The sequence below is a fragment of the Thalia democratica genome, chromosome 9, assembly GCF_965202585.1.
Source record: "Thalia democratica chromosome 9, ktThaDemo2.hap1.1, whole genome shotgun sequence".
NCBI classification, from domain to species: Eukaryota; Metazoa; Chordata; class Thaliacea; order Salpida; family Salpidae; genus Thalia; species Thalia democratica.
In genome coordinates this window covers 33742676-33886854 of record NC_139173.1, presented here as the reverse complement: position 1 = coordinate 33886854, position 144179 = coordinate 33742676, and the positions used below count along the sequence as shown (strand labels likewise).

General features: G+C 24.7%; 5 protein-coding genes and 2 non-coding genes across 7 annotated transcripts in view; 2 read left to right on the top strand and 5 right to left on the bottom strand.

Annotated features, from left to right (window-relative positions):
* Nucleotides 1-32722: 32722 nt before the first annotated feature.
* Nucleotides 32723-54068, top strand: LOC145844054 (ribosomal protein S6 kinase beta-1-like). Its single transcript, XM_082951390.1, has 11 exons — nucleotides 32723-32885; nucleotides 33707-33786; nucleotides 34087-34297; nucleotides 36032-36149; nucleotides 36881-36969; nucleotides 37411-37509; nucleotides 38601-38674; nucleotides 39092-39271; nucleotides 51796-51935; nucleotides 52588-52770; nucleotides 53548-54068. The coding sequence occupies exons 1-11, from the start codon at nucleotides 32738-32740 to the stop codon at nucleotides 53669-53671; spliced, it is 1446 nt and encodes a 481-aa protein (XP_082807516.1). The 5' UTR covers nucleotides 32723-32737; the 3' UTR covers nucleotides 53672-54068.
* Nucleotides 54069-69573: 15505 nt separating this feature from the next.
* On the bottom strand, nucleotides 69574-79063 carry LOC145843940 (protein henna-like). The gene is made up of 13 exons (XM_082951220.1): nucleotides 78860-79063; nucleotides 78477-78566; nucleotides 77646-77829; nucleotides 76409-76497; nucleotides 75983-76050; nucleotides 75870-75920; nucleotides 75309-75454; nucleotides 73094-73229; nucleotides 71411-71537; nucleotides 70939-71094; nucleotides 70617-70729; nucleotides 70191-70267; nucleotides 69574-69895 (listed from the first exon to the last, which is right to left on the bottom strand). Exons 1-13 carry the CDS (start codon nucleotides 78893-78895, stop codon nucleotides 69852-69854), a joined length of 1317 nt encoding a protein of 438 aa, XP_082807346.1. The 5' UTR covers nucleotides 78896-79063; the 3' UTR covers nucleotides 69574-69851.
* Nucleotides 79064-87044: 7981 nt separating this feature from the next.
* Nucleotides 87045-111510, bottom strand: LOC145844134 (uncharacterized). Its single transcript, XM_082951495.1, has 22 exons — nucleotides 111444-111510; nucleotides 110960-111036; nucleotides 109807-109959; nucleotides 108633-108728; nucleotides 107962-108068; nucleotides 107095-107221; nucleotides 105474-105664; nucleotides 104360-104666; nucleotides 103650-103803; nucleotides 102784-102980; nucleotides 102500-102593; nucleotides 101922-102039; nucleotides 101553-101668; nucleotides 100895-101080; nucleotides 93337-93558; nucleotides 92826-92937; nucleotides 92463-92642; nucleotides 92247-92342; nucleotides 89224-89309; nucleotides 88422-88542; nucleotides 87994-88112; nucleotides 87045-87673 (listed from the first exon to the last, which is right to left on the bottom strand). Exons 1-22 carry the CDS (start codon nucleotides 111449-111451, stop codon nucleotides 87562-87564), a joined length of 2979 nt encoding a protein of 992 aa, XP_082807621.1. The 5' UTR covers nucleotides 111452-111510; the 3' UTR covers nucleotides 87045-87561.
* Nucleotides 95711-99150, top strand: LOC145844323 (uncharacterized). Its single transcript, XM_082951713.1, has 5 exons — nucleotides 95711-95838; nucleotides 96425-96888; nucleotides 97456-97497; nucleotides 98725-98788; nucleotides 98985-99150. The coding sequence occupies exons 1-4, from the start codon at nucleotides 95741-95743 to the stop codon at nucleotides 98769-98771; spliced, it is 651 nt and encodes a 216-aa protein (XP_082807839.1). The 5' UTR covers nucleotides 95711-95740; the 3' UTR covers nucleotides 98772-98788; nucleotides 98985-99150.
* Nucleotides 97931-98003, bottom strand: Trnam-cau (transfer RNA methionine (anticodon CAU)). Its single transcript has one exon. It is a non-coding gene; the product is annotated as a tRNA-Met (tRNA).
* Nucleotides 99803-99875, bottom strand: Trnai-uau (transfer RNA isoleucine (anticodon UAU)). The gene has a single exon. It is a non-coding gene; the product is annotated as a tRNA-Ile (tRNA).
* A 28274-nt stretch (nucleotides 111511-139784) lies between the features above and the next one.
* LOC145843978 (ubiquitin-conjugating enzyme E2 K-like) overlaps nucleotides 139785-144179 on the bottom strand; it is an 8261-nt gene continuing 3866 nt past the window's right edge. The window contains exons 4-5 of the mRNA XM_082951278.1: nucleotides 141019-141182; nucleotides 139785-140629 (exon numbers count right to left, since the gene is read on the bottom strand). Of these exons, the coding sequence (XP_082807404.1) occupies nucleotides 140487-140629; nucleotides 141019-141182 (307 nt within the window). The 3' untranslated portion in view covers nucleotides 139785-140486. The remainder of the gene's footprint in view (nucleotides 140630-141018; nucleotides 141183-144179) is intronic.

Sequence of the window (144179 nt, the reverse complement as noted above, 5' to 3'; positions counted from 1 at the left end):
ATCCGACTTGATGCTAATTGATCTGGTGTTTTAAAATTTTGAATCAATTTTTTAGTTACCAAGGTTCTCAAGTATAAAATTTTAAGTTAATTTTTATTAGTACTCATAATTCTGTATTTATTACAACTCTAGACCGAATTAATACTAGTTTCATAAAAACAATAGTTTACTTACTAAAAGTTACTCGAGCCTAAGATTTCAAACTAAAACATTAAAAAATTTTAATTATTCGAAATTATCTAATTTTGGTAATCCTTGGCTCGAGGCTACATTAATAATATTATTCAGAAGTTAACTAACATTCCAATATTAAACTATTATCTTTTTATTTTTAAAAACTTATAAAGATTCATTCAAAACTTTTTTAAATTGTAAACTGTTATTACAAACATACACAAACAAATTTCCTAATTATATCATACTTAAAGTTAATGAGATATTGTCTTGAAATATTGTCATCAGTTGATCATCATTAAATTTAACCATTTAATTAATCAAAAATTCCTTAACTAAAATATCAATAGCAGAAAAGAGTGCAAACTGTAATCTCTACTTCGGATATTCTACTAAAATGTAAAGTTGAGCAGTAGGTGTCAATGTTATTAAAAACTACTTTTTTTAGCATTTATAAGAACAACTCATTACACATCTGGGAATAACTTCAATTTTTTACATGTCATTTTTTATGAAAATCATTATGATAGGTAAGATCGACAAAATTAGTTCATCAAACATTTTTCTTGGATAATTTGAGAAATAATTAATTCAACTGACTTTAAACAGAACAAGTTACTATAACAAAAGAGTGTTTTTATTACTACAAAAGTTAAAAGCCATTTAAAAAACGTTTTCAGGTTAATGTCCTAAAGTTTATTTAGTGAAAATAATTTTAAAAAGGTTTTGTACAAATTTTGTAACATTTACATTGGCTTGTAGGATTTCATATAAATTTTAAAAATGCCTAACGGGCCGGATCATCCACTCGCGGGCCGGATAAATTTTGTCCGCGGGCCGGATTCCGTTTAAATTTAAAAAAGGTCTGCGGGCCGTACGATGCCCACCCCTACTTTAGATCATTCTTGTTAAACCAATTTACTTTTAACCATAAAAAGTGCACCGAGTAACTATTTTACGTCTAAAAACAATAGATAAAGCAAATCTAAAACGCTCAGTATTTTTTTCTCTTTTAGTTAAAATTTTTGTTTTAAGCAAACTTTAATTATTTTTCTAAAAACTGTTTTAAGTAATAAACTAAAACAATTATTGACATTCAATGCTTATGAACAAAATATTATGTATGTGTAGGGAATGACAAAAAAAAAACACTAAAATCTTCGTCTGCTTTTACAACTAGTTTAGTTTAAACTTAAACTTTTACACAATATTAATTTTTAAACATTCTTATAAACATTAAACTCCAAAAATTTTATAAACATTAATATTTATTGATTAGGAATAATAGATAAACTTTAAAAAAAAATATTTCATTTTATTTTTGTAATAGCCATCAAGCAAATAGAAGAACATTATATATTTAAAGGTCTTTTTTTTTTCTTTCTTGTTGATTATTTGAATATTTAAAGCTAGTAAAAATAACTTTGTAAAAAATATTTATTTAGTAAAATATTTTCATTTATGTGTATTTTTGTGATTATTTTTGTAGTTCCTCTTTTTTCTTTTAAAAACCTACCTTTTTTTTGTTTAACTTGTCCTACAACCTTTGTTTTTATTTCAGTTTATTAGTTTCAATTTTTTAAGTAAAAAAGTGGTAGCTGAAAATAAAGTTTACTAATTAGAAATTAACAAAACGAAACAAAATTCTTAGTGTTCATATATGATACAACTATTTTTGGTAAATTCAGTAAAAATAACAGTTGAATCTTTTAAAAATGAAGTTATTCAAACAAGTTTTAGTTAAAAAAATATTATACTTTAGTTATACTACAAAGAAACAATCTTTAAAATTGTTTATTTTTAGGTTTAGTTCTAATAAAACAGTATAATAACTTTAAAGCAATTAAATAAATATTTAAACACACAAACGCTAGTTACTAACTTTTTCTGTATAATAAGATACAAAATATATATTGTAATTAAAATTCAGTAAAAAAGAATGTTTTTTATATTCGCTTTTGCGATCTCTTGGATTTATAGTTTTTTTTTAAGTTTCATTGCAACTTAATGAAGCTTATAAAACTAACGAATACATATTATATGTAAGTTTTAATATGTATAAAATGTTGAAAGTCATAGCATTTCAAGTAGTTTAAAGCAATAATATTGACGTCAGTATCTAAATGTAGAACTATATGTATATAGCAACATACATTTGGTTAATTATTAAGCATAAAACTTAAAAAAAATTTAAGGTATAATATTTGTTAAAACATTTATTATTTAATAAGTAAATGACTATTTATTTTTTTGTTACTACGTTTTTTTACCAAAAGACTTTTTGTTCGAGAATCAGTTTTGAATTTAGAGTAGCTTATTTTACTTACGAAATTTCTGTAGACTACACACCTTTTTAAAGATATTTTTGATGCGATTTATAATGAAAATGATGCATCATACATACGCATTTTTGGGGTGTTTTCCACATGCGTGCTCAAAAGAAAAATTAATATACTATTCGCTAATAAATGTTTTTGATTTGAATTTTAGTGACAGCAAAGTTAAAATTTATTAAAATACAATGAAATTTTAAAATAAATTTTGTAGGCAAAACAATAAAAATGGTGCTATTAAAAAGAAGCTGATACAATTGAAATTAAAACCTTTTGAACTATTTAATTTGGCTTATTTAGTAAGAAATGCTTTTTAATTAATCTTTAGTGTTTTTTATAAAATTTAAGTAAATTTATAATGTCATAGCACGTTACAATCGACGAACAAAGCAAAACAAGTATATAACAACTACTATCATATTAATATATAGATATTTTTATAAGTATGTAAAGCTTTGATTAACAATGTTTTTAAGTAAACATATTTTTACAAAAGACATGAGACTATGGTATGATGTTTAAGGTTACTAAAGTTTACTAAGACTTTAAATTTATGTACCTATATTTGTTTTAGTATTACTTCTAAATCCGGATTTCAATACAGTTTATTATTTTTAATATTTTAGTTTCTCAATGAATCTTACTATTAACAGAACAAATACTTATTTTGTTAACAAATGTTTAATAACAAAACAGAAGATGTTTATTTTAAATAAAATTTATAACTTTTTTTAAGCGATTAAAATATTATTTTTAACCAAAAATCTAATGTAATTATTATACATTTAAAAAAATTATGATTGGTATTTATACTTTTTTGAACAACTATTTTTTATTCTAAAAAGAAAAGTTTTTAACCTTAAGTTATATGAATAATGTTTAGAAGTTAACTCTTAAAGCCTTTAACTAATTATACTATTAGAAAAGGCTAGCAACGTACAATAAGTGTCTTAAATGTCGTAATTTTAAGAAAACTGTGTCCAGCTAAATATGTTAGTAAATTTCGTTTCTAAAACACACAAATTCTAGTTTCAGCCTTTTATTGCAATTAAATGTTTAAAACTTTATCTAAATGCATCGGTTTCATACTTTCTTTATATTTATAACCGCTGTTTGCGGTCTTCTACTTTTTAAACTTTTCAACTGTTAGCTTTTGTAAATAATATTTTATACAAGCAAGTAGGAATTATCAGCTTAAAAACTAAATTTCAATATTTTAATTTTAAAACTATTTTTATAGTTTCAAAAACGTTTTTGCTGAATAGTATCTTGTAGGTTTTTACTTTAAGAGCCGCATTTGGCTCGCGGGCCCCCAGTTAGCTGGATCGTGATCTAAACCCTTTAAATGTTCTAAAGATAAAAAACCAAAAGAAAAATCCATGTATATTTTTTTATTAATATTTCAATTACATTGAAATTTAATTTATTCAATGATAAATTTTAAAAATTTTATTACAATATAATGTTTCACTCGTTTAAAAAAACGAGATCTTCAGTTGATTAAAATCTTATTCAAATAGAATGAAGATCTCATTTTTTTAACGAGTGAAACATTGTATTTTAATAAAATTTAAAAAATTTATCATTAAATCATTCTCCTTTTTAAGTCGAAAACTTTGATTGCAAACTTTAAAGCAAAAAGTACGCAAATTTAATTAATAGCAAATGTAAACATATAAAGTCATATAAGTGACTGAATAACTGTATGAATATCTTATTTTTGATAGATTATATTTAAAAACTTTAAATACGTATTTTAGTTTACAGACTATATGATAAAAAACGTTTCATAATAAGAAAACATTATACTATTAAATATAAGAGCTTTGTTTTTACGCTACAAACTGAATTAAATACATTTATTTTGTATTTCGTTTTAAACCTTCATTTTTTTCAATTTTTTCAATAGTTGGTTAATGTCATTTAAAGCACAAAAATTAAAGCTTCAGTGTGGTGAATATTATAAAGCAACATATTTATTTAAAGCATTTTGTATATTAAATAAAACATTTTACGACGAGAAATTGATCCTTTATGCCATTCTATTTAAAAAATGCTTTTAATTCAACTGAAATCAGTTCTGTTAGAGTTTTAAAGTGTTTTATATAATATTGGAGTATAATCAAAATAGCATTTTATGTTAATAACAAGTTTTGCAGTACTTTTGTTTACTGATTTGACATATATTTTTGTGTGTTAAACAAATTAACAGATTTCAATAGAGTTATCAAGACCCAAAAAGTAAATAAATTTATTAATAGTTAGTACTTATTTATAGTTAGTTTTTCACTTGCGAAACTTTACGTTAAAGTAGGAAATTTCAGAGTTATTACACATAAATAAAAAAACTTTTTTTAGATATTAATTGTTTAAAACTCTAAGACTTTTGTTTTGTAGGCAGTGAATTATGAAAAACATAAACTAAATTATTATCAAAATATGTATTAGATAAAAGTATCGAACACTTAAAATATATCTAAGAGTTATAGAAAAATTAAGTTTTACGTTTACTTAATTAGTTTTAAGCAGTAAAAAGAACTACAGTTGACTACCGCTTAAGTACGCACTTTTTTTGGTACGCACCCCGCCTTAAGTACGCACTTATCCAAAAAGACAAAAATAAATTCTAGTTTTTTTATATAAGTTATTTATAAATTTTATATATATATATACTAAATTTAAATAAAGAAATAACCTGAATAATTACTTTCACAGATTTTTTGTGAGAAAACAGTCCTGAAACGTTTTTCATTCAAATAAAAAAAATCAAACACTTTTTAGCTAATGGAAAATTATAATAAATTTATTACTTTCTAAATTAATTGTTTAATAAAAATCTCAACTATAAAAAACTAAACTAGGTTTATACTAAACCGAAACAATTTAGCAAATAAGAGAAAAATGGTTTTAAGAATAAATAAAACTAAACTTAGCTTGACTAGCAATCTATTCAGAATTAAAAAAAAATCTATTTAATCTATTTAATTTATTAAATATTTAATTTTATTTATTGTTTTTTTATTATTTAAATTTATTATTTAATTTATTAGAATTATATTTAATTTATAAAAAAAACTCTATTTCATCATGTCAAAAAGTGTTAGCTGCTTAGTTTTCTTTCTGTGCGAGCCCTGCTCAGAAAAGGCTGCTTTGTTTAGCAAACGTTAATATTTTTCATGGGTGCTTTTTAGCTTGTGATAGAGCTCAGGATTTAAAATAAAAAGACTTGTTTATTTGGCTCAATTATTTATGGCTAGTTGTAAGAAAGAAAACAAATTATACTATGTCGTATTATACTATGTCGTCAAAAAGTACGCACTAACCGTGCTAAGTACGCACTTTTTGGTCGGGTTCAATTTGCGTACTTAAGCGGTAGTCTACTGTATTTCTAAAAATAAAGTTTCTAGTATTTAAAAACTCATTTAGAATCGATTAGCAACAAAAACAAACTTTCACACAGCATAGTATATGTTTAAACAAAACACAATTGCAAAAATTTTTTCGCTTTAAGTTTATGTTCACTTTTAATAGTTTTATGGAAGTTTTATTAAACTTTCAAGTACAGCTACTTTAAATTGAAAATAAAACTATCTAAAGGAATAACTAACTTTAAGTCAAAATATAATAATCTATCCGATATCATAAAAAAAAATAAATGTTTGTACTCTATTTGAAAATCTAAATACTTGAACTTTTAAATACGTGTTAAGAAATATCTACTAAACAATAACTATATATACTATTTTGTGGTATATTAAATTTACTTTACACAGGTTTTCATGTTTGTAAAATAATTGAAAACATTTAGTCAAAACCATTGGTAAACTAAAAATTAATAAATTTACTAAAGAAGTTGTAAATTACAAACAACGTCAATTACATTTCTATTATTTAGTACAAGTTTATAGTGTTTAATACTAAAGCAGTAAGTTATTCTACTATTTCTTCTAACTTTAAACTACAGCATAATTTTAGTTTTAGTAGAAATCAAAAGTTTTCAAGTTAATTTGTTGTTTATTTAAATTTATATAATAATCGTTTACAGTTAAAATGTATGAAGTTAACAACCTACCTCATAAAAGGTGAAACTTCAAAATATACAACACTGAAAAACGAGACTATCGTACAACTATATGAGGTTACTAAATTTTAGTAAATTTTTAGACTACTTTTTCCCAGTTTAAACTAGTTAGTTAGTTTTTTAATAAAACTAATCTAAAAATTACAGTATATCTTAGTTTCGTCTGTTTATAAAGTTAAACTTAAGAAAAGGGATTTTCTCTGAACTCCTTACAAGTAAACAGTAATCAAAATTGATTAAAATTTGCAACAAAAAAAAAACTGGTATTAAAAATTATCAAACAAAATATTCGGAATCAATACTACAGAAACATGGACTTTATTAAAATTGTTTGTATAGCTGACTTGAATTCAGCTTATAAATTGTTAAACATCATATATGTGTACATTATTATCTGGAACTTATTTGCTTAAAATAACCTAAGCTTCCTATTGTAGGCTTGATAAAATGACGTCATTAGGAAACTTAATGCTAATTTATTTTTGAAATTTTAGTTATTGTTTTATTTCTAAAGCATTACATAGCTGAAACCTATAAAAAGCTTTGCTAAAACTAAATTTGATACACATCAAACTAGGTTATTTTTCTAGTAAAGCAAAAAAAAATATCATTTCTTTTTTTTCAATTATCTTTATTTATTTTACCCATTAGATTATAATGATTTTTTAATTCATCAGAAATCTGTTTAATTAAGAAAAACATATTTATTTTTTACTTATTATAAAAGAAGGTAGAGGCAAAAACGAAACCAAATAACGTGTTTGTTGGTTTATTTTCAACCAAGATATTAAGTCCTTACAACTAGTAAGACTACAGTTGAGATTTTATTCGTATAGCTGAGTTATACACAGCTTTTAAATTGTTAACAATTAACATTGTACTTCAATTTGTATTCTATTAGATTTATATAAAATAACTAAAGCTTATCATGACGTCACACCTGTTGCCTCTAGTTACTATTTTTGTTATTTATTGAACTAACGTTTAACTTAATTTCGTAGTTTCGACAGTTTCAAAGATATTAAAAAATTAAAATCAAAAAAGATTAACTGCAGGTATCAAGTAACATTAAACTTTATTTAAACTATAAGTCAATTATAGGTATTCCATAGCCTTATAATTTTACTTAGAATAATTAGAAGTTTTAAACTTATTTTCAGTTTCTGCAACCTAACAGTTTTTAACTGACATTACAACTGTTTATCTAAAGTAATTATATAACTTAAAGTTGAGTATTTTAGTACACCATTACTGTATTTAACTAGACAATTTTTTTTTACATAAACTTACATAATAATTATTAACATGTTTTTATTTTGAACTTAGCCTTTTCTTAGTTAAAACAAAAACACTTTTATATTAAAACTTTTTTACCCAATACTTTGAAAGTTGTTTAAGCTTTAATTTTTTAAATATGAAGGTGAAATACTTTTTCAATAGTTATAAACTATTACAAAATAGTTTTTACGAAACTTAAAACATAGATTCTAATGGTAGGAAACCGTGAAGAGCGATTAGAAATATCTATACATAGCACCCGAAATAAAATATTACACACATGTTATCCGTTTATTTGTACTAAAGCTTTAAAACTAGCGTTTGTTTAAAAAAAAACTTAATTAATACAACAACATGCACCATGCTTAATTACAATTCAGAAACTATAAGTTATTTTTTAAGGAAGGCTAGCAACTTTGCTGTAAAAAAAATATTTGAAAAAAATTGTTTGTCATTTGCTTATATAAAAATAATAATTTCTTCATTCTATTAACACGCTAAAAAATTTTGTCACAAAAATTTTTTCTAATGCTTTGTAGTCTAAACTTTACATGAAACTAAAAAATTAAAAAAAAACTACAAAATGATTAAGAGGATCTTAGTTTTGATTTATAGAGTAAAAGTCTTACGGATTTTGCGTAGTATAAATTTATGGTTGTTGTCACTTTATTATAAAACTATATTTAATAAAATCTGGTTAATTGAAAAAAAAAATATTGTTAAAAACTGCAATAATAGTTAAAACAATTAAAACACTGCTTTAAACTGAATATTTACTTTTTGTTTAAATTTTACAAAGTTTAAAAACCACAAGCTTACAAACTTTAAATATTTTCTAAAATTTAATGAATAATAATAAACTACATTAGTAATATACTTCTATGAAAGCGTAACAAGATGTAACAAAAAAGATTTTTATAGAAATTTACAGTATCTAACTGTGTTGTAACATAAAACAAATGCTGGATAAAAGTTTTACTACATCTAACTGATAAAGTTAAACTTATTGAATAAAAATTTTTACCAGGAGCATTTTTACTTCTAATCGTTCTTGCGGTCTCAATTATTTTTCATTTGACTTTTATTTAAGAAAAATATATATTGTAAGTTTTTATAGATTTGTCTATTAAAAATAAGTAATTAATAACTAGGTATTAAAAAAACTTAATAATTAGGTGAAACTTAAAACTTCAAACCATTTTAAAACTTTTTAACATATAATATTCTTTTACAAAAACATGTAAATCAAGCACAATACTAATAATCATAATATAAATCAATTAAATTTAAACTTTTCTTTAAATAATAAAAATTTATTTTGTAAGTTAACTTTAGTCTTTTTAAATTTAAATAACTTTAACTTTTAATAAAAGGAAATGTTTAAGCATTTTTGTTCGAAAAATTTATAGTGTTTAAGTTTATAACTGCAAAATAGCTTCTTTTTCGACAATTCTCGGTTGACGTCATTTTAATACACACAATTTAAAGTGTCTTACTGATAAATATATTAAGGAAACATTGCTTACTAAACAGTATAATACAAAATGAAAGTTCATTCTAAAATTTCTTACAAAAAAACGATATTTTTGTCGTTCTCGTAAAAGCAGTATACTCTCTAAACCAAGGTTCGACAGACAGTTGGTGCTTGCGTGCAAAAAAGTTTCCAATATCTTTGCCGCCTGCAGTTTTAATTTTAGTAACATTTAAATATTCTATTGGTTTTATTTTTAGTCACACAAGATATATTTTTATTTTTATTCACTTTATTACTTTAAATTAATTTTAGCTACACATAGAATGCCTATTTAAATTATAAGTATCTATTATAATAAAATTTACATTGTTTAATATATTTAAGACTTAATAAAATATGTACTTTCTTAAACACTAAATAACTTAATATTTTACTTAAAGTTTTGACTTTAAAGATTACATTTTTCGACTGTAAAGTTTTTATTTAGTTTGTATAGAGTTATAATTTATTTGACTGCAAAGCTTTTTTTTTTCTTTTATTTTGATTTAAAGCTTATTATAATTTTTATTAAGTAAAGTAAATAAAGAAACTCAATGACCGATAAGACTATTGTGTATCCAGGTCCTTCATTTAAAAAATTTGGAGCAATTTTTGTTTTTGTTCAAAATATCACCTAACAATATTACTTTTAAAACCTAACACAATATAAAAACTTAGCTGGTGAATCATTTATGGGTCTTAAATTATGGGTATGAAAATGAAATTGAAAAAAAACCGTGGTGGAATGCTAATCTATCTTTTTCACATTTTAAGCTAAAGCAGTAAAGTCTTTTAATTTTTTTTTAAATGTTTTACAACGACTTGAAATGTAATTAATCGAATTAATTTAGTTAAAAATACATTTTTGCTCAGCGGGTCACATTTTCATGCTCGCGGGCCGCAAAATTTTCTTTTGTGGGCCGCACTCTATTCGAAAAAAAATGTGCTCGCGGGCCACAGATTTACACTTCGTGGGCCGCATTTGGTCCGTGGGCCGCAGTTTGCCGATCCCTGCTATAAACCAGCACCGAAAGAAGCTGCATAGAGTAACTAATTTACGTCGAAAATAAGAAAATAATACAGATACAGTTCGCAGAAAATGTAATTTTAATATTTTATAAATATTTTAAGTAAGTGTTATGAGCTTTTTTATATTGTTGCTATAAGAATGCCTTCAAAACGGAAATCAAAACTATTATTAAAAGCAAAGTTTTTACGTCCATATAAGAAAAGCAACGAACTATTTTGAGTAGGTTATTTAAATATATTGTTTTATTTTTGCAGAGTACTACCATAAAATAATAATAAAAACTTCGAACAAAATTTAAACAGTTTTATAAGATCCATTAATAATCTATTAGCAACAAAACATTTTTTTAAAGTTCTTCTTCAATTGCAGAAACAACAATCAAGCAACTGTAACAGTCTTTCTTGTTCTAACAAATACTTATTTCAACTATAAAATTTTTCAAGTTTTGATTTTTTACTTGTAGATGTTTTGAATATTCAAAATGGCTAAAATTACTGTGTTATGGAAATAATGTTTTGCTTATTTTTGTAGTTTAATATTTATGTCAACATTTATGAGTTTTTTTTATAGGTACATCTGTTTTTTTATTAGTGAAGAATTTCTTCTATTTATATATTTCAAAAACTTACTCATTTAAAAACAGATAAATTTTTCTGATAACCTTTTTTTAATCTAAAAACTTGGTTTTACTACAAACATTTTAATAACTGTTCTAATACAAATACTCCAAACTAATTTTTTTGTTATCATTTTCAACAAAACATAGCTATAAAACAAATTTCTGTTATGTTTTTGCAAAATGACTAGTTTTGTTTTAAGTTGCAACGAAGCTTAAAATAAAACACTTTTTTAGAAAACCGCAAAAGCGATTATAAAAATACAACGTTCGTTGCCCAAAAAAAAAATAATTCTGATCCTACGCGTTTATATTTATAAAGCAACTTGTGTCTAGCATTTGTGTGTTTAAGGAAAAAATATTTTAATTTTCTTGTAATATCTTAAAAAAAAATAAATAGAAATATTTTTTATGGTTTTTGTCATTGTATTTTAATGATATTTTATTGTTTTTCTAACTAAATTTACTTTAAAAGCTTACTTTTTAAAAATTTAATAATTTCTATATAATTAAAATTAATAAACATTTTTTATACTATATATTGAGCACTAAAAATTTTGTTTTGTATTATTAAATCTTAAATCATAAACTTTTATTAAGGCTACTCCTTTTTGTATTAAACAAGTTATGATAAAAAACTATCAAAAATAAAGATGCTAGGTTTTAAATTGAAAATTTAAAATCAAATAAAGGTATGTCTTTTTAAAAGCACAAATAAAAAGCAACCTCGAAAAAAACATAGATGCAAATAAAAAAAACTTACATAGCTAGATATAAAACTACAAAATTTAAGCAAAAAAAAAATCATTGCACGGTATTTTTAGCAACTTTAGATATTCAAATAATCCACTAGAAAGAAGAAAACCTCATACTAATAAAATGTTCTTTTAATTGCTTAATAAATGTTATTAAAAACAAATATTATTTTTGAAAATGTTATTTTCTGTTGCTTTTCGATTAACATTAATTTTTTTAAATATTTATATTCTTCTTTAAAAAAAGCTTAAAAGTATTATATTGTATAAAAGTAAAAACTTTAATTTAACCAGATCGAAAAAAAAACTTTAAGTTTTAGTGTTTTTTTTTTAATTATTGCTCCATGTACATATAAAAAAATTATTTATAAACAGTGGTTTTTAATAAATATTTTATTTTATGTTTTGAAACCATCTATATAACGACAATTAAAAAAACTCGTAAAAAAATTAAAATGTAGTTATTAATTCAAAAAAAATAGTTAAATCAAACCTTCCTAAAAATAAGAGTTTTTTTATCAAGAATTTGCATTGTCTTGTATACGTAAATTATTTATTCTATGCAGCTTTTAATTTGTTGGTATGCAGTTTACGACAATGATATGAAATTATCGTTTTTTTCTGAGCTACCTCAAAATTATTTTTTGATTTTAAGCTTAATGCAAACTTCTAATGATTGTTTATCATATTTTTGAGAAGAAACTTATATTTTTGTGATTTTTTCTAATGACACTAGTTGAAAACAATAAACTAAAAATAACAAATAATACAAATATTTCAAACTCATGGTGTACGACTCGATAACCGAAAATTTCCTTTGTACACCAGGTCCGTAGACCAAATTTTTTGAGCGTTTTTTTAATCGTATAATAAAAAATTTTTTAAACATTATGAATTTCGAAAACAAAGATGTTTAAACAGCTACTACAATTTAAAATTAAGGCTAAAAGGAATTTTAAAGATCTAAAGTGTTGTTTAAATTGTTTATTCGATCTTTTAATTAGATTTAATACTTCTTTTAAATTATAACATTAGTACATTAGAAACAAAAAAGAAGCAACTCTAACTATGATTAATTATTTAATTATGAACTGTCTTTTAATTTACATTTTTGACTCACAAAACACACACAAACTAATGATGTCTTGTTAAACAATATAAATAGCATTCTGTTTACGTAAGCAAAAACTGATCCTTTAATTGTTAATATTTTTAATGAGAAGTCGATTTTTTACATCGTTCTCATAAAACTACAGTTTTTACCATAGTAGTAAACAAAACTATAAAAAAGCCTAACAAAATGTTCATAAGTCTGAATTTAAAACTTAATTTAAAATAAGTATCTTAATACAAAATTGCTATTTTATTTGTTTCTTGTTGCTCAGAAAAAGATTCTAATATGTAAAACTAGGTGTGCTTAGTTTATCATAACTTTAAATGAACTAGACTGTTTTATTATATGTTGCTTTTAATTAATCAAAGAAAAAACAACTTCTGCAAAATACATTTTTCATCAAACTACATAGTATCTAAGCTAAGAATTGCATTAACTATTTATTAAGTTACTTAAATTTTTGATACTCCCATTGATTTCAGTTGGAAAACACAAGTTACAGTTTCTTCCTTATGAATATATTAAAACAACATCTCCTACCATTTTTACGAACTTAAATTTCACATAAAAACCTATTTATAACAAACAAGCGATTTTAAACCATTCTAGAGAAAGCCATTTACTTTTTACCAAGAGCATAAAAACTGCATGAAGTAATTAATTCACAACAAAAAAAAAGAAAATTTTTGATAAAGCAACTTTAATTTACAGAAAATAAAATTACTATAATTTTATTAATTAAAAATCTTACTCAAAATAAGTTCTGTGAGCTTTCAACAGTTTAGCTATATTCTGCCTTTCAAATGGAAATCATAGTAGTTATAGAAAACTATTCTTAGGAACAAAAGTTTCTACGTCTTTTTAATAAACCAATAAAAAACTTAAAGTAAGTCTTTTACATACTTTTCTTTCTACAAAGTATAGTTTTTGTTTTTAAACAATCGCTATTAAACAATATTGCAATTAATTTTGTAAAATACATTTATAATCAATTAGCACCATTTTTTGCTTGCACAATACAACAAACAGGCGATTATATAATTGTTTCTCGTTACTAACAATTTTTTTTTATTAAAAAATTTAGTTTATTATTATTTACTTGTAGTTGTTTTGAATACTTAAAATTGCTAAAACTCTGTGTTACGAAACTAATATTTTTGCTTATTTATTGTTTTTTTATATTTATATGTATGTTTGTGAATTTTTGCTTTAGGTACATACTTTCCTTTATTAAAAAAATAATTTCTTCCATTACAATTTTTAAAATTTTACTAATTCATAAACGTATAAATGTCATTAGTTAGCTTTTTCTTTACCTAAAAAACTTATTTTGAAATTGTTATAATCGTTTTGAAGAAACTTATTAAATTTATAATAACGTTGTTTTTGAAAATACTGTGGTTTGGATCATAATAAAAAACAAACTAATGGGTTTAAACAAAAAAACAAATATTTTTTGTTTAAACCTAATAAAAAATAAACTAATAAATGAAGAAATAATTAACATATTAAGAATTACTTCAGTGAACAGGATTAGAAAAATTAACAATTTTTAAGGAAATGGTAACAAAAATTATTCTAATCTGTTTAGACAATTTTAAAAATTCATATTATTTTGATTGGTTAATTAAACACACAAACATTAGTTACAAAGAAATGCTAATTAAAACTTCAGTTTTATAGTATGTATAATCAAATAATTTTTTGGGCATCGGTGTTTTTAATCGCTTTTGCGGTCTGCTAGTATTTCATTTCCCTACTTTTGTTAAAATATTTATTTTTTAAATTATATACTTTGCAAAAAGAACATTGTCTAATAATTTTTCATGGTTTGTATATTTTAAGGTTATAATAAATTATATTGTTTTAAATTGTGTTATTTAAATTAATGTTTGTGATATATGAAACACCAATAATCAAATTACTCTAAAAAAATAACTTTTGTCAAGTCACTGTTTTTTAGGATATTATTATAAAACAAGTTAAATATTACCAATTGTAAATTGTTTCAAAAAGTAAAACTTCAAATGCAGTAAAGTAAACAGAGCTAAAAAATAATAGTAGTGCTAAAGTTAATAACATATAATTGTTTCAGTGGTTTTCATTGACACACAACGCATGTAAAAAGACTAACAGAATATACTATTTTTATATACCAAACCTAAAACAAAGCTATTTTATATGTTAAACATTATAGACTACTTTGTTTTATTTAGCAGGCGAGTAGTTTATAATAAACAATTATTACCAAAGCTAGACTCTTAAGAAAATACCATATTTTTCATTTATACTAAATTTATCCAATAAAACTTAAGTTTTTACTTTATCAACTAAATACTTGTTTTGAGCAGCGAACAAGAAAAACATTTTAAACAAAACTTTATCACAAAGGGTATTTAAAATCTCATTAAAAATTATTTAGCAACAAAAAGAAAACTTTCACACAACATGAAACTTTTTTACACAAAACAGTAATTAAGTAATTAAAAGAATAATTTTCAATTATTGTTTAATTTAGTGTTTTTTTTTCTTTATAATAGGCTCTCTCTTCTCTTTTATAATAAATCTCTTTTTCTTGTTGCGGCTATAACACCAGCAATTAAAGGCTGATTTTTTTACTTTTAATAACTAAATAAAAACTTAAAAAATGTTTTGTGAAAATATTCAGAAATGCTTCATAGCTTAAACCCAACTGTCCAATGAAATAGAATACCAAAGTAATACTCAAAGCTTTCATCATCTAATGATTTTTTAAATGAGTAAAACATGCGTAAAAAATAAAACACAAAAATTGTTTCAACGAAAAACAAAACATTTAAAACACAAGTAAAAAGCTACAAGTTATACAAGTAAGTTTAAGAGTTATATCATAATGAGAAAGATAATACATATTATTTTTTCGCCACTAAGAAACTTTAGTTACATCTTACTAATCTTTGTGCTTGTCGTCTCAAATTTAGAAAAAATTTTTAAATTTTTAATTCATGTTACTAAATCTTAATTTATTTTTTCATAATTTAAATAATTGTTAACAATTTTGCGAGGAAGATAAAAGTTTGTTTCCTCTCGCTTAAATTTTATGTTTTTGTCTTATTAAAGTTTATTAATAACTAAATACTAATAAAATATATGTAAAACTGTACAGCTTTAATTTTTGAGTATTTCAAATAAGTTATTTGTACGATGTAAACTAACGCTTCAGCTTAAACTATTTTATGCTAATATAATTATTTTACTCTAACTTAACTTTTTTCTACAATTTTTACCCATCTAATAAAATAGAAAACATTCAAAGTTTAATACAACAAGTAAAAGAAAGTTTCAATTTTTTTAAAATCTAATATCAAATTTAATACTCAGTTCCATCACTTTTATTTACATATTTCTTAAAAGTATAAAAAGTTAAAAGTTTTTACAATTAAAACATGTTTTATTAAGTTTTGTTAATTTGACTTCTCTACGTTAGTTTATGGTTTACAATAATCTGTGGTATACAATTATTTACTTTGAATATAAATAAATTTAACAAAACTAAACTTAAACCACATAGATAAAGTTAATAAAGTTATAAGCAAAAAAATTATTTGTGTAAAGTTGAAATAAATAATACTTTTATACACTCTTATGCATTTAATATAAATATACTTTTAAACTTCGTAAAAAATCTTTTTGTAGTTATATTAAAAAATTGAAGAAAATTCATAACTACTTTTTTTATAAATCAATTAAAAGAAATTAAACAACCTTCTTAGTTTGAAAACTTCTAATAAAAACACTAAAAAAATACAAAAAATTGAATAATATTTTTTTTAGTTAAAAGTAAGACTTAAAAATGTAAAAACTTGTTTTATTAGATACCACAATTTCAACTAAATATTTTTTATAAAACCGTGATATTTGTATATTAAATATGTGTATATAAAAAAAGGGATTGTAAGAATAATCAAGTGTACTCTAATTAATTTTAAGTGTTTTTTTTTTTTAGATTCATAAATTATCTAACAACCTTACAAATACTTTGTATTCTTTTATAAGTACTTGAACAAAACTATTAAGTTTTAATAGAGTCTGTAAAACAATAGATTATAATTAATTTAAATGAAGTTGTTAATCATATAACATTCGTACTTCACATAAAAATAGTTTTATTATTTTTTTAGAAATTAGTTACTTAATTCACTTATTATTTTAAACCAAGTCAATTAAAATTCAGAAAACTGTTAAATATGTTTCGAGTTTGAATGCTATTTAGTTGAAGATTGAGTTGAAGATTGAACTAGATTTTAATTAGGTTTGACCACTATTAATGATTCTAAACATTATAAAATTTGTAAGCAACACTGCATTCAGATATTAAACAGTTTATATATTCTGACTGATTAGATTTTTCAGGTTCAACTAATAAAAATATCAAAATCGTACCCAAACTCAAAAAATTAATAAATTTTAAGTGTTATTATTAAGTTTTTACTATATAATACATTAGTTGTTTTATCTTTTCTTAGTTGTTTTATGAACAAACCTTGCAAAAAATGTTGGAACTGTTGTAGAAATGTACTAACTGTTAAAAAACCTGGACTGTTTAACCTAAACCAGTAAATGTAAGCTGCGTAGTGTAAATAAAATGCTTGTAAACTATATCAACACAGTCTGGTGGTTTTTTAAAAACATGTTTACCTACAAACAAGTTTTTTTTCTTAATGCTGACTTTTTGTGTAAATTTTCAATATAAAAAAAAATTAAAAAGAAAAGTTTTTTCCTTCATATTTTTATATTGAAGTAAAAAATCTAAAAATATTTTAACTACTTTAACAAGATAAAAGATAATTTCGAGCAATATTAGCTTGATTTTCTTTGTTTTCGCAAGTTATAATTTTTCATGAGTATATTATTGCTATCAAGTTTAAAATGTGCTGTTTTTCTTAATATAATCAGTTTTAATACTTTTGTGATACTTAGCTACTTTAAAACAAAACATGATAACTATAATGTATTAAGAAGTTTTACAAACTTATTAAACAAAATATTTATTAAGGATCTTTACATTTACATTTTGAAACTTTAATTAATTTTTAAACTTGGTAATTTTAGTGGTTAAACATAATTTTATTCGTTATAAGTTAATGATAGTTGAAATTAATTTATTAATTGACAATATTTATAATTTTAGATTAATCTAATTTTGATTATAATCTACATTATGATTTATTAATAATAAGATTTTAAGTACTTGAATACAAACACAGAACTTAAAAGTGAAGTATAAAGTTGCAAAGTGTTTATGTTTTATTGTTTTATTAACTAAGTTAAATAATGTATGTATAGCTATATAATTATTTAAGTAAACTTAGATACTTTTATGTTAGCAAAATATAAACTGTACTAAAGTTCGGTGATACTAATAGTTTTCTAAACATGATTAAAGTAAATTTACATTATCAACAAAAAAAAATAGTAACTAACTGTTCATACATTTAAATTTAAAAAGACATTAATTTTTAAACATTGTTTATCAATACTTCGATAGAAAAATATTTTTTTAATTTTGTTAAACTAGCATATACTTCTTTAAAAAGAAGTTAAAATGTTACCTGTTTACCAGGAAATTAATGAACTTACTATAACTTATTGATATATGTTTAAATTCATATCATGTCGGAATTTTTCAGCGGGTTTATTGATGTTACGTCACTGCGAGAATAGATACACTTTATTTTGATATAAAAATATTGCGAAAACTATTAAGTATGATGATTTGCAAAACGTCCAAATTTTTCTAAATCTAAAAACGTTAATATGTATAGATCAAAAACTGACGGAGTTTTAGTTTATCAATTTTATTTTATTAACTAAAAACTATCATTTTAAGTTAAAAAAAAAATTACATAGATCAATTAAATATGACAGCCGACTTTGTTTTAAATTTTTATTTCTTAGTTTAAGCACTTTTAAATAATTCTAATCTTCTACTTTGATACTATATTTGCTATTTATCTATAAACTTTAATATTATCTATTATTAATTTTGTTTATTTTGTTACTAACGCTTACTTTTCATATTTGTTCTTATTTAGCTTATATTTAGAGCTGTATACTAAAGTAAGTATGATAAACCCTTTAATATGTATTAAATAAGGCAGTAGTTTATCTTTAATCATACTAATTTAAAGGTTTTTAGTAATTCTTATGACTTAAAAGTTCTTTCAGGAGAACGTTATCCAAAGAAAGTAGAAAGTTTTAATGTAAGCGAAAGTTATTTTTTTCAATATATTTTTTAACTATAAAAACATCAAATGGTTTGACTTACGGAATACCACTAAAACTCAACCATGAATTACTGATTAATAGTAAAAACATTTTAAGAACTATCTACAACATTTAAAAAATAATTAAAAAAATGATTACTAAATTAAAAAATATAAATACATTTTACTAATATGATTACACTGAATAAAAATATAAAATTGTAGCTCAAATTATTATCAAAATTATTATTTTTAAAATTGATTATTTCAATTTAATATTTGAATTAGGATTTTATAGGCTTTTTTCAAGAAATCTTACAAATCAGTTTTGAAAACACTCTTATGGATTACATTTTTGCTTTTTTTTATAAAAGTATTGTGGAAGTTTTTTCATGCTTTTTGGTCTTTAAAGGGTTTTAAAAATATTGGTATTATATGTTACATATATGTTTATTATTAAAATGTTATTAAAATACATTTAAACTTACTTCCAAAACTAGTGTAAAACTTTCTTTTTCCACTTTTTCAACGCAACGGAAGTTAACTTTTAAACTTTTAATTCTATCCAAGTATTTGTAAGTAAAGATTTTTGAAAAAATATAAGTTTAAAAAAAATAAAATTTTATGAAGTTTTAAGTATATTTAGAAATGGTAAGAAATCGCATTAACGATTGAAAATAAAATCACGCAGCGTGTAATGTAACGACATTGAAGTTTATCCATTTATTTGAAGTAAAACTTAATGACTAGCATTTGTGTTTTTAACAAAATTGTTGCATAGTGTAAAGAGCTCATTTTAGCTATAAACTATTCAAAATGCATAAAAAATTTAAAAAGTTCAAATTTTGATAACTTTTAAGTATTTGAAGTGTAATTTACTTAATTTACTTGTAAAAATTTACTTACAATAAAAAACTGCCTACTCTTTATAACTTGTATGTTTATTTACAAATTGTAAGACCAGTATAATTTTTTTTTTAATTTCAACTATGAGATACTATACCTTTTATTTTAGTATACTTTATAAACTATACTTACTTTATTAATAAATTTAACATGAAAGAAAATAGTTTAAAATTTAGTAAACTTTTAACATCATGCCATTGTTGCATGATTTTTAGAATAAAATGTAATTATTTATGAGCTGCTTTTACCAAGTTTATTAAACTAAAAAGTATAGTATTTTATAGTTGAAATTTAAAACAGGTTTATACTGATCTTAAAATTTGTAGATATACATACAATTTAAAAAGAGTAGACAGTTTTTTATTGTGTCTAACTGTTAGTTTTTAGTTTTATTATTGCAATAAAAGTGCTAATATAGTTATAGATTGTAAACAGATTTTTTTTTACTACAATGTGTCATTTTAATACAGTTTAACTCTATCTTTTAACAACTGTGAGCTAAACAAAAACTAATATATCAACAATTTTAGCTTTATGGTTTTACAGTAATATTTGTCACTTTGAAAAATTCACTCAAACAGTTATAGAGTAAATTGAGCGACAAAAAAGTTCTCAAAACATTTGGTCCTAGGACTTGGTGCAAAACTAAACTTTGGGTTATAACTTGATATTTATCTACTTAACTGAAGTTATAAAAAGCTCAGCTAACTTCGCAAGCTTTATTTCTGTGTGTTTCGTCGACAAAAAGTATATTGAAGTTAAAAATGTTACAGACTTCATAACGCTATGTAAAATGAATGCAAGTTAAATAAGTGCCTAAACACTCAAGTTTTTATCATATTTTATTAAATAAGTTATATTATTAACTATAAAGTTTTTTTTAAGAGACAAAAACAAAATTTTCACATGTTTGATATAGTTAAATTGATTTGAAGATTATCACAACAAGGATTATGTTTTGAATTAATTATTGTAGCGAGATATCGATATTTATAATTATTCACATATTACTATAACTTTTTATTTTAATTGTATAAGAAAAAAGCAAACATCTGAGTTTACTCAGGTCAGTTTAAAAAAAATAAAAGTCTTTATGTATTTTGCACATAATGTAGTTTTTTTTTTAATTCAATAACTCACTTTGTGTTTATTTTTTATTCTGTGTTCTCAATTTTATTTGGGTAATATATTTTTTGTGTATTTGTAAATTTTACCTTTTAATCAATTCTGTTGTAGAATTATTAGTTTAATACTTAAATAGAGATTTATTTTTTTAAGTTAAACACAAATTTCCATTAACAAACTCTGTTACGAGGTTCAGGCAGACATGTTATGGTCGCGGACCATGTTTCAAAGTTACGAATTTTCATGGACCAAAGTTGTACCTTTATGGGCCGCATCCAATTTAAAGCAGGACAAGCTCAAACTTAAAACCTTTGTTTGCCGACCCCTTAATTACAATAAATAGTAAAATTAGATGTTGCTTAAACTGCAATCTCCTTAAGTTTATACCGATAAACATAAATAGAGCTAAGATATTTAGGTATTTTCTAAGCTGTTCGGCGATTTTAGTGTCTTCTAGATAAGTATCTTTATCGAATAATTTTTTTAACTGTATCACATACACTTGGTAATCATGTTTAAAGTATAATAACAGTATAACCCAATGGTCCTAATAGTTCCTATTAATAGATAATTCTTAGGTAATCAATATGTTTTTAACGTTTAAGGTATTTACTTTGCTAACGTTTTAGCCGGTTAAAATTTTGTTTGTTTGTTCTTATAGCATTTTTTCTAATTTAACTTTTTATGTTAGTAAGTATAAATTGGAACAAAATATTTTTCTCGGACTTTTGTTCCTTAAATAGTTTGATACCAATTTAAAACAGCAGCAAGAAAAGTTAGTTTACTTAAAACAATTCATTAAACTGTTTTAAGTATTTTAAAAGTAAACTTTTAACAGAATTTTTTTAGAAAATAATCTTAGAATCGCTTTGTTGCTACTTTTTCAAGTTGTGGGCAAGTTTATTTCATCGCTGCTAAATTTTCGTTTGTATGTTACAAATTGCCCGGAAATCGTTTGGTTTAAAAAATTTTCTTTGGAAACTGAAGTAAAAAGTAAAAATTTAATTTCTATAAAAGTTAAAAAAAAAGTATATTAGTTTTACTTAACATATGCTTTATTACAAATATTTTGCTGAAAGTTTAAAAATAAAATAACAGTAGTATAAAATTTAAACAATTGTTTAAAGATACTTGTACATTAATGTTGTCTATACCTTGCTTTTGGGAAATTTATGACTCAATTTCTTTTCTTTAAATTTATATTAAAATATGACTAATTTATTGAAAAAATATATGACTCTTATATTTAATAATCATATACTAAAGTTAAAGTTATTTAGCCTATTTTCGTTTCATTTAAGTAATTCATTTATGAAATCGCTTTAATTCATTGAGTAAAACTAAAACCTCACTTAACCTTTTTTAATTTTAACAAATTAGCTTAAGAATTTTTAACACTATTTTTTTTAATATGGTTTGTTATAGTTAATCATTATTTTAGAATTACTTTTTACTAACACAATAAGAAAAAAATAGAAGGAGTATCAATAAAGTTTGCAAGTATGTTTTTTATTTCAATTGATACTTTTGTTTTTAAGAATACAGTTAACACATAAGCATAATTCATATGTAATACTTTTTTTAAATTTCTACATTATTCTTTAATAATTACCAAAGCATTAAAAATCAATTAATATCAAATTTTTTTTCATTTAAAATTTTTTAATAAAATAGTTGCTGAACATAAATCTTAAATTGTATAACTTATTGGTTAAACTGCTAATGCTGAAAACATTTTTAACTCAAATATATTTTTTGTAAATTTAAAACTAAGACAATAAAATGAAGTCAGAAACATATACATAATAACTTTTAATTTCAACTAAATTATTTATTTAACATCAATATGTTAATTTCTTCTATAAACAGTACTGTAAAATTAAAAAGGTATGTTTATTTCCTAATAGGAAACTTTAAATTTTAAGTGATAATGACTTAAGATTAAAAAACTAGAGTGCACAGAATTAATTTTGATCATATTTTTATAATCACTCTGACGCTTTTACGCAAAATTTCAGCAGCAAAAATTAGCACTTTATGTATATATAAAGATACTGTATAATTTGTTAATATTATAATGATGTTAGCAATAATAAATTTTATAGGTCAATGTATATAATTTGCAGTTATCAAAGCAATTTTTTGAACAATATAGCTAAAACTTTCTGATAGTTGATAAAAAACTAAATAACTTTTTAAATTTTACACATTATAAAATACAATATTGCAAATTAAACAGAAAAGGTTTAAACTAGTTTAAAAACTATCAAATTAAAATCAAATCTTAATTAAATAACCAAAAAAGACAAACTTTCTATAAGGAAAACTACAAAGTAAACTTTCAATTATTTTTTAAAAGAAAGTTATGTTAAATTTACCTCCATTTAGGAGGTTTAAAAAGGAAAAATTTTGTTTTAACTCGATTAAGTTTAATAATTAATGATTACCGTTTCACTATATTTACAACGATTATCAGATTTTTAGTGATTATTTTATTGTTACGTCACTACAAAGCTGAAATGCACAGTAGTAGCTAATTAAAACTAATTACATGCTTTACAAAACTAATCGAAAGTTATTTGCTAACTTATCATTAAACACTTTATTTTTAATGTATTGTGTTTTATAAATGTTTTTTATTTTTAAACGCCACAAGTTTTATTTACTAGTATATTTATATAAACTATTTACGCGCAATCAGAAATTTTTATATGTTAATTTAAATATTTTTTAAAGACTACAACTAAATATCAAGTAAAATTTATAATTCCTTTCAAGTTAACATAAATATTGCTTACAAAAAGACTAATAGGGCATATTAAAAACAATAATTTTAAAATACAAAAAAACTCAGAAGTTCCAGACCAGAATCCATAAAATAAAAACCAATAAGTAGCTTGACTTTTTGTTATAATACTGTTCTATGTCGTTAAATATATCTTTTAATTCGAAATCACTTCCAATAAAGGTAGTTATAAAATAATTAACAACTAATCAACAACAAAAACGAGATTAATTCCTTGTTAATGATGTACTATAAGGTCATTGTTATAAATTGTAATCTTATAAAGTTAAAGTTAGATTTATGTACATCAAAATTAAAAACTTTAAATTTGATGAATCTAACAATAGATAAAATATTATCAAAAAGACATTATTTCTTTCTATAAATATCATTATTATGTTGCATTTTTTAAACTGTATTTTTATTGTCTTTTACAAAGCTAAACCGCACAATTCCAATGACAGAAATTAACGCATTATTTGTGTAACTTTTTTGTTTTACAATTCATACAAAAGCGTCAACATAATGAGTTGATTTATACAATAGATAGATATTTAAAAAAAAGCTTCTTTTTAAGATCGCTTATGTTCAATAAAAAAACGTGTTTTTAATAGGTTTTGTAGAAAATAACCTAGCTTTAAATAATTAAATCACAAAGCACCGCATAATAAATAAGTTCAGAAACATATTTATAAAAATATTTATTTAATACGCTCAAAAACTTCGTATTATTTTTACTTATGTCTTGTTTTGTTTTTATAAATGATAGTTTTTATCATATTTATTGGAATTTTGTTATGTAAACATAAGTTTAATTATTTAATGTTTTGACAACAATGTGTTTAACTTAAATATTGATAAAAACTGAAATTTTATTTAAATGAGTCATAAAAACGGAACAGTTAATATTGTCATAATCTTTACATCTGAATTGGAACTTTTTTATCTAAAATGCCGAGTTTTAAATTTCGAATTTTTTTAGTAGTTTTAAGAAACATTTAAAGTTTTAGAAATATTATTTGTACTTAATTTATTTTTTAATATTGAAAACAAAAATTATAAACCAGCTTAAATAAATTACTTATATCTTAATGCTAACAGTAGTTTGTGCTTGAATTGTAAATACTTAAAGTTTTGAGTTTTAATTTAAACAAAATAAACTTATACGTTAAACATTTTATTAATTTGATAAGAAATAAAAGAAATATATAAAATCATATATTCTAAACTTTTATTTTAATGACATATAGTTTGATAGTAGCAACAAACTGCTATAATTTATTGTGTTGTTCAAATATAAATCCAAGTTTTATAATAAAGAAAAACAAACAATATTTATCTAAAATAACAGCAATATATTTTTAATTAGTTATTAATTTTAAATCCGTTCGATTTGTAAATTAAATTACTTTTTGGGAGCTAAAAACAACTTGAATACGTCATTAAACATTATTTTGGACATTTTCTTATATTTATTTTCAATTATATAATTATTGTTTATTCTATTATAACAATTGTATAGTTCTTATGTCAAAATAAATCTAAATAACACCTTTGCGAAACCAAATGTTTTTGCAGCAATATATAAGCTATATAAAAGTTCTATAAAACTTTAGATATAATTGTCTTTTTAAATTTGTAAACATTTTTTATAACTAGTACCAACGTAGTAGTTTACAAACAAATAAAACTTAAATGTTTTTTTATATCATACGAATTTAAAGATAAAAGTTTATTTGTTCATTGGTTTTATTAATATTGTGTTTTTATTATAGTGATTTTTGTCTGTATTTTTGTATAGATAGTTAAAGTAAAAACATCATTTTTAAGCTGATATCGTCTGGTTTTTTTTATAAAGTTAAATTAACTAAATATTTTTTTCTTGTTTCATTTAAGTAGATATATTATGATACAGCTATAACGCATTGACAACAACTAAAACCTCACTCTAACTTTATTCAGTTTTGTAGTTTTAATTAATACTAAGTTATTAGTGAGATTTAGTGTGACGAATTAATAAAATTGTCCTGACTGATACATTAAAAGCTATCCGTTTTGTGCGAATAACCGAATGGTTCTTTGTGCACCATGTCCTATGACCAAATACATTGAGCTTTTTTTTCGTCGTTAAATAAACTTTATATGTGTAAGCAGTTGAAAAAAATAATCTGTGTTTGTTTTCCTACTTTAAATTTCGTTAAATGTTTCATTTGGTAAATTAGAGATATTATTTATTTTAGAAGTTCTTTTGTATTACAAAGTTAGATAAAGTAGTATGAGTAGTAATAAATATTGTAAGTGTGTTTATTACTTTTTTTGTTCAATTTTTATTTATATTTAATTAGTATACAATTTAAACTTAAGTACAGTTGAATTTTTTTTTAAACATTATTAAAACTTTTGTACAATATTTAAAAAACTAACAAAAATAGTGTTTAGGGATATTTAGAAATAAGTGAATGCCAGTTTTCCTACGTTAAAATTATTTTATTTATTCAAAAGTTTCTAAATAAACACATTAACTTGTTTAACTTTTTATTAAACTACTGTATACTAATGTATAATGCTGATAAGCTTTTTAAGCTATACTAGTTTTATGAAAAGGTAAATATAAAGCTTTAAAGTTAAATCAAAGACACATGACGAATAACTTTCACTTCTCGATATTTTAATGCTGTTTAACGACACACGTAAACATGTATCTACTGTTAAAAATATATTTTAAAAATAAAAGTATAATCAACAAAATCTGCGAAGCACTAGCCTCGACTTTCAGATGTCGTGAGACGAGCTAAAGGACGTAACTGATCTCAGTCTACCTAAGTCCGATGATCGAATTGGTATGATCAACCCTTTTGTTAAACTTGAGATTAAGGTTTATGTTTACTTCGAATAATGAAGCTTGAAAATTGAGAGGAGAACAACTTATGTTAATACCGGTATTTCGGTAATTTTCAGTTTGATTATATTCTTATCATGTTGTAGTTTGTTAAAAATATTTAGCTGTTACGTCACTATAAGGTTAAAATTAAAACTTCAACTTTGAGGCATAATTTATGAAAACAAACACAATTTTTATATTCATTTCGGATTTTTTGATGAACAGCTAAGTTCTGTTCAGTAAAGAATTAAAGGTATAAAAAATACTAATTTAAAAATACTGAAGGAGATAGATATGAGAATTGCACAGCTGTTTTAAGTTTTATAGCAAACTTAAATAAAAACTACATAGATAAACAAACACTAAATCTTATATTCATTTTAAAAATAAACGTAACAACTAGATTCTTTATTTTTGCAACCAGTATTTCAAAAAAGTTTTTTTTTCAAAGATTCATAATAATAAGTACAATTTACTTTCAACTTAAAAAATCTTTTATTTAATTTTCGTACTGTTTTTTTTTTCGTAAACAGTTTTTTTTTCTTTATTTAATTTAAATTATATTAAGTGTAACGTTGCAGTTTGCTTTAAATCAAACAATTAAAAGCTCTCAACTTAAGTAGCTTAAAGAGATTAGTTATATACCATAGGTTTTTAAACAGTAAGTTTTCCAATACTTTATTTTACTTTTTTTCTACATACCTTCCACATATTTGTTCAAAAAAAAAATTTCTGCGTTGTTTGTTTTAACATCTGATGATCTCTTATATTTTAAAATAAGATTGAAACATTGTTTTGTTTTTAGTAAATTATGAAAATAAAATATTACGTTAAGTATGATTAAAAACAAAACAGTTAAAGTATGAAAAAACATTATTTAATAAGTATAATTTTTAACAGTATTTGATTAGATTAAAAGTAAAACATAATATTACTCATTTAAACTTTTCAGTTTTGCGTAATACTGTTTGATTAATTTAAACATATGTAAAAATAAAACAAGTTAATTTATGTTCTCTTTTCTTTATTATGAGCTTAATATTTGCTAATAGGTATGCATAAAATTTTTTATTAAAATTACTTTATTTTTAATTAATAATCAATATTTCAAAGTGTTTTAAGAAATTTTGCAGTTTTAACAAGCTTGTTTAAAAAACTGTTAAGTTTAAATAAAATTGTTATACATGTTCTAAAGTTACGCAATAATGCTCTTTTAATTTTTTTGTAGAAATATTTCTTTTAAATATGTAGATTTAAGTCAGTTTAACATTGACAATTTGTCTAAAAGTTTTTTTTTAATTTGTTAGTTTTAATAGATATATTTTGGAAAGTATACTTAAAGATAGATCTGATTTGCATATTTGGTGAATCATAAGTTTTTTTGATTTTTTTTTCTATTTTCATATATATCTTTATTACTAACCCTCCTTACCCATATACATAAAATTTTATCAAAAAACAAAGTGTTAATAATTAAAACTAAAAAAAAAAATTTGCTGACTTAGCAAATACGCAAACTAGACTGACTTAAAGTTTACTGCCCACATATTTCTGATGGCTAAAAAAAGTAAAAGTGTTAAAAGTTTCTTTTAATAAAACAGTTGTGTTATAAAAAACTGTATCTGTAAAATATTAGGACGATAATAGTTTTAGTTTTTAGAAAGTAAGGTTTCTCTTTTTAAAACAACTTGTTTAAAAAATTTTTCTAATCTTTAAAAAATCTCTAAAAATTAAATTAAACAAACTTTTGTAAAATAACTTAATCTACAAAAATAAAAAACTTTGCATTGTATAATTTGTGTTAACTGTAAGTTAATTTTGTATGCAAAAACTTTTAATACTTTGTTTTGTTATAAAGTTATATAAAGTATAAATTTATATACTTTAAAAGTTTTTGAAACGTTATTAAGGCACCTAAAAACGCAAAAAATTACCTAAAAAAGTGTTTAAATGCAGTGTTCTATTTTTAATCAGTACCATTTTATATTTTTGCTGAAGTTTATTTTTAACATTTATCTTTATAAAAATGTTTATATCGTTTTTCTTGGTTACTTATTGAAGAAGATGCAAGAAATTTCTATTAACGAAAATGGCTTTTATTTTTAGCTGTTTAAAGTTCAATCTAGGAGAAACACACAACTAGGTCTTTCCTTCCCAACAAAAGCTTTAGAGGGAACTGAGTTAACAACTGTAGTTGAAATAGCTTATGTAACCAGTGATAGATTTATTTTGAAAACTTCTGAACTGAAGGTAAATATAACTCATAAAAATGGCCTGATGATTAGTGAAGAGTTGCAAGAAACTTTGAAATTGTACATTTATGATGACAATTTTTGGTTTTTCATTGAATATGTGTTAACCACTGCATTTTAATTTTGCTATGTACAATATCATTAGGATCCTAACACCATCAGACCAAACAATTTGGTCTACCATGAAAAACCTAATAAAAACCCTCTGACTAAACTTAAATTTCTTATAGTTATTTCTTTTAAATAAAAAAATTAATAGTGTTATTATTTCAAATCAATTATAGCAAGTTTTTTACCCCTTATAGCCTTTATATTATATAGTTTTTTAATTTTAGTTGTTGAAATGAAGTTTTTTGTTGATGATGACTGTTTAAGATGTTAAAACAATCATTTAAATCTTTTAAAGAGACTGTTTTAATAATAAAAATCAGTATAAAAATAACATTTTTATAGGTGTTTTTTTTTTGTTAAATAGAACTGGTTTGTTTAACACATAGGTGTAAATAGTTATAACATATATGAAATTCCTTTTAATTTTGAGTTTTTGTAGTAACTTAATTAATGTTTTCTGTACATGTTGAAAATGGAGAAATCAACAGGAATAAAACTCTTTTCATGTTCACTGAAGATGGAGAACTCTAGAAAGTATTCTAGACAAATTCAAAGTAAACTAGTAAAATTCTTTTCAGAAGACATTATGGTTGAAAACTAGAACTTTGACTTATTTTGTATATATGTCAACCACTGAGTTTCAATCTTACTAAGTTTAGTATTCAATTTCCATTTATTTGTGAAATCTTAATACATACTATTGAAGACCATTATATTACCTTTCAACTTGGACTGTAAACATTATGTTGATTTTACAATTTTGATTATTTTGTCAGGTCATCATAGTTTTAGAATGGATAAACTTTGAATTTAAACTGTTAATTTTAAATAATATGATAGGCTTACGATAGAATGTATTGAAGTTTAATTTTTTGTTAAACTAATTAATTTAGTAAGGTAAAATAAAGGTTTTGGGAATTACTTAAACAAGTTTTCATGAATACATCTGCAGTAACTTTGCTAAAAATATACCTTGATGACGGTTTTGAAAACTTTACGAGTTGAAATTTCCAAGATTTTTTAACTCAAACAAGAATCTTTAACAGAACTAGTTGTGAAATCCAAAGAAATAATAGTAAGGTTCTTAGATAAAAATATTATCAAATTTAAATTGGGTTACTTAATGGTCTTCACCAGCGTGTACACAAATTTTTATAATTATACTTGCAATAAATTTATCAAAAAAAAGTTTCTTAATCAGAGGTGTACTCTAAAACTATCCTTTAATTATTATCTCTACATTCCATCAGGCCATTCAGACACTTTGAGTTAAAAAAAAAGATTTTAGATCAGATTTTTAAACAGGGTTTCCGAAGATGGTCATGAAAGATACTCAGCGGCCCATGAGGGGAGAGGCATGGGCAGTAAAGGAGCCACAGGGGAGTCATGAGGTCATAATGTGAATCTTACACTAGATGTTCTTGAGTTGTTGATGAAGAACAAAAAAAAACATCTTTGGGTTTTTTTTTACGCAATCTTATTGATGTGGGCCATAGCTTTTTTGAATTCTTTAAAGGGGACCATTTGAAAAAAAAGTTTGGGAAACCCTGTTTTAAAATATCATTTAAGTTATGTTTTAGCCAGTAAACCAATTTATTTAAAAAATTATTTCAATTGAATCTTATATAAATGTTTCTTTTAATTTAGATATTTATCAGCAAAAATTTTATGTTTAAAAACTCTTTCTGTATTTTTATTTTTAAAGTATAGCTTTTTAGGATAACTTGGTTAAAACTTGGAAGAAATTTGAGAAAAATTCAATGTAGTTAAACAGGGTAGGAGTCTAATATGCACAAAGGGACACTTTTGCACAAATGGTCAAATATGCACAAATATAATATTCACATAATTGCGCAAAGGGTCACTTTTGCACAAAGACACTTTTGCACAAAGGGTCAATTGCACAAAAACACTTTTCCCAGGTTAAACATTTTCTTTTTTTCTTATTTTTTTTTACTATAACTACCCCTTACCCTAGATCAGTAACTTTTTTTATTTCTTTTTTTATATATATATTTTTTGATTTCATTTTTTTGGTTATAAGTTGTTATAAAGTATTATTTTTTATTGTTTTTATTACTGTTACCCCTAACCCTTACCCTCTGTTGGTAACTTTTTCTTTTGTTATTTTATAAATTTTTCTTTTTTTTTAGTTTTTTTCTCTTTATTTATTTTTACTAATACTGTTACCCTTGGACAGTAACTTTTAAAAAAATTAATTAATATATTTTTATTGTTTCTTTTTACTTTATTAATTTTTTTTTGTGCCGTGCAAAAATGATGCAAAAGTGTTATCATGTAAAATTGTCTTTTTGCAAGAATGTCTCTTTGGGCAAAAAAGTCTATTTTTAGTTTAATTTTTAGTTCTTACCTTACTAACTATCAACTAACTAGCTAAAAGGTTTTGCCTATGTTTTTATAATTTTTTGTCACATACTCCAATTTTTAAAATACTTATTTACTTATGCATGACTACCTCTGAGTAATATTTTATCTTTATTTGTTATGCTTACTTTTACTTATGCAAAGTTAGTTTTAAGTAGAGATTTAAAGTTTTAAATTAGTACCTAGTGTTACATCTAACACTTATGAATAATTTTCAATCATACCAACAATTTTAGTTTACACTTTTTATGCATGTAATAATGAATACTTAGCTTGTTTTTAAGCTGTAGTAATTATGGTAAAACACCTAAACTACTTCTTATTTTACTTGTGAATTACAGCCTTCATCTGATAAATGTTATACTTAATTTTGCTATAAAATATCAGTATAAAGCTCAATCATTAATACTACAAATAAATTTTGACCATATGTTTACCATACTTATGTTTTATGCATTTAAGATGGGGCTAGGATAACTATGTTAAAAAACTGTAACAAAATTTCAAGTGTTGATCACATATTCAAAAAAAAAAGTTCAAAAAAAAATGTTTATATTAAAAAACATTGTTCAAAAAAAAAAGATTTACTGTTTAATTTTTTATGTAGTAAAGATTAACTATTAAATAGAATATTTACGACTAGGATATTGTTATAGCTAGTTAAAAACTCAAAAAAATTCAGGCCAATTCAGACTACTTTTAAAGTCTTTAAATTTTATTTTTCTTAAAACTTATTAATTTGTTCTAAATACTAAACATGACTTAATTGTTTTGATATTTTTTATATTTTCAAGGTTAAAAGACAGTGGATTTTCAGTTGTTGGCTGCTACTACTTTTTAAGTTTTTTTTTTTAGCAAACTCAGTGTAGTTTGATGTAACTCAGGCAGCCTATTTTGCTTAAAAGACTGGCAACACTAATAACTGTTTCAATGACTATAGATTGCTTCTAAACAAATGTAAAGATTAAACAATAATTTAGTTAAGAGATTATTTACAAGATTTTTAATAAAAATTGCTTAAAAAAAGTGTTATATATATATAAAAATTGTTATAAAATCGATGACAAATAAATTAATACTATTAAAGGTTGTATTAAAAACTAGGTCTCTAGTATAATAATTGTAAATTTTCAGACCATTTAGTTAATATAAAATGGATGCTTTAGTGTTTGATGACATAGATGACAATCAGTCTTCAGAAATTGAAGAAATTGACGATGACTTTTTTGAACCGATCTGCTCCTCATCTGACATGAGCGATTTTGAAAAGATTGACCTCACTGAAGACAATGTTAATAAAGGTTTGTTTAAACAGATAACTCTTAAGAGCATAGGGGGGTCCAACATTTTTTTTTTTAACAAAAATTAACATTGGCTCTTATTTGAAAGGTTAGAGTTATATACAGTAAAATACATTTTATAAAAAAAAAATCATTTAACTTTTGAGATATAACCGGCTTTGTAAAAAAAACCGATGCAACTGTATGGAATTAAAAATTTACAAGTCAGTTTTCTTGAAATTTTGAAGAATTCACTAAAATTCTAACTCCTTTATTTTTAAGCTATTGACCTCAACTTTTCAGGAAATGTTCTTGCATCATAAGAAAAAGTTGTATTGTGATGATTTTAAAACAATAAAAAAATTAAAATTTCATGACCAAAAGAAGGCGAAAAATAACTCAAAATTTAAAAAATTTTTAAATAGGATTGTTCATTATCAAGTTTAGATTAAACTGAGAAATTTCGAAAAAGGTTACTTAAAAACTATTGAAGATAGATTTTTAGTGAGATAGTCTTTTTGTCATTTTAGCGTAGACCTTCCATAAGGATCCTGTTGGACTCTCCAAATTTAACCCCTTATATCTCAAAAACTGTTTTTAATTTTACTAATGGTAAAAAGCTACCGATAACTAAGTTAAAATTCTTTAAAATAAGATCAACATGAAAAAAAAGTGCCTTACACCCTCTATGCCCTTAATAAAATTTTAAGTATGATACTTAATAACAATAAATATCAACATTTGAGCAATATTTAGTTCACTTAAAAGTTTCAGAGTAACAAACAAAAGATAAATTTTTATTGCCAGCTTTAAAAGTTATAATGTTAATTAATCTTACATAGGCACACAAGAGAAGCTGGGACCACATTGCTTTGAGCTGCTCAAAGTCCTGGGCAAAGGAGGATACGGCAAAGTGTTCCAGGTAAGAAATATTTTCTTTTGAAATTCGATTCCATTCCTTAGTTTAAATAAGTTATCAATTTTTTTCTTGTTTTTAGTGAAAAAGTATACTTGGTTTTATTATCTGTTCTACTGTGAGTTTCTGAATAAAAGTAGGGAAAAATATATAAAACTGTCAAGAAAAACAAATTTACTTGTCATACACCTTATATGCTATTTACTGCTTTACTCTGCTTTAAAACTGCTTCAACCAACCATTGGTATAATCTCCCAGTGTTTTTGCTTTAAAAATTAATGCCTTTTTAATAATTTTCTGTATTAGGTCAGGAAGATCACTGCACCCCGTCAGGACAAGATATTTGCCATGAAGGTTTTGAAGAAAGCAAGCATACTGTGCAATCAGAAGGACACCGCTCACACCAAAGCTGAGAGAAACATCTTGGAAGATGTGAAGCACCCGTTCATAGTGGATCTCATATACGCTTTCCAGACTGGTGGCAAGCTGTACTTGATACTGGAGTATCTGAGTGGAGGTTGGTGTTTTATTGTAAACCTTAATTCTAAAAATGAATGATTTAAATTTCACATTCAGGAGACTTTGTTTTGTGTGCTTTAAATTTTTAATTGTCTAAGTCTCTCCCCCATTTTTAATAATATGGTAACTAATATTGATTATTTAAAAAAAAGTTTGAAAGATCACTTTCATTTTAAGTTCTTATGAGAATTTTGTTAAAATTCATTTCAGAAATAATTATATTTCTGTTACCTTAATAAACATCACTGGTAGTATTTGACTTTTAAGTGTTGAGTTAGGAGTTTGTAAATAAGCTATGCAAGTTTCAAAAAGTTTAATTGTTAAGATTAAAGTATAGGGTAGTCTATCCTGCTTTATTATGTGAATTGAAGTAGTAAATATACTTGTACTATTTTTTTAATTTTCTAAACAAATTTTATAATCAAAATATTGTGGTCCACGTGTGGGTATTAAAACCTTTTAATAAATTTGCCTTATGTTTTATACTTCAAACTCTAGCCATTCTTAGTTTTTTTAGATAATAGTTTCACACAATGGCCTTAAACATCCTTGAAAGATATGTTAATCAATTTCAAATAAGTTCTACATCACTTCAATATATTTTGTATTGCTATGAAATTTCGAGTTGTATGTAAATAAAAACCAAGTTTTGAACTGTTTATCCAACCAATATACTTTTGTTAGCATGGTATAAAAGTATTACGCCAAAAAAAAATATTGCTTTATAAAAATAGAAGTTTATACTTATTAAAGTCTTAAGTAAAATGTGTTAATTCAATAAACTTAAAAAAATGTTTTGTACGTTCTAAACAACATTTAATCATAAGAACTAACAAAATTAGTAATTTTTTATTTTTTGTTAACTCATTTAGTTATAAAGAGTTTTTATAATCTAAAAGCAATGATTATATTCAAAACATAAATCACTCACTGATTTGAAAGTCTTTTTAATGTCTAGTGTTGTGAAAAACTAGTTGTAGAGTAAAAAAAATACATGGGCTTTCATGCAATTTTAAACTTTGTTTTAATCTTTTACATTGTTATGATAATGAAGTTTGGTTGCTAAAACAATTAAAAACCTGTTTCTAAAGGACTGTTTGTTTTTCATTATGTAACACATATATAAAACAGTAGTTTTAACTGTTTTTCAAATTGTAAATGTCTTTAAATTAAATTCACTTTTAAAGTTCACAGTACTTAAGAACTTGCTGAGCAATTTAATTCCATTACTTAGTAGCATTTTTTAACTGATTTTAATTTACTTTGTTCTAGTGGTATTGGTAATAAAACTTCCATAATTACTTGTATAATTCTTGTATTGATCAAATTATAGTTATTTGTCTTAACTTAAAAATTTTGCTCAGTTTACTGTAAAGTATAAATACAATGATAAATTTGCAATTTCAATATTCTATATGTTACCCGGTCTCAGTGATAATAGATTTCTGACCTTTTCAAATACCAATAAAATAGTAAATTAACTAGTAAATAGTAAATAAATAATTTAAATATAAATAAATTAGTAAATAAATAATTTACTATTTTATTTATATTTGACAAGGTCGGAATATTTTCTCACTGAAACCGGGTAATAAATAGAATAGTTAATTTGCACGTTTACTACCATATTACTCAAATTCCAACATTCATAATTCTATACACAACTGGTAATTTTTCTGATTTTAAGTTATAGATTATTTAGAACTAATGTTTTTGTTACAAAAAAAAATAGGTGAGTTATTTATGCAATTGGAAAGAGAAGGTATACTTATGGAGGATGCTGCTTGCTTTTATTTAGCTGAAATCACCATGGCATTGGGGCATTTGCACAGTAAAGGAATCATTTACAGGTTTGTGCTTGTTGATTTTTTTAATACTAAACTTCTATAGTTGTCATAAACAATTATTCCATTTCAATTATGTAGAACTATTAATTTACAGATTTGTTTTAAAAGTAAATTTCTAACTGTTAATTTTATGTTGGAAATGGTTCGACTCTTGTAAACAAATATTCGTTTATAAGAATACAGAACAGTTTGAAAAAAGCTACTCAAATACTGTTTTTGATTTCATAAACGACCTCTTGATTCATTCATATTACTCAATTTCAAACTGTATATTTCGCATAGCCAAGTTATTATTTATCGGTCTATTTCAATAATTGGTTTATTTACGTTTATTAGGTTTCATTTTTCGCACACTTTTGTAAGAACCAATGCAGGTTGTAAATATTGAGCCTTATTTAAAATGTTTAATGAAATTTACAAAAAAATAACTATTTAAATTTTTGGTTGGTCCAGCATTTTATTTTTTAATTGTTTATTTTTCATAAATTAAAGTTTATCTTTAAAATGCTTGTTACAGCTACTTATATAAATGTTGACTTGAAACCAGTAAGTATCTTGCTTTACATTAAAGGTAGCAGATAATCATTACGGCTGTGTAAGTAAATAAAATCGATATAACTTGGGAAGGAATACCTTAGTTTTTAGATGCCACCAATATAAAGAACATATTGTCTAATAGTTTAGCTTGTTATATTGTAGATAATTAAATAAATAAAATTGAATAACCTTTGCAGAGATTTGAAACCGGAGAACATTTTATTGGATATGCAAGGACATATTAAGCTAACCGATTTCGGACTGTGTAAAGAGGCCATCAATGAGGGTTAGTTATATAAGTAAAAAATATAGTTTAAGTAATAATTTTTTATGTCAAATTTTTAGGATTAATTGTAGTTGAATAATTTATATATATATCACATATATAATAGTACTTGAATATTTTAAGATTTTTATGAATTAGTTTTATAACTGTTTTTTTTTTAAGGCTTTAAAAATTTAATTAATATAACTAATTAAGGTTTGGTCTAATTGTATGATAATTTATTTTAAGTGTTTAACTAATACAAAAATCCTCCACAAAAATTTTAATTCTATAATTAATTACTTTTTAAACTTAATTGTATTAAAGGTTCAGTAACCCATACATTTTGTGGAACAATCGAATACATAAATAGTATCATGTTAACAACTAGTTATATAGCATTATGTTAGATTTAGTTATAATTTATACTAATTTCTTATGAATTTTTAAACAACAATGTAGGTTCAGTAACCCATACTTTTTGTGGCACAATCGAATACATGGCACCAGAAGTTCTCGCCAGAAGTGGCCATAATAAAGCTGTTGATTGGTGGTCACTAGGTTTGTTCTGTAATTAATATCATTTTTATATTAATTTGAAACAGTGAAGCTGTAGACTGGTGGTCACTAGGTTTGATATTTACTGTTTATTGAAAACAAACGTGTTAGTTAATTGAATATGATAAGTAAATTTAAAATAAATTGAAATTTGTATAAGGAGGTTTTTATTGGTATATTTTTGCTTATAAAACTGTTGATTTGATATGATTTAAAAATAATACTTTATTCAGTTTTTTCTACTATGTAAAACATATAACAATTAAGTTAGTAGTTGTTTTAGTTAACTGCAATATAAACATTATGTGTTTTTTTATTTCAGCAGCACTGATGTTATGTTCAAAACATAATAGTATTACTTAATTAAGAAGCACTAGTATTTTTGATTTATTTTCAAGAGCTTGTGTAACGAAAAAAAAAACAATTTAATTAACAAATATTGGTAAACTTTTATTATTCCAGGAGCACTTGTGTAATAAAAAAATTTAATTAACAAATATTATTAAATTTTTATTATTCCAGGAGCACTTATGTAATAAAAACAAAAAAAAAAACAATTTAATGAACAAACATTATTAATTTTTTATCATTTCAGGAGCACTTATGTAATGAAAAAAAAACAAAAAAAAACAATTTAACAAATATTATTAAAATTATATTATTCCGGGAGTACTTATGTAATGAAAACAAAAAAAAAAAAACAATTTAATTAACAAATATTATTAAACTTTTATTATTTCAGGAGCACTTATGTAATGAAAACAAAAAAAAAACAATCTAATTAACAAATATTATTAAACTTTTATTATTCCAGGAGTACTTATGTAATGAAAACAAAAAAAAACAATTTAATTAACAAATATTATTTAACTTTTATTATTCCAGGAGCACTTATGTAATGAAAACAAAAGTAATTAAATTAACAAATATTATTAAATTTTTATTATTTCAGGAGCACTTTTGTAATGAAAAGAAGAAAAAACCATTTAGTTAACAAATATTATTAAGCTTTTATTGTGCCAGTAGCACTTATGTAATAAAAACAAAAAAAAACAATTTAATTAACAAATATTATTAATTTTTTATTGTTTTAGGAGCACTTATGTACGACATGTTGAACGGGCAACCACCTTTTGTAGCTGAAAACAGAAAAAAGACCATGGATAAGGTTTTTGTTTTGATTATTAATAATATTTATATATGTATAAATCCACAATTAAAAAATAATGAATTGTGTATGGCACAGTTGCAAAATAAATAACTTTTTCAAAATAAAGTTTCATCAAAATAACCTATCTTTTATTCAACAATATACCTTTAGGTGATTTTACAAAATTACTTAAAAACATAGATAGACTTTTTACTTTAACACTTATGGTGTCAATTAGAACGTATCGCAGAAAATCCTGTTTATGTCAATCTTTAATGATAATCATTATTTATTTCACCACCCATACTTTTAAATATTTTATAACCTTAATAAATTAAATTTTGGCTGAAAGATTCAATGTTTACTTTTTGTTAGTGTGTAGTTTTCGTTTTAGCCAAATTTAGTTTATAAATGAAATATGTTATGACACCACAGGTGATGCGCGGCAAACTGCACTTGGCCTCATTTTTGAGTAACGACGCGAAAGACTTGCTGAAGAAGTTATTGAAGCGTAACGCCGTGGTGAGGTTGGGAGCCGGCGCCGATGATTACAAGGATGTGCAGAAGCATCCGTGGTTCAGCAAGATTGATTGGGACTTGTTGCTTCAAAAGAAGGTTTGTGATAAGTAGAAGTATATATTAATTTAAGGTATTAGGGCGCAGATGATTACAAGAAGATCAGAAACACCTCAACAACAAAAGTTCAACAACAAAGGTTAGGGTCGTTTGTTGCAAAATATGGTTGGTTAGCAGGCATATTTGCACATAAACATCCGTGCACTGATAAGATCTTGTCGCTTACTTCTTCTTAAGAATATTAATAAATATATAAGTGTAATAAGTATAATATACTGTGAATAGTTTAAGTCAAAAAATTCTTAGTTAATAAATTTAATTGGGATATACTATCACAGAAGTTTGTTATAAATAGTTGGTATATATTTCTTAGATTTTTATTAAATGTACTAGAGTACATTTGACAATTGTTTATGTTCATTTCTCAAGTACATAAGTATCCCTTGTTTAGTGAAGTTCATTTAGATTTAAACTTTTGGAGAAGATATATATGTTGTTTATTGATATAATTAACAGGGTTGCCACTTTACCTGGAATCCTGGAAAAACCTCGAATTTAACAATTTAGGCAAAAAAATAAAAACAAAAAACCTGGAATTTTGAACAAAAAAACCTAGAATTTTTAAGATTTTTAACATGTTCAGTAGTAAAAATTTGGTTTGACTCAAAAAATTTATCATATAGACATAAAAAATTTGTCATCACCAAAAATTTTTATATTAAAAAACACATTTAAAGTAGCTTTACAGTATCTTTTTATACTATTTAACACAGTTTCTTACCTTAAATTTAACTTTAAATTAAACATAGACCCAAAACTGTGTACCTTTAAAAACATGGAAAAATATTTGAAAAAACGAGTGGCAACCCTGAACTAATTAATTTTAGTGTACAGTACATTAACATGAACAATCTAATATAATTGATAACAAGTAATATTCAGAGTAAATGTCCCTGAAATTAACACAAATATTCATGGTGACGTAGATGTATTTCTTAATTCCAAAAATATTACTACTTCGCAAACACATAATTTTTTTTTACTAATTAAGTTATTTAATATACAGTAACGTTTAATTAAAAACATGAAAAATATTATGTATAACAAATCCACTTAACATTCATGTATATATTAATGCGTGCTCGACTTTTAAGTTTTTCCTGCTTTGAAACAACTTATTAAAGTTAAATACAAACTTGAAAGTAGTTCATAGTTCAAGCTTGTATTCCGGTTTACATAGAAAAGTGTTTGCATTCAAAATACTCAAAAACACTTTAAAAGGAAATTTGTTGTGACGCAAAAATAACACCTTAGTAATAAAAATATTGAGAAAAACACCAATGTTTTTTTTTAATCATTTAAATCTTAACTGTTTAGCTTTTAAAATGAAAATACAAACTAAAAAAAAGAAATTAAAATAAGTACATAAATGTTATAGTATACAAAGATATTATTAAATCTGATTTTTCATGTTTTTATAAACTTTTTACCACGCCTCTTAAAGTACTTAGATCGAAATTGGGATAAAATATTAAAAATTGGTTTTTATTTGTTCAACAATTGACGCAATTTAATGTTAAATTTCAAGTTTTTATTACGTAAAACCTAGTTGTTCAACGTAAAAATACTCGGGTTTTTATTTACTCAGCTATTTACAACGTAAGCAAAAACTGTCAAAACAATGAATTTAATATTTTAGAATGTTCCGTGTAATTAATATTTAGTGATATTCATTTAGCGACTAGAATTCACTGCTGTCAACAGTAATTTTTAAACTTTTGATTAAAAAGAAAATAAACTTTTTTCTAAAGAGTTTTCGTGCTCAAGTGTTTTTGTAAAAAAATAAGCTACTTTCAAATACTTTAACTTATTATTATAATGTAAATTACACTGGTAAAAATTATAATTTTTTCAATTTTTTTTCAACTATAAGTCTAAAATTATTTTGGCTGTTATTTTTCAAATAAAAAACTGCAATAAAAGTCATCATCGTTATTATGTGACAATATCATTTCAAATGACACAAAATACTTTAATTATTCACACAGTTGCGTTTTTGTATAAGTCTTTCACAGCAAATTAAAATATTTAAAATTAAAACTAAGCTTTTTAAAAACAAGCATTAATTTGTTTTGTTTTTATGAAGCATAAAAAAATAACAATTTAGTTTGTTTATTGCATCGTAACAAAATAATATTTTTATGTAATTAAGTGTAGGTATGTATCTTGATATCTAATAAAATAAAAAATATTTTTTTAACACAATTGTTTTTTAAAAATATTATAAAACTCTTAAAATTGTTTTTCCAGTGCAAGTACTTTTTTAATGTTTGCATAAATGTTCAAGTAGTTCACGAAAATTTGGAACAAAAAAGTTTATTGTGAATAAAAAACAAATCGAAAAGCCAAGTGTTGTTTAATTAAGAAAATTAAACTTTTTCTAAGACGACTTTTTTAAGTATTAATTAGCTGTTAATATTTTGAATAACAAAAAACTCTTTATTATTAAATTTTTGATTAACTTTAAATATTTAAATACTTGCTTTAACTTTTTAATAAAGAAAATAGTTTATTTTGTCATTATTATTTGTTTTTAGTAGTTGTATACTTTAAAAAGCTTAGCAAAGGTAAAATTGTATATTTAACAAATGTTGGTATATTATAAGAAATAAAGGAACATGAATGTATTTAATTACATATTGAAAATCTTAATGCTTAATTTTATTGCAGTTACCAAGTACTTAATTAGCATATAATTTGCAAAAACCTCAACAATTTAAGCAGACTGAAAAATTTATTTTGCTATTAATCAAAATACTGGTGATCATGTTTGACAATCAGAATTACACTCTTAAAATCAAATCTTTTTTTTTTTTTGAATTTTATAACTCATTTTACGTATTAATTTTTAAGTTACTAAATGTTTTGATAAACTCAAATTACACTATATTCACTAAACTTTTATTTTATGATTTTTTTTGACAAACTTTAGCATTCACACTTTAGTGTTACATTTAAATTTGAAGTAATTCTGTTCTAACTTATTTTATTATGTTTATGAGCTAGACCTTTTATTTTAAGAAATATTTACCTAAGCTACTAGTTGATGGTTTCTTTTGAATAATAGTGTAAAAGTATAAAATGAATATCTATAACAGCTTTTGACAAGTAAAACCAAATTAATTTGTTGTGTCTTGTTTTTTTATGGCATTTATTTTTTTTCATTTCAACTTAATTTTTATGATAAACTAATGAGTTCTGCAAAGTAATGACTATTTACAACTAAAAATAAAACTTTAACCTCGTTTTATAGCTGTTTGTTTTAAAACAATTTGGCAAACTCAGATCGGGTCAACTTCATTGAAATAAGTTTAAATAAGGTCAATTTTATGAGGTGCTTTATTGGCAATCCATTAAAATTAAATTAGATTTAACAGTAAGCCCAACAGTTTTACAACTGTGAATAACAGTTTATATAAAAGTTCACAAGTGAAGTGTTTTTCATAAATAAGCAAAATTTATATGAGTTGTGTATTAGGTTAGTTGAATTAATAACTTGTTGTTGTAAGATAAATATCTAAAAACTAGTAATAATTTAAAGTAGATATTTTGACGAGAATATAGAAAGTTAAAAAAAACTAAAATGAAAACAAAAACATTATTAGTAGATATTGATTTGTAGTGTCAAACTATAAAGATTAATAATTTTAAGTCATAGAAAAACTTAAATTGTTAACTATAACGACTAAAGTAATTGATTTAATTTTATTAAGAGAAAATAGTTTAAACTTAAACTGTTCATATTAAATATATTTTAAGCCTGAATTTTTTTATATATAAGACCTACACTTTAACAACTATTAAATAAATATATATATATATTTTATTCTAATTAGACAAAGTGTATTTTATAGGTATAGTAATGTTTTTTCAGTTTAAAAATTAATAAAAGACAATTCAAGTAAAAAAGTTGAAAAAAGATTTATATTTTAAATGTTTTCTAATTTTTTCATCTAAAGCAGTGGTTCCCAACCTTTTTGATGCCCCGCACCCCTAAAGTCTGTTAATTTGATCTCGCACCCCTAACACTATATGCTATAAATATTTATTAATTAACTATCATTCCACTTCCTTATCTTTGACATGATTGAGTACTAACTAAATAAACTGTACACTAAGAAAAATAAAAAAGTTAATTACTAAGAATTTTTTTTTTCGTAAAGTTTATACAAAAACAATGCTTCAGCCTATGACTTCATCATATAGTTTTTCAAGATTTGAAAAAGTATTAGAAGTGAGGAAAAAGCACTAGAAAAGTAATAAATATTAGGCTTAAACTTAAAACTAAACTTTTTATACATTTTGTTATGAATATATGTACTTAAAAAATAAAAATCAGCTGTTCTAAGTTAAGCTTATGTAATCTTTTATTTTCAAAACTATTAGCAGCTAGGAGGTTTCAAAATAATAAAGGTTTGAGTTAAGATTTTTAAAAAATTAAAAGATGTTTAGTCTTAAGTTGTCAAAAGATATGTATAAAAGCAAATACAAAAAAAGTTTGTATGCTTACAACATAAATAGAAAAAAGTAGATTGAAAAAGGTAAACGGTTTAAGTTCAAAAAAGGAATGAATAGAAATAAAGTTGATGTATTGAAAACTTTTGCTGATTTATAAAAATTGGTTTCACTAAAGCTAAAAACAAGTTTTATTAAATGGTTTAACACACAGAAATTGCTGAGAATTTTACAATTTACTGATGTTAAATTTTTAAGCACCACTTTCTGCACAACTAAGCTTAAAAAAAAGATTACATTATAAATGTAATAGACTTAACAGCTAATAAAAAACTTGTTGAAGATACTAATTTTTATCTAAATATTTCAATTAAAATAGATGCTAGCTCATAAACTATTTTAAACAATTAATGGCCAGTTAAGAAAATAAAATATTTAAAGAATAAATGATTAAAATTAAAGGTGTAAAACTCTAAGAAAGCTTTACTGAAATTTTAATTATAAACTAACAGCTATTAATAAAAATAGTAAAATGAATTTACTTCTAGAAAAGCGCTCTTGCTCTATGACGTATTAATAAAATTCATTCATTCAGAAAATTAGCGCTAACTCCTTTTTATAACAAATTGTACTTTTTAACTTTATAAACTTTATCAGAGAGTAAAAATCTCCTTCTTTATCATACAAAAATTAAAAGCCATCTCGCACCCCCTGGAATGCTGACTCGCACCCCCAAGGGGTGCGAGCACCCCTGGTTGGGAACCCCTGATCTAAAGTTTTAGATACTTATTATGTTGTTTGCATACAAATTTCTATGCTATTTGTTCAGTTTGATAAAATATGCTTTTTATTTACTTGAATTTAAAAATAAAAAGGTATTAAAAGTAAACAAGATTAGAAAATAATATTTATGACAAAAATTTTTATGAATAATTTTTAAAATGTTTATTAAGTTTTTTGCATACACGTTTTGTATTATATGTTCAGTTTGATTAGTTATGCTTTTTATAAGTTTATATAAAATTTAAAAACAAAAAAGTATTACAATTAAATAAAAATTTATAAATAGTATTTATGATAAAACTGTTTTTTAAATAAATGGTTTAAACATTTATTAACTTATTTACATACGAAATTGTATGTTTTTTGTTCAGTTTAGATAAATATGCTTTAGTCCTTACTTGAATTAAAAAGTAAAAAACATCACAAGTAAATAAAAGCTATAAGTTATATATTAACAAATGGTAAAAAAAACAATTAAAAAAACTATTTTTTTGTTCAGTTTAATTATATATGCTTTTGTTTTAACTTGAATTAAAAAAGCATCACAAGTAAATAAAAGATATAAAATAAAAGTAGTACCCACGTGAAAAATGTTTAAAAAAATTTTATTTGCGTTCAAGTTTTGTATTTTCGTTCAGTTTGATTAAAATTGCTTTTTTTTGTTTGCATAAATAATTCAAACTGGGTCAAAAGTGATCTTTTCACTTAATGCCGGAACACAGGTTGATTTATTATTTACACAAAAATATTTTAGATTAATCAAAAAAACTGGTTTTGTACGCTGTTTTAAGTTATTAAACATTTATGTATTTTTAACATACGTTAAAAGTAGATTTTTTTTGTAAAAAAAACACACTACTTATTTTATTACTGTGTTGTAAGTATTTAGTGGAAAATGTTTAGTTAACTTTATTACTAATGTCTGGTTAGTTTTTTTTTTGTTATATTAATTATGCGTCACAAATAAAATAAATTTTTGTTTGTTTGTATTATTCTTTTGATTAATAAGAACAACATACTACTAGTCAATTTAACTGATACACAGAAAATAATTAAGTTTCTATTTTATTTTGTTTGATAGCTTTTGCTTTATTTATTTTATAATTACATGATAATTAGTTGGGACTTAATTACTTAAATTATGCTTCAACTTTTGTAAGTTATATTTGTTTATTACTTGCATAGAATAATGGACGTATAATGGTTTTTTAATTAAAATTATCTGTTTATAAACTATCGTATTATTAAATTTATAAAATATTATATATGCTGAAAAAAAAAATAATTGAAAAGTTTTAATGTTGGATAAAGTATATATTTTATTGCAAGGTCTGAAATATAAAATGAATACATTTTAAAAATAACTATTTACTCTTATCAAAATCATAAGAGAGTAACTGAATGTTTTTTTAACTAAAAATAAAATAAAAGTTATATTTTAAGTAGTATAAAACTAAATTGTAGCACAAAATTTTTTTTTTAAGTTTTGAAATACTAAGCAAACTCGTTCAGATTTTAGTAGTTTAAACAAAATAAATTCTAATAAATGTAATAAACAAATACGTCGATGAATATTGTTTTAGTTTAAATGTTAGACATGTTAAGTTGACAATAAAATCTGTCTGTATGAGTAATTTAAAAATGAATAAAAACTAAAAAAATTAAAATAACCACAAAAATGTTTCTTCAATCTAATACACATGCTTTACACAGAATTTCGCAATTTACAAATTGCAAGCTCATGTATGTTTTTACGTAATGAACGAATGAAAGTTTGTAATATTTCTTGAAAACCTAAATGTTTTAATTTAGTCCAGCGGTTCTTAACCTGGGGTAAATTTACCCCTGGAGGGTAAATTCACCTTTTTTAAGGGGGTAAGTTTTATTTTTAACACATAATGTAAATTAATGTTTATTAATTGTCTTTTTAAATTATAACTTAGTACTTAACTGTAAATTTTTCAAATTAAATAAACTCTTTAAACTTTATGATTTTTTATATTTAAAAAGCTTGTAATTTAAAAAATCTAGGATTTACTCAAAGTTAACACTTTTTTGTATATTGGGGGTAGATTTGGTAATTACCTTCTTAAATGGGAAAATTTAGAATAACTTTCCAAAAGTGGGTAAAACATGAATAAGGTTAAGAACCGCTGCATTAGTCTAACAACTTTTACATGCATTTGGTATTTCACAAGTTTCAAAATATATGTTATCACGTAGAAGGTTTAAAAGTATAAATAGATGTTAACCAGTAAAAAGTACTGTATTTTAAAACTGTGTAGCTAATACATAACAAAATGGTTTTTAATCAATTAAAATTCTATCAGACTTAAAAAACTACAAGTGATAAGTATTTGAAAAAAACTCATATTTTCTTTAAACAAATATTACCACGTAAGTTGAATGCAGCACAAGTGTGTTAGCACGTAGTTTGGCTAAAAATAGAAATAGACGTCAAAAATACTTCAGTTTAAAGATATTCGTAGACCTAACGAAATATAATACATAGTTGAACATGTTTCTGCTAGTTTTTCACAAAATGAATTTATACTTGAAATTTTTTATGTTTTAACATTTACACAACTTCGTAATTTCGTTAAACTTAAGATAAAACTAATCATGTATTACAAGTTGAATGTAGACAGCATGTACACTCAGGTTTAAATTGTTTCATGTTTCAAAATGCTGTTTAAAGCATGTTCAATGCTTTGATTTGGTATTAAAATTAAACAGTTTAGTAATAAAAGTGTTTTTAATTAGGTCTTAATTAACTTAAGTTTTTTAGTGTACTATAATTTTGATGTATATAATAACATATAAGTGTTAGTATACTGTAATTTTAATAGTTTATTTAAAGTAATTTAACAATAAAACTAAAAAAACTATAAACAATCTTTTATAATGAAATTACACTTAATTAAGTATTTTGAATAAATTATAATGTAAAAACATACAGTAATTATAATTACAAAATATTTTTCACACTGTGTTTTTGTAGTGTTAATGTATATAATAATTAAACAAATAGGTAACTGTATTTTATGACACTATTGAAAATAAACTTTTATAAAATGTTTTACTACTGATTTACGTTTCTAATACGTTATAGTCTTAATATATATATTATAAAGTTTAATATAAATACTTCATACAAAGATTTTTTATAATTTTATTTAAAACAAACTTTTACAAGATGTTATAGGTCATAAAACGTTTATTAAATATTTTCCTGATTAAATTAATTAAACTTGTAATAGTTGGTACCAGTCTTTCAACTTTATACACAAACTTGTAATTTAATTAACCTTCGACATTAATTTGTAAGTCTGGGTTAAGCTTTTGATTATACTAGGTTGTTAAGTTTATATACCTGAATATAATAGAAAATTAAATATATTTTACTTGGCTAATGTTAGTTTAAACATGTATTTTATGTTAAGCAAACTGAAAAAAAAATAGAGCACTGTTAACAATATTTTCTGTTAGAGCAATACTTCATCTTTAACATTTAAAGTAGTTTACTTTTTAGTTCTTGTACAAAGTAAATTTTAGTGAAAATTGTTTAACAACCCAACATACATTTATAATCAAAACTTACAAAAGTCCATTTGTTAAAAGTTAACAAGTAAATGTATTTTAAATTTTGAATATAAATCCAATCGGTTTAAGCGTTTAAAACTTTCCTTAAATGGAATTTGTGGAATTTTAACGTAAAAACTCAGCTTCCATAAATAATACAATACTTAATATACCCATGATTGATTTTCTACAAAAGAAATATGAAAAGCACTTAAAATTTGCTGAAGAATTTTGAATTAACGCTCTAATAAGGAGCTTTCTTATCTATGCGGTTTGCTATGATTTCATGTTTATAATTATTTTCAAGTTTTTTGTAATAATTTAACCTTGAGTTGCATGAAATGATGTTAACTTTAAAATAATTTTCCAAATACTAACTTTTTTTCTATTTACTGAATAAAATTTATTCTTTTTCAAATTTATTTTTAATTGTAGTTCTTAGAATTAGATTATTTCCTTGAATCACTTTATGCAAACTACTAAATTTTCATATAAGAATTTTTATCTAAGTTTAGAACAAAGGCAAGAAGAATTTTTTTTAGAATTGATTTAATTAATATTTTACAGAAAAGCTTATAATATTTGAATAAATAATAAGATAAATTAAAACAAGTATAAAAGTAGAGTGCTTTATTTTGGTAACTTTTCAACGTACAGTGATATAAATTTACTTTAATTGTTTAAGCTTAATAAACTTATTTAACTTTTTAAAACAAACTAAGGAAACAATTTGCATTTCCTTTCATTTGCTACTAATCAAATTGAATTGTCTTATATCACAAATTTAACTTGTCTTGCTTCAATAATATGACAAGTATTCGAAGTATGTGAACTGAAAACAATGAGAGAAATGAAATAAGTTATAAATAGCTCCACTGCAAAGTTATATGGGTTCAACTTGTATAAGCTTGTTGTTAGTCAACAATCGAAATTAATTTATAAATTATTTTACACTCACTTAGCAATCACGACCAAATTAGAGGTGATTTATTATAATTTTTTTGTGTTAAGAGTTATTTATGAGGTATGAGTATTTTAGAAAAAAAAAACTTTGAAATTTGAAAATTATAAGTTAATTAATCACTTATCTAAGATTGCCATTATCAACAATCGAAATTAGTTTATAAATCTTTTCACACTCACTTTAACATCACGTTTAGTTATGAGGTGATTTATAACAGTTGTTTTTGAGTTGTGAATTTTTGATGTATTTTGTCTAAATGTGTACGAATATTTTGTTCAAAAAATGTTTTTACTTTTGATTTTCTTAGTCACGATTTTGTTAAGAAAAATTTATTTTGATTTATGAGTCGGTTTTTCCTGTTATTTTACAAACTGAGCTTTGTTATTTGAGTAAATTAGAAAAAAGACTAAAAATTTAAAACAAGTATTTAAACTTTTATGTTCAAAAGATTTATAGACTTCGGCGAATTAGAACTTCCAACTAAAGTATTCTTGTTGCAAACAATTAAAGCGAAAAATTGCGATTTCAATATGACTAATAACACGGAGACACATGTGTTAGCTAAATAAAAAAAAATTGTGCAAATTGTTTTTTTGTTATGACTAAAAACACCTGTTTGAAATAAAACGCTGCTGTTTGAAAACCTTCTTTTCTAAAAATAGTACTTTTTTAATATAAAAATATTTTTAATTGATCAACAGAAGGTTTATAGGTTTGAAAAAAGCCTTGTTTGAATTTAACAAAAAGTATCATTTAACTATCTGTTAATAAAATTCTTTCAGTTCGAAAAGTTTTTGTTTTGGAAACAGAATTCTTGACTTTGAAAAGCATCTTTATATGTACTGGTCAAAGTTAATTTTTACAAGTTGTAAAATTCTCGTCTGCATTTTTCACTGTATATGGTCATGTACTTATTATTTTATTCTTTGTAGTGGCTTAAGTATGCGAAATATAGTTTTCAAAGCAGAAAATTTGCGTGAAATTTTTATACAACCGTTTTTAAATACGACGCATGTTAATAAAATGTGAAAGTTTTGCCTGCTTTGAATATTTGAAAATTAACTTGTCATGTTATTGAGCATTTTTTCGCTCAGTAAGTTATGAGCTACTTCGTTAAGCTGTTTATAGTAGTTTTGCAACAACTTGTAAAATATGTCTGAACAAAGATTGAGATAACTACTAATTCTGTGTAAATGTAGTAAAAAATTTAATCTTGTTAATCACTAGAGTAAAAATATATGTACTGCATATATTAAAACTTGTTTTATACGTTTATTATCATGTGAATTTTATTTTGAACGTTATAAGATTTAACTTGAATACTTTCAAAACAGTATAAGCTACTTCCTTGATTTTCGTATAAATAATTTTACTTCCTCATTTACCTTTAAATTTCTGGTAAGTTGTTTTAAAAGTGAATTGTAATAAGTTTGATTATTTCAACTATGATTAAAAAACAATCACTTGACTTTTTAGTGTTATTCAATTTTATTTAGTTATAAAGAACAGGTAAATTTTTTTTAACTTTTTTAAATCAAAAATTTTAATAGTTTAAGAAAGAAACAGTTACAACATAAAATTATTACAACTTATTTACTTATACTTTAAAATATACTACACTTAAAAAAAACAAAGAACCGTAATAGTTTTTTTTATTTTAACTAACTTTATAATTTACTGTTAAAAAAAAATTGCTAATAAAATTTCTCTAAGTTGCAAGTCGAAATGTACTTCCTGGTAATACTAATATTTCGCCGTAATTTAACTTGAATTTCCAGCAACAAATAACATTTATCAGTATGATTGAAATTAAATTCAGTATAAGTCTTTGATTTATATTTACCAAATTGATCTAAAATGCGTATAAATTACTGTAAGAAAATAAATGTCACCTAAAAAAAAGTTTAAAAATAAGTTGATGTATTTTATGTGAAAATCGTGAACCTTGATATAAAATATAACTTTTGTTTTTTGTGAAATGAAAATATTGCATATGTGAAAATTACTGTGTGAATTTAATTTAACATATAGCCAAATTATTGAGTGAAAGTTTACCAAGTTCATTATACCACTCATTTCAGTTAAGTTTGTACTGTTAAAAAAACAAAATTCAAGTTAATCTTATTTATTTTACTGCTTAAATAAACATTTTTTAATAGCGTTATCACAAATCAAGATCACATTTGCTTAAACCACGAATTTATTTTATATATTTTGTAACAACAAGTTTTTATCTACTAATCAGTTGTCAACTATTAAATTTGAATATTGTTTAACAAATTTAGCACTGAGCTTTACTTTGAAACACCTTTTGAAGTTTATGAATTTTTTGAAACTTGAAGTGAATAGTTTTTTGTATTGCCATATGTCATGTTTTAAAATGACTTTACAAAAAGTTAGTTTTTTACAAAAAGTAAAAATTTGTTGTGTTTTGAAACAAACCTTAAAAACAAAGTAGTTTTTGTTTTAAACAAATGTTAAAACTTTTTTATTCAACCTTTTTATCCTCTTATGACTATTTTCTGAAAATTTCAAAAAGCTATAGGTTATATTTGATTAAGTAAAAATTTTACAATAAAGCAACGTTTGTATAAATTGATTTAGTTTTTAAATTTACTTAAACGCCGTATGTCCCCCACTAGCATCATCAAATATATATATAAGTGAAATAAAGATATAAAAAAAATAAATAAATAATAAACTTTAGTTTATTTTTCAGGTAGAAACGCCATACGTTCCCCCGCTAGCTTCATCAAACGATACCTCGTTGTTCGACAGCAAGTTCACCAAACAGATGCCCGTTGACAGCCCGTGCGACGAAAGTCACCTCTCATCCAGTATGGACATGATGTTCCAAGGGTTTGTATTAACATTTTATTTTTTTATACCAATTATTTCTTGTGACGAAAGTCACCTATCTAGCAGTATGGACATGATGTTTCAGGGGTTTGTATTTATATTTTATTAATTATTTCCATGTGACAAAAGTCACCTATCATCCAGTATGGACATGATGTTTCAAGGGTTTGTATTTATTTTATTAACACTGTTGGTTTTTGAAAATTAAGACGTATATATAAACTAACAAAAAAAGTCGTACATATATTAATAAACTTCAGCTTTACTGATGAGTATATCAGGTAATGTATCTCATATATGAAGCGGTCGTTATAAATCTATTGTTTTTTATACAATCAAATATATAAATATAGTGCTTGCTTTGTAAAGTGGAATGTGAGAAACGCTTTCCACTTTACGTGTTTGCCAATTATAAGTTGCACAAAAGTATACTTTCGCCTGGGCAACTCCTTCAGCGTCTAAGAGCTTCCTCAGCCAAGTGATTTATTTGATGAATTTAAACGTTTTTTTAAAACATTATTTACATACTCACATACATTGCTCTCTGCATAGAATTTAGAAAATAAAATTTTTAATAATAAGATAAAAAAAACAGGTTCACAAATAAACTTACTGCACTGATAGTGTTAAATTTAAAAATAAAATTAAAAAGGTTCACATACGTTGCTCCCTCCATTCTGAACTCTCTGCATAGGGATTTCCCCAGGAGAGGGTTGCGGGGCTCAAGCGGCGGTATGACGTCACACAGAAACGGGGAGTCGTCGGGTTTGAACAACAATCACGTGACCACTTCCGTTGTGACGTCAAGAGACAACGATTGTGACGTGGTGCAGAGGTTTGTTTTTTAATGTAAATATAATATTAAGTTTCGTTGGCTGATCCGTTTTGAAGAGGCTTTTAATTAGTAAAATTCAAAATAAAAAAATAAATAGACTTCTTTTTTTTCAGTTTTGTGTTTTGCCATAAACTTATACATAGTATACAATAGTTTATCGTCAGCTAAACTTAATTTTACCAGAATTTGCATAAAAGAGATAATATTAGAACTTGCTGTTTTAAAATAACGCTGTAGATTAGAAGATAAGATGTTGTAGATAACGAATTGGTTTTACAAGTTTTCGTATACTTCTGACCTTGGTAGTGAGTTAAAACGCCCAAATAAGTTTTGAGTTTTTTTACAGGTTTTCTTCAGATTTAAACCTTAACATTTACAGGTTAAGAAGATATGAGGTTTAAAAATTAAAGATTTATTATAAAAAACACAGAAATTAAGGAGTTAAGAACAAATCTGCTACCTTTCTGGATAATAGTAATATGTGTATAATTGATGTATGCGTAATTTTTGGTAGTAATTAATATTGAAACATACATCATACAACTACTTATAATAATAATATACAAATGTGAACATCAAATTATACGTAAAAAAATAAGGAGATGCAAATAAAGAATTAAGGAATTGTAGATTATAATTTAGGGTTCAGGGTATTTACAGATGCTCAGTGATTAAAATACAATGTATATATTTGACGTATACAATTATTTCAATTCAATGTGAAAGTGTTTATCTATCAACGCACAAAACTATTTGATATACTTATTAAACACACAGAACTGGTTTCGCTTCGATGCCGATGCGGGAGGAATCAAACCAGGTTTACAGGAAACCGGGTGGTAAAATTGTGGGAATCACCAAAAATAATTCAAATGGGGGCGTTAGTATGTGGGGTAAGTAACCATGGTAACCGTGTAGTTGTTGCCATGGTAACATATTACCATGGGGTTGTTTCGACCGACTATTTATTTCTGTTGACCGTATAATTAAATATGTTTCTTTTGTATAGTGGTATGTCTCTTTTGATGTGTAGAAAACCTTTTGTCACTTTTTATTTTCTGTTGGGATTTTTAAAAGTTTAAAAAATATATGTTAATATGTCTCTTGAAAGTATTAAGCTTATTTCCTCTTTATTATAATTATTCTGCTAGGCTGTAATTTTTTTTTTTTAAGTAGTCAAGTTTCACGTTTAAATACTTGTTTAAGTTTTTAATATTAGGTCTTTAAACTTGAAATGCGTTAATAATCACCAATCTTAATTAATTTTTAAAACTTTTGTTTTACAACTACTTTTAAAATTTAAATATATATTTCTCAACACCATAAAGCTTTTTTTATTAAGTAGTTGTAAGGATTGTGAAGTAAAATTATTATTTTATTAATATTAATAGTAGACAAATAAAACTTGATTAATTAAGTTAAAATTTACAGTTATGTTAAAGCTTTTATAAAGTATAATCAAGATACAAGATAAATTAGTCAAGTAAACATAAATTGTCAATCTTTGCAGTTATTCACAGAGTTTTGTACATATTTATAACGTCTATTGATAGACTTAATTTAAAAGACAACTTTTAGTCTAATTTTTGTATCAATAGGTAATTTTACTTTCTATTTAATAAAATCGTGTTTAAATCTAAAAAAAATGATTTATACGAATAATTTGATTGTAAAGTTTTTTTTCAATGGAAAGTATTAATATTATTTTTAAACATTTGGTTGTACAACGTTTTGAAAACAGAATTTTTTAATAGGTATTTATAAAAAATAATATATATTGCTGTAAGTTTATTTATTTTGTTAAAGTTAAGTCTATGTTTTAGCATGAAAAAAGTATAAACATTTTGTTTTGAAAGTTATAATTTATTTTATTAGAAATTTTTCAAGTTATTTATTTCTCCTTTAAACTTTTTGAATACTTATTTTAAAGTATAATAAGTTTTTTCCTTTATTTATTTTCCCAAGTTTAAATTTTATTTGTTTTAATTCATTCTTTTTTATTAGTGATTGCGAACAAAATTCAAGTTTTTTTGCTTCTGTTTCAAATTCAGTTTTAATTTAATTTATATTTTTCAAGGCGTTTTTAAAAATAACAAAAACTATTTTAATACTCAGAACACCTTATATGTATAAAAACTGTATATTATATCTTTAAAATTATTAAAAAATACAAATAACAAAAATAAATATATTAATGAAGCATGTATATTTGTAAAATATAGCAATTTTTTTGTGATTTTTTTTTTGTGAAATTTGTCACTTTGTGCCTTTGTATAATGTTCAGGTGTTCTAGGATAATTTATTTATTTTTTTCAATAAAAAACCAAAAAAAAAAGTTGTTTGTATTTATAATAGTATGTAACTTTATATCCACATATTTCCTTTTTTCTGCAACAAAAATTTAAAGTGTTAATTTACAAGTGAACTAAAACTGTGTTGTTACTTATTTAAACTTATAATAATAGTATTTTTTATAAATAATTACCCTAGAGGAAAAGTACATAGTTACTACACTTCAAATATTTATTATCATATCCGCAAAAATTCGTATTTCATCAAAGAAGAGAACTAAACTTGCAACTATTTGTCATATAACATTAAGTAACCAACTAATATAACCAATAAGCTGATGTTAATCATGTTATTTTTAATTATTTGAACTTTTTTATTTGTTATATGTTTAGGTAAGGTGGGTCAGGGTTTATATATCGTAAAAAATATTTTATAACGATAAATATCAAAAAATATTTTTTTATACATGCAAACTAGTTGCACATTTTTCAATGGTCCCGTTTCTACTTAGTAACTTTGTCACTAGTCTCTACATTAGTTAGTTTTGTCACTAGTATTTATATTAATTAGTTTTGTCCTTTATATCCAAGTATCGATTCTTGAGAAAAGAAACAGCTCTTCATAAACTTATAATAGAAATCCGCAAATTGTTGATCCAAGTCAGATGAAACTTGCTGTTGACTCGTAACTAGTTTGTCAATAATCAAGAAGACTTAAATTATAACTTCCCGCATGGTTGACATAAATTAACAATTCTCTGTAACAAAACTACAGTTGATATCTATTTTCAAATGTTATTTTTGTTTTATTTTTTTTCGGCGTAATTATAAATATCCCTATGTTTTTGACTCCAGATACACTTAATTTAATTTCCCTTGTTGTTAAATTCATATAACAAATTATTTCTCAGTTTTATATGAAACGCATGGCTGACACTTGTGCTTTTCAAGAACATTTGTCTGGTTATTTCAAGTTTATTAAACAAACGAAAGATGTTAAAAATACTTCGTTCCAAGGACCTGGGTTAACAAAATCCTCCTCGGTCATCGAGTCGTACACCAAACTTCAATCAAAATTATAGCGAGCTGTATTAAACAAAAAATAAATTCACATTCAAAATCCAAACTGTATGAAGCTTCGCAATTTTAAACAAACGTACTTTGGTGAAACCAGTTTATTGGTTTCTTTCAGACGGTTAAGAGCTAGTTGTCGGCAATATTTTATGAATAGCCAGATTTACTAAAAACGGGATTAACGGGCCAAGGTATTTTCGCAAAATTTTAAAACGTATATATCAGCGAATGTGTAAAAAAATAGGCATCACTTTATTCACAACAGAAAAACTTTTGTACGTTTTTAATATAAAAAAGCTTTAACTTCTGAAGGTCAAGAATAAATATTTTTTTTTTGGAAAAGTGTTTTTGAATTAATAAATTCTTAAAATAAATTCAAAAACAAATTTTTATTGAATAGATTATTAACAGTGAAGTTTTTTTTTATAGTTATTCAAATGTGTACTTACTAAAAATAAGGCAATACTGACAAAATGTCAGGATTGATTAGTAAAAATTCCCGTGAACTTCTAAAAGTATATTGAGAATCAGTTTGTTTTATTTCGGATGTATTATTAAATAATCTTTTAAACTGTACCACAGACTTACCCAACTTTTTTCATAGCGCCTCCTTTAAAGACATTAAAAACAAGGACCCCCTTCAATAACGTTTCTCAAAAATCTACTGTGCGCAAGATATCTTCCCGCAATATCTAATGTAAGTTTCGAAAAAACCATCAAGTACACTTAAGACCTTTTATCTCTTCATGGTGAACTACATAATATTTAATATAATCTTCAAATTAAATTGTTGCTCCGTTTGCGGCTTATGACCCCAAACTTTCTAAAATGCCTCAAAGGGTACTGTACAACCCATTTAAGGAAGCCTTGTAAAATATTTATTAAAATGTTTACATGTACATCGTCCTTGAAAGAATGCATAATAACTCTCATTAGAATCTTAAATAATTACGTATTGAAGAGTATAAAAATATAACAAAATTCATTTATATGTTTTTTTCGAACTGAATTATTTTAATTTGTAATCAAGTGATAAATATATACTTTAGTAGCAGATTTATAAAAAAAAATTAATTAACAAGAATGCGTGTATTTAATTAAAAAATCTCAAAAAAATAACAGAAAAAAGGTAACGTGATTAAAGTTTTTTTTCTTTATGTATACTTTTCATTGATAATTAAGTTCTGTTCAATATATTATATGTTGATATTTACTTACAATGTTGTTAACACACCATGTTCAAAACTTTGAAATTTTGACTATCTTCTATGGTAAGCCAGCACTCTGTATGAATATTACAAGCTCTAATACAAACTTACCAAAATAAAAATTAGTTCTTTGATATAAAACACACAATATAAAGTTTGTATTTTGTAGTTAGTAATGTAAAAGTAACAATTAAACACAAATGAAGTCTTCTGTAAGTACAATATGAGTATTAATACTTTTTTGTTAGCTAAAAAAATCAAAATGCTAATATTTTAGTTTAAACATGATAACTTTAATGCCTCTTTTATTAATGACTTAAAGCTTAACTGAAAGTAATTTTTCTTTAAAAAATGTTTGTCTTTGACGAGACGTTAAAAACTCTACACCTACTTTAACTTTTTTTAAGAAGCTTTTAAAGAAACTTTTAATAGAATTTTAACTAATATTATTTAACTTTTTGATGTTTATTAATTTAAAAAATAGCAAGCATAAACAAAGGGTAAAAATGGAGTTTAGCTATAAAGGAAACAAAGAGTAAGGTATTTCCAAGCATATTACTGTAATTTAACATCATTAAGTTCAACCTTAGCTTGTAAAACCATTTAGTAAAGAAAACTAAAATTTCATCATGAGAAACTTTGTATAAATTCCAGTAACTTTGAGTGTAGTCTTAAAACTAATATCTCTATGACGTAACAGTATAACAACAACAAACAAGATCTTTTTACTATAGTATATATATTATTATGCTTTTTGATAAATTAAACAGCTGTTCTGATAACCTTGAATTTTCAGAATGGACTTCAGTTTTTTAGTCCCTCAACATGCTGAACACTTGATTTAAAAAAATGACAATATTAACTTCAGTTAAAAATTAACGATAGTTTTGTGACGTTTTCACAAATAAACAACAATAGCAAGCTTGTTAGAAAACTACAAACAAGATTGAGACATTTAGAGTGGGAGGGAGTGGAAAGATACATACCAAGCAACAACCATCCTCACTAGATCAAACACCCCATCATAAATTCAAGTCTCCTCAATTTAAAATACAACATATTTGAAATATAATTTGATTATTGTTGAATTTGATCTTATGTAGGTAGATCTACAAGCACCAGTAATATTTTCCAGTCAGCCTAATTCTTGGTTCAAACTAAGAAATAAAGAAAGACTTGTGTATATTAAAAAAAACTGTTTATTATTTGTAGAGTGAATAGCAGTCATATTTTGTTTTTGTTTGCTTATTACGTCATTAAGATACTTGCTTGCAAAATAAGGTTCTATTACTAATTTTGTAGACAGAATTAAATCTAAATTTATATCAGAATATTTTTTTTAATTTTTTTTTTGTTATTAATTTCTTAATGTTTATCAGTATTGTAAAAACTATTTTTTTAATTTAAAATAGGTTTTGAAGTTTAAGTTTTTGAAAAATTGCATTTTTTTTTTGAATAATTGTACCAGTACCATATCAGGCTATAGTTTTTAATTATTGAAAAAATAGTTTATAGTTTAGTACTATTAACTTTTTTTTTTACACAAACTAATGTTTTATATGCAGTTTTAATCAGCAAATTCTTTTTTGTGATCATACAACTACATTAACAAATTTGTATACTTAAACGAGTTCTGTATGCTTTTTCAATTGAAAGTAGATTCTTATACTTATATCTTACTAAGCAGTTTTAGTTTCTGACTAATTACTTTAGAGTAATTAAAACTTCAAGTTTTTTTAACTTTAGTTTATGTAGTGTAAATAAAGAAAACACTATTTTTTTGATAAATCCAGTCTAGGTCGTGGTTCAAACCTAGAAAAGCTAGTATGACTTGATGTTACAAAAATTGATTGCACTTTGTTCAGCAACAAATAACTATCGTTTGTTGTTATTAGCCTAGTACGTTATAAATATATTACTTATCTACTTTACTGTAAAGATTTACTTACACACTTTTTTAACATAAAATTTCATCACTAACTTTGTCAATAAAAACTAGCGCAAACTAAACATCAGTACTAAATTATTTAACAAGTACATCTTTAGTTGTCAAATACTAATTTTAAATCCTATATAGATTAATTTAAAATTGAAAACCTTTTGAACTTTAAAATGGTGTAAAATAATTAAATGAAGTCTAAAATAACCATGCAAAATATATTACAATATTTGCCAATAAACTACTCTTTTAAAAACCTTAGCTACATTATTTATTACTACTTCTTCATTTTGTACGCAGTATTTAATCAGTAAATATGTTTTTAGTTATAGTGACCATCTACCTACTTAAACAAATTTATATACTTTTTCATTTGAAAGTAGCTTGTTGTATTTATATCTTACTAAGTAGTTCTCGCTTGTGACTAACTTTTTCTTTAAAGTAAAAAACAGGTTATATTTATGTTTCAAATATATATTCTGTCAAATGTGGTTGACTGTCATCTAGTTAAATAAGATATACTACCAACAAAAACTTTTTGTTGGAGCTAACAGCATCTTCAATTGTATTCCTTAGTCAGTTAACCAATAGCTACGTGGAAATTCAGGAACTAAGGAAGACTTGCATAATTTGTAGAAGTAATGATAAATATCTATGAAGCAAAAAACAACCAGGCAAGTATTATTTTTTATTTAATAGCTTGCTACTTTTTAAAAGTTATTTTAGTTAAAACTTCGATTGTTTTCGACAAAAAAAAACTTTTTTAATGATAACCTCAAGCTTTCTTATTAAAACTCTAGAATGTTTGTTACGAAATAGCTGTGTTTTATTTAACTTGTAAAAACAGTTTTCAAGTTTAAACTACGTCGCGTTTTATATTGTATAATAAACGATAAAAAATGCGCTCAAAAAGTTTGGTCTAAGGACCTAGTGTACAAAGGAACCTTAAGGTTGTCGACTTATAGGTTAATTTATTTTTGTTTTATTCGTACGTTGCCCACCCTTAGTCTGGCTGCTATTAAACAATTTACGAATGCATTCATACTATTTGGTTCAAGCAACTACATGTATACTTTAAATAGTGCATATATGGATGTTGGATAAATTTTAAATCGTTACTTTACAGTATACGTTATTCTATGACAGGTACAATAAATAGACTATCGTATCTTTGATCAAGAAGCAATATAAACAGTAGCGAGTACTTTATAGAACAATGTTACTTTTTGAACATATTTTTAAATGTTGTAAGGTGCTATAAAGTACTTAGAACCAAAATGTTTATATTTATGTTTTTTAGTAAGATAAGCATTTTAAATCTTTTTCGATCTTTATTTTTTTGCAATTACCATCTCTGCTTATCAGTTTTTTGATGTTAAAAATATACTCCTGCGCACATATATCCATCCAAAGCCATGGGTCGGCAAAACCACATACTTGGGCTATCTTTTAAGGAAAAAATAAAGATTTTGTAGTTAAGTCTCACTACTAAGCTTTTAAAATTGTAATTACTTATTAGTTTCTTAATGTTTGTTTATTCAACTTGTCGTTTAAAATAAATTTCAATTTATTATAACTCATATACAATTATTTTCAAAATATACGGCGCGCGAAGAAATTTTTCTGTTCAGTACAGCCTGCAAGTGGGAAAGCTTACTGCAATTTATTAAAGACTGTCCTAACCCTGTTCAAAGCATTATTTAACAGACTCTGGTTATGTTTAATAATGAAGGTCCTTAATTCGTTTTAGTTAGAACTATTCATCTGCCGAATTCACAAACTAACAAAAGACTCAAGTTCTTAATTACAGTTCCAATATCTTTTCGTTTATTACCCTTAGTTATGTTTTGTATTAAATGCCTGTAGAATAACAATTAATAGTTTGATTTCTGAGATAATTAATATTGTTGTAAAATAGAGATGGATGAATATGGCCTACGGGTCATGTGAGCTCAAATCTAATTTTGTTTGATTATAAATGTTGTACTGAACTAAAAAATTGCAAAAATGTCAGTGCATGCTATTTCTAACTTTTAAGTACAAGAGTCTATTTTTTGTTATTGCTTTGTACAAACTTTATATAAACTATTACCGTTAAAGATAGTTACAGTTCTACTAAATTGAATAATTTCGAGCTAATTGCTTCAACTTCTAATAAACTTCAATGCTATAATATAGCTATATATTAATATAATGTTTGTAACTTAACTACAAATTAGGTTGTGAAACCCCTTTAATTGATATGATGTTAACATTTGTCATTGATTACTTGCGATAAATTTTGCCGTTGAATTTTAAAGCTTAGGTTAAGTTAAATTAGAAAAATTCGCAAAAACTTGTTGTTATATAAAGCTATTAATCAATACTTTGCTAAGACGCCCTAAATTAGGAGTTACTAACGTTTATTATCAATAGTATTATAATTACATTACCAAGTCTATATCATTAAACAGTTTATTTTTATATGTCAGCTCTCGTTGACTCTTTGCAACAAGTTCTGCAGAATTTTATCATAAATTTATGCCTTATTACTGTGTATTAGATCTGAGGTGTGTGACATCTGGCCTACTAACCAGTATATTGACCCGCCATGCATTTATAGATTGTGTTAGTATTTAGTACTTTTGAAATATTATTGAAAATTTCAACATTTCAAATTCTTTTGAAAAATCGTATTTATGCATTTATTAATTATATTTTAAAATTACTTAGTACGTGAAGACTCCTTTAATGTGATCTGACGGCTAAAATCTTACCTACCCCTATATTTTACATGGTTACATGAAAACTCAAATTCTTAAAAAAAATTTAAAACACTATATCTCAAAAAGTAATATAAAATAGAAAAAAAAAATCTACAAGCCACCTTTTTATTTTTAGCAAAATCTTTAATATTTTTTAAAACTACTTTATTTTTTACATAGTTTAAGCCATATCTCAAAAATTATTTAATGTTTTGCAAAAATAAAAAAATGGCTTGTAGATATTAAAAGGACCTACATATGTAATTTTTATATTTGATAAGTATGCATTACTTATCAAGTTGTGGCTCTTTCAATTTTTCATAAGAATTCGAACTGTCGTGCACTGATATCACATTAATAATAAATATTTTACTATCAAGCCATTATACTTTCAAAACCACATTTACTTAGAAGGGACTATAATCTCTGTTTTTTTAGTTAACAATAATTATAATTTAGTTAAGCAATGAACCATGCTGACTATGATTTTTATTGAAATTCAATTGTAACCTTATTGAGGGCAACTTGTTCCCATTCGAAATGCTTATAATAAACGGAAGTATTTTGTTATACAATATTGCTGTACTATGCGTTTTACGCACGGGTGCTCGCACACCAGGGGTTCTCATAAAAACGGCGACCTTTGAGTTTTAAGATGGTTTTTTATGTTAGTCAAAAACCACGACAACGCCCTGTGCAAAACCTTAAATAATTTAAAGATACCTTCATTTGGTTTTCCGAAATTTAATTCAATGCAAACTGTATATGACCAAAAAAGTGTGACTTGGGTCCTTTTGTCGGCCAATTTTTCTTACTTGGAAACTATCACAATAACTTATTATGCTCAATTTTAGTTTTATGGAGGTACTTCTGGATTTAATATAGTTAAACCCACCTAACGTTTATTTTTTTTTTTTGAGTTTCCCATTACACTTTATAAAATAAAAGAAGTGCCTCTCGTCTTCTTTTTGAATCGTCTTAAATTGTGCACAACTAAGTTATTGTTATCAGAAATTTCTAGAGTTATTTAAAAGTAAAAATCGGCATATGTCATCAGACTTTTTAACAGTTCAATTCGCCGTACAAAATAATGAATTTTTGAGATATTGGAAAAGTACTTTTCAAAATAGATTTGAGTAGTACAGCACAAGATTTAACAAAATACACAGGAATAATTTATGTGTTGACTAGAAAACTACGAAGCTCAGATGAAAAACATTTTTGATAAAATTACCCGACAATGTATCAAGCATGAGATTTAAGTGACGACAAACTTTAGCAATCCTGCTTAAAAATGCAATTATACATCAATTGATTTCAATAACAGATCAATTTGTACAAGAACTGAATATGTGTAATCAATAATACTCAGTCACTATAAGTTCTATTTGCAGACATTTGGGAGTTTAAATGAACTGAAATGCCTAAAGAAATATGAAATTAGCGTACAAAGTTTTGATCATCTGGGAGTAGAATAGGATTTCCCAAACTTTTGTTCAAATGGCCCCCTTAAAAGAAATTAAATAAGCCATGGCCCTTTCAAAAAGATTACTCATACTACCATAAAAATCACCTAAGACTTTTTTTTCGCACTTCATCATCAACTTCAAAATATCTAGTGTAAGTTTCAAATTACGATCTCATGGCCCATTTTGGAAAACGTTTGACCAGATGCACATATGGCGAGCAAATTACAATAAAACTCTATAAACTAATTGACTTACCTTTTTACCATCCTTCTTACCAATTGTAAATAATTAGTACACTGTACATAAACTCCAGCGAACAAACAGAAAAAAAAAACAGATGAAAGCAAAAAAAAATTACTTACAGAAAAAAGCAAATCACTCTAATATATGTAAACATGAAGATAAAACAATTATCTCTAACATATAAGGTTAAAAACAATATAAAACAACATAGTTCATTTTACTACTGGCTTTAAACTTTTATATATACTTTTTAAATTGTATTCAAAACAGTAAGTAGTACACGTCTAAATTATTAAATAATTTGAGCCTTAGATTAATTGTTTAAATTAATAATAAAATGCAAGCTTTTTGCAAGAAACAACAAATAAAAAAAAAATATGTAAAAGCTGCACTCGACCATTTCCAACTCTCTCCAAAAGTGACTCCGTCCCTCATCAGTATTGTTAGTTGCAACAGAACACCTGTGTCGGTTGCTGACCCTTGTAGTTGACTGGAATTCTAACATCTGGTTGTTGCTCTCACGTCTTTGGTGGTCTTAGTCCACGCTTTTGATGCTCCTTGGGGTTGTTCCTATGGTAAAACTTTTAGTAAAATCTCAAAATAAAAACTTAATCTAATCTTTAAATCACTTGGTAAACTTTAAGTGACATTTTAGTTTTGTTTAGACATGATTAAAGCATGTAGAGTTTATAAATATGTTCAACTTAACTTGTAAATTAATTTAGATGTCTACAAACTCACTGCCTAAAAATCATATAAAAGCGGCAAGCAATTATTTTAAATTTGTTGCAGAGATGAGTATTAATAATGATATTAACTAAGGTTGAAAAATTTAGATGGAAAAATTAAAATTTATTTCATTTTTCGTTTATTGATAGCACTCTAAACAGATTAAAAGTTTATCTTTTTTAACTAATAAAGTAATAAACTTAAATAGTAACAGTCAAGAAAGAGATATATCACTATCTATAAGAATAAATAAAAGTTACGTTCTAAACAAATTATTTTCAATCAAGTAATACACTTGCAAAAAACAGTTGATAAACTATTTTCAGTTCTTTTCACTAGCAGTTTTTGTGAAATTACTTAACTTATTACTCATAGATTTCATAAAATAAAAAAAAAGTTTTAATTTTCTATCATAACATACCAACACATTTTACAAAAGGCTTCTATCTTATGGGAATGTTACTCATGTTTTATTTTTTAACATCATAAGTTCATTAAGTTTTTTTTTAAATATTAAACTTTCTTAAGCATTAGCAAATTTTGTAAAAAAAAAACTAAAAAAACAGATCTACTTAACCAGGGAAAATAATAGTGTAAATCTGAGGACTTTGAGGTAACTTTCATCTAGAATCATACCCTTTCAAAACAGTTAAAAAGGCTTTTCAGGTAAAAACGTCCATTTAAGCTTTACTATTTAGTAGTTACAAATCTTAATCATTGCTTATTTTTATACATGTATGGTTTAAACGAGTAGTTTAATGATCACTGAAACAATTTTAAATAACTGCGGTCTGCAAGAAAGTGTTTTTTTTTTAATAGACCTGTCCCTGACTTAAAAAACTGACCTCTTTGCTAAAAAAAAATTGGTTAAATACTTTTTAGTTAAATAAGGATTAATAATGAGAAGGTTTTTAAAACAAGAAGTTGAGCTTTAAACGGTTTGCTTTTGTGTCACCTGATGTTGTTTAAATGCTAAACAGATTACAGATTCGTCTTTCTTTAGAAAAATAAAAATCATTCTGAATTACTACAAACAAACAAGATGTCAGCTAGAGTTTAGAATAACAAAACTGGTAGAAAAACTTGAAAATAACTGCTTCTAAGTCTTTAATACAAAATCATAGTAATAACAAATAGACCTAAATTTTTAAGAAAACATGATATTTATGAAAAAATCGATTGTTAAGTCATAAAGACCAGCCTGGGTCAGCATCAAATTTTCAAATGACCTGCAAATGTTTTAGAATATCTTTAGAAGTTTTATAATTTTTTATCAACGTCTAAGTGTGTGGCAACCTGAGATTTGCAAAAAGTAAAATTTAGTTATACGATAAATGCTATAGGGGGTAAACATATTTTAATAGAATTATTTTTGGAACTAATAATAAGGCTACCAGCAACTTTTTATATTTTTCAATTTTCGAAGTAACTTTTGAAATATAAGCAATCTAAGTTTCATAGGGGTCTTATGGAAGGCTCAAACTATAATGAACACATAATGTCTGTTTTGTCAATTATACACTTCCTGCAATTTTTGAAAATCTGTTTTCAATTTTGTTTTTATTTTTATGGTCTCTAAATGATTTTATAATTATAATATAACTTAAAACAAATAATTAAATTTTAATTTTAATAATTTAAATTAATTTTTGTTCTAAAATTTTTTAAATATAACGAAAAATATTTTCAAATATTTAAGGTTTCTAGTTCAAAAAAAAAACAGTTTTAGTAAAATTCTAAATTTCACAGAAAACTGATGATGAAAAAAAAGTGGTCCATAGATTGTGTCATTTTTTCAAAAAATTTTTTTATGTCTCAAAGGTTTGTTGAAAAGATTATATTCCATACAAATAGACTTACACCTCATACTTGAAGCTGTAATAAAATATCTTATGTTACTGTTTATTTTGTACCTAAACATCAATATCCTTAACTTTCAATATAAAGCAACTGGACTAATTGAATTGAAAACAATGTGCATTTTTATCCTCAATGTCAATATGTTTCTTTTTTTATAATACAGTAGACAACTGGCAAAATTATGAACTAATAAAATCTAAATAAATGACTTAAATCACAAATAATGAAACATTACACATTCAATAAAATAAGAAAAAACTAAATGTATAAGTGAGAAAGTTAGCTTTTAAATTTTAAAAACAATATCACTTTTAAAACCATACAGGAACTCAAGAACTTTTTACAAAAATTGACATTGGCCTGTATTAAAAAGTTTAAAGAACATTTTTAAAGAAATAAAATATTATTTTACTTTTCATACATAGTCAATTTTATAAAAATTTTCTAGTAGAAGTATGGAAGATAATTTTTATATTTTCAACACTTAAAAAATTTCGAAAAGTTCACTAAATAGTACATATCTATCATATTTTTTACATTTTCAAAGCATAGAACCTTTTTAAGAACATGTTCCTTGAATAAGAACTTTAAATAATTTGTAAGAAACAGTTTAAAAAAAAAGGACTTTGTAATAATTAAAAAATCATTGTTCATTTGTAAAAGTAATTATTTTTCTATAAAGTTAACAGGTTTTTAGAAATTTATAACTAAACAGGAAAAGCTTGAAAACAACTGCTCAAAACTGTTAGAGTTAACATTGGTTTTTTACTCCTTTATAATTGTTGCTTACATCAAGAAGTCTGTTGAACTCTAATACTTAGATTGCTCATAACTCATAAACTATTTTGAATTAAAAAAGAAAAGCAGCAAAAATAACTGGCAGCTTAGTGGTTAGACTTATATACCATGAAGTTTTACTTTTGTTGTTAATCATATTTCTCAAGAGAAAAACAAGATATTGAAATTGTACTATTATAAATACAAAATTTAAGATAAACTTTTAAAAAGGGACTTAATATCTCTATAGTCTAAGCAAACTATTTAAGAAGAACTTACTTATTTTTTAACAATTATACTAACTAAACTTTTACTTCTTACTTAATGCTACTAATAGTTTGCAATAGGGCATACTTAAATCAAAAATGAACTTTTTATATATAGGGAAACCCAAAAACCAACAAAAATTACTTATTGACTTAAGTTTTTCTAAATAAAAATAAATTGCTTGTTTTTTAAAACGTAGAAGCATATTTATTATTATATTTAGCAAAATAAAACAAGATTAAAAACTAAAGATTTTCTAGTCATCATCTAACAAAAAAGGAATTGGAAGTAATATTTATTCAATATAAGAAAAGTTTAAGAAGACCATAATTTTAGAACTTTAAGTTTTATCAAGGCGTCATAAAACTTAATTTTTGTATCAATAACAAAATTAACTTATTTTAACTTTCTTTTTTAATAACTTATTTAATCTTTAAATAATCTTTAAAAAAATTGCAAATGATAATAACCTGTAACTTAAACCACAATTTGTTAGTAAGTATCAAATCATCATAACATAAAATTTTTGAGATTTTATTATTTTTAAGAAAAAATATTGTAGTTGAAAAACAAAGATTATCTGTAAAGTTAACTAAATTTTCAAGTTTTTATTAACCAAGTTATAACTTAACATGTAATTTTGATGACACACATTTCATGATTGTTCATTAAAACATTCATGTAATTTTACATGTGTTTTAATATAAATTAAATACAAAATTAAAAGCACAAGCTACAACAGTAAATTCTTATGATTAGAAATGATGATATAGATATTGTAAATAGATTGACTCACCATCTAACAGTCCAGTATCTTCCACTGTAACTGAGCTGAAACTGACACTTGAGAAAGTATTTTTAAGAATGAAGATCAAATTCAAAAATTCAAAAAATTGAAAGTTTGTTACCAAGTAAACTTTTTAAGCTTTTCAACCTTAAATAAGCAGGTCTGATTTTGAAAATTTGCATAACAGTGCTGGTTGATTAGCTTAGAAATGCAAATCATATAGTCAAAGTTTTATTTACGTAAAATAAAACGATAAATAATTGTTTTTTTCTAAACCTGTTTAAAAGATTACTGCTAATTATGTTTGGATTTGCGAATGACAACTAACCTACCCTTTACACAGCTCTTAAAATAAGAATTTAATACGAAAAAAATCCAGATTATTAATATTTTCCAAAAATTAATGTTGTTTAAAATTTTTAGAATAATAGTAGTGACAGTTGCTAAAAATATTATTTTGTTTAAACCTAACGTTTTTTATCTCAATAATTTTTTTTACAGCTTTACAAAATATTTTTTAATTTAAATCAAATTAACTTAAATTAGCTGCTAACAAATAACCGTTATAAATTGTTTAATATAATAAGATAAGTTATGAACGTTTAAAGTACTTTTTTATAGAAGTAAGGACTAAATTTCAAGCAGTAACTTCACTTAAAACTTTTTATAAGGCAAAAAAATATTGATTTCAGGTAAATCGTTATAAAATTTAAAATTCTTGTTTACTGTAGTTATACATTCTTAAAATAAAATTTAATTTGTTTTTATACACATTTGTTTCGTTAAATTTGTATAACAAACGAAAATATTCTTCTATAAATAAGTTTTATTTTTGATATCTTATAAGAGAGTCTATATATACAGGTATAAGTATGTTAATGTTTAATGCTGACTTAATTTTATTAAATCGATAGTTATAAATTATATCAAAGTTTAAGCTTAGTTGCTGCTTTATATATGTGTTGAAAACGGTTTTAACAAAGGAACCAATTCAAGTTGAAGATAGATACAGTCACTAGTTAATATGTTTTACTGCTGAACGATTTACTTAACTGCGACTTTTATTCGAATAGTATTTTATTTATCTGTACACTTCACAACTTAACTAAAAATTTTAACTTTTAAGTAGAGTATACACTATAGTTAAATATATATATCTATAAATAGTTATAGTAACCGTAAAACAAACTTTTAAAAGATATTCAGCACTAAACACAAAATAATTTTTTTTTTCTGTGATTTAAAAAATATGTTTCGAGTACTACCAAATCGTATTTAAACTTTTCTTTGTTAAGAACATTAGTAGCTTTTTTTTTATAAAATATATTATACTATGCTCACTATGTAAAATTAAAACTACACTTGTATATATTTACCCTAAATACAACTTTTAATAATTACAACAGTACAAGAAATAGCTGTTATGTACATTATTTTTACAAAACTACTTCAATAAAAAAACAAGTAACACTCGAATTTAATTAAAACAACAGTTTAATAAAACACAAACAATTCAATGTACACGCTGTAAAAAAACATTTTATGTAATATATTTTTTCAAAATACAAAATAATATGATGATAATTTGATATTTTGTTTTGAATCACTAGTTTTATTAATATACCAAATATTCATGTAAAACGTATATAAAAGCGAATTTTGAAGTTATTATTTTCTTATATTTAATAAAAATTTACACCAAACGATTGAAAGCCTCCTTGAGAATCGAGATGTCACCTGAAAATTTTTATTATATTCAAAATTAACAAAAAAAAGAAATTATTTCAGATACAATCTGAGTTTAAAACAACATCAACTTTTTGTTTATACTGTAAAATTAATCTAAGTAAACAAATCAAGAAACCTTTTAACTTAACAAATTAAATAAAAATGAAAAAAAAAACTAACTAACATTAATTAAAAAAAATTTATGGATTTTGTAATAATTTTTTATTACACTGCTATCAAAACAACTAGGGAAAATTTGAAGTGAAACTATAATGTTAAATTAAAAAAAAAAAACTAATCAAACCTTGTACATCAGAAGTGAGGTTCATTATCTTTTCTTTGGTGTCCATAACTTCAACGGATTGAGTGTAAGGATTATATCTGAATATTGGAAGGTATAAAAAAAATGCATTTTATTGTATAATGCAAGATAATTTACATGAAAGAATCGCCCCTGAAGGTATAAAATAAATTAACATAACATATACAATAAAAGGTAATATACGTAATAGTTGTAACTCAATAGTGTAAGGTTGAAAAAACAATATAATGTTACATATTTTTATACTAGCACTATCAAATATGTTTAACTTTTTTGTTTACTGAAGACTTTTAAAATCTGGGAAAGTAAGTGCGTCGATTGGCAGAATGTATAAACCATCAAAAAACATTTCGATACAACACACACTTAAACTAATACAATTTTTTTATTAATATATATATATTTTACCTGACTGCAAAAGGTCTGTCTATCTTGTCGCAGAGGTCCTGCATCTTTCTCTTCGCCTCCTCGAAAGACCCCGCCACGAAGTAGACTGGCTGGTAGGATGTGATAGGGTATTCCTGAAATAAGTATATTAAAAATCGTTAAAAAAACGTCAAAGTGGTAGAAATTCGTGACAAAATTAAAATAAGTTTAAATTGTAAGAAAATTTCTTTTAAGATAAAAATTTGTAAAAAAAAGTTAAAATAGGTAGAAATTTGTGAAAAGAAGCTATATGCAGGTATAAATTTCTAGAATAAAGAATAAACTTTAAAATAAAAGTTTATACCTGAACTCCAGTTTTTTCAGGTTCGAATTCCCTGATTTCAGGTTCACCGGACAGACAGTATTCCAGTTCCCCGAAACTTGACAGAAGTCCGGCACCGTAAGCTTTCAGTTCCCCGTTTTGTTTGCATAACCCGAACTCAACAGTAAACCAGTAACACTGTTTATTGAAAAAAGTTAAACTTATTATAAAGTACCAACTTTGTGAATATCTAAGTTAGTATTTATTATAAATGATATGAATTTTGATAAAAAGTAAATAAACAAATAGGATCCAAGAAACTTTTTAATAGTAAATTCAAACGTAAACAAACAGTGGCAGTAGAAGCTAAACAATAAAGTAACACGAAAATAATGGTCAAAATAAACAAACCTTTCAACACAACATAAACTTATGTCGAATGTTATTTATAAACATTCGACATAAGCTTACTTTTAGTCGAAAGATACTGTGAATAAACAATAAACAAACAAACAGTGGCAAGCTTAAGGATCCAATCATCGGATGCTCCCAGTGATGCGAGACCAATTTGTTGGGAGAATTGGGCGAATGTGGGATCTGCCAACAACGCCACGTGACCTATTAACTCGTGACAAATATCCCTGCAAGTTAAAATGTCGTGTTAATATCAACTGGCGACAAATATCCCTGCAAGTTAAAATGTCATGTTAAAATCAACTTCTAACATATGAACCTATGTTAAAATGTCGTGTTAGTACCAACTCATTACAAATATCCCTGCAAGTTAAAATGTCGCGTTAGTATCAACTCGTGACATATATCCATGTGTTTAAATATCGTGTTTATTTTATAAATAAAACGTATTATTTATTATTATATTTCATTATTTTAACATTGTACTGCAGGGACGTAGCTTTCTCAAAAAAGTTACGAATCTGCAAAAATTAAAACATATTAAATGACGCGTAATAACGTCCTAGCGGGAACACAGCAAATTAAACTACCTCTAATGTTATTGAATTTAATATGAAAATATGCAGTTATGTTAATACTTCAAAAATGGAATGTTGAAGTATGGATGATAACTGTATACAGAGCAATTTATTTTGCTCCACACCCTCTATGACTCTTTATGTGTTGCCACTTGTGTAAACTAAAAAATATTTCATTGAAGATGACTATAAAAAAATCACAATTTGACTCAAAAGCATTTATATTGTTTACAAAGTCAAACATTTAACGTAGTCAATAGAAACAACATTAAATTATGCAAATTTTTATAACATAAAATTGTATGATTTTGATTTTTGAAGTAAAAGCTACAGCTTCCATTAGAATCAATTTTGCAATACAGCTTTTTGAAAAATTAAATCTTTAACACGCTAAATGGATACAATTTAGATGTACTCAATTCGGTTAGTTTTTACGACACTAAAAATGCTAAAGAGCACATAAATGTCAAAATTATTTTTCAGGAGTTCATAATTAAGTATAAATGAATACTAAAAGCTAAGAAAACAGAGTCTTTTCAAGCTAAAACAAAAGCAAGTTTTTTCGCGCATAGGTATGTAACAGGATATCAAGCTGCACTTGAAAACTGTTTAGATTTGGTTGGAAGTTTTGAGCTAATAGTTTATTTAAGCGTTAAGAGAAAGCTCGCAAGGTCAAGTTTTATACTGATGCAAGTTTAATACAGTTGACAAAAGGAGAAAATAAAGTGCAGACAAGAAATTACTGATGTAATGTTGCAAAAAGTTAGGAGCGCTGCTATATAAATCAGCCACAGAAAGCAGTGGGAGATTCCAGCCACAGCCTGCTGCAGTATACGTGATAATGAAGAATAGACATTTCTTGTGTTTTATAAAGTGTGTTTTTGTTAGTGTTATTTTTATAAGTATTTCTTATTTACATTCCAAGTAGTTAAATCGTATTTTGTTTTATACATTCTTAAAGTATATTCTTGCTAGATTAAATCTTGTGTAAAGGTTTTGACCACATTTAAAGTGTTTTCTAAATTTGATGTTCTTTTCATATTTGTTAGTGTTTGCAATTGCGTTATAGTGTTATTAACTATATTAATTAGACATTAACTTACGGTTCAGGAATTTGTAAAGGCTTAGAGGAGTGAACTTTTATTTTGAAGCTTAAGACTTTAAAATTAAATAAATTATTAAACATGTAGATAAAAAATACTAACGGTTCGGGTGTGTAAAGAGGTTTTGAGGAGTGTCTGATGTACTGAGTCGAGTGGAACACTCTGAAGGCTAATCCCGCAAGGAAGTCCCTGGAAGATAATAATCCTGCTACAGGTCTAAGACGGAATCCTGACACCTCTGTTTATAAGAGTGTTGTTTGTTAGACAAAAATCTTTATACTTACTATAGTTAGTTTTTTTATCATAAACTTTATCCAAGCTATTTTTGTCTGTAATTTTTGAGTCTGAATTTAGAGACCTCTGTTGATAAAAATAATACTGTTTATATTAAAATAAAAGTTTAACAGTCTTTGTTAATTAGATTGCTATAAATTTTTGTGCGAATATGTCTTTAATTGTTTGTTAAAACTCCTGTTTAACTACTATTATTTTTGGTTAAAATTCGGTATAATTTTTAAAGTTGTAAAACTTTTGATTTAGTAAAATATACAACACGGACATCATAAATAAAAAAATTTGGTTTGAAACTTTCAATTTAAGTCTTGTTTTCATAGTATTTTGTTTTCTAGATCTTAGTTTTACGCCGACTTTCTCAATATTTATATACAAAACTTAAAAGCGTTAGAAAACAAAAAGTTAAAAGTTAAACTATTAAAAAACTAGTTTTTTTTTATCTTTTAAATTTTGTTAGATTTATATTTTAACCTCTATAACATAAAAAACTTAATAACGTTTTGGGTGTTGTATGATTCTTATAACAATAAAAAATGCATCAAAACTTTTGGCTAATGATCTTTCGAACTTAAAAAGGTATAAAAGTAAACTATTAAATAGTTATACTTTTTTTTCAAAAAGTATTTTAAAGCAAACTAAACTTTCAAAAAATTAGTCTGAAACTTTGTTTAAACCAGTGTTTTTGTTGTTATCACTGTGGCTTGTTAAGCAAACTATTATGTACGCATCACAATGTTACATCTGCAATAGGCAATCGCTTCATATTTGATGGACAGTTAAATAAACAAAGCATAAATCTTAATGTAAAAAAGCATTATAGTCAGTCTTCAACAATTTTTGATAAACGTTTTTAAACATACTTAAACTTTTTTTAAAACTTCCAATAGTAGCCTTGACTTTAAAGTTTACCATAATACTTTCCAAAATAATTTTTATTCGTTGACAATATGGTTTAGTGAATAATTCCAGGTGTGCAAGTTTAACCTCTAAGATTACCAAAAACTTGAATTTTGATCTACAGTTAAGCAAACAAATGATTAATCTTCTGTCACGTTTTGTTTAATTACGTGTTTTTATTACCACCACTCGACAAACACTGGTGTGCAAACATTTTGCTAGAAAAATATTTAATCACAAATGCAAACATGTTTTGGAAATACTTGCAAGTTCAAGCGTATTTTAGTTTGTTTTTTTAATTTTGACTTTCACTAAAATAATACATTTGTATATGAACTTAAATTGCGTAACTTATTGTAAAGCTGTTTAAACAAACATGTTTTTGATTAATTTTAAAAAACTTATAATTTGTATATGATTAAAAACAGAAATAAATCATATTAAAAACACCGCTGAAAAGTTATCTTCGTGATAATTAAAAGTTTAGTTTAAAGTATTAACTTTATATTAAAACCTAAGTTTTAGTTTTTATTGGTTTAGTATATAAAACACATGATATTTATTATTTCAGCTAAGCAGAATAAAGCAGTGTATAACAGTTTAATTAAAAAGTTATAACATTTATATAATATTGTGTGTTATACTTCCTATGCTATTATACTTATAAGTTAAATAGTAAACACTGTTTTCAGAAAACTTCTTGCAAAAAAAATCAGTTTATATCATTAGCAACTCTACTATTTTAGGACGTATGTTAATTACAAAAGTTGTAAAAATTTTAAAAGTATTTTTTCATAAAGTTTAAAAAAAGTTGAAGTGGTAACAGAAACAATGCAAGTAATCTAACTTCAGTATAACTTATAATTTTCACAACTACAACAAACAAACTTTGTAAGTACTTCAATACCTAAAAGTTAGAATTACAGTAAACAAAAAATGTGTATTAAAGCTTTTAAAATAGTTAGCAAAAATTTAAGCGTTTGTGTTTTTGCTACAACTTAAAACGTTTGCAATTAACAAATTATAAATATATCTTGTATACAACAAACTTCATAGTATGTACATTTTTAAAACATTGTTGTTTTAATGTAACTATTACCATGAATAAAACTTAATATAAACAAACTCTGCAAGTATTGAGAAATGTCCTCTAACTGAGGAATATTGTCCTCCCTCATACCGCAGTTTTCCCTCAAAAGGGGGAAAACCCTGTTAAATTCCCTGCAGGCGTGGGTGGGAAACAATTTGGTCAGATTCTTGTATATTGTCGTCCTGAAATTAAAACAAAGGTTAAAACAATTTTTACTGTAAAAGTTTATTAGTCGTCGTATTGAGGTGTATAAGTTTAAAAGTAGTTTATAAAAACTAAGAGCAAAATTATTTTTAAAAAAATTGACTTTAGCTTACGCCTACTTTTGTTGAAATTTAAAGTCAAAGTTTTTTTGTTACGCACAAACTGGTGCAAACTTCTAACGCCTAATCTCAGTTGAACCAGTTTGTAACACATTGTATAAATAACAAATTTAACAGAGTTGTAAGTAAATTATATTTAGTCATTTTTATTTAAACGAGTATAAGGTTAAGCTTAAAATATTACAAAAATTTTGTAGCTTGTGTTTAACTTTAGTTATTGGGTTTAATTTTTTTTAAGAGTTTTTGTATAGAATAGATTTGAGATCTAACTCACCAAGTGTTAGTTTCGGCTTCAGTGTACTTGACTCTTGGTATAGGCTCTCCACTAAAGTTTAATGTATATTATTATTTTTTAATACAGTACATTTAAGTTTAAAGTTTACTAACTGTTTGTAATTAAATGCAATATCAGCGAATTCTTTTCTACGTTGCCTGTAAACTGCGTCTGTGAAGCCCTGTGAATGTTTTGTAGTTAGTACTTGGAATTTTTTTTATTTACTAAAATTTCAATGAATCAAAAAGTGTTAACTTCAATTAAAAAAATACTAAAAATTTAGGCTTAATAATTGCAATGCAAGAAAAAAAAACGGTTTACTTAGTACTTACAATTTTAACAAAAAATTAAACTATTTGTCAAGTCAAAAAGGTACAAAAACCAAAATTATTAATCAGAAATGATAAAAATAACCTTAAACTTAACAACAAAAAGGCAAAAAAAAACTATGCTATCTGAGTGCAATACTCACATTTACGAACTAGCCGAAAAACAATAAAAAAACTGTATAAAAAGAAACATAACTATTATTTACTAACAGGGTGATCTGCATCTAACTCGGATCCGTAAGACAAAATTTGATTTGCAAATTCGTCAAGTTCCTCAATTCTGCGGGGAAACCACGGAGCTGTAATAATTTGTTTGTTATGTTAACTATCAAAATATAAGATATATAATAGTTTTAAACAGGTTTTTGTGAGTCAATGTATTAATACGATTGAAAGACTGTTTGAAAATATACTACTAAATTGTATAATTAAAAAAAAATGTTTTTGTTTAAGAATACTGCTTTTAATAATTAACTTTATAGTTTGAGTTATTGTAATATTTTACTGGAAAATAAAAAACAAACAATTTAAATCTTCAACTTATTATTCATTATGTATTAAATAATCCAAAAAAAAGTTTTTTTTTTCAATTGTTAGTGTATAAAGAGGTTAGTTTGTTTTAAATCACACTTAAAATATACATCTATATGTTATTAACGATATTAAATTTAGTTGTTAATATGTTACTAGCAATATTAAAGTTAGTTTTATTTTACCACTTAAGTAAAAATAAAGTTTAAAAAAATATCAATCTGTATCGTGCACATTAAATAAGAATGTTTAAATCTTATGTTGTATCGTTAATATTTTTTATTAATAAAATTAAGCTTGAAATAAAATGATACTGTCCATGCAAAACTAATATTTTTAATTTGAGTTACATTATACTTACCAGCATCAAGACCTGTACAGTAAATTAAAAATTTTATTATTGTTCTAAATAATGTTTTAGTTTTAAATGTAGCGAACTTATCAAAACAAACTCGAAAACATATTAAAATCTTTCCTCAAGACTTATTTTTGTCTAGGAAGCTTCAAATCAAGTTTACTTTATGATATACAGTGTATACATATAAAATTAAATTGATTCCGGGTTAGATAATTCAAAGCGTTAAAAAAGACTGATTAACTTAAAAATTTACTTTATTACATTTTTTAGAACTTAGCTACTCACACATACTTTATATGTTTCATAATTTAAAAGTCAGCTGAAACTTTTTTATTGTGTTGATTTTTAAAAATTTAGAAACGTAAAGTATGGCAATACTAAAATATTTAAAACATTCAAGAAAAAAGTTTAGTATGAGAAACACAAGTAAACATCTTTTAAATAACTTAAAACATATAACTTTTTAGCATTTAAAATTCAAACAACAAAAGGCTAGGACTTCTAGAAAATATATTATCATTATTTGTTATACTATTATTATTTTCGCTTAAAACTTACTCGAAGACACTTTAGTTGGATCCCTGGAAAGCACGATCACTTCAGCTCCCATCTTCGTCTTGAGATCATCAATCACCGGTTGAACCTCCTGATCGTTGCAGTTGCATGACACGATGAACTCGTAGTGATCCTTCTTGGAGTGGGAGGCGCGAGACTCGATGTGGTTCAGGTTGATCTTGTTTTCCTGTGAGGTTAAATAATGTATACTTGTACTTTGATTAACCACGGAACTGTTTTTATGTTTCTGCAGAAATTTATTTGAGCAAAGTTTTGTTTTTCACAAAAAAGAAAGAAACATTTACAGAATTTTTAAGTTTTTAGAATTTAGGCGCGAGACTCGATGTGGTTAAGATTGATCTTGTTTTCCTGTGGATAGTTATAAAAAATACATAAACTGTGATTGAAGATAGAAATATTTCTATCAAAAAAGCTGTTAAATTAATGTATGTCGCTTTTATTAAAAAAGTATATTTTTACATTATTACTCTACAATTTCTAGTAGAGATTGTTTGATTGATCTCAGAGTAAAATAAGGTTAGGATTATTAAACATTTTTAATTTAATAAAAATAGTTTTCTTAAACTCAAATTTGTTTTTTACTTTTATTAAATACTCGTTAGTAGGTGTTATTTTTACTTTTAAATTTAAGTTTTTAAGATACACATATAAATAATAAGCTATAAGTTAAAAATTATTTCAAGTTTTAAAAGAAAAAAAAGCAGTTTAAATATTAACCTTTTTAAATAAAAAGTTTAACGTTGTACATTGAACTGTATTTATAACAATACTGATAGCTATGCTTATGGTAAAATAAATTTAAAGTGTTCTCACCTTAAAAATTTCCAGAGCATTTGCGAGAATTCCAACACTTTCTTTTATTGTGAAAATCAAAGACGTTCTATTAAGTTCTGCAGAATCATGCTGTACAATTGTTTTACGAAGTTTATTTTATAGATTAATATTTTTATTTATTTTAAAATTAATTTTGTTAGCGATTTTGTGAGTTGAAACAGTAAGTTTAAGCTTTTTGTAAAAACAAATACGTTTAAAGTGATTTCAAACTATTTGAATACCTCTTTAAATTTATCTTTTAAAAGTAAAATTTGTATCTTGAGTTAAACTTTTAGCAGTTTAGCACTATACAAATCCAGTTTTAAAAACTAAAGCCTTATTTCAGTTTATTAAATAAAAAAATGTAACAATATATAACTTACGTCTTTCCCATTTGATTTAGATTTACCACCATCCATTTTAATTATTTTGAATTGTTTGCTTTATTGTATAAGCTGCTTGTAAACAAATTACAAGATATAAGAAATATGTATAAATATAAAGTAAAATAGTTTTATATTCTGAACACTGAACCAATTAACCCTTTAAACTTGTTTTTCATTCTTTTACTTTTACCATCGTTTATGTATTGTTGTAATCTAAGTCTAAAATCAAAACAAAAAAAAAGTTTAGAATTTTTTTAAAAATTTTGAATAAAATTACCGGTTACTACTTAACCTGTGTGGTACAAGTTAACAAATATTAAGCTTTAAAAACTATCTTAAATAATAGTTATACGTATACAGTCTTGTGTTTAAATAAAGCTTTAGCACAGAGATTTTTTTTTTTGTTTTTAAGCTTTGTTCTGTAAATTTTTTTGATTAGATGACCTTAAAAATTATTTAAACTTTTATCGCTAAACTAAAGTTTATTTATTTTATTTGTTAAACATACTAGTTTATGACTATCTTATGAACGAAAAAGACTTAAAATAAAAAATTTCTAACTTTTAATTAAAAAACTTCCTAACTAGCAATTTAACTTTACAAAACTCATAAAGTAATTTTTAATTTAATACATTTTTTAATAAATGAAGTTATATTTTTACATCTGTTTTTACAAAATTATAAAACAACAGCAGTTCAAAATAAAATGTTTAGTTATACTTTTGTGTTAAACTTGACTCATAATAAAAAACATAGTATTAATAATTTTTTTACCAATTTAGTCACGTTTAAAGCTGATGACGTTAATGTTTTGTCATAAATTGAAAAGTTCATTGTTATATCTTAAATATTTAGTAACCATTTAATTTAAGCTATTCTTGCTACTGGCTTTTTATTAATGTTGTTTGTTTTTTTCAGTTTCTTTAAATTTACCTTATTTTATTACTTACAATCTAAGTATCTATCCTGTATTCAATGAATTTTTAATAAAATCACTAACAAATTTTTTTAAAGACGAACAATAACTTATATTACTTGCAATTGGTATGCATTTAACTAAATATAACTTAAAAGCATGACAAAATTTTTTTAAAGCCCACTTCTTAAAAAACGTTGTAAATTTAAACATACAAAGTATAAATTTACTTAAAGCTACAAATAAAAAAACCATTAAACTGGCTCTCACTACCCTAAATAATTTATGAATCTACAAAAATTAAGTAACAAAATATTTTTTGATTACTTTTTAGAGTTATGTGTAATGTGGTAGTAAGTGAACTAAATTGTTTAGCACAGTATAACTTTTTCTGGTGTCCTTTGATAAAAATTGTAAATTACAAAAAAAAAAGACACTTTTGTAGTAGTTTCTACTTTCTAACCTTTTCTGCATTAAAGCAAAACTAAAACGGGTCTTGACTCGTTTTTACTTCAAAAAATGTACTTCAGCGTAAAATAAAAAATGAAACTAAAACAAATTTTAGCTGAAAAAATAATAACATAGTAGTTTTTGTCTTGATGTTGTATTAAGATAAAATTTGTAAAAATATTTACAATGCAACATACAGCATCAGTATATAATAACGGGTAACCAAAAAAAAATGCTTCACTTAAACTTATACAAATTATATTACTATCAATTTGTACGTATCTCTTCAAATGGATATATAGACAAAAGTTTATTAAAAAAATACTTTTTGAAGTTCTATATAAATACTATTGCTACCAATATACGCAACTTTGAACAGGACAGTTAACAAAATAAAGTTTTTACAAAAAACCACTTGTATATCCTACGACCGAGCCAGCAAAGTTTGTTTTGTCCACTTTTTAATTGAGCAGCTGATTTATTGCAATCATTGGTTACTTTATGGGCGTGATACGATAGTTTAAACTCATCAACAAACAATTATTCGCACGAAATTGTTTTATTAAATTTGTATAATTTTTTCGATAAAGTTTGAAAGTTGTTTGCTTAATTGAGCTAATATTGTTTTGCTGGTGTTTTACACAAGTATGAGCCACAATAAACTAAGGTCAAAAGAAAGTGTTTTTTCAAGAATTTGCTGTTTTATGTATCAATTAAAACTTGAATTAAATTTAAAACAAGAGTTGTTCAAAATTTGTTTAATTAAACCGTTAATCTTGTTATATATATAGTCTATTAATTATTTATAACAGTTTTGATGCTCTTTGAAACGCCTAACGTGTAATATATTTTTTGTTTTTTATAACCTTATTTACTTTTATACTTTATGCTAAACACTTTATAATAATGTTTTTAATATACTTTATGCACGTCATAGTTTGAAAAGTTTTTCATTTAGATATTTTTCTAGGAAATTAAAACTTTTTTTTTTGTTATCCTCCTAAACAAACTTTTAAGGCAAACTGTTGATAATTGGTTGTTATCTTATACATCCATTTTATTGTTCATCTTTTTTTTTTGAAGTTTTTACTTTGTAAAACAAGTTTTTAGATTTATCTGTTCAAATAAAATTTCTACCATTTTTTATAATTGAGAAAAGTTTCAACTTACTATTACTATTTTCCATACTTTGTAAATAGTGTTTTTAGTTGTTTTTTTTTTTGTAAAACAAAAATCTGTTCAAGTTTTTACTTTTCTAAAATTACTTATATCAAATCAAAAGTATGATATCTACAAGAGAGGTTTTAGTAATTAACAAGTATCCTTTTTTTACAAAAAAGTCTTTAAACTTTTGTTTTTTAATTTTGGAATAAACAGAAAAACGTGCGTAAACATTTCACTAATAAAATGAAATTTACAGAAATAAGACAAACAAAAGAGCAAACAAAGTTTTTAATTCCTTGTATAATATTGAACAATCGTTGTTTAGTGTTTATTTGTTTATGTATATTTCATGCTAACATTAATTTACAAGTATGATTAAGTTGTGTTTGGTTAGTGTGATAAAAACGTCAAAGAAAGTTTTTGGTAAGTTCACAGTAAAATAAAAATTAAATTTTAAAAAATAGTCATCAAATCAAACAATAGTATGAATAAAACAATCAAAAACTAAACTTTTATGATTTGTGTATTCTATCTTAACGTTTTTATTAAATTAAAATTAAAGCAGTTATTTTAATTCTAACATTGTATTTTCTTTTTTTAATATTTTTCAGTATAAAAAACTCCAAAAAAAATTTATGATTTATTTCAAATACTTTTTTTGAGTCTGAATACTTGTTTTTCGAATGTAAATTACTGATATAGACAGAAAAATTCAAAACTTTATGTCTTTTTGTTTTGTTCATGTCTTGAATTAAGGTTATCATCACTGCTTTAAAACTACACAAAATGTTTGGCTTAAAAAAATACTCCAAAATAAAAGTTTTGGATAAGGAGCAAAACACGGCTCATATCTAAGACAGTCAAGCAGAAGTCTCTGTTTCGCGACAAAATTTTAAGTTGAAAACTAATAGCAAAATTAAACCCTTTCTTAATTAAAATATAGACTGTTTTAATGAACAGTCCTTATTTGATAATATTTTTAACATAGCTTTGGCTTTAATAGATAGTTTTTATGTTTTTAGTGTAGTTTTTTCAAAATACTTCAGTCCGCAAAACCACTTTTCTTACAAACTTGGCTTTTTACTTATAAAATTCTGAGTTCAAGTACTTTACTAAGACGTCCTGGACAAGACGCTAAAAGGTATCCAAATGGTGTGCGACTCGGTAACCGTAAGGTTTTTACGTGCACCAGTTCCAAGAACCAAATATTTCAACCTTTTTTTTTCTCGTTTAATAAACAGTTAAAGACATTTCCAAACTGAAGTTAGATTAAACAAAGTAAATTTTTTAAGTTTCTTAAAGTTGAAAACTTAATGTTTTTTTGTTTATGACTAACTGACAAGTCCGTAAATTATCTTTTGCTGGTAACTAATTCATTTATACATTGTAGTTTTGATAAAAAGTAATAAAAATAAAAATTAAACTACTTCCTTATAAGTCTAAAAATAACTACTGAATGGTGTTTTAAAACCATTAAACAGTTTAAGTAAATTCTAAAGTAGTCAACGTCAGAGTACATCATAGTTTAGTACTCATTTGATTATAATTTTTGAACCGAAGATTTTCGTAAAGTTTTTACAATATTTTTTAATTTAAAACACTATACTTTTATGTAAATTACTTTATACTAATTTTCAGTTCTTTTCTAAAACTTAACTTTCCAGATCACTAACTGCTTGCCTTTAACCATCTTAGTTTTAAATGTTCTAATATAGTTTTTTTTTTAATAACACTGTAGGAAAATAACTTTTTTGAATGTAAATGTTTTAGTTATTATAAGTTCAAAAAATAACAGCATGAATAGTTGAGTTTTCGTTTAGTTTTATTTGATCTTTAAATTAAAATTAGACATTAGCATTCTTGTTTAGTAATATTAAGTGGGTTTATATCAAGATTTGCCAAAAAATATTACGCGATTGTAATAAGTCAGGGAAAAACTAGTAAATCGGATAAAAATAAAACTTTATTTTTAAGTACCATCTTATTGCAAGACAAACAATTTTTTTCATTACAAACTTTATAAAAAAATTTAAGCGCTTTCGGAATTTACAAACTCCCTTATCAAAATGCTATACACTCACTTGTTAACCAAACATAATATAAATAAAGTGAAACTAAATCATTTGTAAAAAACACAACTAATTTAAACGACAAGTAATTAACAAAAATGGATATCTTATAAACAATTAAGACAAAATGGATTATTTAAATATACTAATAGTTACTCTTGATCCTTTATCAGGACCAAGCTGATTATTTAAACTTGGTTGAATTTTTTTTAATTAGTAGAGCTTCTAAAGATAATAAATCATTATACAAACTGCACGTTTTAATAATTTCAAAAAAATTATAAATGTTTTTACAACTAGTACAAAATACACAATTTTCGATATGTTTAAATACCGCACTGTTGGTTGTAGTCACATGTTCTTTAATTCTGACGAAAAGTTGCCTTTCAGTCTCACCAATATACTGGTTGTTCAGATTACCTGGACACGTAATTTTGTAGACGAAGCAAATTTGATACAAGCGACTCCTTATTGAATCCTTTAGGAAGAAATATTTCCCTACTTTTTCTGATCTATATGCAATACGAACTTTTACTCCGATGCCTTCCAAAATTGCTTTTATGTTCCTGGAGAATTTCTCTGACGTCTTTTTAACATATGGTATTGTAATGTAATGTTTCTTATCATATTTATTTTCAATTAATTCTGTCTCAAATTTGTCTTTCTTTTGTATTTGTTCATCGATAAACTTGGCCGGAAAAGAGTTTTTCATCAACAGTTCTTTGACCTTTTGCCACTCGTCATTTTGTAGATCTTCTGAGATGAGATTTTTGTTTCTGTACTTCAAGTTTTTTATTAAATTTCTCTCCAACGACTGCGGTACACACGAGTTAAAATCTATGAGCACGCCCGTGCTTTTTGGTTTTCTGTAGATTGATGTTAAAAACTTGTTGTTTTTTATTGCCACCTGTGTTTCAAGATATGGTAGTTTACCTTCTTGGCAAGTCTGGATTACAAATTTCATGTCTTTATGCATATTGTTGAGTTTTTCATCAAACTGATGTGTTTGTTCTTTGTTTTGGACTTTTGCCAAAGGTAGCGATGTGAAAATTATTTTGGGAAGCTCTGCTTTAAACTTTTTAGGAAATTGGTTGAATGGCATTTTAGTAGAATGTATCTAAGTTGAACAACTTTAAGTTTATAAAGTTATTAGAATAAATAAATTTTAAAACAAAAAAAATCTTAAGGTTAAACTAAGAGCTGTAATTTTTTATAAGACTTAACAATCAGTTTAACGTTTTGCTACTTTGTTCTTAAAAACTAATTAAATTGTAGCACTGAATTATTTGTTTAGGTAAAAGTTTTTTTTTTATGAAACTTTAGCAATGAATGTTTTTGGTATTTTTTTTAGTTCATCAAACCTCAAAACTACGACCATTTATTATCATTAAAACTTTACAACAACAATAAATAATTGTGATAGTTTTAAATTATGGCCTTTTTAAATAAATCTATAGCCAACGATGTACTTTTTTATTTCAAAAAAACTTGTACCAATCAACTAAAGTTGATTTTTTATTATATAATAACAAATGTTCTCTTAATTTCATTGTAATGAACCAGTAGTGTCTGTTGAATGATTCATCATTTGCGATTTTGATATATATTTTTTTAGTATAGCTTTTATAATTAGGGTGAAATACTTTTACTTGAAAATTTGCTTATAAAACGCTGTTGATCCCTGCTTTATAAAATCCTTAAAAAACTGTGAACTCTTACTGTTATTCTGAAGCAGAAAACTTATGGTAAAGTTAATCCAAAACTTTGGTAAAAGTGTGCAAAGAATGTGGTAGTTAGAAAGTTTTGTGCACAGTTTGAGAATCACTGATCACATTTTTTAGACACCTCAATTACGCCAGTTTGAAGCACTAATTTTAAATTAAAATATGTTCGAGCCAAAATAGTAAAACCGTTTAATATTAAAATAAAAGAATACACACAAATATATAAGTAAGCATTTAGTAAAACTGAAAGTGATTCACTTATAGCTTTAAACATTTTAGGTTGACAATTTTCAAACGATATTACTCTAGACCAAATGTTATAATTTATTTTCAATCTGAAATGTTAATAACAAACTGTACAACTAATATTATAGGGTTGCCAAATGTTTTTGGCAAATTTTCCGCAGGCTTTTAAAAATAAATATTTTTGGTCTATTTTTAGTTTAAAGTAAAGGTAAAAAACTGAATTAAATAGTATAACTACATTGAAAAGATACTGTAAAGCTACTTCAAATGTGTTTTTTAATAAAAAAAATTTTGGTGATGACAAAAAGTTTTATCTCTATGTTAGATTTTTTGTGTCAAATAAAAATTTTTCTACATAACATGTAAAAATTGTTTAAAATTTCAGGTTTTTTAACCTAAACTGTCAAACCCAAAGTTTTTCAAAGTTTCCAAGTTTTTGGCCACCCTGATATTAGTAAGTGATTGCTAGACATGAAAACTTTTTAGTCGAAATTTGTAAAGTACCAGTTATTAATGATAGGTTATACTGAAGTGATAGTGTATTGAAAATCTAAATTTAAGTTAAACATATACTTGGAACAACAAACTTTTTTGATTCGTATGACTTGCAATGTCTAATTAAATTCTAAAAGAATGACTACTGGTGATTTGTTAAAAAGTAAAATTTCCAATTTATGTTTGTGTTTTTTATGTCAATAGAACTTAAAGTTTTATATATTCTTGAATAACAAGATTACTAAAGATTTAATTGAAGACAACAAAATTATATATCTATATCTTCAATCGCTTTATTTAACACCCTTCTACAAAAACACTTAACCTTATTATAAGTTAAACTTTAGGTCTTTTTGCATTGTTAAAATTTAAAATTAACAAGAGTTCTTAACAGCAACACTGTTGAATATTTTGACATAATTTTTTTTTTTAATTATAATAAAAATTAGGTATTTTTGACACAAGGTCTCAAAACTTTGAAGCTATGAAAAATAATTTGATTCAATTTTGAGACAGCTTGTTCCAAATATTAAATTATAAACATTGACTTTTTATTTTTAATGAAAATTAAATAAAAAGCTAGTATAGTAGTTCAATAAACTAAATTAAACTTGCATGTTAAATTTGACATTAAAGAACAGCTTGATGAAAGTTCACTTTAATTAAACAATAAAAAAAAATTAGAAGTTTTTTAAAACTAGCTAAATAAAGTATATTAAACAGTTTAATTCATAAACGAAACACTTTTATTCATGTATTTTTTAATTCTTAAAAAAATACTAAACAAATTACAAGAAACGAATGGTTTAAAGAAAGTTTTAATCTTAAATGGCAACCAAAAATCTCCAGTCATTTTACATTCTACAAAGTGCCATACTTAATAAAAAGTATTTAAACAGTAAAAGTTAAGTTTGAAAACAATAAAAATAAATTAATAAAGTTAAAACAAATGGTTTTCTTAAAAAAAAGCATTAAACATGTAACAACTCACTTATTAGTTTTTGTCTTTAACAAAATAAATAAATGACTTTAATAAATAAAGTACAACATTTTTCCTGAACTGAGTTTGAAGAAATAACTTCAAAAAGCTCTAAAAAAGATAAATAAATAGTTCATTAACATTAGAAAACTGTTTTTATTTCAAAATTGTGTGTTAAAATGCATTTATACCAAAAGTGTAACCTAACAAACTACATTTTGAAGAAAAAAAAAAGACAAATTCAAGCTTTAAAAAAAATCTTAAGTTTATTAAATTTAAAGATTTGCTTATAAATTATACAACTTCCTGTTTAGTTAAACTATCTTATAGTAAATTACAAAACAAATTATCACGGATAGATCACTCCGTACCATACATGCCACTTAAATCACATCCTGAATTTCTCCTATTTCCTGATCTTTCTAGAGTGGTAACCATGCCATAAATCCTCTCCTGAAAATATAAATCTCCTTTGAAACGAAACAACAACCTCCAACTTATTTTAAAAGTTCCTTCGAAAAGACAGGTAAGTCTTAATCAAAATATCTGCAGATTAACTTTCTTCACGTGAAAAGATCTGCAGATTTACTTTCTTCACGTGAAAAGATCTGCCGATTAACTTTCCTCACGTGAAAAGATCTGCAGATTAACTTTCTTCAAGCGAAAAGATCGAGTGAGCAAGCCAACGTGTCCTCATCAATTATATTTTCAAAGAAGCTTATGAGATCGTTTATCTTTCCGGAAACTATTTGTCCTTGCGGATTATATCTGAATTAAGATAAAAAATATATAAGATGTTTAAATTTTGTAAACATAACATTCTTAAATTTTAAAAACTACAAAATTACATTATTTTTGTTTTATTATGTTATAAAAATTCTTACAAGTTAGCATTAAAATACTAATTATTATAAGTACAATTAACAATTTATAAAACAATAGTTTTTATTTATTGATTAAGAAAAAAAAGTTTTGAAAAACTAAAACATTATTTCAACTAAGTTAGTTAATAAACATTATTTTTTCATAACTTATTTGAAGTTAGTAAGCAATAAAATTATATTTATTTATTTTGTAATCAAATTTACTTGTTACTGATGGTATTAGCTTTACATTTTTGCATTAATTTCAACATTTTTTCTGCAGTTGTGACTTCTATTAATTCTTGTGACTTACTATTGCTCCAACGATGTAACAGTTCTACTAACTGTAAGAAAAAATAAATATCATTACTTTATTAGATATTTCTGTTTATCCTTGTGTTTTAAATTTGAGAAAACACAAGTAGTTTTCATATTTGAAATAGTAAATTTCTAGATTTTTATAACCTTGTTAAATTCACTATTTTATCCTAAAAACATAAACCTTAAAATTTTCCACCCAATTTTCAACTAAATTTTGTATGTTTTGTAGCAGTTTTAATGCATATTTTATGGATTTTTTTCCAAAACCATCTAAAATTAAAACTCTTATCAAAAGTAATCAACATCTGTAAGAGAGAAATTAAAAAATATACCTTTGTAATAATATTAGTGTGTGGATATTGAAATACTTCAAATAGTATTAATAAAAATAAATCAGTATTTTTATTACAATTTATTAATATTTTGTACATCGGATGATCCAGCGTGTCAAATCTGTAAAAAAAAGTTGTTTATTTTAACTTTACAATTTCCTTTACTTAGAATTTAGTACAACCAAACAAGCTATTTAAAATTATTTAAAAGTTAATGACACTATAGTTTTAACACTTAATATTTAATTTATCTTTAGCCATAATGTGTAATATTAAACTTTAGTATTACTACAATAGCTTTTAAAATTCTAAACAAAACAAAGTACAAATAAGGTAAAAACACAGGGTGAATCAAGGATCCTAGGATTATTTGCATAAAGTAAAAAAACAGAAGTTAAACAATACTTACTTTAGAAACTTTAAAATTTAGAATCAGTAAAATTATCTGGTAGCTGAGATAAAAATCTACGAAGTAAGATCAACTTGTAAAAGCCAAGTGAGAAAACTGGTATTAATTAGTATTTAATTTCTTGATACTATTTAAGCTGAAAAAAAACTTATTAGATTTACAGTGTTTTCTTCGAAAATATTCAAGGATTTTCAAAGAAATTGAAATTCTATAATTCAAACTTCCATGATTTATAATAAAATTAAAATTTTTGATATAAACGTTAATTTTCAAAATTTTATAATTTTCAAAGTTTTTCAAAGATTTCATGATTATTGGCAACACTGTAACTAATTATTCATAACAAAAAAATTTTATGATTAAAATAAAAACACAAACTAAATTAAAACTCACAGCTTAATGTAATTATTAATGACAGTTTTCAATAATCTTTTACTTGTTCCGCAAGTTTTTGTTAACGGAAGAACGCCTTGAATTACCTGTTGGAAAATGAAAGAAAAAATTACTTTGTTTTTTTAATTACTAACGCAACTAAGATACAAAAACAATTGTAATAAAAAGATAACTTTATAATACTACTGATAAAACTACTAACAAAAAGCTATACAACTTGAATAAAAATTTCTATCATAACCAATTTATGGACTGATTTAAAACAAGTGTTCTTATTATTTTAAGTTACTCAATAGCACTAGTTATCTTAACTTAATAGTTAATTTAAATTGTTAAAATAATTATAAAACAAATTAATAAAAACAAAATAATAAAATTACTACTTAATATCTTAATAGCCTAATTCAACAGGACTTTGACTATCAAATGTTTTTTTACCTTATAAAAATACGGTATTAAATATTAACAATCGTGTTATTTTATAAACATTAAATAAACTTATTGAAATATTAAATACAGGGTTTCATTTACAATCTTGTTGTTTTATAAATACAAAACAAATGAATTACCTTGTAAAAATAAGGTTTCAAATATTGTACAGTCTTTTTATTTTATATGTAATAAATAAATTTACCTTATGCATAACAAGTTTCAAATATTGTACAATCTTTTTATTTTATATAAAAATAAATTTACCTTATGTATAACTGGTTTCAAATATTGTACAGTCTTGTTATTTTATATAAAAATAAATTTACCTTATGTATAACAGGTTTCAAATATTGTACAGTCTTTTTATTTTATATAAAAATAAATTTACCTTATGTATAACTGGTTTCAAATATTGTACAGTCTTGTTATTTTATATAAAAATAAATTTACCTTATGTATAACAGGTTTCAAATATTGTACAGTCTTTTTATTTTATATAAAAATAAATTTACCTTATGTATAACAGGTTTCAAATATTGTACAGTCTTGTTATTTTATATAAAAATAAATTTACCTCATGTATAACAGGTTTCAAATATTGTACAGTCTTGTTATTTTATATTTAAATAAATTTACCTTATGTATAACTGGTTTCAAATATTGTACAGTCTTGTTATTTTATATTTAAATAAATTTACCTTATGTATAACTGGTTTCAAATATTGTACAGTCTTTTTATTTTATATGTAATAAATAAATTTACCTCATGTATAACAGGTTTCAAATATTGTACAGTCTTTTTATTTTATATGTATTAAATAAATTTACCTCATGTATAACTGGTTTCAAATATTGTACAGTCTTTTTATTTTATATGTAATAAATAAATTTACCTCATGTATAACAGGTTTCAAATATTGTACAGTCTTTTTATTTTATATGTAATAAATAAATTTACCTCATGTATAACAGGTTTCAAATATTGTACAGTCTTTTTATTTTATATGTAATAAATAAATTTACCTCATGTATAACTGGTTTCAAATATTGTACAGTCTTTTTATTTTATATGTAATAAATAAATTTACCTCATGTATAACAGGTTTCAAATATTGTACAGTCTTTTTATTTTATATAAAAATATATTTACCTTATGTATAACAGGTTTCAAATATTGTACAGTCTTTTTATTTTATATGTAATAAATAAATTTACCTCATGTATAACTGGTTTCAAATATTGTACAGTCTTTTTATTTTATATGTAATAAATATATTTACCTTATGTATAACAGGTTTCAAATATTGTACAGTCTTTTTATTTTATATGTAATAAATAAATTTACCTCATTTATAACTGGTTTCAAATATTGTACAGTCTTTTTATTTTATATGTAATAAATATATTTACCTTATGTATAACATGTTTCAAATATTGTACAGTCTTGTTATTTTATATAAAAATAAATTTACCTTATGTATAACAGGTTTCAAATATTGTACAGTCTTTTTATTTTATATAAAAATAAATTTACCTTATGTATAACAGGTTTCAAATATTGTACAACCTTGTTATTTTATATAAAAATAAATTTACCTTATGTATAACAGGTTTCAAATATTGTACAACCTTGTTATTTTGTATAAAAATAAATTTACCCTATGTATAACAGGTTTTAAATATTGTACAGTCTTGTTGTTTTAAATAAAAATAAGTTTACCTTATGTATAACAGGTTTCAAATATTGTACAACCTTGTTATTTTATATAAAAATAAATTTACCTTATGTATAACAGGTTTCAAATATTGTACAACCTTGTTATTTTATATAAAAATATATTTACCTTATGTATAACAGGTTTTAAATATTGTAAAATCTTGTTATTTTATATAAAAATAAATTTACCTTATGTATAACTGGTTTCAAATATTGTACAGTCTTGTTATTTTATATAAAAATAAATTTACCTTATGTATAACAGGTTTCAAATATTGTACAGTCTTTTTATTTTATATAAAAATAAATTTACCTTATGTATAACTGGTTTCAAATATTGTACAGTCTTATTATTTTATATAAAAATAAATTTACCTTATGTATAACAGGTTTCAAATATTGTACAGTCTTTTTATTTTATATAAAAATAAATTTACCTCATGTATAACAGGTTTCAAATATTGTACAGTCTTGTTATTTTATATAAAAATAAATTTACCTTATGTATAACAGGTTTCAAATATTGTACAATCTTGTTATTTTATATAGAAATATATTTACCTTATGTATAACAGGTTTTAAATATTGTACAGTCTTTTTATTTTATATAAAAATAAATTTACCTCATGTATAACTGGTTTCAAATATTGTACAATTTTGTTATTTTATATAAAAATAAATTTACCTTATCTATAACTGGTTTCAAATATTGTACAATCTTGTTATTTTATATAAAAATATATTTACCTTATGTATAACAGGTTTCAAATATTGTACAATCTTGTTATTTTATATAAAAATAAATTTACCTTATGTACAACAGGTTTCAAATATTGTAAAATCTTGTTATTTTATATGTATTTTATAAATTTACCATATGTATAACAGGTTTCAAATATTGTACAATCTTGTTAATGGTTGCTACTGACAGCAAGTGAGAAAGAAATTCTGTCACCAGAGAAGGTTTTCCCTGTATTAAAATATCAAAGTAAAATAATATAGACTTACAATAAGATTTTATTAAAAAGCATTAACTTGTAAAACTAATTGATATCAAGAGAATCTAAAATATTATCTACTTTATACTAACAGGTTTACACAACAGTTGAGCACAATGAAGCATCACCAAACTGGTGTTGCCATAGAAACAGGTCACGTGTCTGTTGGTCACCATGGCGCTGGACTGCTGTATGGACCGCATTGTGGTTGTCACGGTCTGTCCCAGCCACCTGGAAAGTTTGTCCGACCATTTAACCCGCTCCATGAAGTTCTGGTGGGAAAAATAATAAACAGATTTTTATATTTATAAAATAATCTAATAATTAAAGAAAGGTGATCTAATTTTTCTTAAAAGACTAAGCAATTAACTATTATAATCGTGTATAAGTCAGCTTAAATAACATCTGAAGTAAAAAAAGTATATTTAAAAGACCTTTTATTTGTTAGTACTTACATTAGCTTGCGAATGTTTTTTAGCAATTAACTTGAGAAACGTTAGAAAATTGAAATCATCAAAATTTTCATCTTCAAAAAGGTCTTTTAAGACAGCCAATTGTGATATTTGCCTGTAAAAAAATATATTAAAAAAATTAAAATATAAATCCAATTTATTAATAAATTTAGACTGGAACTCCAGAATAAAAATCTGCAATCAGGCCAAATAAACCTGGGTAAAGGTTGTCTTAACTCATTTCCAATACTCCTAACTTTATTTAACTTTAAATTGTGCAACAACCAAACATATTTTTTTTTAATCACATTTAATATCAGATTTTATTGTAAAGTTTAATTAAATTTTGTATTCAATAATAACTCAATATTTTAATATATTAAAAGCAAGTAAGCAAAAAATAATTCTATTTTGCTCTTTTTACACTATTGAAATTAAAACCTGAACAAAAAAAAATTATAATTCTAAAAATTTTATAAATAACCATAAAATAAATAAACATAAAATTTCAAACTTGTTCAGGAACGTCGTTTCCTCTCCCAGCATGACGCACTTTACCCAGCACTTCATTATGACGTCACAATACTTAACACGTGACGTGTCATCTATGAATGACGTCACGTGTTGATCGGTTACCAGGGAGGTGAGCAACTGAGTTTGCATGGCAACCGTTGATATGCATTTCGTGTTGGGGTCCAGAATCCGCCAGAACCTCCCCAAAGTTGTTGTGTTTGTGCTGTGGTTTTTTTTTTTTTTGATTAAAATTTTGAAAAACGTTGCAAATAGAACGCATAAGTAAAGATTACATCCGGGTATTTTAGTAGGGTAAGGAGCAATTTGCCGACCCTTGCTTTAGAGTTGTGTTTATCACCAATTTAATTATTTATTAACATATATTTAATTATTTTTAACCTTAACAAACTATAACTACAAAACAGAAACATAACAACTATTCACAGAAAAAATATTATGTTTTTTTGAATTTATGCAAAATTAATCAATTATTTAATTGCTGAATAACTCGATTTAGAATAAAAAAATTATATTAAGCTTTAAAAGAATTTCCCAATTGAAAGCGTTAGTTAATACGAACAACGATTTTCATTAAAAAAATTTTATAAAGTAATTTTCTAATACTTCCATTAGCACCCTGTATAGTTTTTTTTAGCATAATTAACCTAATATACTAAACTTTGCTTTGAAGATTTTTTTAAACAGTAAAACTTCTTTTAATTAACTTATAGTTTGATACTTTAAAATAATTCGAAATTAAAACTAAGAAAGTTAATTTTATTAAGTTTCATGTAGTTTTTTAATTAATTTAATATAATATAAAATAATTCAGGTGAACATCATCAAATTTAAAACACAGCGTAGGTATTTGTGATAAAACATTGAGTAAAGTTTAAAACAAAGGCATGAAATAACAGGCAAACAAAAATAAAGAACAAATTAGCAATAAACTAGGTTCATTAAAAACAATATATAGTACATAATAATCAATAATTTCTATAAAAGCGACTAGTTACAAAAATACATTTTAGTAGTACAACTGTGTTAGAACTTTAGTTGAAATTTTAAAATGTTTAAATTTTTAATAGTTGAAACCACAATTTTTAAAGTTAAAAGTAGTAGCTAGTTTGAAGTTTTAATTGAATGATTTTAATAAGTCACTTACATAACTTTTAATTAACTTTGTACAGATTAACTAAATATTTATTAAAATACTTTTATACTGTTTATATTGAGTAACATATATAATTTATTATAAATAACTTTTAACTTTAACACTTCATAATAAATCAGAATTCAAATATACAAAAAGTAGTCTTTATAAAATTTGTATAACTAGTTTTAAAAAATTATTAAATTTAAGTGATCATCATTAAACTTAAAATATAAAGGCTTTTGTAACAGGGTTGCCACTCGTTTTTTTTTCAAATTTTTTTCCAGGTTTTCAAAATTTCTTTTAGGTTTTCAAAAATACAAATTTTTGGGTCTATTTTTAGTTTTAGGTTAATTTCTTTATAAGAAACTGTATTAAATTGTATAAAAATATTGAAAAGATACTGTGAAGTTACTTTAATTGTGTTTTTTAATAAAAAAAACTTTTTGATGATGACAAAAAAATATTACTTATATGATAGATTTTTTGTGTCAAATCGAAATTTTACTACTGATAATGTTAAAATTATCAAAAATTCCAGGCTTTTCCAGGTTTTATGATCAAATTTCCAGGTTTTTCCATGTTTTTTTCAAAATTTCTCAAATTCCAGGTTTTTCTAGGTTATTTTTGCCTAAATTGTCAAATTCCAGGTTTTTCAAGGTTTTTCCAGGTTTCCAGGTAAAGTGGCAACCCTGTTTGTAATAAACATTACACAAGCTTCATAAGTTACAGATAAGTTATTAAGTATTTAAGTTCAAAAAAACAAATAGGTACTTAACAGTAAAAGAACATATCAGCAATAAACTAAGTCTATTAAAATAATATGTAATATTACATAAAAAATAATGTATATACAAGCAACTAGATACAAATATATCACCTTAATACTACAAATCTGTTATAACTTTAGTTGAAACATTTAAAATGTTTAAACTTAAACAGTTGAAACAACAGTTTTAAAAGTTAGAAAATCATCAGCTAGTTTGAAATTTTAATTGAATAAACTTAATAAGTCGGTTAGATAACTTTTAATTAACTTTGTACAGTATGAATAAAATATTTATTAAAATTTTAATAAACAACGTAGGCAATTAAAGGGTTACGTAAACTTATATTAATTAATAAAAACAAAAATAAACAAAATCATAAGTTATTAAGGAAATGGTGGGCATTAAAATAAAAATATATAAGAAAGCTTTCAGCTAAAATAAAAAATAAACTTAGTTGTATTGTTTAATAAACAAATAAAAATATGAAATTAGTTTTATTAGTAGCTTTCTGCTTATTTTCTCAAATTTTGAGTGTTCCGTTAGCAGATGACGAAGATTTTGCAAATAAATTGGACGCCTTGTTAGTTTGATATAATTATATTAAAATATTTAATTAAAGAACAGATAGATGATAACTTATTTAAATTAAATCTTACTTCACTATTTTTAGCTGTGACCAATTACCATTTTAATTTTGAATTAAGTGATAGGTTTTAATAAGTAAACTTAGGTACAGGTTAATAAACAGGGCTTTATGTTTTTAGATCATTATTCAAACTTAGTTAGTAAAACTGTTTTTATCATCTGGTATGAATAAACTCAATTTTTTATATTTTATAACATGCATACGGGTTAGGTGTTTTTAAACGAACGTTTTTTTCAAACTGATTTCAAAAAACTGGCAAAATAGTTAAACGGATATTTATAGTATTATCAGATTATTTTCAATTGCAAATTAATAACATAAACACATTTGTGCAACAATAGCTATGACATTTAGACTTTAAATCATAATGAACTAAATAAAAAAAAACAATGTAATAAGTATTTACAAGTGTAAAAGCTTTTTATCATAATAAATTTTTTCTAAGTGATGGTTTGAAAAAAGATTGTAAAATACAATTATATATTATCACTATTATTGAATGTTATCATACTTAAAACAGGTTTGATGAATTTGAAAACGATCAACCAAAAGTTGAAGCTTCAAAAGACGAAAACACAGTTACTGACAAAAAAGAAGATAAAAAAGAAGAAGCTAAAGCAGATAAAAAACCTGTGGAAGACAAAAAACCAGTTGAAGATAAAAAAGAAGATAAAAAACCAGTAGCAGATAAAAAAGAAGATGTGAAAGCTGAAACAAAACCCGTTTCAGACAAAAAGCCCGAAGTTAAGCCTGTGGCTGACAAAAAAGAACAACCAAAACCTGTGGCAGCTAAAAAGTCAGATAAAAAAGTTGAGGCTAAGCCAGTGGCAGATAAGAAAGCGGAAATAAAACCAGTTTCTGACGCAAAGTCTGCTAAAGATACCAAACCAAAAGCTGATAAAAAAGCTGAAGTTAAACCTGTAGCTGACAAAAAAGAAGCTTCGAAGCCAGTAGCAGATAAGAAAGACGCAAAATCCAAGCAAGGTGAGTTTTAGAATTGACCATTTTTATCACTGAGGCTCGTAGCTTAGTACGTTACAGGAAAACACCAGTGACGACGCATTGTGACGTCATAAACCAGTTGCTATGCGTTATGACGTCATAGCGGGTTCTGAGCTACATAAACTACTTTATGTATACCTTTCATTCTTACATATTCGGTTTTTATCTTTTGGAATTTAACACAAACTGTATAAATAAGGGAAAAATAAAAACATTTAAGTAGTTTATGTTGTTCTGCACCCATAATATTGTTCATATTGTCATCATAACACGTCGCATACAAAATAAAAAATCAAAGTAATGATTTTTTTTCAGTAGAAGGACCTCAATAATCAGCTAGTGTTTTTATATTAAATTTCTAGGTAAAAATAGAAGTTTAGCTCCTTTTGTTACATATATAACAAACAAAGTATAGAAAAAAAAACATTAATAATGAATATAATGCAAATGCTTCTAACTTTAACCTGTTTTAAAATGTAAACTCTTTTACACAGGTTTTTAAATTAAATTTGTTTCTTAGTTTTATTTAACGATTTATTTAATTAACAGCAACTGAAGAAGACTTTGATGAAGCTTCTTACGACGAAGAAGGTAAAAATATTTAATATAATTTGTTGAAGTTTTTCTAAACAAATTATTAAAATTTATATTTTAATGGGTTCATACCACTATTTCATACATAATTCATTTTCATAATTGCCCCCATTGCAGAAAGTTTTGAAATAGTTGTCCCTTGACTACTTATTCACCCATATACTTTTTCGCTTCTTTGGTTTAATGATATGTAAAATATCGTCCACTAAGGGAAATAGTTTATATAATTTAGTAGACTAAATAAATTTTAAGTAGTAAACATCTATGAGAATTATATTTTCAAACCTTTTGATAAAAAATTATTCTTAAATAGTACTATTTGATCCTAAACTGCTGAATTAAAAGTGCGTAGAGTCTCAACTAAAGCTTTTATAGCTATTTGTAATTTAATGATTTTCCCACTACTGTATAGAACTTTTTGACAAAAAAATGCCCCGTGTGAGGATCGAACTCACGACCTTCAGATTATGAGACTGACGCGCTGCCTACTGCGCCAACAGGGCTGTGATAAAAAGCGTATTTAGAGTATTTAAAGCCAAGCCTAATAATTGCTAGAATGTGTAAAATTGGTTTTTTAACTTTACAACGTTTTATAATTTTTTGTTAAATTTTGGCAATCAGAGTTAAATACAATTATCACTCAACTAATTATATTTCACATGTTATACTTTTGCTAAACTGAATTAATAGCTTTATTTCAAAACATTGTGTGTTATACAATTGAAGTTGTACATTTTATATTCATCTAGTAATAACATTTTAAAACTACTTTAAATGTTATTGGTTTCTCTGTTAATAGCGATGAAGTAATTGGAAGTAATTTTTAAGTACAATTGTTTTAAATACACTAAATATATTCAGATTAAAAAAGCACACAAACATATAAATAGTTTGCAAATATTGTGTAAAACCTTAAATAAAACATTGAGCATTTAATTATAATAATAAACCTTTGTGTTAATAAATTTTAATATAAGTATTCTTAAGGTTTACGCTACAAAATAGCATGTGTACTTAAATTTTAAATAATATAATATTACTAAATACTACCGTACTACACTTTAAAAATATTTAAATTATTGAGAAACTGCATTTTTTTTAAAGTTACAAATAATATATATAAATAAAATAGCTAAGTTAATCCTTGTAACAATTACTAAACATAATTTAAAAATAACAGTACAATAAACGAATAGTATTGTTAAACTATTTATTTATTTTTAGAACCCGATTTTGATGATTTTGAAGACGAAGAAGGTGATGAGTATTAATTTTAACAACATTAGAGGTTTTTTTTTCAACAATATCAATTAATAATAAGTTATTGGTCAAGTAAAAAAAATGAACACTCTATAGTCTATAACAAAACTTTTAGTTTTTTTTAAGTTTTGTTTAGTTTATAAAGTATACAAAGTTAGTTCCATACAAACAGCAAAAGTTGAAAACTTAAATTTTATATTTTTTCACACTTGATTTTTTTTCAGGTATACAAATGCTAGTGATGATTTGATGAAAATTTCTTCTGTTTTTTTTTATATTCAACAAAAAAAATCTATTTAATTTACATGAACTTAGTATAAATTCGTATACTATTTTAGCTTTTGTTTTTTTATTTGTCATTTTGTAAAATAAACTTTTCGAGAAAACTGATTTTAAATAGCGACTTGGATATGCAGTGCATAGAAAAAAAAAGTAAATAAGTATTTTAACTTCACTGTAGTTCAATTAGTTAAGAGTACAGAAAAAATCAAGTTTTTTTTTTTTTTAAGAAAAAATAACATTGCAAAAATACTTTTTTCAAACTATTACTTTTCATTATTTAAATTGAGCCAAACAAAGCGAGGCTTATATTTTTTAAAATGAATACTTTGTTATTTATTTTTTCAATATAGCGTTTGTTCGTACAATTGAATTTGAGTTTATAGACTAAAAGTGTAGTCTTTTGTTTAAACTTTACAAACTATAGTAACTTAGGACAGTAATTTTTGTAACATAGACGTTTACTTTGTGTTTTAAAAGTCTGTAAAAACTTTAATACTTACTTGACCAATTGTTGCTTTATTTAAACAACTTGCATTATTATAAATATATATATATATAACTGTATAGTGTAGATATTAAAATAAAAGCATTAAATATACTAATCAAGCTAAAATATTATAGGAAACGTTTCAAAAAGTTTAAAGCTTTCACAATCAAAACAAAACATTTACGAAACTTCTAACCGAAATAATTACTCTTTTGTTTTTTATGTTACTAAAATAGCATTCCAAAATAAATAATATTTAATTTAATAAAATGGTGCCCCGTGTGAGGATCGAACTCACGACCTTCAGATTATAAGACTGACGCGCTGCCTACTGCGCCAACGGGGCTCACGCTCGAGGTGCAGGTATCGAGTTTATAAACTGCTGTGGCCAACTGCTATATATTTAACAGATTATCATATTAAAAATGTCAGGGTTGCCACTCTTTGAAGCAAAATAAAGTAGCTTGAGTCAGCTACTGTCTATGAGTTGATAGATTAAATGTTAACAAACTTTAAAAAAATTTAAAAAAAAAACAATTTTAGGCTAAATTACAAGTTTTAGCATACCTTTAAAAAAACTAGTAATAAATGGTAGCAACAGTACTGTAACTAATACTATACTAACACTACAACAGTGACCAAATTTAACTCAAATATTTTATAAATTTATTTTAATAAATAACTTTAGTTAGTGAAAAACTGATAACAACTGAATTAATATATCAACCACATCAAGATATAGTTTTTTACTATTTTTTTAAATTTATTTTTAAGTATTTCTAATGACATTGTAACTTTGCTTGTATATATTTTTTACTCATGTACGTTTAGTTGGAAAACTGCTGTCAAATCAAAACATTTTGCTTACTACTTGTATTTTAGCTTGAAAAAAGCTTGTCCAAAGCCAGCAAATATAAGCTATTGTGTTATCAAATCTACAAACATGCTCTAAATTTACTCTAAGTAGATAGTTGCAATTATTATTCAATTCAATTTTTTATTGAAAGTCAATTTTTATTCTTTTTTTCAAATTTGGTGGCCAGTAAAGATTTTTTTAATAAATGTGGCCCTCGAGTGGGTTTTGTAGTAAATGTTGCCTGTTACTTATAAAAGGTTGTGATTATCTGCTCTTACAAACAAATAACAAACATGTAAAACATATTTGCAATAATACTTTATTCTTTAGTACTTACTCTGTTCTAGTTTATAAGATATTTAATTAACCCAGCTAGATGTAAATAAAAGTGACATTCATGTCTACAACCAGATAACAAACATAATTCAATAGTGATTTATTATGTATTAAACATTTTTTATTTTGTTTTAATTTATCTTTTATATAATTTCGTTTATATATCAACAAACCTGCTAGATGTGAGCAGCAATGATATAATATCCACCGAAAGTCTCAAAGTGAAAGGTTCCTTGGAAATAAGATCGAAAAGATTTGTCATCAGCGAGTCGTAACTGAAGACGAAAACGTTCAATGACATTTCAACTAACCTGTTGAAATTTGTCACCTGAGAGTCGTGAACTACGTCTCGCTTTTTCCTGAAAAAATATAATACGAAAGTTGATGTACGAATTTTTTATTTAGATAAAAAACCAAACTTAAGCTTTTTATGCATTAAATTTTAATACTTTGTCGGTTTAAAACCTCATAAGAATTATAAATATATAAAAATATAAATGTTTAGTATTTATCTTTAAAGCAAAAACTTTGTTTTTTTTTCGCTGTGGAATTCAAAATTGGGAACATTTATAAAAACAGTTTGAAATCATTTTTATCCGCGCACTTTATTAATAAGAGACTGATAGGTCTGTTTTTTATAAGTCTGGTGTACTTGTTTAAACTAATTTACTCACAGACTAATCTCACAGCAAAGTATGATAAAACATAATACGTAAGTAATTGAATTCATAAACACCAATTTGGTATCAAAACTAAACAAGGTCAAATACTACTTGAAATATATTTTATACTACTTGAAATATATTTTTTAAATAAGGTTTAAAAATTTACCTGAAAGAAGTAAAAAGGCCAGACAACATTTGCAAATAACTTCGAAATTTACTGCTGCTTTTTCTAATGTTTCCTATAAACTTCTTTATACAATCTATTGAGGGTAACAATTCAATCTGCGTAACACAAAACTATTTTAAACGCTATTTTCTTAACTAGGGTTTAATAAAATATTAAGTAAAATTGTAATAAAAAAGTAGTAGAAAAATTGCTTTTTTTTCTAGGAACAGTATAGCTTGAAATTAAGTTGTAAACAAAATAACTTTCAAATAGCACTTTTAGTAAAAAAACAAGGACTTAGTCGTTAATTGTAACAAAGCAAAAAATATGAAAAAAACATAAAAACTAAAACTATGAGTTCAAACTGACTTGACCGATAGAGAAATCAACAGAAACTTCAATTAAAGATTCAAATTGTCCGAAATACATGGAAATTGCTTTCCAACAAACTTGATCTGAATTGTTTCTATCATTTTCTTCTAATGAACTGAAAATTTAGTTAAACATTTATTGGCATCATAAAACAAATCACACCTAATTTATTTGTATCACTTTCTTCAAATAAGCTTGAAGTTTTTGCTATAAATTCGATATCATTACACTATTACGTAAAAACTAAAACTTTATATCAAATCACACTTGAACTATTTCTGTAATTTACTATAAAATTTGAAGAAATATGTAATTTTCCATTAAAGTAATAAAATAAAGTGTTGAGTTATTTTAACAAAAATTAAATTAAATTCTAATGACACTAAAAACTTAGAGTATTCTTCTGTCACCGGTATAGTTTGTAAAAATACCAAAATTAAAATGTTTTACTAAAATAAATTTAATACTGTAGTAATAAATGCAATAAGTAAATTAAGCATCAATAACTAAATTTTTATTTGATTCACAATCAAAATTCAAAATAATATATATTTTTAAATCAATTATAAACTTACTTGATAGCAGTGGTAACTAAATACACGACCTCTTGGCTCACAAGTGAAAAATCAACACTTTTTCTTTCTAACAACTGAATCATTGCTAGAAGTCCTGTAAATTTTATTAAACGCTTCGTTGTTATTGAAATTCACAATAATATAAAAATTAATCGTAAAAAATAAAATTTCGGCTAGCATTTGTACAACAACTAAAAGTTTTTCAAAATGCATTGGTATATTTTTTATTCAATTTTTTTTACTAACTACCAATATGTATATATAGCATTTACAAAAAAACAAACCACTCAACAAAATAGAAGTTTTCTGATTGAACAATATATTTTCTTGCTGAAGCAACAACGCCATCTTGTGGCAGGACCCACTGACGTCACCCACCTCCCTGCTGTCGCCCCTGGCAACCGTCGTTATGACGTAACAAGTGAATGACGTCACTCCCCGGCAGGTCGGCTTGCTGTTCTGACGTAATCTCGTGTGAAATCTGTGACGTAATAAAATATTTATCGTTGATTAAATGTAAAACTTAATACAAGACAAGTTTTAATCATTTTTGATCGTTTTTCTTACAATAGCAACTAAAATAATAATAACTAATAAACTTGCTGTGACGAAAGTGTAATTAATGAAGACTATAGTTTTGTTTAGAACATAACTGTAAGTTAATTTAGATTAATAACTTATAAACTAAGTGCTGTTATACCGTTGCTTTACACGGCCTGACTACTGAAATATTAAATAAATTAATAAACTAGTTTACAGAACCAGTTGACTATGTTAAATTTATATTTTCTGTAGATCTTGATTTTGTCTTTTTAATTTTTAACATAATGTATCTAATTTGCTTTTCCATTAGTTTATAATCCCCAACTCGAGAGTCTAGTCTAGAAAGACAATTTGAGCAAAAGAGAAAACACTTGCATGTATCGCTTTGCATTCTAATGTATGCTGAAAGTTTAGAAATACAATTATTAGATGATGTATGTTTTTTTAATATCAAGCCAAAAGATTTATACTGAAAAAATATTACTTGTGAAAATTTAACCTGTTTTTATAGTATACGGTTAAAACTTTTATAAAAGGCTCTTGTGCACATACAGTCTAACATTCTCTATTAACTAACACCGTCTTTTATAAAAGTTCAAAAACTCACTTATCTCTGACGGCGTTCCAACTATTGATATTCTTCAAATACAAAGAAATCAGCTTGACAAACTGTTCGGTACCTGTGCTGGCAACTGTTTGCTTGTTCAACAAATCGTCCACGTACGAGGCCCATTCAGTGGGACTGTACAGTGTGTAGCTGCCTGGTAAAAATATATTGCCTGCTGCAGAAACAACAAAAATATATAACAATTTAATTGATTTTTTTGCACTTTTGGAATTTGTTATTTGAGAACAAACTCAAAAAAGGCAAAAATTTTGTATTAAATAAAAAACTTGTTATAAAAATTCATGCATTATGAGTTATTAGTGATATTTTTTTCAAAACAAAAAAAAGGTCTAATAACAAAAGTTTGTTTTGTTTTAAACTTTAAAACCAGTGATTACTCAGTTGAGAATTTTAATAAAGAAAGTAGTTTTGTGAATTGAAAAGTAAGAACAAAATTATAGTTTATAATAAAACAAACAAAGTTAGCAAGTAAAGCTTTTGTGAAACAGGATCAGCACATAATATAGCTAAAATTCAAAACAAATTTGCAAAGGCAATGGAGATATGTTTTTATCGATGGTATTTTAAAAGCCATCTGCAAACATAGGACTACTTAAATTCACTAAATTTTTAGTTTTGGAAAAAAAAGCGTACATTGGCACATAAAAAATTACAAAAAAAAATTTTCACAACTTTAGTTTCAAACAAACTTGTGGAGTCGGTGGACATCTTTTTGGTGAAGAAGTTACAGACCGCGTCGAACCGCGCCACCGAGGACTGCGAATTCGGGTCGAGGTGACCAATTTGACCGCTGTCGTCATGGAAACCTTGGTTAGTGGTGCCATTTTGACCAGTATTGTCATGCAGACCAGGGTCAGCACGACCAGAACTGTCCAAAAGTCGAGTGTAACTGGACAAACACCTCACAAGCGATCTAGAGTCCTCGCATAAAGAAAGGGACATCCGGACCAGTTTGGTTATCAGCTGGTTGCACGAAGGTTCGTTGTTGGACAGTTGCTGTTTTTAATTTGTTTTTTAATTTGTTATTTTTTATTATTTAATTTAATTATTAGGTGGTTGCAATATGCAGGGTTGCCTCTGGTTTTTAAGGAGTTCTTCCAGGTTTTTGAAAGTACTTTTTTTTGGGTCTATTTTAGTCTAAAGTAAAATTGAGGTTAAAAACTGTGTTGAGTAGTATAACAACATTGAAAATACAATAAAAACTGTATATGTGTTTTAAAAACTTAAAATATTTGATGATGACAAACTTTTTCATGACAAATTTTCGTGATATATCAACATTTTACCACTTAACATGTAAAAGTTGTTCGAAACTCCAAGTTTTTTCAGGTTTTTTTAGCCTAAATTGTCAAGTTCCAGGTTTTTCCAGGATTCAGGTTTTTTAGCAATACTGAAGATGGTTAATTGTAGGATGGTTGCTGCTTTTCTTAGATAATATCTTAGTTTGTGCTTGTTGAAAACATATTAATACATTTTTCTAAAAGCATTTGTATATTTTATGTTATTGTTTGCAATTCTCTAATTCAAATACATTTATAAAATTTATAAAAACAGGATTCTAAATTATTACACAAAACAAAGTTTTAGCAGAAAAAAAAATGAAAACGCATATCAACTGCAAAGGAGTTTTCAGAAGCAAAAATTGTCATTAAGGATTCGGTTGTGTAATTAAAAGTAAAACTTTTTTGTGCAAACATGACACTTACTCGAAATGGAAACAGTTTCTTAATAAAGTGGCAAACTTATTATCACTATCTATTTATAAATAACTTATTTTTATTTGTACCATTAATTTTTACAAACCAGCTGCGGGAGCCACCACCAGAAAAAGATCAAACACTCCGACGTGGTGAACCCGCCCTTCTTAGACCGGCTTATGACGTCATAGTACATCAGTTGGGCGAACTTCCAGAACTGGCAAGGTGGTAACGTGATTGCAGCTTCATTGAACAGTGACCTGTAGGTTTGGCAGGGCAGCAAGTCCTGTACTTCCCCTAAATTGAGAAAAAAATTGTACCATGAGGAATTTTTTTTTTCACTTTTAATAAGAATTTTATACGTTATAAGTATAACGTTCTCTTAAGTTTTTTTTTAATTTATTCAATATACGTTTTAAGTATTGTGAGAGAAATGTTTTTATTTAAGTTCCCTGTAGATTTAGCGCGTGCACGACTATTCAAATGCGGACAATTCAAGTTCTAAAAAAAATTAAAACGGTCACAACTAAAAAAGTAATTAATATTTGTCAAATATAACAAATTCATATGTAGGTCCTATTAATATCTAAAAGCCTTTTTTTTCATTTTGCAAAACATTGAAACATTTTCAAGATAAGGCTTAAATAAAATAAAAAGATAGTTATTTTTAGTAACTTTAAATAACTTAAAAAATATTTAACATTTTGCAAAAAATAAAGTGGCTTGTAGATTTTAATAAGATCTACATATGTTTTTTTTTTAATTTGTAATACTTTTGAGATATAGTGTATTGAATAATTTTTAAGAACTTGATTTGTCCGAATTTGAATTGACATGTAACCAGATTTAGTAGGGCAGCAACATAAGTACTTCTCCTGAATTGAGATTTGAAAGTTGTATTGTGATAGAAACTATTACATTGAGCTGTCAGTTAAAACTGTGACGAACAAAAATATGTTACTAGAATCTAAAACGCTTTTAAGGTTCCTGTAATTTTTACAAAGCACAGACCGCGAACCTCCCCAATTGTCTTTAGAGTGATAGTTTTAGTTTTACGAGATAATGTGTTATGTCAAGTTGTCAGTTGAAATCTATAGATTAGGAAGTTTCAAAAATATATAGTGCTTCAAGTGAGTATTATTATTTGAAATTATATAATTTTGTTGTTTAATGTTTTGATAGATTATAATCATTTTGTATTAACTTTTTGTTTTACTTTTCTTTCACATAACAGAAAAAGGTGACTTTTAAAAAGTTAAAGTAAGTAAAATTTAAAAACTTAACCTTTAATAATTAATTACTAGATTTACCTAAAAACACGATAATAAATTATATTAAAATTCTATCTTGTAATACTAGGTGCTGATATATAAGCATTTACAGTTAGGTTGAAACATTGTAAAAACATTATAACTTAAATTCTATAAATTCTTATTAAATATAAAAACTTACAACTAAATAAATATTCTATCTTGTAATATTAGGTGTTGAAATATAATCCTTTATACTTAAACTGAAATATTTTGAAAATGTTATAAAAAATAATAGTATTCTAACTTGTAATATTAGGTGTTGAAATATAATCCTTTAAACTAAAACTGAAAAATTTTGAAAATATTATAACAAACAATAATATTCTAACTTGTGATACTTGGTGTAGACATGTAAGCGTTTACAGTTAGATTGAAACATTGTAGAAATATTTTAACAAATAATAATATTCTTACTTGTAATATTAGGTGTTGACATGTAGGCGTTTACAGTTAGGTTGAAACATTGTTCCACGACTCTGTATATTATTTTGTTCTTGAAAGGTTCTTCTGAGTTGTTGAGTGCCCCAGTGCAGCTTTTAAACTGAAATAAACAAATATGAATTTAATAACAAAATAAAAGTTTTTGTTCTTAATTTTTTTTTTAATGCTTCGCCTAATGAACTCGTCAGAACAAATACATCTGAAAATATATTGAAGTCAAATGGAAAGCAGTTATAGGCATAGCGGGGTGTAAACAACTTTTTTGAATTTGATCTTATTTTATATAGTTTTAACTAAGCTACAAAATGCTTTTCACTGATTTTAAAAATACATTATAACATTAACAACAAACGCCTCCCATAAGGAACCTATTGTTGCCTCCGACTTTGACCGGCCATATCTCAAAAATTATTTTGATTTTTTTAAATCTGTAAAAAGCATCTTGTAGCTTAGTAAAAACTATATAAAAAAAGATCAACTTTCAAAAACAAAGGTGTTTACCCCTTATGCCCTTATTAGTAGAGATTAACAGTTGATATTAAAAGATAAAAACATGTAATAAATTTTATAAATCAAGAAATTATAAAAACTAATGTTTGTTAAATTTTGCATACTTTGAAGCAATTTTTCTTTTAATTAAAAATTAAAAAAGACCCACAAAAATAAGTTTGTGTTTAAAACTAATCTACAGAATTATATTCTCACAATTTTGATTCTCATTCAGTTATAAGTCATAACAAAACGTTTATAAAAACTGATTTACGCCTCAAAATACAACACTAAATATTTTGTTTCAACCATAAAAAATATATAGTATTTATAGTGCTTAACCATTCTTACGTCATAATGTAAAACGGCAGGTGGTAAATGTAGTGAGGACAAGTAGAGAAGAGTTGAGTTGACTTTGCAAAATATTCTCATCAACATACTAGGAGGGTTGTGTGTATCTATAAATTAATATTAAATTAAACAATAAATATTAAATAATAATAAAGAGCTGTGTTGACTTTGCAAAACATTCTCATTAACATACTAGGAGGGTTGTGTGTATCTAAAAATTACTAAAATAATTATATACCAAATATTCATATAGAAATATTTTGCATACGTTTTTCTAGTGCATGCTGATCTTTTTCTGTAGAGATCTTTATATTGTATGTACAGGAAAAAGTCGTTAGTGAAATATTTTAAATGTTTCAAGAAAAAAAAACAGAAGTCATTTTTAAAAACTATCAAATATAATAACAAGCAAATGTATTGTTGAACCAAAATTAAATGTTTTATTATTTATTTATTTATTTATTATGATGAAAACTTACTTAAGCTTTTAGGTATAAAATTACTATGCAAACCTTAATTACAGAAAATTTAGCTTTCAAATATAACCATTGAATTAAAACAAAGCATAATTTATTTCTATACTGTGTCAATAACCTGTGGAACAACAAACTAAAAACAGTAGTATTTAATTAAATAGACAATAATATTTTATTAATATTTCATTAACTGACCACATGGGGAATAGATAAGTTTTGGAGATTTCTGAATGAAACTCTGCAAATCAAGGGACACCATGTCAATCAGTTCTAGTATGTGCAAGCATTTTTCTGAAAAAAATTAACTCAGTAAATTTTGAATAATAAATTAAATAAACACTTTTATGGAAAAAATGGCATATTATAAAAACTTGACAAATTGTAGATTGAAAAAAAATAAGAAGTAAAATTTACACAACAAATCATCAATGAGGCCTAAAAACTAACTAAAACAATGAATTTATAATTTTTTATAATAGCTTACTCTAGGTATACTGAATGGTTATATCTTTTTATAAAATAAAGACTTTTAATGTATCTAAAATATATTTATTTTTATAATATTGAAAATATTCATATTAAGTATACCAGAGGGTCAAGGCAATTTTTACAAAAACTAACACTGTCTCTTAAACTAATGTTTTTAATAGTGAACTATAAGTTATGTTTAAAAAACAGAAAAGTTTAAATTAACTTTTGAAATACTTTTAACTTTGTAAAAAGTTTTCAATACAAACAACTAGACCACAATCTTTTATTGTCAATTTTATCAAAAACTTGAAAATTTACTAAAAATGTGTATATTTTTTTATTGAGCTAGAGACCATCTAAACCTAAAATTTTCAGGAAACATTCCTAAAAAGTTTAAAACATGTCTTGTGTTGGAATTTTGAAAATACTTAAAAAAAAAATTTTAAGTTGGTTGTTCAAAAAAAAGTATTTTTCAAAAAAAAAATCGCTCAGTATAGTGATTCAAATATAAAACTTAAGGTAAAATTTTTACGACTATTGGTTAAAATAAGGAAGATATGGGTTTTTAATGATTTTTTTGTGTTTTTTCATAATGAACTTATTGAACTCACTAATTTTGATAACTTACAACTTAAAAGTTACTTTTAATTTTGTTAAGCTGTTAAAAGTGTCTGATAGCAAAGATAAATGCAAAAAAAAAACAAGATAAACTTGTAAAAAACAAAGTTGACCCCCTTATGGCCTTAACTTAGTTATTACTTATAATTTATAGTTTTAAAAATATCAACCAGAGTAAATAAATGACTTTTTTTAAGAGACAGCTAAAAATAAAAATTTCAATGTCTACATCTTTTTAATTGTAACAATCATGAAAAAACTTAAATTTTATATTAATTACCTGTTACTGCGCTACTGTGTGTATGGAACTCTTTAAATTGCTCGAAAAAGTTTTGGGCTTCTGTTAATACTTTCTCAAGCAAGGTTGTGTTTTGAAAAGTGACATAACTGTTTTTCAGTATTTTGCTTTCTATCTTCCTTGCTTCTTTTAATGCTAGAAATTGTTGTTATTTTTTATGTTTAATAGGTTATATTTAAGTATGTACAAGAATAAAAAACTTTTCAAAACTATACATCACAAAACTTCTTTTAATAATTATAACTTCAGTTTGAAAAATAACCATTTAACAGCTAAGTTATCTTTTGAGATCCTCAGTTAGAGTAAACATATATTGGATTAAAATAGAATTATACTAAAAATACAAAAACATCTACACATTTACAGTTAACAAAAACAAGCATAAAACTACAATATATATATAAACAGCTTACTGTATAGATAATTATAATAACTTGCAAATAGATGTTTTTCAAAGTAAAATAACAGTGTTCTATTATAATAATCTAATTACCTATCTTTGTTTTGTCAGTAACATTAACATAAACTAAGCTAGTGTTGCCACTCTTTTAAGCAAAAAAAAAGACAGCCTGAATTTGTTATAAATATTTAAAACGTGTTAGCAGCAAAACACTGTTAATCAAGCTTTAAAGCTTCAATAAATGACAAAAAACTTATTATTAAGAATAAAAAATATTCAGAAAAAAAATTAATATAAAATCATAAAAACTAACCTTGGATATTTAGTAAAATTAAAAAATTACAAAAACTTCACAAGAGCCAGAGTTCTTCTAAAATTTGTTGCGACCCGTTAACTTTGGTCAAAAATAGTTTAATTTATATCAAAAGAAATAACTTTAACTTTATGTCTAAAAAATCTGGTAACAGTGTATTTTATAAAATACCAGTATTAAACCAGGCTTAAGTAAATATAATTATATTGTATAAAAACTAACATGTCAAAAAAATCATTTAATATTATTTTTATTGTAAAACTAAATGCATTTAAAATGGAAAGGAAAGTTACCGAATATTTTACTTCTATAAAAACTATGTATAACGGTAAAACTACATCTATGTACCAATACAACTTCATTTAGCTTAAAAATGAGCAATAATTTAAAATTGTTGAAGTTTATTAAAATAACATGCGTACCTTTAAAAAACAAATGTTCTGTTTTTTCATTTGAGTCTTCATTTCTAATAAATTGTAGTTCTTCTCTGGATTGAAAACTAACAAAAAAAATGTATACATTAAAAAACGTAAATAAAAGAAGTTTTTATTACCTACATAAAAAAACCTTTGTTCAAATTTTATTTGAACATACTTTTAATATGGCAGACACTTCAATAGTTTTAATTTTCTTCATTTTTACTATTTTGTTTAATAATTAAAGAAAAAATAAAATTATTAAAACACTCAATTTAAAACTAAATTTTAATTATAATGTAATAATAAAACTTTTAAGAGCAAATTTATTATGAAAAAATTTATAATATTTTTCTATTTACTAGTGTCTGAATTTATATCACTAAGATTATGGAAAGTTTTATAACAAGAACTTACTTGTAAAACACTTAATCTGTTCAAGAAAGTTTATTTAAAAAATTCAAAAAAAAAATTATTTTTATAAACTGACCTTGACATGTCTTCAGCAAACTTTTTCTTTTGTTGGCATTTTAATAAAAAATAGTTTATTTTTATAAAGTAACACTGTAACGAAAATTTAAAAATCATACAATTTTTATAACAATAAAAAATGTAGACTAAGTTTATTGAAATTTACTATTTTAATAATTTTTATTCAAATTACCACTAAAAAGTAAAATTATTTTCAGAAGCTTAACAATGTACCATTATAAAAATTTGAATATAATAACTTAAATAGTCTCTAAAACTTAAATAAAACTCTTGTAAGTGTTACTACGAAAACTAATTTTCTTAAAGTAATAACAAGTTATTTATATAATTAAAAAGACAGTATTTGGCATAAAAATATAACAATATTTTAAATTTAATTTTTGAACTTTTTCAACCCATGTTTGCAGCTAAAACATTCTGTTTTATAAAACTGAAAAACAAACTTTATTAGAACGAATTTAAATAGCAAAACTTCAATTAGACTATTAGTAAAGACTACAATTCAGAAATTGTAAGTTTTAATTTACAAAGCAATAATTATTTTTTTTACTTTTATACATCAGCATAAAAATACTATAAATAATATAATTTTCACTAAAAATTATTGAAAAAAAATAATACATTATTGAATACAATTTTTCAATGTTTTAGTTTTCTTATTTAAACTTTCAGTTGTTTTATGTGAAAATAATTAATTAAGAATAAAAATAAGTATTCTTTATAATTTATACAAACATAATACTGTTAAAATATTACAAAAATTAAGTACAAAAAATAGCTGTTTACTTAAAATAAATATTATTTACTCAATTTTTTCTAAATCATTTAACTTTTCTACTACAATGAATTTAATTCAAATTTCTTCAAAAACGATAACAAGTTTATACATAATTTAATTACCTCGAAGCGTAATCTAAACAATTCATAACTGAGAAAAGTTCTTAGACTACATAAGTTTAAAAGTTATCTATACTAAAACTTAAATTTTTTCAATGTTTTTATTACTTAGTTTTGTGGTAATATAAAAGTACTAGCTTTATTGTTGCAAAGAATTAACAAAACAATTTAAAAATTTTCATTTATCCATTTGACTGAACAGTAGATAATTTATTATATTTTAATATTAAATAATAGCATTTAATATTCATGCAATTTAACTACAAATTAATGTTTTAACTCCTTTAAAAAATTAAGTCTTGTTTCTCAATTGAACTCCCTGAGTAAAATATTTTAAATATAACAATTTTACTTAAAAATTCAGTTTTTATCTTACATAACAATTGAACTATACATACAAGAACTGAAATATAAAACAAATATTTGTTTTTTATACTACTACTGATTAGTTTTTATAGCTGAAAAAAAGTATCTTTTAAGTTAAAGCCCCATTGTTGCATTTGACTTCACTCAAAAGTTTTTAAAGTTTACACATACAACAACTATTAACAAATAAAACAAATGTCTTTTTATACTACTTTTTATCTAAATGTGTCATTCCTCCATCTCTACACTTTCCAGACTCTGTTGCTCAATCTTCACCCTTCCAAGCTCCTCATCAAATTTCTGCATCTCAAAATTTCTTATCTGCTCCTCCAACAACCCCTCCTCCCACCTCTGATGATCCTCATACTCTTTCACAAGCAATTCCTCCCTCACCTCCATCATCAGCGTGTCCAAATCCTCAATATTAACAAAATCAGGGTTTTCCTTCACCAGTTCCTCCCATTCCTCTTTCACCAGTTGATCCAATATATCGTTTTGGTTGAAGCTCCTTCTCTGCGAGTGGATCTCGTGCTTTTTTTGTTTCATCTTGAGTCTCATTTTCTTTTTGAGGTGAGACTTGATGAACTGAGAGTTCTTTTGCTTGTAAGGTGAGGACTTTTTCGCCTGCTCAATATGTGACTTTTTCATCTTTTAAATGTTTTTAAATGAACCCTGAAATTACTCAAAATTATACTATCATTAATTTCAACATTTGTCATTTTAAAATGTACAAACTTATTTTGTAGGGAGAGGACTCCTCATCGTGAGACTTTTTCATAATTCACTTAGGTCCCTATATTTCTATTCTATACTGTTTTTGTAAACTTATTTTTATTTTTAAATTCAATGCCAAATATTATTTTTAACTTTTATTATGATTAGCACATAACTAAGTAAGAGTTTCGAAACAGTAACTAACTGGGTTTTCATGCTTGTATGTTTTTTTAGGTCAGGGGTCCGCAGGTCAAAAAGGAACAAATGTTATATGCTTGAAAACTTATTGATTACATATGTTTTAGAAAGAAAAAATAGGAGATAGATTATCTTTTAAAGATAACACTAAAAAACTTTACATAATTTTTTGTAAACAAATATTTTTAAATTAGTTGCTACAAAAGTTTGGGGTAGCTGTCTAAATTGCGCGAGCGTACAAAATTGTACAAGGGGACAAATTGCACGAGTTCACAAAATTCAGAAAGATACTTTTCCACAAGGGGATAAAATTGCACAAAGATACTTTTGCACAAATACACTTTTGCACGGGTTAAATGTTTTTGTTTTTTTTATTAGTTTTTTTTATACTTCATTTTTTTTTACTACCACTGTTAACCCTAACCCTTACCCTTGGTCGGTAATTTTTCTTTTCATTTTTTCTTTTTTTCAACATTTCAATTTTTATTTATTTATGTTTTTTTTTACTATCACTTTTACCCCTAACCCTTGGCCTTGGTCGGTAGCTTTTTTTCTGACTAATTATTTTTTTCAACTTTTTTAACAATTCTTATTAGCTTTTTTTTTTCTTCTTTACAACCACTGTTACCCCTAACCCTTACCCTTAATCAGGAGCTTTGTTTTTTAAATTATTATTATTGTTTTTTTTTTTTAATTTCTTTTACCTATTTTTTCATTTTTATTATTACTATCACTTTTTCCCCTAAACCTTACCCTTTGTCAGTAACTTTTTTTTTTATAATTTTTTAGTTTTTTTATGTTTTGTTTAATTTTTTTATTGTCTTTATTATTTTACTCACTGCAAAAACGTAACTTGTGCAAAATTGTCTACGTGCAATTTTGTTCACTCTCATTTCGTGCCCTTGTGCAGTTTTGTACACTTGTGCAATTTGTTCCCGTGCAATTTAGTTACCTTGTGCAATTTAGTAACCTTGTGCATTTTTGTCTTCGTGCAATTTAGACCCATTCCCAAAAATTTGACTATTTCCTGCTAGCAGTTTATAAAATTATGATTACATATTGATTTTCAGAGTTATGTAGCTCATTGTACATATTTCATTAATCTTATAATCTTTACAGATTGTTCATAGTTTAAAGCTAAATAAAATTAACAGATTAAACAAAGAGATATTATTAAAATTTGATGAATCAGAAATATTTTAATCTGAAATTTTTAAACTTAATGAACTTTTATTTAACTTATAATATGTATTTGATTTCGTAAATTCAAAACACTATTATCTAATATTATTTAAAATGTAGACTACTTTTTCATGTACCAACATAAAATTAAGTAACATTTATGAAATATGTGAAGCTTCTTAGTTTGCTCAGTTTCCAAAATAATTTTAAACACAAAATCAATTTTTTACTGTTAACTTTATAAGAACTTAAAACTTTCACAAAAATTTACCTATCTCCTGTTACATTTTCAAATAAACTGAACTTGATTTTAAAAAGTGTTCCTTCGGCAGTTTAAAAGTAAAACAAATAAAAATTGAGTTGTAACAGTAAAGTAAAAAAAAAGGTTGTACAACAAGTATTACAACATTTTCTCAAAATGTAACTCAGCTTCTTGTTAACTTAACTTATAAAAAAAAATACTAAAAATTCAAAAAACCTACTCATAGTAAAAAATAATAAATATAATTTCTTTTTAATACTTATTTTTAGTTTGCCTTTTTTAACTTTTACCTAACTCATTTAAAAATTAACTTGTTCAAAATATATTTATAAAACATGGTCAAACATCAATCTTGAACATTTATTTTATTCATGTTAGTCTGATTTATTTTATGATAATTTGATATAAGCATGAAGTTTAAATATGTTTTATATACTTTTTCTTTAATTTTCTGAAATTTTACAACTTTAAAGAAGTTATATGTATGTTTTATTTACCAGTATAATTAAAAAATAAATATTCTTAAACAAGCTAAAAACAACTTATTAATTTATGTTTTATTAAATATCAAACCAATCAGTGTTTTTAGTCAAAACTAAGAACCAAGTTTTTACAACGTATAGTTAAAGATGAATTTCATTAAAGAACCTCTAAAATACATTATAAATTTTTTCAAATAATGCAGATTCCCACAACTTTTTAGAATCATTTCAAATGTTATTTTTATCTAAAAAAAATTAGTTCTCATTTTTGCATGTTCACTAAAAACTGTTTCTGAGATTTCACCTAACTAAAAATATTATTCTAATGACAGCAAAACTTTATTAATTAACTTGAAATTATAACTTTTACTTTTAAGAATACATACTATTACCAGGGTTGCAATCCTTTGAGTCAAAAAAGTCCTTAGTGACCAAAAACTATCCTTAGTGACCAAAAATCTATATTTAAAGCCTAATATGTTTAGCCTAAAAATACACTTTGTTTTAAACAAGCTTTATAAGTACATAAATAGGATTAAATTTATTTATTAGAAACTAGTAGAACTTTAATATTTAATAGTTTTTATTTTACAGTACTGTAGTCTGTATAAAATATTGTATTGATACAATCAATTTATATTGTAAAATTAAAGCTATTAAATAGTCAAGTTTTATAATTTTTGATAAATAAGTTGGACTTCATTTTTTATAGTATGTCATTTTTAGCGTAAAATTATGGTTAAAATAGACCTCAAATAAAACAAAATTTCAGTTCAATATTGGTGCAACATCATGCTAGTTAATTACCAAATGTTTATTGTTGCAAAGTGAAATGTTTGAGACTGATGCTTTTTACCATTAGAAAATCTTAAGATCATAAGTCTCTGTGACAAATTATTTCATCCAAATAGTAATTAAATTCATAATTAAGATTATTATTTACTACAAATATACATCTACACACACTTTTAGTGTACTTTTAATGTTTAAGGGTCTTTTTAGTTCAATTTTATTAATAAACTATTATCAATGATAAAATATAAAACTCTAGTCGTTTTAAGTGAAAAGTTAAATTTACACAACTAATCAGCCATAGAATTCTAAAATTTATAGTCATTATAAACACAATTTATCTTTAGGTTTTTAGCATTATTCTTTTTTTTAATAAAACGTCCTAGACAAGACATTAAAAGGTATCCAAGTGGTGCGCGACTAGATAACCAAAAGGTTTTTTCATGCACCGTGTCTTTGGACCAAATATTTTGAGAGCTTTTTATTAACAAGAAGTTAGCAGTATGAAATTATAAGTATAAAAGCGTATTACATAATTTTTTAGAGCAATTTTCTTGCAAACGTTTAAGTACTTTTTATTTATTTTTAAGATCTAAAAATTTACTTATGACTTCTTCAGAGTCTAAACTTGCGGTAGGATGTATTTTTGACGATTCAAAGATTTTTAGTAATTATAAAAACACTTAAAAAAAAAAACAACTCATACAACTGATTTGCGTAGGCTAATCGAATGAATTTTGGTTTTTGCAATTTTGTTGGAAACTTTCAAGTACTTTATATTTATTTTTAAGATCTAAAAATTTACTTATGGCTTCTTCAGAGTCTAAACTTGCGGTAGGATGTATTTTTGACGATTTAAAGATTTTTAGTAATTATAAAAACACTTAAAAAAAAAAACAACTCATACAACTGATTTGCGTAGGCTAATCGAATGAATTTTGGTTTTTGCAATTTTCTTGCAAACTTTCAAGTACTTTATATTTATTTTTAAGATCTAAAAATTTACTTATGGCTTCTTCAGAGTCTAAACTTGCGGTAGGATGTATTTTTGACGATTTAAAGATTTTTAGTAATTATAAAAACACTTAAAAAAAAAAAACAACTCATACAACTGATTTGCGTAGGCTAATCGAATGAATTTTGGTTTTTGCAATTTTCTTGCAAACTTTCAAGTACTTTATATTTATTTTTAAGATCTAAAAATTTACTTATGGCTTCTTCAGAGTCTAAACTTGCGGTAGGATGTATTTTTGACGATTTAAAGATTTTTAGTAATTATAAAAACACTTAAAAAAAAAAAATACAACTCATACAACTGATTTGCGTAGGCTAATCGAATGAATTTTGGTTTTTGCAATTTTCTTGCAAACTTTCAAGTACTTTATATTTATTTTTAAGATCTAAAAATTTACTTATGGCTTCTTCAGAGTCTAAACTTGCGGTAGGATGTATTTTTGACGATTTAAAGATTTTTAGTAATTATAAAAACACTTAAAAAAAAAAAAAACAACTCATACAACTGATTTGCGTAGGCTAATCGAATGAATTTTGGTTTTTGCAATTTTCTTGCAAACTTTCAAGTACTTTATATTTATTTTTAAGATCTAAAAATTTACTTATGGCTTCTTCAGAGTCTAAACTTGCGGTAGGATGTATTTTTGACGATTTAAAGATTTTTAGTAATTATAAAAACACTTAAAAAAAAAAAACAACTCATACAACTGATTTGCGTAGGCTAATCGAATGAATTTTGGTTTTTGCAATTTTCTTGCAAACTTTCAAGTACTTTATATTTATTTTAAAGATCTAAAAATTTACTTATGGCTTCTTCAGAGTCTAAACTTGCGGTAGGATGTATTTTTGACGATTTAAAGATTTTTAGTAATTATAAAAACACTTAAAAAAAAAAAACAACTCATACAACTGATTTGCGTAGGCTAATCGAATGAATTTTGGTTTTTGCAATTTTCTTGCAAACTTTCAAGTACTTTATATTTATTTTTAAGATCTAAAAATTTACTTATGGCTTCTTCAGAGTCTAAACTTGCGGTAGGATGTATTTTTGACGATTTAAAGATTTTTAGTAATTATAAAAACACTTAAAAAAAAAAACAACTCATACAACTGATTTGCGTAGGTTAATCGAATGAATTTTGGTTTTTGCAATTTTGTTGGAAACTTTCAAGTACTTTATATTTATTTTTAAGATCTAAAAATTTACTTATGGCTTCTTCAGAGTCTAAACTTGCGGTAGGATGTATTTTTGACGATTTAAAGATTTTTAGTAATTATAAAAACACTTAAAAAAAAAAACAACTCATACAACTGATTTGCGTAGGCTAATCGAATGAATTTTGGTTTTTGCAATTTTCTTGCAAACTTTCAAGTACTTTATATTTATTTTTAAGATCTAAAAATTTACTTATGGCTTCTTCAGAGTCTAAACTTGCGGTAGGATGTATTTTTGACGATTTAAAGATTTTTAGTAATTATAAAAACACTTAAAAAAAAAAAACAACTCATACAACTGATTTGCGTAGGCTAATCGAATGAATTTTGGTTTTTGCAATTTTCTTGCAAACTTTCAAGTACTTTATATTTATTTTTAAGATCTAAAAATTTACTTATGGCTTCTTCAGAGTCTAAACTTGCGGTAGGATGTATTTTTGACGATTTAAAGATTTTTAGTAATTATAAAAACACTTAAAAAAAAAAAATACAACTCATACAACTGATTTGCGTAGGCTAATCGAATGAATTTTGGTTTTTGCAATTTTCTTGCAAACTTTCAAGTACTTTATATTTATTTTTAAGATCTAAAAATTTACTTATGGCTTCTTCAGAGTCTAAACTTGCGGTAGGATGTATTTTTGACGATTTAAAGATTTTTAGTAATTATAAAAACACTTAAAAAAAAAAAAAACAACTCATACAACTGATTTGCGTAGGCTAATCGAATGAATTTTGGTTTTTGCAATTTTCTTGCAAACTTTCAAGTACTTTATATTTATTTTTAAGATCTAAAAATTTACTTATGGCTTCTTCAGAGTCTAAACTTGCGGTAGGATGTATTTTTGACGATTTAAAGATTTTTAGTAATTATAAAAACACTTAAAAAAAAAAAACAACTCATACAACTGATTTGCGTAGGCTAATCGAATGAATTTTGGTTTTTGCAATTTTCTTGCAAACTTTCAAGTACTTTATATTTATTTTAAAGATCTAAAAATTTACTTATGGCTTCTTCAGAGTCTAAACTTGCGGTAGGATGTATTTTTGACGATTCAAAGATTTTTAGTAATTATAAAAACACTTAAAAAAAAAAACAACTCATACAACTGATTTGCGTAGGCTAATCGAATGAATTTTGGTTTTTGCAATTTTCTTGCAAACTTTCAAGTACTTTATATTATTTTTTTTTTATTTTTATACAGGTTTCAAACTTTCTTAGTCATCTGGACATATGTACAAAAACGTAGCTCTCGACGACCAAAATCCTTTTAATGGTAAAAAAATACTCAATCATTACATTTTAAGTAAGTTCTTATCAAGTAATAAACTTTGTTTAAAACTTTGCTGTATATACACTAATATAATTTTAATAATCACTAGTGCTTAAAACTTATAATAAAACATACGATTGTTATAAAATTTACGGAATCGTAACAGGATTTCACGTTGCACTCGATTGTTGTTTAGATCTGATGAAAAGTTTTGAGCTAAAATCATAGTTCATTCTAGCGTTTCAGAGAAAGCTCTCATGGTCACGTGTTTTACTGATGCAACATTATTACAGTTAAGATAAGGAGAAAATTAAGTGCAGACTAGAAATTACTGATGTAATGTTGCAATCTTTTTGATGTAATCACAGTTTCAATTACTGATGTAACGTTAAAATTTGTTTAATTAGGTATTTGTCCTCTATATATTGTATATGCATGAAGCATAAGAGAAGCATTGATATAAAGCAAAAAAAAATTATGGCTGTCAAATATGCCGTTAATAAATTCGGAAACACTGAGATATTAAAATAAATAAACAACTTTTAATAACTTTAATTTTAGGAGAACAAAGTTTAGATAAGATAGCTACTGTTACTTTATAATAATGTTTTCATTTTTACAGGCTAGTTAGTAATTATTTCTTAAATCTCAGGCTAGATTTATTGACTTTATTAAATAGTAAAATCTTTTTTGGTTGTAATTTTAAGGCATATAACTTTGACTAACATCAATTTTGCGTAGTTTTAGTTTAATATAAGTGGTTAGTTATTAAATTTTTGGACACCCTGGTTTGTGTTTTTTTTTACCTAAATTTAGGTTAGTGGCAATCCTAAATGAACAAATATAAACTTTACAGCAATGTCAATGTGTCTCGAGTATTTTCACAAAAAATAATTTTTTTAATTAAAAACTATACTAGCTAATATAATTATAGTTAAGTACAGCTTTAATGTTTGTTATACTTGTATATTTTATATTTTAAATATTTTAATGTTGTAAGCTTACAACCTAAACTAAAGAGTTAAAAATTGTATTCAAAACTTTTTCTATAGAAAATACAGATAATTATTAATACAGTTATTTCCTTGATCTATTTAGTTATTTATTAAAAATATTAAATTTTAAATATTAATTTTTTTCATAAAGTGCTTTCAAAAAAAAAATTATCTACTCTGTTTATACTGTTTGTTTTATAGCTTAGTTTTTTATTTTATAGCACTTTAAATAATTTTAAAATGCCTGTCAAAGTAAAGAAATTATCAAAAGTTGATAACATATTAATGTAGTAAAAGAAGAAGAAACTTGGCCACGCAACAAAGTTGTCATTCATTTGTGCAGTTCCCACATCATTAAGGCAATTACAAACAAACTAGGAAAGTTGACAGCTAATAACGAGTTAAGAGAATTTTGCACATTTGTATTTGCCAGGATGATAGACTCAACGAGTAAAAAGGAATTGACCAAATTATTTACTAATTTGTGCATTTTATTATTAAATGAAAATTTTGGGGATGATCAAAAGGTATGCATTATACATGAAATATGATTTTTTTTTTTTTTTTAAATTAATATGATAAATTATTTGTTTTCTTAAAATATACCCGCTGTAGTTGTAAAAAACAATTAACATAAAACCACTAACTAAATGAAAATATAAATAATTTCAAGGCCGCGTTAGAATATCTCAACCGCAAGATTCGTATTAAAAAAAGGACGAAGAAAAAAAAAGACAAACTTAATGAAAATAATAAAAAACAAGAAGGAAAAGGATATGATGAGTTTTGGCTGCAATAGGATCTAAAAGAGGAAGAAGCTTGTAAAACAATGGCAGAAAAATCACCTTTTGGAAAATTGTTTATCAAAATATACGAATTTTTTTTAAATACTACAAGTAATGGCAAAGATCGTAATAAATACCATTTGCCCGGTTTTATAAGAACTCTTGTCGTATTTTATATGCCTCTGGTTCCCTTGTGGACAGGGATGCTTCTGTATTCAGATAAAAATCGCCAAACAAGGTAATTTTTTTATTAAGTAATGAAATAGTATATTCTATAACATTTTTACGATTTTTCAGAGATACGAACACATACGCCGAGTTATGGTTTCGTATACTTAAACACCAAATACTTAAGAAAAAAACTCGGCTTAAACCAAGTGAATTTGTTAGGATTCTTTATGAAGATATGAAAGGAAGGTACGTCAATAAATAATACAAACTTGACATAAATAAAGTTTTATCATTATTAAAAAAACAGATATTTCATGTACATGATGAGAAACCAGATGGACTTTGTGGACCTTGAGGAGTGTACTGGGAGAGATGGAACTTTGACATTAGAGGAGGTTTGGAACCGAGCAAAACAACTACCAGATCAAAAAAACAAAAAACAAAGTTCTAAATATTTTGCTCCGCCCAAAAAACTTGAAATAACTTCAAAGGTTCACAGAATATGTTTTGGTATAGAAAAAAAAGTGTTAAAAGTTTGTTAACTCTTGTTGTTTTAGGTATCAGGCATTTCAAAGTTGATAGAGAAAGGTAAAGGTAAAAAATCAACAAATTACGACAAAAAAAAACAAGTGATTTTGACTTACCAGTCACGAAAGAAAAGAATAAAAAACGAAAAAGTAGTAGCGTAATAACAACGTTTGTACGGAACAATCCTAAATATGCTGAACAACAAGTAAGTAAAACAATTATTTTAGTATTTTTCAAATATAAAATGAAACAACGGCAATCAATTTGTAGGTGTATTATTTGTGGGATACCGAACCACTTAGAAATGCATATACTATTGTTACACACGCAAGAAGGATTAATACAGGAGCTAGTACGTATATTACCCACTGGGACTTCTATACTCTGAACAGTAGATCAGTCGGAAAGCTTTCAAATAGTGTATGTTGTTTTTAACTAAGACTAAATAGTTTCTAGCAAAAATCAAACCAATTATAACTTTACACAGGTCATATACGGTTACTTCTTAAATCTATTAAATATAACGAAAGCTAATGATATACTACTTTTGAATGACCAAAATCAAAGACTTGATTTGGAAAAGCTGTATAATGGAATGAAAGTACATCATAGTTTCATAAAAATTGTGAGTTATCATGTATATTATTTCTTAACACTAATACGTATTCAAAACAAAATGATAATATGTTCTCAGATTGTTGAAAGCGAGTCATTTTTTGGATTTTGTCATGTTAAAGCCAACAACCATTGGATTGCAGTAGTTAGTAATTTTTTGTACATAGAATCTAATAGTTTTTAATTTAAACCAACTATGAAAATTTTTGATATGACACAAAATATGATACAAAATAATGAAAATTCATGATTAGCTTAAAAAGTTATTTAGTTGTAGTACAAATTTGTATACTTTGTAATACTTTGTATTCAGTGTTACTTGTTTAAAACTTGTTAAAGTCTAGTATAGTATCAAAGTAACTCACACTGCACAAGCTATTTTTTCAAAAAGGTAAGATAAAAAAGATTTAAATTAAAGTGAAGAAAGTTTACCACTCTTTTCAGCGAGTTTATACTTCAATTTTAATGAGTCAAGTTATTTTATTAGAGGCCATTTTTAAGGCATTATATCATTGAAAAAAGCTTTATCCGTCTTTAATCTGAGGAAGTTTGATAACATCGTAGATTGGGTTTGGTGTAGTGTAATAGCTACAAAAAAAACTTGTTGAAAGTTTATATTTCTATAGTAAAAAAATTTTTTTTTGAAAAAAAGGATTGATTTATAGTTATATTAATGGTCAAGTTGTAAAAAAATAGTCTTGTTTTTTAGTTCAAAGTAAAAACGAATATCATTATTTTTGATTCATTGAAAGATTCAAAGGGTGAAATACAACAGTGCGAGACTTTTTTAAAATATATAAAGTAAGTTTTGTGTAGTAATTAGACTGATTAATGAATTTTAAATTTACTAATATACATATATAATTTAATTTACGTTGTACTGCAGCTATTTAAAACTTCAAGTATTTGTTTCTTTATCAACAAAAAATAGTTTTTTATTGTATGTAATGTGGTTATATTTTTAAAAAGAATTTTAAAAATTATTTTTATAATAAAGTTGTACTAAGATTTAAATATAACAGTGACATGTTTCGTTTTGAAATATAACACTACTATTGTGTTGCATGTAAAATATGTTACATTTTTTGTCTACTAACAATAGTTTAGTAGTTACGATTTCGTTTTGCGATAATATTTTTTTGTGGTAGTTCTAAAATGTCTTTGTATTTAGAACGCACGTTAGAAAAAACGAAGAGTTGTTAAAAAAGGTGAACACTTTCAAAGCCGTATCGATAAAACAAAACAAGCAAACAGACGGAATAAGCTGTGGAGTTTATGTCATTGAGGTATTACTGATAAAATTATTAAAATACTAGTAAAGAGATAAGTTTATGACTGCGTTTGATATATTTTGGTGAATTAATAAGCTTCGTTTAGTAATAACTAATCTTTTTAGGCTGGTGAAAAAATAATTGAATCTTATCCGTGGCTTCCCAAATCGATACAGCTAACAACTAATTGTAACGAATGTTATGAAAAAAGATTAAAAGTGGCAGCTAAGTTGATAAATGATGGAGGTAAATATAATCTTTACTACGACCGTTAAATGTATAAAACTGTTAACTTAGTTTTAATTATTAGCCCAACTAAGGTACTTAAATCGTCAAAAACAAAACTTATATGAGTTAATCTGGTTAAATTTTCAGTTATAAAAACGACTATCTGCTACATATGCATGCTCAAGACTCCACAACATACGAATTTAAAAGAAGATGATTATATATGGGTTAGTTCATTGTTTTATGTATAATATAGATTTTCGCTGTAATATACAAACTAATATAAAAACCTAATTGTTTAACGTATCCTATCTTAGGTACAATGCGATAATTGCCAAAAGTGGTATCATAGTTGCTGTATTGACAATTTGCCTAAAGATATAGAAAATGTGAATTGGAATTGCGCATCATGTTCTTACTTGGGGTATATTGATAATTCACACGAGGAAAGTATGTAGCCACTGCATTTACTTTTCTGTTTCTATTTTCTGTTAATTTATTTTAAGCTAGGTTTTAATATAATTCACTTTTTTTTAAATGTAAACAGGTTCATTTTTAAGTCTAATTATTTTTAGATAATTTTTCTTATTATTAGTTTAATAAATATCTAATTCAAGTGAAACAAAAAACAAAATCAATAAATAAAACAATAATATTGAACTTTATATATTACAAATAATTACTTAAGTTTAAAAGTAATTATATTGTCGTATATTTTTATCTAAACTTTACTTTTATTTCGATATTTCTGCTTTCTGTACACAAAGTTCGATCTTCTTTTAAGCTTTATGTCTTAGCTTTTTTCTTTCATTCTTTTTAAAAAACTTCAACAAATTAATCTTTAATTTAACATTATATTTTTTTTACAAAACTATATTAATTCCAACCCAAAGCAAACTTGAATATGTTTTCTCAAGTGATTAACTCTATATAAGCGTTCATTTAAATTTGATTTCACCAAATAAAAATTCAATCGATTACCCTCAGTTGTATGAGTTGTTTTTTTTTTTTTAAGTGTTTTTATAATTACTAAAAATCTTTAAATCGTCAAAAATACATCCTACCGCAAGTTTAGACTCTGAAGAAGCCATAAGTAAATTTTTAGATCTTAAAAATAAATATAAAGTACTTGAAAGTTTGCAAGAAAATTGCAAAGACCAAAATTCATTCGATTAGCCTACGCAAATCAGTTGTATGAGTTGTTTTTTTTTTTTAAGTGTTTTTATAATTACTAAAAATCTTTAAATCGTCAAAAATACATCCTACCGCAAGTTTAGACTCTGAAGAAGCCATAAGTAAATTTTTAGATCTTAAAAATAAATATAAAGTACTTGAAAGTTTGCAAGAAAATTGCAAAAACCAAAATTCATTCGATTAGCCTACGCAAATCAGTTGTATGAGTTGTTTTTTTTTTAAGTGTTTTTATAATTACTAAAAATCTTTGAATCGTCAAAAATACATCCTACCGCAAGTTTAGACTCTGAAGAAGCCATAAGTAAATTTTTAGATCTTAAAAATAAATATAAAGTACTTGAAAGTTTGCAAGAAAATTGCAAAAACCAAAATTCATTCGATTAGCCTACGCAAATCAGTTGTATGAGTTGTTTTTTTTTTTTTAAGTGTTTTTATAATTACTAAAAATCTTTAAATCGTCAAAAATACATCCTACCGCAAGTTTAGACTCTGAAGAAGCCATAAGTAAATTTTTAGATCTTAAAAATAAATATAAAGTACTTGAAAGTTTGCAAGAAAATTGCAAAAACCAAAATTCATTCGATTAGCCTACGCAAATCAGTTGTATGAGTTGTTTTTTTTTTTTTAAGTGTTTTTATAATTACTAAAAATCTTTAAATCGTCAAAAATACATCCTATCGCAAGTTTAGACTCTGAAGAAGCCATAAGTAAATTTTTAGATCTTAAAAATAAATATAAAGTACTTGAAAGTTTGCAAGAAAATTGCAAAAACCAAAATTCATTCGATTAGCCTTCGCAAATCAGTTGTATGAGTTGTTTTTTTTTTTAAGTGTTTTTATGATTACTAAAAATCTTTGAATCGTCAAAAATACATCCTACCGCAAGTTTAGACTCTGAAGAAGCCATAAGTAAATTTTTAGATCTTAAAAATAAATATAAAGTACTTGAAAGTTTGCAAGAAAATTGCAAAAACCAAAATTCATTTGATTAGCCTACGCAAATCAGTTGTATGAGTTGTTTTTTTTTTAAGTGTTTTTATAATTACTAAAAATCTTTGAATCGTCAAAAATACATCCTACCGCAAGTTTAGACTCTGAAGAAGCCATAAGTAAATTTTTAGATCTTAAAAATAAATATAAAGTACTTGAAAGTTTGCAAGAAAATTGCAAAAACCAAAATTCATTCGATTAGCCTACGCAAATCAGTTGTATGAGTTGTTTTTTTTTTTTAAGTGTTTTTATAATTACTAAAAATCTTTAAATCGTCAAAAATACATCCTACCGCAAGTTTAGACTCTGAAGAAGCCATAAGTAAATTTTTAGATCTTAAAAATAAATATAAAGTACTTGAAAGTTTGCAAGAAAATTGCAAAAACCAAAATTCATTCGATTAGCCTACGCAAATCAGTTGTATGAGTTGTTTTTTTTTTTTTAAGTGTTTTTATAATTACTAAAAATCTTTAAATCGTCAAAAATACATCCTACCGCAAGTTTAGACTCTGAAGAAGCCATAAGTAAATTTTTAGATCTTAAAAATAAATATAAAGTACTTGAAAGTTTGCAAGAAAATAGCAAAAACCAAAATTCATTCGATTAGCCTTCGCAAATCAGTTGTATGAGTTGTTTTTTTTTTTAAGTGTTTTTATGATTACTAAAAATCTTTGAATCGTCAAAAACACATCCTACCGCAAGTTTAGACTCTGAAGAAGCCATAAGTAAATTTTTAGATCTTAAAAATAAATATAAAGTACTTGAAAGTTTGCAAGAAAATTGCAAAAACCAAAATTCATTTGATTAGCCTACGCAAATCAGTTGTATGAGTTGTTTTTTTTTTTTAAGTGTTTTTATAATTACTAAAAATCTTTAAATCGTCAAAAATACATCCTACCGCAAGTTTAGACTCTGAAGAAGCCATAAGTAAATTTTTAGATCTTAAAAATAAATATAAAGTACTTGAAAGTTTGCAAGAAAATTGCAAAAACCAAAATTCATTCGATTAGCCTACGCAAATCAGTTATATGAGTTGTTTTTTTTTTTAAGTGTTTTTATAATTACTAAAAATCTTTGAATCGTCAAAAATACATCCTACCGCAAGTTTAGACTCTGAAGAAGCCATAAGTAAATTTTTAGATCTTAAAAATAAATATAAAGTACTTGAAAGTTTGCAAGAAAATTGCAAAAACCAAAGTTCATTCGATTAGCCTACGCAAATCAGTTGTATGAGTTGTTTTTTTTTTTAAGTGTTTTTATAATTACTAAAAATCTTTAAATCGTCAAAAATACATCCTACCGCAAGTTTAGACTCTGAAAAAGCCATAAGTAAATTTTTAGATCTTAAAAATAAATATAAAGTACTTGAAAGTTTGCAAGAAAATTGCAAAAACCAAAATTCATTCGATTAGCCTACGCAAATCAGTTGTATGAGTTGTTTTTTTTTTTAAGTGTTTTTATAATTACTAAAAATCTTTGAATCGTCAAAAATACATCCTACCGCAAGTTTAGACTCTGAAGAAGCCATAAATAAATTTTTAGATCTTAAAAATAAATATAAAGTACTTGAAAGTTTGCAAGAAAATTGCAAAAACCAAAATTCATTCGATTAGCCTACGCAAATCAGTTGTATGAGTTGTTTTTTTTTTTTTTAAGTGTTTTTATAATTACTAAAAATCTTTAAATCGTCAAAAATACATCCTACCGCAAGTTTAGACTCTGAAGAAGCCATAAGTAAATTTTTAGATCTTAAAAATAAATATAAAGTACTTGAAAGTTTGCAAGAAAATTGAAAAAACCAAAATTCATTCGATTAGCCTACGCAAATCAGTTGTATGAGTTGTTTTTTTTTTTTTTAAGTGTTTTTATAATTACTAAAAATCTTTAAATCGTCAAAAATACATCTTACCGCAAGTTTAGACTCTGAAGAAGCCATAAGTAAATTTTTAGATCTTAAAAATAAATATAAAGTACTTGAAAGTTTGCAAGAAAATTGCAAAAACCAAAATTCATTCGATTAATCTACGCAAATCAGTTGTATGAGTTGTTTTTTTTTTTTAAGTGTTTTTATAATTACTAAAAATCTTTAAATCGTCAAAAATACATCCTACCGCAAGTTTAGACTCTGAAGAAGCCATAAGTAAATTTTTAGATCTTAAAAATAAATATAAAGTACTTGAAAGTTTGCAAGAAAATTGCAAAAACCAAAATTCATTCGATTAGCCTACGCAAATCAGTTGTATGAGTTGTTTTTTTTTTTAAGTGTTTTTATAATTACTAAAAATCTTTGAATCGTCAAAAATACATCCTACCGCAAGTTTAGACTCTGAAGAAGCCATAAGTAAATTTTTAGATCTTAAAAATAAATATAAAGTACTTGAAAGTTTGCAAGAAAATTGCAAAAACCAAAATTCATTCGATTAGCATACGCAAATCAGTTGTATGAGTTGTTTTTTTTTTTAAGTGTTTTTATAATTACTAAAAATCTTTGAATCGTCAAAAATACATCCTACCGCAAGTTTAGACTCTGAAGAAGCCATAAGTAAATTTTTAGATCTTAAAAATAAATATAAAGTACTTGAAAGTTTGCAAGAAAATTGCAAAAACCAAAGTTCATTCGATTAGCCTACGCAAATCAGTTGTATGAGTTGTTTTTTTTTTTTAAGTGTTTTTATAATTACTAAAAATCTTTAAATCGTCAAAAATACATCCTACCGCAAGTTTAGACTCTGAAGAAGCCATAAATAAATTTTTAGATCTTAAAAATAAATATAAAGTACTTGAAAGTTTGCAAGAAAATTGCAAAAACCAAAATTCATTCGATTAGCTTACGCAAATCAGTTGTATGAGTTGTTTTTTTTTTTTTTAAGTGTTTTTATAATTACTAAAAATCTTTAAATCGTCAAAAATACATCCTACCGCAAGTTTAGACTCTGAAGAAGCCATAAGTAAATTTTTAGATCTTAAAAATAAATATAAAGTACTTGAAAGTTTGCAAGAAAATTGCAAAAACCAAAATTCATTCGATTAGCCTACGCAAATCAGTTGTATGAGTTGTTTTTTTTTTAAGTGTTTTTATAATTACTAAAAATCTTTAAATCGTCAAAAATACATCCTACCGCAAGTTTAGACTCTGAAGAAGCCATAAGTAAATTTTTAGATCTTAAAAATAAATATAAAGTACTTGAAAGTTTGCAAGAAAATTGAAAAAACCAAAATTCATTCGATTAGCCTACGCAAATCAGTTGTATGAGTTGTTTTTTTTTTTTAAGTGTTTTTATAATTACTAAAAATCTTTAAATCGTCAAAAATACATCTTACCGCAAGTTTAGACTCTGAAGAAGCCATAAGTAAATTTTTAGATCTTAAAAATAAATATAAAGTACTTGAAAGTTTGCAAGAAAATTGCAAAAACCAAAATTCATTCGATTAGCCTACGCAAATCAGTTGTATGAGTTGTTTTTTTTTTAAGTGTTTTTATAATTACTAAAAATCTTTAAATCGTCAAAAATACATCCTACCGCAAGTTTAGACTCTGAAGAAGCCATAAGTAAATTTTTAGATCTTAAAAATAAATATAAAGTACTTGAAAGTTTGCAAGAAAATTGAAAAAACCAAAATTCATTCGATTAGCCTACGCAAATCAGTTGTATGAGTTGTTTTTTTTTTTTTAAGTGTTTTTATAATTACTAAAAATCTTTAAATCGTCAAAAATACATCTTACCGCAAGTTTAGACTCTGAAGAAGCCATAAGTAAATTTTTAGATCTTAAAAATAAATATAAAGTACTTGAAAGTTTGCAAGAAAATTGCAAAAACCAAAATTCATTCGATTAGCCTACGCAAATCAGTTGTATGAGTTGTTTTTTTTTTAAGTGTTTTTATAATTACTAAAAATCTTTAAATCGTCAAAAATACATCCTACCGCAAGTTTAGACTCTGAAGAAGCCATAAGTAAATTTTTAGATCTTAAAAATAAATATAAAGTACTTGAAAGTTTGCAAGAAAATTGAAAAAACCAAAATTCATTCGATTAGCCTACGCAAAACAGTTGTATGAGTTGTTTTTTTTTTTTAAGTGTTTTTATAATTACTAAAAATCTTTAAATCGTCAAAAATACATCCTACCACAAGTTTAGACTCTGAAGAAGCCATAAGTAAATTTTTAGATCTTAAAAATAAATATAAAGTACTTGAAAGTTTGCAAGAAAATTGCAAAAACCAAAATTCATTCGATTAGCCTACGCAAATCAGTTGTATGAGTTGTTTTTTTTTTTTAAGTGTTTTTATAATTACTAAAAATCTTTAAATCGTCAAAAATACATCCTACCGCAAGTTTAGACTCTGAAGAAGCCATAAGTAAATTTTTAGATCTTAAAAATAAATATAAAGTACTTGAAAGTTTGCAAGAAAATTGCAAAAACCAAAATTCATTCGATTAGCATACGCAAATCAGTTGTATGAGTTGTTTTTTTTTTTAGTGTTTTTATAATTACTAAAATTCTTTAAATCGTCAAAAATACATCCTACCGCAAGTTTAGACTCTGAAGAAGCCATAAGTAAATTTTTAGATCTTAAAAATAAATATAAAGTATTTGAAAGTTTGCAAGAAAATTGCAAAAACCAAATTTCATTCGATTAGCCTACGCAAATCAGTTGTATGAGTTGTTTTTTTTTTTAAGTGTTTTTATAATTACTAAAAATCTTTGAATCGTCAAAAATACATCCTACCGCAAGTTTAGACTCTGAAGAAGTCATAAGTAAATTTTTAGATCTTAAAAATAAATAAAAAGTACTTAAACATTTGCAAGAAAATTGCTCTAAAAAATTATGTAATACGCTTTTATACTTATACTTTCATACTGCTAACTTCTTGTTAATGAGCTTTTTTTAGTTCGATAAACATTAAAAGTTGTTAGCCACCATATACTACTACGAGCATAAAGTTAATTTTATAGGCAAATTTATAAATTTTTCAAAAAACATTAAACTTTAATGTCAATTATTTTCCTTATCTTAAAAGCTATCAAAATTTTTTTTTTTTTATCTTAGAGAACGCACCTTTGTCTTTAATTTAAGAAAAAAAAAATTTGGTTTGGGGTTTGAATTATTTCATGGGGTCCCTCCAAAAATAAAGAGTTTTTTTTTGTTTTTTCTATTAAAATTGCTTTATAACCAAAAATATTTATTTTTTTTAAACTTTTTTTTTTGATTTCCCTTAGTTTGCATGTTATTTAAACTCTTAAATAGTTATTTTATAAATAATGTTAATATCTTTTACGATTTGGCCCCAAAACAAAATGATGTATATTACACTATCATTTGCCTTGGCCATTTCCTAAATAAAAAATTGATAAAAGGAAAAAAACAATTAATAAGAATGTAAATTACAACAAATTTAACTAAACTATAATAATTTAATTACATTTGTTGTAATTCACATTCTTATTCGTTTTTTTCCTTTTATCAATTTTTTATCTAGAAAATGGCCAAGGCAAATGATAGTGTAATATACATTATTTTGTTTTGGGGCCAAATTGTAAAAGATATTAACATTATTTATAAAATAACTATTTAAGAGTTTAAATAACATGCAAACTAAGGGAAATCAAAATAAAATTTTTAAAAAAAATTATTTTTGGTTATAAAGCAATTTTAATAGAAAAAACAAAAAAAAAACTTTATTTTTGGAGGGACCCCATGAAATAATTCAAACCCCAAACCAAATTTTTTTTTTCTTAAATTAAAGACAAAGGTGCGTTCTCTAAGATAAAAAAAAAATTTTTTAGATAGCTTTTAAGATAAGGAAAATAATAGACATTAAAGTTTTATGTTTTTTGAAAAATTTATAAATTTGTCTATAAAGTTAACTTTATGCTCATTATACTACTTTAAGATAATTTCAAAGTTTGCACAAAACTTTCAAAGGTAGATCCCCTAAAATACAATAAAAACGGTATAAGCACAGGAGTTTATGTGCTTGGAATTTGATTATAGGAAAGCAGTTTGACGAGGACTTTCAACGATTAAAAAATAATTAAGTTGATAGTACAGTTTATTTAAAGTATGAAAAAAATACTTAGATAAAAAGTTAAGTATTTTTGCTAACGTTGAAATAATCTAACGTTTTCAAGTACAATTTTTTTTGAATAAATTCAAGATCGTTCTATTCTAAATTTAAACAACAATTAAAAAAATATTGCATTTAATAATAAATTTAATAAATGCTGACATTTGTTGTGATTTATGTTGATATTTTAAGTACCAAATCATTGCTTTTTTAGATCGAGCAACTCTTTGATACGTATTTCATTTTTATGAAAAAACATTATACCTTTGCGAAATAGTCTGGCTCTGGAGTGGACTCTGGAAATAAGACTATTTTACTTTTTTTGTCTTTTTATCACATAAACTAAAAAAAAAAATTTAATTTTTATTTCAATTTACTCAGCAAAAACTTATCTCATGATAATACTCTAAATATTATTACAGTATTTTTTAGCTATAACTATATAAAAGTTTTTATAAAACAATTTAAATTGAGAATTTTGTATTTGTAAGATTATAGGCTTAATTAGTTGACTAAATTTCTGAGATTTGCATACAAGAATCAGGATTGTAAGCTCACTACTTTAGTAAAACTTTAATAAACAGTTTTGTTAGACTTTTTTATAACTTATTTGACCTTTTTAAAACAAAATAAGTATAAAACACCAGTACCTTTGACGAAAATATACGAATGTTGATTTTTTATGGTACTCAATGAACAGCAACTACTACAATAAAGATAAACTAGGACCAAGGTTCTTAACGTTTTTGTAATTATAACTGTTGTAGATGATTTATTACACTTTGATAGTTATGTATTTAATCTTAAGTTTAACTGTTTTATATTTTATACTCAGTCTAAATCAGTCTCTGAAAGTATTATTTTGACCAAATAGTATATTCTTGTTAACAAACTAAACAATTTGTTTCACAAGTTTGAGAATTGCTAGATTAAAGGATGGTTTATTTAATATTGATCTGTTTAGCTACCAAAATGAAAGTTCATAGTAAAGTAAATACAAACGTTTAAAACTTAAGCATTTATGTTGCACCTTCAATAGCAATTTTTTGGCGTAGTTTTTTGATAGTTAAATTAAAAAAAAGCTATGATAATAGTTTTATAAGTTATTGGGTTTGTAACTTTACAAACAGTTTTATATTTTTTAATAAGTGTTAGTTCTTTACTAACAATAATTTCAAAGGTTATAGCAGTATGTTTATATATATAATATTTTATTTAAAAAATGCGCTCAAAAACGTTGGTCTAAGAATCCGGTGTGCAAGAAAACCTTTCGGTTATCGAGTCGTACTTTACTTGGACACAGTGTAATGTATTATCCAGGATATATTTATCATTTATTTTAAACGCTAGTTTTCTATCGACATTTCGTTTAAAACTATAGTACTATGGTTGTTTTTTTTTTTTTTTTTTTGTTTATTTTAATCATATATAAACCTTCCTAAAGTTACAAAGTATAAAGCTTTATCTTGTTATAATAAAATTTCCACTTAGTACGTTTTATCAACACAACCCGTACTAAAGAAGTACCAGCCTAATTTAAAAAAAAAAATATTACAAAGTTTATGACTTAAAAGTTCGTACTCAACACAAAAATTCAGATGTAAGAACATCTAGGTATAAGAGAACCGTTCAGTTCCAACCGGCGCACAATTCCCACCCGAATCAATTCCTAACCGATTATTTCCCACCCGAATCAATTCCCATCCACATAATTCCTTCTGTGTGAGAAAATGTACACTTAGAAGGCTGGGAAACATCAATTTCGTCTTTAATACCACCATCAGCCTCTTTTTCATTATCTCCAGTAATCATTGCAAAAATTCCTTGCTCGTCCACACGCTCATAGCCAGGACCATTACAACTCATCCAGTTTTGAATATCATCTTTTGTAATTGTGACATTTAATTTCGCAAATTGCTGTATAAGCTCGTTGTTTAGAGTATATAACTATTTATTGTAACTAAGCGCGAAAACTATGAAATAAAACATAAGTTTGGAAGAAATACTAACATTATAACTTAACAATATATTGCTTGCTTCGTTATAAAAAGTAAATTGAATACTTTTTTGTAGTAAAACAGTGAATTTAGCTAAATTGAATAAGTCGACTTCTCGACTGAAACCGGCCGGATAAGCAATGACCGGATTAGCGAGAAAGTACTGTGTAATAAACTACAGAACTTAATTAATATTAGTTATATTAGTTCTGCCTTGTATGATTTATGAAAAGTAAATTTTAAACTATACATAAATTTTTATAGTTTGAAAACTACGTAGTTTTATTATAAACATGAACTGCCTTTAATAAATTATTTATTACCAGTGTTGCAAGAGTTATATTTTTTATACCACCTGAAAAGTAAATACTTAATAAAAGTTTTCTAATTTTTTTGTTTAAGTTAAAATTAAACGCTCAAGGAGTTGATTTGAAAACTTAGCATTTTGTTTCAACAAGTATGCTTTTTAAAATTTTGATGTGTTCTGACCATTGTAAATAACTATCTATCATTACTTTGAAATACTTTATGATATTAACAACTGTTTTATCTATTTTGACTTAAAAACTGATATTTTTTCATAACACTCTTGTAATTGTTGAAACAGTTGAATTCTACTTTTATCTATTTTTTAAAACTGTTTAATAATATGTTACAATATTAAACAATGTTCTTCAATTATTCTTAATTCCTAATTATATTTAACTATTAGAACTTCAATTATAGCGTAACCGAGCGAATTTTCTTTAGCAGAGGACTAAATTTTCGTATTCACTGGTCGCAATATAAAATACAAATATGCTCTCGAGCCACACTTTTACAAATATGGGCCACAGTTTGCCGAACCCTTGTGTAGATCATTAAAAAAAAGTTATCTCAGTGTAGCAGAAACATTTCTTAGCTTTTTCAAAAGGAGAAGCACTATTTTTTGCTTTAGTTTAGAATGATTCTTCTAACTATAAATAAAAGTTGTCTTTTAGATACATAAGTATCTGCTCAACTGTTAACATATATGTTAACCATAGTATTTCAATAAATAATCTTAAACTATCAATAACGTTTTTCAGTCAAACATCTATAACTTTTTATGTCTATTTCATAAATAGTTTCTCACTTAATAACCTTGTTAGTTTAATAAATAAATTTAAAAACTATTTAAATCAATTAATTTATCAAATGCTGTTTAAAATTTATTATCTAATAGCAAAACATAAAGAAAAGACAAGATTGATTTAAAATATAAAAGAAAACGAGATAATTGAAGTTAAATGGCAAATTAAAGAACATGCAGTAATGTCACTATATTGAGGTCGTGTTTGAATAGTTTTGTAAAGTCTTAGGTCTTTTTCAATGTATAAAATCAAAACTGGAATAGAAATAAAAAACACACGTTTTAAATATAACATGCTAAAAGATGTGCTTGAATTAACATGTATAACTTTAATAAATATATAAAATGTTAAAAGTAAAGTTGCAATACATAGATGTAAATAACGCATAAGTTAATGAAAAGTCTTCTTTACAAACAAAGTTTCAAAAGTTATAAGCCGTTTATGACACAATGAAAAGATAATAAAGCTTTTTCTTTTTAGCGCATATCACAAAAACAAACCTTTTTTACGATAAAATAAAATGTTTGCATTTATTTTGTTACTGCATTTGGTTGTTAAAGAATTATTAATACTCGTTGATTTAACATTTACAATTTTGGAAAGAAAGCATAAGCGAAACAAGTAAAAGTTTATGAATAAACAGCTTTTTTGGTTAATAAACAAAACTTTCTTTTTCTAATTTTCGTCTTTTTTCATGGTCGCACAGGCTCCAGGTAACCAGTCTAAACACGCCCCTGCAGTTAGATATAGCTTATTTAAAATAAAAACAATAAACATTCAATAATTAATAATTTCTCTCATTAAAAATTATTATAAGTTTTTTTAATAGCGTTTAACAATTAAAAAAAACTTTTTCGGTCGAAATATATTAGGTAATGTGAAATTTTAAACTTAAAAAGAATGGAACTTGACAGAAACTTATAATCAATCTTAATTCTAAACTTTACATGTACAAAATTAAACGGATTAGAATTTATGCATAAAACTATTGATCTGAACTAACCGTATAACATACATAAAGGCTGATAATTATTTTATTTGAAATACTTATGAACTGGATTAGTCGAATGAGAATTCATTCAAGTGATAATTTACCTGGATGGGAATTGAACGTGAGGGAATTGATCGGGTGGGATCCAATTTGGTCGGTATTTAGTTCGTGTTGGAATTGTGCGGGTTGAATTTGATTTGGGTGGGATTTGATCGCGTGGGAATTGATTCGGGTGGAATTTGATTCGGGTGGGAATTGATCGGGTGGGATTTGATTCGGGTGGGAATTGATCGGGTGGGATTTGATTCGGGTGGGAAATGATCGGGTGGGATTTGATCCGGGTGGGAATTAAGCGGGTGGGAATCGTGTGGGTGGGAATTGAGCGCGGGTGGGAAATGTTAGTATACCAGGTATAAATATCTTAAAATGCACAAAACAGTAGAACTTTAATAAACTTGATTATATTGTTTATTGAACGACAATAAAGCGCTCAAAATACTTGGTCCATGGTGTAAGAAAGAACTTTTCGGATATCGAGTCTTACAAAACATGGATACAGTTAAACGTCATTGTTCGGGACACATCATAGGACTACTTTATCACTTTTATTCAAAGATGAAAAATATATTTGCAAAGTTCTGTATAGCATTTTACGTTTTACAAACAAAAGTACTTTAGTATCTCTAATTTATAGTTACAAAACTTAAAGCAAATTACTACAAAAATTTATAATTTATCCCAAACCTCTAACTACCTCAAGTTTTAGATCTTAAACATTCGAAATTTTCATTAAAAGTTTTGATCAAAACTTATCATTGTAAACAAAAACAAAATTACAATCAAAACATATTATAACTGCTTTCAAGTTAGAATTAAAGGGATAAAAGTAAATATTTGTAAAATTTAAGTTACAATCCTCTAACATGTTTGCCGCTGTCTACTTCTGAAAACCCATACAAGTCTCAATAATTAGTGTGAAAAAAATTACATTGCATTTATTCTTTTTTATCCATTTTTTACATCAAGTTTTTCAAATCTTTTTTCTTGATAATTTTTATGTGATAGCTTTTGTTTCAAAACAAATAAATCTGATCATATTACTATTTAAAAGTTTGCTTCTATCTATATCAACAACTTATTATTAAAACTTGTATTTAATTAGTTCTACTAAATATATTTATTTTTTATTGCAACAAGTGGTCTTCACGGTGTATATAAAAAAATTATATAAATTATTTTACTGTTCGTGGAAAATTTAGTAAATTGAACTTTAATTTTTTTTAAGCAACTTTTTACAACTAGTGTATCTTCAGTAATTTATTGTGCACAGACTTTGAAACTGTAAAGAAATCCACTGGTTTATAAAAGAAATATTTATTAAAATTGCAAAAACAAAAAGTTTACCTTATTAGTTTATGTAAAACCAAAGTAGTTCCATATACCAATTACATACTGGCAAGTACGTGGATTTTAATTGTTTGAATACTTATGTAAAACGAGCAACAGTTTTCAAAGGCTATGGTTTCTTGTTTAAAAAGCAACAAAAACTAATATACAAGTAATTTATTTTGTAGTTTATTTTTCACATTAAACTATGGCCTAAATTGGATTAGTATATGCAAGATTAGGAGTATTAAATTTTCAAATATCTAGGAAAATTAGCTTCATTTAAGCTAATTTTTCGATAAAATAAATGCGTAGCAGTCAAATTTGCACGAGCATACAAAAATGCACAAAGACTTTTTTGCACGGATTGAATTTTTTTTACTATCACTGTTACCCATAACCCTTACCCTCGGTAGTTTGTTTTTTCTTTATTAACTTTTCTTTATTTTTTAATAGTTATTTTTTTATTTTTACTATAACTGTTACCTCTAACCCTTAACTTGTTACCTCTAATTGTTGCAGTTTAAATTTTATAACATGTAAAAAGTTATACTTCGTTATAGGTGTTTAACAGTTTAGCTTGATTTTTTAAAACTAGGGTTAATATTTTAAACTAGTAGCTTATGAAAAAAAAAGAAATTTGTTTAGAATATGGTTAGACCATGTTAAAGACAAAACCTTAAATAAGATTTCAGCTTCTACACTTAAAACAGAACTGTAATTAAGAATTACATCAAAAACATTTTACAAAATGTAAAAAAAAATATCTACAGTAACTAGTAGACCGATACACTAAGTTAAGCTATTTAAAATATAATTAAAAGGCTAATTGAAAAATTAGTTATCAATGTTATAAGACAATTACAGCTTATTGGTTATAGGGTCTGTTTTTTTTTTATTGCGTTTTTAAACGACTCTTGTTACAAAAAGTAAAAATAATAACTTAAGAAGGTTAAATGAAACTGTAAAAAAAATTGAAACACAAACTAATATTTAAAAAAACTATGGAATATTAACTGAAATAAAACAAAGTACAACTCTTAACATTTAGCTTCTAAGTTGAAAAAATACTTTTTGTTAAAACATTAATTCCATAAAAACTAAACCATTAAAATTTAAATGTAAACAAGACAAACTTGAAGTATAATTAACAAGTTTTCCAACACCTGAGTATTTTCAAAAAAAAAGCAAAATCACTAATTTAATTTTTGTTCTGTTTTAAACTTTACAGTTTAACCTTCAAATATTTAGAAAAAAAAGTTAAAGTTTTAAATTCTTACAATAAAAATAATTAATGTATCAAGTTGCTGAACTTAAAACATAAATAGAGTCTTTTTTTTATTTAAAATCAGCTACATTAAGGAAAATATAGATTAAGGACCCTTTTAAAAAGTATTTAATTAATTAAAACAGGCACAACTAAACCTATTTGTTAAAAATAAATAAACTTATTTTGTAAATGCATTCTGATTTGAAAATTTCAAGCTCAACACTTAAATTAAATTCAAATTATATATAAATTTTTCTATATAAATGTATTAAAAAAGAAAATAAAGCAAAATAAAAACTGTAAAATTTATAAAAATGTAAAGGTTAAAATTAAATTACTGGTTTACTACTTGTATATTTCAAACATACTCTAAGTTCAAACTATTAAACTTCCTAATTCAAAGTACTAATATTTTACAGTTTTTATTTTGCTTTTAAAAATAAATTTATAGCAAGTTTTCATGTTTGCTCAAATGGTTCTTTTAAATTCGAAAAAAGTTATTGTTTTATTGGGTTAGAAGTTAAAATAAACCAAAAGTTAATAAAAATTCAAGTCTATCAACTTTTATTTATTTAATTTTTCATTAAAAAACCTTAGTTAAAATAAGAATAATTTCAAGAGTAAATTAATTAAGCTGCCAAATAAAACTAAAATTAATAGTTCTTACATAACGATATTCGTTGAGAAGTAATCACTAAAAAATAGTAACCGCTCAAGATCTACGCATAGTTCCAATAAAAACCAAATTGAAAATGTGTTAAATTAAACCTAGTATTGTGCTCGAAATATTTATAATAAACTTACCCTTGAAAAATAATGTCACGTCTACGTATTACATTTAAACTGTATGAATTATTAACCCTTCGAGAAACATTTTGAGTTTAAAATGTGATTTTAACTCAGTTAAATGAAACTACAAAAAAATATTAGTACTTAAACATTCAAAATACCACAAGAGCAAACATGAGAACCCGATATAAACCCACTTGAGCACGCACTCTGAACACAAAAATAAACAAGTGCGCACTCTAGCGGATACAAATGTTTACGTGAGGTCGTTTATGGCAGCCTCGAGGTTCCAGTTGCTCTTGGAGAGGCTCTTCACCGCCCCCTCTTCGCTAAATCCCATTTGCATCATCTTCTTCACGGCGTCGTCGCAAGACGCGATGTTGTTTATTGATCCCTTTGCTGTTGTTATGTTATGAATAGCTTGTTATTTAATTGAAAAATGTCATTCTTTACATCAAAATAATTCATTATCTCCCATTTGTAGAAGTTTAAAAAAATTCGCCGCTTTATTATAAACATCACCTCTTTAAAGTAAATTACCCATTTACTCACTAGTTATTTCTCCACTTTGGAAAACTCTGGTTTAAATCTTAACCCTATTGAAACGCAAGCTAAAACTAGTTAATTACCAAGATACCAAAATAAAAATTCTAAGACCACTAAAAATAACAAATAGCACCCCTGTTTTCCCCCCAACTTGCTAAAATCACTGAAAAAAGAAATAAATATCAACCCTTTTGGACCCTGCTACAACCGACAGTGAATAACCAAAATTTTAACCAACTTACCTCCAGCATATTTGTGAGCCCAGTACTGCGCGGTCTGTTTGAACTCGTCCTTGTTTTTCTTGTACTGTGATGCAACAACGGCGTCCTGAGGGTCGTCAGGTTCAGGGGCGGACATCAGAGCTTGCAGGGAAAGCATCACTGTCCTCAGTGTTAAAGCGGCCGCCCTGTAACATGGTTGCCATGGTGAAAATTTAGCTGCTAAGCAACTGTGTGTCAAGTGGTTGAAAATTATACTAAGAGAGTCTTATTAAAACGTTGAGGTGTTTCGCTTAATATTTGCTGAGCCATCAATGATTTTTTTCATATTTTTTTATTTTCAGTTAATTTTATTGATTAATTCTTAATATGTTTAGGTAAGGTGAGTAAGGCATAAGGTTATAAATTAAATACAGCTTTAAAAAAATTGCTGACTCAGTAAATATAAGAGGAAACACCTTAACGTTTCAATCGGACTCTTTTTTTTGCTAGGATTGTTATTATGTATCAGGGTTGCCCTTCTTTGAGACTTAACCTGAGTGAGCAAAAATACATTGAGATTTTACTCACATTATTAAATTTTCAATATCATAAGATGAATTAGCTAATTTTTATATACTTTATGTTTCCGTAAACAATTATAATAAATCAGTTAATATCATAAGTGATTTAATATTTGCTCATATTATGTTAGCTTAACTATGGTTGCCACTCTTTGAAGCAAAAAAAAAGCAACCTGATTTGACTTGATTTTATGAAAAATTAAAAAACAAATTTATATGAGCCAAAACCTAAAATAATTTACTGTTAATAAAATTAAGTACCTAAAAGTAACAAAATTGTAACAAAAGGGTTTAATATAAAAAGAATGAAAAGTTAAAAAATATCCGGAGATTTGGAAAACTACCCAAACAAGCATGAGTTAGTCCGAGTTTTTCAAAAGAGTTAAGATAGCCTGAATTGGCCTGAGAGTGTGTTAACTCTAACTGTTATGTCAAAAATACCATGTTAAAAACACTTATTTTCAATAATTACATAAAAAATTATAAATTTCATTAACATACAGTTAAAAGATTTTTTTACTGTTTTTATTTTGCATAACATTCTCAATAAACTTTTTATTCCAAAACTTGAGATAAAGTTGAATTAAAACATAAAAAACAATAAACTTTACAAATTTTTATTTACAGAAATGGACACATTTCAAAACAGTTTAGAATGTCCAAAACAAACATTAATTTTATTTTACACACACTTTAAATTAAATAACAACCTCTTAAATGTAATATTTCCAAAGAAAACTTGAATGACTCATGAAAAAAAATGATGGGAGTTAAAATCACATTAAAAAATGTTTTTAAGAGCTTCAAGTGCTTTTTGCTTTGAGTTAAAAAACTTTAGGTCAACACTATTTTTCAGTGATATGGCATCCTTTCGTGGAAAGTTATTTATAAGTTATTTAAATGTTCAAAAGCATTTTTATTCTAAGTTAAAAAGTGCTCTTTTACTTTTTTTACCAACTTTAAATATTTACCTAAGCAACTTAAAAAAGTTTTATTATTAAAGCTATTAAACTTTAATTAAGCCCATGAGTAATATTGCTTACAGACAATTAAATCATTTAATAATACTAAACAACAATCTTTTTTTTTTATGCAACAACAGTCAGAGATTTTTATTAGGTGTTTTAATTTTGAAGTTACTGATTGATAAGTTTAGATATCAAAACATTTCAACTATATAAAGATACTTTAAATTCTTAAATAATCTCAAGGCTATAAATGTTTGAACGTAAAGTGAATTACAAATTAAAAACAAAAAAAGCTACATTTAATTGTTTACCTTTTACAACTTTTTTTAAAGCACATAAACAAAAATTAATAGTTAATAAAAATTATCATTAATTTTACACATGACAAACATATGATGATTTTAAGTTGCTGTGAAATGAATATTAGTCGATGAATGATATTTAAGTTATTTTCTGGTTGCATAACTGGTTAGACATGTGTGGATATTAGTAATTTTAATGTGTAACACACATTTAGCATTTACGATGTAAACCATAAAAAACTTTAACATATTTCTTAGCAGAAAATTTTAGTTAAAAAAAACTAAAATTGAAACAAGCATTAAACAGACTGGTTTTTTACCTTTTAAGAATTCTGAACTTTTTTTGAAAAAAAAAAATCAAAAACTAGCTAATTTAAAATATATTATTTTAAAACTGTTTAAAAATTCGATAAAATAGTAAATATCTTTTTCAAGCTAACAAAATAATAATTTTGAAAAACATCAAATTTTTATCCATAAATATGAGTTGTTTAATTTAACAAACTTTTATTTTATAACAGAAAACAAATGTGTTTGGCTAAACTTGTTTTAGTAAATCAAAAACCATATAGAACAATATTCTTATAGATAGTATGATTAAACTACGTATACACACCACTATAAGCGATAATTATTTATACAAATTATTTAAGTGTTTATATCAAAACATTCTTATTACCAACCCAGGTAGTTATAAGTAAACTTTATGCGTTTAATGTTATGTAATTTGTTGTTGAGTTTTTAAACTATGAAAAAAAAACACTAAACATAATAAATTTTTAATGAAAATTCACAAAAACAATAGACAAAAATATTTGTTTGAGTTTATCCAACATGGTTTGATTTCGTTGTAGCAGCTTTTTAAGGTAAAAAAATTGCACTAATAAACAATGAGTTAAGATTATATTAAAAAAAAACTTATTTATTTTTTAGGCTTTTTTCATAAAAATTATCCTAAAAAATAGTTTAGCTATAAACAAATCATAATTTTCAATTAATCACATTGGTTTATGAGTAACATAAGTACATCAAAGCACTACTAATTAGTAATAACAAGATGTAAAAACTAAACAATAATTTACTACGTTTTGTATTACAACACTACTTGTAAATTTAATTTAAATAAGGCGTTGTGATGTACGAAGCTTACTTTAATAATTTTTTATACTTTTACTTATTAGTATCGAAAGTTTAGAGACCTACAACTTAGAAATGCATATGTATGGAAATGAAAGATAATTGAGATATATTTTGATACGCCAGTGGAAATGCGTCGTAGAGGCCAACTTTATTTAAATAGTTTCTTATGTAAAAATTGAGTTTCAAGTATAATAACATTTATAGCCCTTAGA

Bases quoted from the DNA above. Each gene is read 5' to 3' on its own strand.
- LOC145844054 (XM_082951390.1), top strand. From the start codon at position 32,738: ATGGATGCTTTAGTGTTTGATGACATAGATGACAATCAGTCTTCAGAA. The intron at 34,298-36,031 runs GTTGGTGTTTTA...AAAAAAAAATAG, and splicing joins ACTGGAGTATCTGAGTGGAG to GTGAGTTATTTATGCAATTG. The intron at 36,970-37,410 runs GTTAGTTATATA...ACAACAATGTAG, and splicing joins TAAAGAGGCCATCAATGAGG to GTTCAGTAACCCATACTTTT.
- LOC145844323 (XM_082951713.1), top strand. From the start codon at position 95,741: ATGAAATTAGTTTTATTAGTAGCTTTCTGCTTATTTTCTCAAATTTTG. The intron at 95,839-96,424 runs GTTAGTTTGATA...TACTTAAAACAG, and splicing joins GCAAATAAATTGGACGCCTT to GTTTGATGAATTTGAAAACG. The intron at 96,889-97,455 runs GTGAGTTTTAGA...TTTAATTAACAG, and splicing joins AGACGCAAAATCCAAGCAAG to CAACTGAAGAAGACTTTGAT.
- LOC145844134 (XM_082951495.1), bottom strand. The intron at 108,729-109,806 runs GTAATTAATATA...AATTTTTTTCAG, and splicing joins ACACAGTAGCGCAGTAACAG to AAAAATGCTTGCACATACTA. The intron at 102,981-103,649 runs GTGAGTTTTTGA...ATTACGTCACAG, and splicing joins TGGAACGCCGTCAGAGATAA to ATTTCACACGAGATTACGTC.
- LOC145843940 (XM_082951220.1), bottom strand. From the start codon at position 78,895: ATGGATGGTGGTAAATCTAAATCAAATGGGAAAGAC. The intron at 73,230-75,308 runs GTTTGTTTATAT...TCTTATAAACAG, and splicing joins CATTTCTCAATACTTGCAGA to AGGTGTCAGGATTCCGTCTT. The intron at 71,538-73,093 runs GTTAGTATTTTT...TTTAACTTGCAG, and splicing joins CCTCTTTACACACCCGAACC to GGATATTTGTCACGAGTTAA.